General features: G+C 47.0%; 7 protein-coding genes and 2 long non-coding RNA genes across 10 annotated transcripts; 4 read left to right on the plus strand and 5 right to left on the minus strand.

Moving 5' to 3' along the window:
* Positions 1–12,614: 12,614 nt before the first annotated feature.
* Positions 12,615–15,228, plus strand: LOC120651747 (scarecrow-like protein 6). The gene has a single exon (XM_039929357.1). It carries the CDS (start codon positions 12,949–12,951, stop codon positions 14,884–14,886), a length of 1,938 nt encoding a protein of 645 aa, XP_039785291.1. The 5' UTR covers positions 12,615–12,948; the 3' UTR covers positions 14,887–15,228.
* Positions 15,229–36,935: 21,707 nt separating this feature from the next.
* Positions 36,936–40,614, minus strand: LOC120651748. Of its 2 annotated transcripts, none has more exons than XR_005666300.1 (2): positions 39,164–40,614; positions 36,936–39,067 (listed from the first exon to the last, which is right to left on the minus strand). It is a non-coding gene; the product is annotated as an uncharacterized LOC120651748 (long non-coding RNA). The 2 variants fall into 2 exon arrangements; XR_005666299.1 differs by having other exon boundaries at positions 36,936–39,072.
* Positions 40,615–43,877: 3,263 nt separating this feature from the next.
* LOC120651749 (mitochondrial inner membrane protein OXA1-like) lies at positions 43,878–48,142 on the minus strand. Its single transcript, XM_039929359.1, has 9 exons — positions 47,554–48,142; positions 47,367–47,457; positions 46,534–46,578; positions 46,367–46,425; positions 45,914–45,989; positions 45,643–45,774; positions 45,461–45,568; positions 44,563–44,617; positions 43,878–44,476 (listed from the first exon to the last, which is right to left on the minus strand). The coding sequence occupies exons 1-9, from the start codon at positions 48,063–48,065 to the stop codon at positions 44,166–44,168; spliced, it is 1,389 nt and encodes a 462-aa protein (XP_039785293.1). The 5' UTR covers positions 48,066–48,142; the 3' UTR covers positions 43,878–44,165.
* A 2,946-nt stretch (positions 48,143–51,088) lies between these two features.
* On the minus strand, positions 51,089–53,671 carry LOC120651750 (proline dehydrogenase 1, mitochondrial-like). The gene is made up of 4 exons (XM_039929360.1): positions 52,909–53,671; positions 51,765–52,431; positions 51,428–51,668; positions 51,089–51,333 (listed from the first exon to the last, which is right to left on the minus strand). Exons 1-4 carry the CDS (start codon positions 53,410–53,412, stop codon positions 51,285–51,287), a joined length of 1,461 nt encoding a protein of 486 aa, XP_039785294.1. The 5' UTR covers positions 53,413–53,671; the 3' UTR covers positions 51,089–51,284.
* An 8,359-nt stretch (positions 53,672–62,030) lies between these two features.
* Positions 62,031–65,947, minus strand: LOC120651751. Its single transcript, XM_039929361.1, has 3 exons — positions 65,732–65,947; positions 63,169–65,001; positions 62,031–62,702 (listed from the first exon to the last, which is right to left on the minus strand). The coding sequence occupies exons 2-3, from the start codon at positions 64,990–64,992 to the stop codon at positions 62,373–62,375; spliced, it is 2,154 nt and encodes a 717-aa protein (XP_039785295.1). The 5' UTR covers positions 64,993–65,001; positions 65,732–65,947; the 3' UTR covers positions 62,031–62,372.
* Positions 65,948–69,118: 3,171 nt separating this feature from the next.
* Positions 69,119–71,368, plus strand: LOC120651752 (probable calcium-binding protein CML31). Its single transcript, XM_039929362.1, has 2 exons — positions 69,119–69,792; positions 71,240–71,368. Exon 1 carries the CDS (start codon positions 69,252–69,254, stop codon positions 69,720–69,722), a length of 471 nt encoding a protein of 156 aa, XP_039785296.1. The 5' UTR covers positions 69,119–69,251; the 3' UTR covers positions 69,723–69,792; positions 71,240–71,368.
* A 2,708-nt stretch (positions 71,369–74,076) lies between these two features.
* LOC120651756 lies at positions 74,077–75,283 on the plus strand. Its single transcript, XR_005666304.1, has 4 exons — positions 74,077–74,314; positions 74,499–74,528; positions 74,638–74,716; positions 74,824–75,283. It is a non-coding gene; the product is annotated as an uncharacterized LOC120651756 (long non-coding RNA).
* A 612-nt stretch (positions 75,284–75,895) lies between these two features.
* LOC120651755 (zinc finger MYM-type protein 1-like) lies at positions 75,896–78,067 on the minus strand. The gene is made up of 2 exons (XM_039929366.1): positions 77,608–78,067; positions 75,896–77,527 (listed from the first exon to the last, which is right to left on the minus strand). The coding sequence occupies exons 1-2, from the start codon at positions 77,905–77,907 to the stop codon at positions 76,679–76,681; spliced, it is 1,149 nt and encodes a 382-aa protein (XP_039785300.1). The 5' UTR covers positions 77,908–78,067; the 3' UTR covers positions 75,896–76,678.
* Positions 78,068–82,670: 4,603 nt separating this feature from the next.
* LOC120648046 lies at positions 82,671–83,799 on the plus strand. Its single transcript, XM_039924823.1, has 2 exons — positions 82,671–83,148; positions 83,239–83,799. The coding sequence occupies exons 1-2, from the start codon at positions 83,116–83,118 to the stop codon at positions 83,797–83,799; spliced, it is 594 nt and encodes a 197-aa protein (XP_039780757.1). The 5' UTR covers positions 82,671–83,115.
* Positions 83,800–110,474: the final 26,675 nt, after the last annotated feature.

Raw genomic sequence — 110,474 nt, forward strand, 5'->3', positions numbered from 1 at the left:
TTTGTAAGGACCAAATATTTGAAGGCCAGCTTGGGAAATGATCTGTTAGCAACTGAGGATTGAGCATAGGGTTGAAGTTTCAAGAAGACTGATTCACCCAGCTGAAACTGTCGAGGGGATATGTTCTTATCAGCATAAGATTTCATCTTTTGTTGGGCCCGGAGCAGATTCTCTTTGAGTGTATCCAGGAGAAGTTGCATGTCCTGAAGTACAGCAGTAGCTTCAGAAGACTCAGAATCACCAGAAGAAGTAATCATTGGCACAGCTCCTGGATTGGGATCAACCCCATACAAAGCTTTGAATGGAGAACATTTAAGGGTTGTGTGATAGCTGGAATTGTACCACAGCTCAGCAGAAGGCAGCCATTTATGTCATTTGGTAGGTGAATCATGCACAGCACATCGAAGGAACATTTCCAGGCACTGGTTTATCCTCTCAGTCTGTCCATCTGTTTGAGGGTGGTAGGCAGAGCTCATGAGCAATTTGGTACCCAACAGAGTGAAAAGTTCCTGCCAGAAATGGGTTGTAAAGATCTTGTCACGGTCGGACACAATTGAAGTGGGAACCCCATGTAACTTCACCACATTGTCAAAGAAGACTTAGGCCACATACTTGGCAATGAAGGGATGTTTCAGAGGGTAGAAGTGTGCATATTTGGTGAATCTATCCACCACCACCAGAATCACAGAATATGTATCAGACTTGGGCAAGCCCTCTATGAAATCCATGGATAAATCTTTCCAAGAACTGTCAGGAATGGGCAGAGGCTGCAATAACCCTGGATATTTACAATGTTCATGCTTGGCCTACTGGCAAATTTGGCATTGCTTAACAAATGAGTCCACATCACCTTTGAGTCCATGCCAATAAAACAACTTCTTGACTCTGTGGTATGTAGCTTGCACACCAGAGTGTCCTCCAATAGCAGAGTCATGAAAAGCCGAAATGATCTTAGTTTTCAAAGCTGTATTGTCACCCACCCACACCTGATTTTTCTTGTAAATCAGACCATGTTTCAGGGAGAACCCATGAGAGTTGGGTCTAACCACAGCTAACTAAGTAAGCAATTGCTGAGCATTGATGTCAGTAACATAAGAATTGACCACTTCTTGGAGCCATATAGGTGTCCCACAAGATATAGCTGAGCATTCGAATGCATGTCCCACTCTAGACAAAGCATCAGCCACCTTATTTTCAGAGTCCTTCTTGTAATGGAGTTTAAACTGTAATCCAGCCAACTTTACCATTGCCTTTTTCTGCCAATCAGTTGATAGAGTCTGGTCTTGAAGATGGCAAAGACTCTTATGATCGGTCCTGATGGTGAATTCGCCCCACTGAAGATAATTTCTCCATTTGTCAACTGCCATTAGTATTGCAATGAATTCTTTTTCATAGATAGAAAGCTTCTGATTGTTGACCCCAAGTGCCTTACTGTAGAATGCCACAGGGTGACCTTTTTGAGATAGAACAGCCCCAACTCCTGTATCACAAGCATCTGTTTCTAGTTCAAAAGGTTCTTGAAAATTGGGTAGTGAGAGCACAGGAGTAGTGGACATCGCTTGTTTCAATTGCTCAAAGGCTTGTTGAGCTGTGGCAGACCACTGAAATGTTTTCAACTTGAGAAGGCTTGTCAGTGGCTTAGCAACAATGCCATAATTACGCACAAATTTTCTATAGTGATGCAATCCCGTTAGACCAAGGAACCCTCGAAGCTCAGTGACATTGGTAGGCACTGGCCACTGCAACATTGCAAGAGTTTTAGAAGGATCCGTAGAGACACCCTTATCATATATGATGTGGCCAAGGTACTCAAGGCTGGTCTGGGCAAAAGTGCACTTGCTGAATTTAGCTACTAACTGATGATGCTGCAGCACGTGAAACACCATCTTGAGGTGTTTAGCACGGGCCTCTAGTGATGGACTGTAAACTAAGATGTCGTCCATGAACACCAGTACAAACTTTCTCAAGTAAGGCGCAAAGATTGCATTCATGAGACATTGAAATGTTGCTGGGGCATTAGTAAGTCCAAAAGGCATTACCTTAAACTGAAAATGACCGTGATGAGTCTTGAATGCAGTTTTGAATTCATCACTAGGCAACATTCTGATTTGATGAAATCCCGATTTCATATCCAATTTGGCAAAGTATTTAGCGCCAGCGAGCTCATCTAGTAATTCATCGATGATAGGCATGGGAAACTTGTTCTTCACAGTTATATCATTTAGCTTTCTGTAGTCAACACAGAATCTCCAAGAGAACGAGAACTACCAGTGCCTAGAGGAACAAGTTGGCGATCATCACCAGCAGCGCCCCTGGCATCGGACGCAGGGACATTTGAATCAGGGAGAACAGGGGATGGGGGAAATACCACTAAAGAAGGATGATATTGAGGCGGCGGTGGAGGAGGAAATCGCGGATGAGAGCCCATTAATCCTGAGGTATCTCGCCCTGGAATAGTCAGTTTCGGCAGCGTGGAGGTTTTCAGCGCGCGAGCGACTTGCTGTTGCTCCTGCTGGACCGTGCCCAGGGAGGTCATCGCCAAATCCAACTTAATCTGAACTTGTTCAAGGCGGCTCGCCTGATCAGAAAGCTTGGTGTTCACGTCTGCGAGTTGCTCCTTCACCATGGACAAGTCCTCCAGCTTTGTAACTACTGTCGTGAGCTTTTCCTCGAACAACTTGTGGATACGTTCCCCCATCTCATCCTTTGCCGCGCAGAGCTGTCTGGTGTGTGCGGCTTGACGATTTGGCGCCGAGGTGAACTCGTGTGCCCAGCCGAAGGAACGACAAGAATAAATCCCCAAACTGAAACCCTAAGCGGCGCAACAAAACTTGGTGGTCGACGGCGCCGGAGCGGCTAACTGTCGATTTGCGGTGGCCGCCGCCGACTGGGAGTCGGTGGGCGGGGCGTGGACGCCAGAATCGGAAGGATTCGCGCCGATGAGGCGGACCAGACCAAGGATACGACGGCGATGGTGGAACGGGGTGGAGGCGCGCCAAGGATAGTCTGAATCTGATACCAAATGTAGTGTCCCGATCTCTGTTGAGAGCGATCAGAGCACTACGATAGCTGAATTTGAGCTAGGGAGAGAGATAGGGAAAGTTCAGAGGAAGAAACGCAAGAGAGAAGAGGAGAGCACGGGAGGAAGAAGAAAGATTCAGATAGGATAGTTCATTTCCTTTTCTTCGACACTAGCAATATAGCACGGCTCTTGGACCGGAGACACACTCACGCACACTAGCAACGGCCCACGGCCCGATAACCAGAAACACTACACTAAATACCCAAAGTAATGAAGACAACACTACCCATGCCTGACATAATTCAATCGTCTTTATTCAAATAATAATAATTCAATCGCCTTTGTGACTTGGAGCCTCCCTCCAACATATGGAGAGCTGCAGGTGTGCAGTGCAACGACTGAGATCAAGGATTATGGTGCCAATGAGGCGGGCGAAATGAGCATCCAGGTCAGAAAAATCTCTGTTGGCAGAGAGAGAAGTGGAGAGAGAAAGAGGAACGGGCGCTCTGTAGGGAAACGGGTAGGCTACGCTAGTATCACTACCGCATAAACCCAAGATACTTGCGAGTAGAAGATCATAGATCGTTACCACTAGACGCGCAGCGCAGCGGAAGAAGTCGCGCGTCGATGTAGAGGAAGTAGTCGATCACGTCCCACGAACCGAGCTCCTCGTACTTGATCCCAGCAGTCGATCAGCGCAGCAGTCGCAGCAGCGCCTCCACGGAGTCCACACGTACGGGGATGAAACACCGGGCGTCGGTGTGCTAGCACCGCACGCACGGCAAGGGCGGCGGCCGAGAGAGAGGGAGGGGCGGCGGCTAGGGAGGTGGCGCGGCTCAGGTCATCGCCCCCCTAGCCGGCTAGCCCCTCCCTCATATATATAGGGCGTACTAATGGGCTTCTATCTCATAGGCCCATTAGTAACCCTAATCCCTCTTGGATCAATATCCACTTGGGCCTTTAAACCGTATTGTGATGATGGGCTCTTGGGCATATCACCAACAATCTCCCACTTGCACTAGAGACAATCATACATGCAAGCTTTCCAACATTCCAAACCCCTTAAGTGTGTGACCCGTTAGGTTCATGTGTAGGTGGTCGTGATCGGAAATCATTTCCGAATCACAAGTCAATAGCGGCACCTAGCAGGGCATAGTGACTCACAAATACACATAAAGATCATATCGGACGAACCATAGATATACTCATACACCGATCCCTTTGCCACACGATACCAGTCAAGCTCAAAGCGAGATGCGTGCCACCTTTGTGATAGCTCGACCATTCTCTCGATCTAATAGTGGATTCTATTCATAACTAACCTTTAGTCATCATGATTAACTCTTTAATCACTTTGGCATGGCCATGCACTTTCAAATCCAACTATCTCGAGGGGCCCAGAGATATCTCTCCCGTTATCTAGGAGGGGCAAATTCCATCTTGATCCGCTCACATCCCATTCCATGTTTCATGACATACCTATAAGCTGCTTTTGTAACTACCCAGTCACGGAGTAGCGTTTAGCAGCCCCAAGATGCACCACTACACACAGTGAGAAACAATGGCGATCTCAGGTCTAAGGATCCAGTAGGTATAACACTCAAGAACAACTGATGGCACATACAAAATAACAATCCCAACATTGTCTTGGAGTGGGTCAATCCAACACCATGTTCACCAACATGTGTCCACATCATTAATCCGATATCTCCATATCCATGATCCGTGAAACATGATCATCAATTAATGCATGTGCTAGTCTCAACGTCGTTGTTGTCCCACACAACGACATAAACTAGGGATAATTTAGAATCATATCATTTTCAACAAAGAGTTTCACGAACAAGTCACATACTTGATAATCAATGTAAAATAATCATCCATGGAACAAATAACAATTATTTATCATTACATAAACATACTCATGACACAAAATCTCCCACGCACACTAGAATCACTGATGTAAGTATCTAATACCCATAGATCTCATGTGCGCCTCATGCTTTGTTTGTGGGAGAGGCTTCGTCAACGGATCAGCAACGTTTGAATCCGTGTGCACCTTGCAAACCTTCACATCACCTCTCTCAACAAAGTTACGGATGAAGTGATACTTTCGCAGTATATGTCTGGACTTCTTAGTTGTTCTAGGCTCCTTTGCTAGTGCAACGGCACCACTATTATCACAATAGAGGTCCACTGGACTGGACGCACTAGGAACAACACCCAAGTCAGAAACAAACTTTCTGATCCAAACAGCTTCTTTTGCAGCTTCGAAAGCTGCAATATACTCGGCCTCTGTCGTCGAATCAGCCACCGTATCTTGCTTGGAACTCTTCCAGCTCACTGCCCCACCATTGAAGCAGAAAACAAAACCAGATTGCGATTTGGAGTCATCTTTGTCTATTTGAAAACTAGCATCGGTGTAACCCTTTACAAGGAGCTCATCTTCGCCTCCAAATATTAGGAACATATTCTTAGTTCTTCTCAAGTACTTAAGGATACTCTTTACAATTGTCCAGTGAGGTTCACCGAAATCTGACTGATACCTGCTCGTAACACTTAGAGCAAAGGAAACATCTGGGCGCGTGCAAAGCATAGCATACATGATCGACCCTATGGCTGAAGCATAAGGAATCGTACTCATCCTCTTTTGCTCATCAGGTGTCGTAGCACACTGACTCTTGCTTAGAGTAATGCCATGTGACATTGGCAAGAAACCTTTCTTGGAATCTTGCATATTGAACCGATTCAGTATCTTGTCAATGTACGTGTCTTGGCTCAATCCAATTAGCCTTTTTGATCTATCTCTATAGATCCTAATACCCAGAATATAAGCCGCCTCTCCTAAATCCTTCATCGAAAAACTCTTTTTCAATGAGGTTTTAACGGCTTCAAGCATTGGAATATCATTTCCGATCAGTAATATGTCATCCACATATAGGACCAGAAACACAAGTGCGCTCCCACTAGCCTTTTTGTAAACACAAGGCTCATCTTCATTCTTGATGAAGCCAAACCCTTTGACTACTTCATCAAAACGAATATTCCAACTCCGAGATGCTTGCTTCAATCCATAGATGGACCTCTGAAGCTTACATATTTTCCCAGCATTTTTAGGATCGACAAAACCTTCAGGTTGTGTCATATACACATCCTCACTTAGATGTCCATTAAGAAAAGCGGTTTTGACATCCATTTGCCATATCTCATAGTCATAATATGCGGCAATTGCTAGGAGAATCCGAACAGACTTTAGCATTGCGACGGGCGAAAAGGTTTCCTCATAGTCAACACCTTGAATTTGTCGGAAACCTTTCGCCACCAATCGTGCCTTATAGATGTGAACATTTCCATCCATGTCTAATTTTTTCTTAAAAATCCACTTACAGTCGACAGGTCTTACACTGTCAATCTGATCGACCAAGTTCCAAACTTGATTATCATGCATGGATTTTAACTCGGATTCCATGGCTTCAAGCCATTTGTCGGAGTCGGGTCCCATCATTGCTTCTTTGTAGGTCAAGGGCTCATCATTTTCCATCAATAATACATGGCGCTCCTCCGTAATAAGGAGGTTGAGCTTGTCAGTAGCGCGACGTGCCCTTATAGACCTTCGTGGGGCTGGTGCCTCAACTACGGGTTGTGCAACATCTTGCACATCCCGTGGATCTTCAGTGGGTGCTGAAATAGTTTCGGGTGTTTCCTGAATTTCTTCAAGTTGCACCTTGCTCCCACTAAATCCTTTTGAGAGAAACTCCTTTTCTAAGAAAACACCATTGCGAGCGACAAACACTTTGCCTTCCGCCTTATTGTAAAAATAATATCCTTTGGTTCCCCTAGGATACCCCACAAGGAAACATTTGTCTGACTTTAGAGTGAGCTTATCTGACATCAAACGTTTGACATAAGCCTCACATCCCCAAACTTTGAGAAAAGATAATCTGGGACGCTTCCCAGTCCATATCTCATATGGTGTCTTCTCAACAGACTTACTTGGAACCCTATTCAGTGTGAACGCAGCAGTTTCAAGAGCATAACCCCAAAATGACAATGGAAGATCAGCTTGGCTCATCATGGACCTAACCATGTCCAACAAGGTTCGGTTCCTCCGTTCGGATACCCCATTCCATTGAGGCGTTCCGGGCGGAGTTAGCTGCGGAATAATTCCACATTGCTTCAAATGATCACCAAATTCAAGGCTCAAATATTCTCCTCCACGATCAGATCGCAGAAATTTAATTGTCTTGCCTAATTGATTTTGTACTTCATTCTGAAATTCTTTGAACTTTTCAAACGATTCAGACTTGTGCCTCATTAAGTAGATATAGCCATATCTACTAAAGTCATCAGTGAAAGTAATGAAGTACTGAAAACCACCTCTGGCTATTGAGCTCATTGGTCCACATACATCGGTATGTACAAGTCCCAACAAGTCACTCGCCCTCTCACTCTGACCAGTGAAAGGCGCTTTGGTCATCTTTCCAAGCAAACAAGACTCACATGTGTCAAATGATTCAAAATCAAATGAGATTAACAATCCATCTTTATGGAGTTGTTCAATGCGCTTCTCATTTATATGACCTAAGCGACAATGCCAAATAAAAGTGGGATTCAAATCATTTGGTCTAAGCCTCTTAGTATTAATGTTACAGACAGATTTATCCTCAAGATCAAGAACATATAATCCATTCACCAATGGACAATGAGCATAAAAAATACCATTGCAAAAGATAGAACAACGTTTGTTCTCAATTACAATCTTAAAATCACCAACTTCTTCCAAACATGAAAAAGAAATAATGTTCTTGCTCAAAGCAGGAATGCAATAACAATTATTTAATTCCAAAACTAATCCGGAGGGTAGAGACAAGTGGTAGGTGCCGACCGCCAACACCGCAACCTTTACGCCATTGCCGACCCGAACGTCCAACTCGCCTCTTGCAAATCTTCTAGTCTCACTTAGACCCTGCAACGATTTGCAAGTGTGAATCATCGATCCAGTATCAAATACCCATGATTCACTAGAAGATAATGCAATATTTATTTCTATAACATTTATACCTGAAGTGGAAGTCTCACTTCCCTTCTTCTTCTTCTTTTCTTCCAAGTACTTCTTGCAGTTCCTAGACCAATGTCCATTTTCATGACAGTGGAAGCATTCATCTTCAGAAGTAGGGCCAGATTTGGCCTTAGGTGCTGGCTTTAGCTTAGAGCCCGAAGACTCACCACCGGAACTCTTTTCCTTGCCTTTACCTTTGGGATTAGGAGGCGTCCAACGCTTCCTCTTTTTGTTCCCCTTCTGAATCATCATCACATGATTCGGATTCTTCTTAATGCTCTCCTCTGCTGTTTTTAGCATCCCATGCAACTCACTCAATGTTTTATCCAAGCCATTCATCTGAAAGTTCATGATAAAAGGCTCATAGCTCGCCAGGAGCGACTGGAGAATAACATCAGTAGCCAAGTCTTGGTGAAGTTCAGAACCAAGTCTATCCAAAGTCTCAATGTAACCAATCATTTTGATCACATGAGGACTGACTGGGCTACCTTCTGCCAGCTTGCACGCAAACAAGGACTTTGAGATATTGAACCTCTTAGTCCTGGCTTGGTTCTGAAACATCCCACGCAGCCCCTCGATCATGGTATGAGCATCTGCATGCTCATACTGCTTCTGCAGATCAGGGGACATGGTGGCGAGCATCAGACAGCTGACATCAAGTGAGTCATTGCAGTGCTTCTCATAAACTCTGCGATCAGCAGCAGTTGCATTGTCAGGGAGATCATCAGGATATGGCTGCTCAAGAACATACTCCTTTTTCTCTTGTCTGAGAACAATTATCAGATTGCGGTACCAATCAATAAAGTTTGTTCCATTCAACTTTTCTTTCTCAAGAACAGAACGCAAATTAAAAGCGGAATTGTTACTGGCAGACATGATCTACAACATTAAAGTAAAGCAAGATTTCAGCACTAAGTTTATGTAAAGACTTTCATTAACTGATTTAACAAAAGACAACATACTATATCAAAGTCATCTTCCCTCTAATGACATATAGTAGTTCAAGATCCATAATCACTAAAATTCTAGTGAGCTTTAGCATCACGGCTAGAAAAGTAGTGATACAGGTAAGTAACAAATTACTAATCACATCTCTATGCGACTCTTGTTTGTTGGGTGGCATCCAATGCCCCGGCCCCAACCCTATGCCTTAAAGCCCAAAATTGTTTTGATAACTTTGCTGAGTAAACCAATATTATGCTTGTGAATGTCCGACATCCACCCTATACAAAAGTGATAGCTGAGGGTACTCTACTTTGGTAAACCTACCACACAACGATCAAAATTTATAGGTGCAGCTATTGGTAAAAGGCATCAAAAACTCAAACTTTTCTGAGGGAAGCTATTCTATCATGATTAAAGCATCCACCATATGTAAAAGCATGAAAGAATAGTATGACAGGAAAATAAATATCACAGGCATATAATCATATTATATTGTGAATAGTATGGCCTCTTGCATCACAATGGGCTCCATCGCCATGGCTCCAAGGTGACCTCCATTGCCATCCGTCCTGTCTTGTGGTGATCATCATCGCCATCATGATTGAAATCTCCATGAAAAGATACTAAGCTACTACATCTAATAGCTAGTGAAATAATTACATGAGGATTCAAACATCACAAGTCGACACGCAGGTCGTTATACAATAATGGTGCAACCTCAACCCGGTTGTGTTAACTTCCGACACGCAGGCCGCACAAATCATACCATTCACATCACACCCTGCAAAAACAAGTTAGGCGTACGACGTGTTCTACCAAAGTAGCGCTTGGGAAGCCGCTACAGCGAGAAAGCAACGGCGGTCCCCCGCGGGTCTCAGGGCAGCGCCCTGAAAACCTCACGGAATTACACAGATCGCATCTATGGAATCCCTATGAAAATCTCATCAGAGTGATCGCATCATCTCAAATCCGAGCCATTCATAATGCCTCAATTTTCACTAGGTCAATCACCTTGACCGTGCAAACTTTGCACTTGAGAAGACTGCATCTACACATGACCTTGATCTGTTGGTTCAATCTGCTGACTATGCACACAGTTAGTCCCGATGGTGATTCCAGCCGGTAGGGACATGTCGTATGCATAACAAAGAAAGAACACAAACTAATCTTTTGTCATATGCCGCGCAATCAACTCGCTCCAGTTTTAACCCCTTATGACCAATTGATCTAATCAAACCGTGCAAAAGTAATAGATCCAATCTACAACAACAACATATCACCTATATGCAAAAGATCCAGACCAAAAACTACGCAAGATGGCTCTGGTATCACTGTAGGGAAACGGGTAGGCTACGCTAGCATCACTACCGCATAAACCCAAGATACTTGCGAGTAGAAGATCATAGATCGTTACCACTAGACGCGCAGCGCAGCGGAAGAAGTCGCGCGTCGATGTAGAGGAAGTAGTAGATCACGTCCCACGAACCGAGCTCCTCGTACTTGATCTCAGCAGCCGATCAGCGCAGCAGTCGCAGCAGCGCCTCCACGGAGTCCACACGTACGGGGATGAAACGCCGGGCGTCGGTGTGCTAGCACCGCACGCACGCAAGGGCGGCGGCCGAGAGAGAGGGAAGGGGCGGCGGCTAGGGAGGTGGCGCGGCTCAGGTCATCGCCCCCCCTAGCCCCTCCCTCATATATATAGGGCGTACTAATAGGCTTCTATCTCATAGGCCCATTAGTAACCCTAATCCCTCTTGGATCAATATCCACTTGGGCCTTTAAACCGTATTGTGATGATGGGCTCTTGGGCGTATCACCAACAATCTCCACTACTCGCCGGCCCCTTGCTGGCTGAATCACGCAGCTCGAGACGAAAACGTATGGGTACATGCGCAGAACTAGATGTATCTTGTCATCCTCCGATCTCGTGTGCTGATTTATCCGTGTGCCAGGTATATATGTGTGCTGACTACATAGATGTTGAACACAATAGATCATATGCATATACAAGCATTAAGTATTTCTATCTTAAAAATAATTCACCTCTTTCAGCCAAATCATAATATGAGCAGGCTGAATTGGAGACGTTGTTTGACATGCGAGTTCCTTTCGCCGGCAACCGGTGTTATTATAAGTCTTGCTCTGAAGAAGAGCAACGCCGACGACAGCACAGCCTGCACAGTGCAGCCATGATGCACAGCACTGCCTTGCACTGCGCCGATATGATGGAGCACTGGCTCCACCGGGAGAGGAGAGCCATGCGCTGCGCTGCTGCTGCACGCTGGGTTTTGGCATGGCCGAGGTGCAAGCAAAGCACTGACCGGCAAGAAGAATTTCTCGGAATTCTTTTTCTGCGGTTCTGAGGGTGTGTTTAGTTTATTTTATAAAATTATGTAAAGATGTAAAGATGGCATTTGAAGTACTAAATGAAGTCTATTTGCAAAACATTTTGCATAGATGGGTTGTAAATCACGAGACGAATCTAATGATGCTAATTAATCCATGTTTAATCAATAATTAGCGGACGGTTACTGTAGCATCACTGTTGCAAATCATGAATTAAGTAGGCTCATTAGAATTGTCTCGCGATTTACAGTCCATCCATGCAAAAAGTTTTGTAAATAGACTTCATTTAGTACTTCAAATTAGTAAGATTCCGTTTCACTTTAATACATTTACGGCTTTTTTGCAAAAACCTGTAAAGATCTAAACAGTGCCTGAACCATAGTCACAGGATTCGGGGTCGATGCCTCGTCCCTCGACCCGGGAACGTCGTTCCGATTCGAGGGTCGGGGTCGAAGTGGGTCAGTGTCCCATTCAAGGTTGGATCGTGTCCCGGTTTGAAAGGGGTCGCAGCCCCATTGCTAGCAGATTTAATTGGGATAAGGAGGTTAAGGACAGTGGATTGGTGTGGTTTTTGTTAGACAATGAGCTGAGTACGTGTAGCATGGTCTAAATATACTATTTTATATGTTTCTTATATGCTTGTGCAGATTAATTTCTTCATTAGTAGCATATATATAGTTTTTGTCTTTATCGACCCGAAGATATCGACCCCGATGAATCAGGGTCGCGTCCCACATAATAATTTATCGTTCCATAGATGTATACCCCCTTCGTACCATAATTTTATAAAGTGACGACCCTCGACCCTCGACCCCGTTCCTCGACCCGGTCGACCCAGGAACTTTGTGACTATGGCCTGAACCCCTGTGTGCTAGTGTGGTTTAGAGCTCCTGGCGGCTGGCACAACATGCAAGCTCCTACAAACAGTTTTATGTCCGCGGCAGAAATATCTCTTTTCCCTGCGCCATTGCATCAGGAATTTTGCACAGCACAGCCTTTTGCTGTTGCTACCAAAACGAGAGCAACAGTGCTAAAGCCTCCCCTCCCTTTGAGCTTTTTTTTTTATTTGTTTCAGCGAAAAACTACTGTGGTGGAGAGGGAGAGAAAGAAAGTGATGGAGAGAGAGAAAGGGAGATGAAAGAGAGAGGAGGAGGAGGAGGAGGAGCAGGAGCAGGAGGCTGGCTAGTAGGACAGACAGTAGGAGAGGAGAGGAGTGGAGGAAGGCAAGTCCTCGGCGAGAAGGCCACCCCACTTTATTTGCCTTTTTCATGTTGCACGCTATCATTTCGAGATTAAGACGCTGCCAGGGGAATAAAATACTCTCCCCTCCCCCACACAAACCTCCTCACCCCTTCTTCCCTTCACAAACAAACCGCACAAGAGAGAGACCACCACGACAGAAGGAAGAGGAGGTAGAGAGAGAAAGGGCCGGCCGTGTAGCTAGCTTGTCTGAAGCGAGAGAAGAAACACAAACACCCGTAGGACAAGACGTGTCGGGAGGAGGAGGAAGAGGAGGCCAAGGAGCAGCACCATCGCCATTCCTTGGTCTGGTTGCTGTTATGAGGTGTTGGATTAGATGAGAGGAATGCTCTTTGCTGGTAGCGCACGAGAGGGGCACGCGGGGACACTGCTACTGCTGCAACAGCAACAACAACAGCAGGGGCTCGCCGCCGGCAAGGTCTCCGGCGCCGGCGGCCTCTGGGAGCCCACCTCGGTGCTCGACCACAGGCACAGCCCCAGCCCGAGCCCGCCCACCTCGGCTTCCACGCTGTCGTCGCCCCTGGGCGCCGCGACCGCCGGCGTGGCGGCCCTCGCCGGTGCTAACGCTAAGAACGTCTCCCCGCCGCCACCGGCGGGGGCATGGCCGGGGGGAGCGGCCGCGGAGGAGGCCGCCGTGGGGGGCAAGGAGGAGTGGCAGCTCACGCCGCTTGACATGGGCCTTGGAGCCGGCGAGGGGTGGGACGCCGCCGGCTCTGTTCTGTCCGACGGCGCGGCGCCGCCGGGGCTAGCCCCCGACCACACCTTCCTAAGGTGGATCATTGGGGGCGAGGACGCGTCCGCGGGCATGGGGGCCGTCATGGATCCGGCGGTCCTCGAGCTCGACCACGCCCCGTCCATGATGTCGCCGGCGTTCGGGTCCAGCATGCCTTTCGCGCCGGCCATGGAGGACACCAAGGCCCCGCCCTTCGCCCACGCGTCCAACCTCCTGCTCCACCACCACCAGCACCACCCCCAGCCACACGCGGCGTTCTTCGGCTCGCACCCGTCCTTGGACGCGGCGCCGCCGACGCCTAAGCGGCACCACCCGATGGCCCCCGCGCCGGCGCCGAAGCTGCAGTCTCTGCCTGGCCCCGCCGCCCCGGCGGCCGGGTTCGTGCCCGCCATGAAGCCCAAGGCGGAGGCAGCAGCGAACGACGAGGCGGCCGCTGCGGTGGACCAGCTCGCCGAGGCTGCCAAGCTCGCCGAGGCCGGCGACGCCTTCGGCGCCCGCGAGATATTGGCGCGGCTCAATTATCGGCTCCCCGCCGTCCCCGCGGCCGGGACGCCTCTGCTCCGCTCAGCCTTCTACTTCAAGGAGGCTTTGCGCCTTGCGCTCTCCCCCACCGGCGAGGCCCCGGCGCCCCAGGTGTCGACGCCGTACGACGTGGTCCTCAAGCTCGGCGCGTACAAGGCCTTCTCCGAGGTCTCCCCCGTGCTCCAGTTCGCGCACCTTACCTGCGTCCAGGCGGTGCTGGACGAGATCGGCGGCGCCGGGCGCATCCACGTGCTCGACTTCGACATCGGCATGGGGGAGCAGTGGGCGTCGCTGATGCAGGAGCTTGCGCAGCGGTGCCCCGCGGCGACGCTCAAGGTCACCGCATTGGTGTCCTCGGCGACGCACCACCCGCTGGAGCTGCAGCTGATCCACGAGAACCTCGCCGGCTTCGCCGCCGAGCTCGGCGTCTTCCTCCAGTTCGCGGTCTTCAACCTCGACACCCTGGACCCCGCGGAGCTGGTGGCCATCACCAGCGGCGACGCCGTCGCCGTGCACCTCCCCGTGGGCTCGGCCCACGTGGCCGCAATGCCGGCCGTGCTCCGCCTGGTGAAGCGGCTCGGCGCCAAGGTGGTGGTCTCAGTGGACCACGGCGGCGACCGCACGGAGCTCCCCTTCGCCGCGCACCTGTTCCAGGCGTTCCAGTCCTGCGTGTCCCTGCTCGAGTCCGTCGACGCCGTGCGCCCGGACGCCGACGCGGTCGCCAAGATGGAGCGGTTCCTGGTGCAGCCCGGCGTGGAGCGCCGCGTGGTGGCGCGCCACCGCGCGGCGGCCATGGACAAGCCGCCGCCGCCGTGGCGGACCGTGTTCGCGGCGGCGGGGTTCGTGCCGGTGCAGGCCAGCACCTTCGCCGAGTCGCAGGCCGAGGCCCTGCTCAAGAGGATGGCCCTCATGGGGTTCCGCGTCGAGAAGCGCGGCGGCGCGCTCTGCCTCTACTGGCAGCGCGGCGAGCTGGTGTCCGTGTCCGCGTGGCGGTGCTGACGCCGCCGGCCGCCAGCCGTGAATCTACCACCCAGCCCGGTTTAGCTAGGACTAATGATCCTACTGCGAGCAAACAAAAAACGTATTTTTCACCGTCGTCGTTGTAAACTTGTAATGGTCCACCGATCTGATCGCCTGCTTATTTAGTGTCCTAAAATTGGAGTGCGTCGTCTGTCGCCTGGCTTGCAGGCCGGTCGCTCTGCTCGCGTTGATCAGCAGAGCCGATTGTGTTTGGAATAGCAGGTTGTAAAAGGTAGGTGCGGTGCGGTAACCAGTGCATTCTACCACCCGTGTTATTGCTGTGAAATCAATCAATGGTTATGGCGTTTTAAACCTGGACCACCCGTGTTTTCTACCTTCTGCAAACCTGGTCCTATTCCTAACCGAGAATTCGCCTACAGAAACGCTCATCGTTTGCATCTGCAATTCGAGCGCATCTACCCCTGTACGGCTTTTATGAAAGTTTCCTACTCAAACCATGAGCGAAAACATTGTCTCCTATGAAATTCACGAGTTCGAATTCCGAGTCAAGCCCAGAAACTTGAATTCAGGCCGTCATATTAAAAGATCATCATAGTATGTTCTTGGCAAACTGGATTACGGACAAGCGGCTGCTTTCTCCTTCGAGAGAGCGCGGCGGCCACCTGTAAAAGGAGGAGGCTAGCGGCGTGTGCTCGAGAGTCAAGAGCGGCGTGACAATTGGACGACGGAGAACAATCTCCGGCCCAGCAGCCAGCAATGGCGGGCGAGGGCGAAGCAAAAACAACGATCGGGAATAAAGGCGGTCACCGCATGGACGCCCGCCGGAAGCAAGCATAAAGGCGGCCGGCAGTTTTGTTCCCGAGTGGGATTCCGATTTGCACTTGCCCAGGGTTAACAAAGATATACTACTGCTAGCACACTCCGGTTGCTTAGCCCCCTAAACAAGCTCTCGCCGTCGTCGCCGTGGTGGCTTCACCAAGGCTCTAAATCTACCTGTCTTCTATCCTCGTAGATGTTCTAGCTAGCATCAGTCACTCCTGATTCCTGAAAGCAGCCAGGATCGCCATTTTTCATTACTGCCAGATCGAGAGAGTTCAGCATCCTACCAGCCGGTAAGTTTTACTGTTGCGCTGGCTAGGATCACTAGCATGGTGCATGCAGAAAGGGGAATTTGGGTTCCACGGTAGCAATACTTTTGGCATGGTTACTTTTGAAATTCGTTACTTTTGCCTGCCCGGTGAAAAGCGACAGTTAGCCATGGTGCCGGCGCGCACTGTTCCATCCACGGGCTGTCATGCTCAAAAATGGGCGCATTACAGCTTAACCGAAGGTGCTAAACCGGGCAAGTTCCTTATCCATTCCTGCCTAGTAGAACAAAAGAAACCCTGCGGGAACAATTCCGGTGCGCGGATAACCCTGCTCATCATTCAGAGGACGTATGCCCGCTGGGGTCGCCGCTGGCTGCACACACAAGCACACCCCACCCCACTGCATCCTGCTACGCACTGTCCTATCATCGCCGTGATAAGAATTCGCCTGCTGCCGCGGCAGCACGAACCGTATCCCCTGCTTGCTCTCTCTCTCTCTCTCTCTCTCTCTCTCCGATTGTTCTCCTGGCGCTGCTGGGGACAGGCGCGGCGGGGGGCAATCATCGTGTAAAGCGCCCGCGCTTTGCACGGAATGGCGGCCAGGGGCATCTCGCGCGGTGCTAATCGGAGCACCCGATCCGGCCACGTCGCCTCGTCTCGTCTCGTCTCACGCAGGCCGCAGCATTAGGCGATGGGGGGAATAAAACACGCCTCTCAACTCGCCTAGTCCCCGGGAATATCGAAGCGGAGATAATGGCGCCGCTGGAATCACACGCCGCGATGTGAGGAGCGAGCGAGCGAGCGATGCGCACCAGCACCAGCAGGATGCTTAAGCCGAAAGGTTTGTGCTGCTTCCAAGTGGTTAGGACATGTAGGATTCTACCTGAGCAAAGCTTCCTCCTGTTCTTCATGTGCTGCGAAATCATATTTTCTCAATTTGATCAGAACTTTTCATGTATAAAACCCTTCCAATCAGGAGGCCCTTGGGATGCACAAGGGCCACACGGGGTGGTGCCAGTGCCCCCACGCTGGATGCCAGAAAGGAGGAGATCACCACTCACCAGGAGAGCATGGAACCGGAGCATGTGGGGCCGTAGCGAGGTTTTAGCTGCATAATTTATCCCTGCGCTGTCTGTCCTTCACGGCTCACAGCTGTCTGTTTGCCTCCTGCCCTGCTCTGCTTCCATGCAGTGAACCACCACACCGCGCGATCAGGCCTCTGGGGCCCGCGCGGGGCCCACCCGCGCCACGCTGCCAGCATCGGTCAGTGAGGACTTGTCGATCCGATTATCTAATCCGTGTCGGGCGGTGAGGCGCCTACACCGCGCGGGCCCCGCCCCCCGCAGCGCCCTGTTCCGCCGCGCGCCGGCAGGTGGACGGCCCGGATCTCGCAGGGGCTCGTACTCCTAGTTTATTATTCATCCCAGCAGCCACCGCCCTGCACCGTGTGTACTCGCGTGGTGTAGCCGGACAGCCGGTGCATGTGGTTCGAGTCTAGCCGCCTGCCTTGGCTTGGCTGGATCTGGAGCCCATTTGGTTGGGTAGGACGAAATACTGTAGCTCATTTTGATTAATAATTAAAGGTACTAAATAAATATTTTACAAAACTAACTCCACAATTCCTGTGCTACTTCGCGAGACGAATCTAATGAAGCCTTTGACCGTACGGTTAGAGAATAGTACTGTAGCATTATTGTAGTCAATCATGGATTAATTACTATCATTAAATTCGTCGCGAAAAGTTACACATATTCGTGAAAAGATTTTACAAATAAACTTTATTTAGTGGCTCATGTATTGAAGATTCTTTTCCTAGTACGTTTTGTGCTACGCATCCAAACGGGCCTGGCTAGACCCTCCTCTGTTTCTTCTATAAACCAAAATTGGAATGTGAAGGATAGACTAATTCTTTTGCTGCCATTCTATTCGCGAGGTGTATTATTTTGCCAGCATGTTTATTGGCCAGCTTGACCGCACGAAGACGCACGGAAACTTCGGATCGCGCACAGAGTTAACAAAAACTTCTGCGTCCGAAACAAAGCATAGCCAAGCCACCCTTGAAACCCCAACTGCCCTGTGCTCTCTAGGGCACGCCAGCAGGCTCGGCCCCCATGTGTGGTCTCCTCGATGTGTCGAGTTGCCCAGCAACAGCCGTGCAGGGCCGCATGTGGCTTGCATCACCTCACCCACCAGCCCTGGCGTGCTGCCTGCCTCCTTCCTGGCCTCAGCCCTCGCCGCATTTGTCTTGTGTGAGCAGCATCGCGTCGGGCCAATGAACCCCCTCACATGCACCGTGCACGTTGCATGTAACCGAAGCCGGCGTTTGTATCCGGCGACGAACGAGCACGCTCGGGGCCGGGCAGGGCTCCCAGTTTTGGCTGCACCGTTTCGTCATCTCCCCCGTCTCGCCCGCCAGCCAGGGCTCTAGCAGCAGCAGCAGCAAGCCAGCGACAGGGGAGGCCCGTTGGTGACGGGCACCGTGAGCTGGAGGAGACTCGACGGTTGACTTGACTCAACTGGAACTGGACTTGTGATGCTATCAAGGTCGGGGCAGGCACATCATGAGCATGTATGGAAACAGGAACATCGCCAATTTATAATTCCATCACGTTCATCTGAGATCTCATATAAGAAAATGGTCATGGATTGTTACCACCGGACGTGCAGCGCAACGTAAGTAGAACTGGAGTAGCTTGCCACAATGTAATCGCGCGTCAATGAGGACGAAGCAGTCAATGAGGACGAAGCAGATCGTAGCTCGCGGTTCCTTCCCCTTATCCCACCGATCAGCACCACTGTAACGCAGCAACACCTCTTCCTCAGAGTCCACACATATGGGGCAGGAACGGCAATCGCCAGTGTGCTAGTACCACGCGCTTGACTAGGGTTTCGTGGAAGTGGAGAGACGGCGGCAGATAGGATTTATGACGTGATATCATCATCTCACCACAGTCCCACCCCTTATTTTATAGATCCCACTAAGGGCTTCTCCAGTGAGAAAAGCAAACCGATGCATCTTCCTTCGTGGCAGCTGCAAGAGTCGAATCAACCACTGATGCACCTCGAACCATATAGGAGAGAGAGAGAGGAGTCGATGCAAAGATTTGCATCGATTCATCGGCTGCAATCAATGATAAAAAAAATTATATCCACTCACTGACCTATGCACGGATGCAACAAGATAAAAGGGACTAGGTAGGCCCATACCACTGGAGAAGAATGGAGAAAATCGAATCCTGCACATACGTCAGTACTTCTCTAACGATGGTTCGACTCGCCACTGGCGATGCCCTAATGGACCTTCACTGCAGAAGTCCATTAGGGTTTTTTTTGAAAAGATAAAAGTCCATTAGGGTTATAATCCTTCTCGGATCATTATCCAGCCCACGCATTGCCTCGTGGGCATATCACCAACACTCGTGAACTTGACCATTGATTGGACTCGACTGGGACTGGACTTGTGATGTTAGGCTATCCGCAGTGGGGCACTCCAAAACGCGCGCTACCTGTTTACAGTTTCCCTTTTGCATTTTTTTCCCCTGCAGTGGGGCGCGCTAAGCGGCTCTGTAAAGTGGCGCACAACCTCCCGCACGGCACATCCAGCGTGAGACAGAAGACGCGTGCGAGCCCCCTCGTCCTTCCCTCGCTCGTCCCCAACCGCCGCTGCCACAGGAGGGCCGCCGGAGCTCGCCCCTGCTCGCGGTCGCCACCGGCTGCGGTGGACGACCACGTGCGCCCTGGTGAGGACCACGCCGCGCCGCCGGGAGCAGGGCCACGCCGCACCGCCGGGAGCAGGGCCACGTCGCGCCGCCTTCACCGCCGACAAGAGGGGGGATGGAGGAGGCATGGCCGCCGCTGTCGCGCGGCCCCCCGCCCCGCGCGCCGCGGCGACTTCGTGGCTCAAGGCCCCGGACCGCCGAGCGAGCGAGGCGGCCGCCGGGGTGGACTGAGGCGAGCGAGCTCGCGAGGTGCCGAGCGCCGCAGCCGCCATCGGGTCGCTCGCCGGTGAGCGGGCCCACGCCCGCGGCCTGGTCCGCCCCCGGAGCGCTTCTCCCCACGCCCCCCTGCCCCCGGCCGCGCGTCGCGCCGCGCTCCTGATGGCGACGGCGACGTGGAACAAGGGGCTCTCACCACCTGGTCCCGCCGACAGCGGCGTGCTCGAGGCCATGCCGCCATGGGAGAGGGATGGAGAAGGAGGGGGCAGGGCCATGGGAGAGGGATGGAGAAGGAGGGGGCAGGGCCATGGCGAGCGCCGCGAGCTCCCTGCTGCAGCTTGCCCCTGGCCACGGAGCTCGCAGGGGAGGGGCGGCGCGGACCCGCGCGCTCGTCGGTGCCGCTCGCAGGGGAGGGCCCGCTCGGCCGCCCGCGCCGCCCGCCTACTCGCCAGGGGAGGGGCGCCCCTCGGCGAGAGCCCCGGCCGGGGAGCTCGAGGGCGGGCGCAAGGGAGGAGAGGAGCCCTGTTGCCGCTCGGCCCGCCCGCCGCCGCAGCTCTGGCACGCCGCGACCGTTCCGCTCGCCGGATCAGGAGGGGGAGGAGGATCGGGGGGCAGGGGCCCCTGCTCCGCCGCGAGGTCGCCGGGGGCGCCGAGGTCCAGATGCGGCGGGGAGAGAAGAGAGAGAATGGGAGGAGAGAGAGAATGGAAAGGGTAAAAAGAAAGAGATAAAAAATCTGACGTGTGGGTCCCGCGGCTGGTAGTTGGTATAGAGAGTGATATAGAGAATGGATGGGTGCGGAGAAACTAAATATAGAGAAGAGAATATTGATGATTAGAACGGAATATTATGTTTAAAGAGTGAAATTGGAGTACGACGAGTGCGGATAGCCTTAAGAGTCGGGGCAGGCACATCATGAGCAACGAGCAGAAGCTAGCCCTAGCCCAGCCCCACTGGGCACTGGCGGTATGGATGTGTCGCTTTGTACCTGGGACTGACTTCAGAATGGGCTCGGGCAAGTTGACAGACTGGAGAATGGAGAGCCAGCAGCGAGGTCAGGTTAACATCATCACCGGTGTCCAGGGCCAGGGCGGTGCCGCACAAGTACCCGTGACACACGGGACGGCGAGGCCGGCAGCGTGCGACCAAGCTCCAACAAAACCGCCCGTCCGGCCGTCCCGGCCATGCCCCCGGCGCCGGTGCAAGGCCAAAACTGCCATTCCGTCCGGCGCGACTGCAGGACGCGCCACGCCAGGGACCAGCTCTGTTCGTCTGGCTCGTGCGCGGCATCCTCTCGAGTCTCTCACCGCTCACCCATCAGCTGATCAGCGTCCGTGCCCCGGTACAAAAGAGCGCACCGGCAGGTAGTCTGCAAGGCAGTTACAAGGGGGTATAAGCTGTTGGCTGTTGTGATTCAGAGAAATGGGCACCACTGCACCACACCTCAGTTCATTCAAAGCTTGAAAGTGATCCACTACTAGTACTAATGTATAACACCCAGGTGTTAATCCTCGGTAATTAAGTTAACCATGGTTATTGGTTCAACTCACACGACAAATCACTAAACCTAAAATTTTTCATGTCAGTTTGGCCCAGACCGGTCTGACCGGTCGGAGCTACCGGTCTGACCGGTTGAACTGGGTTCAACTGATTGGGCCCACAACATTTAAATCACTCTCTCTTTTCCTCCCAACCAACTCCCTCACCCTCACCAAAGCCAGCTCAAGCCCGAGTTCCCTCTCCCTCCCCTCTCACCCAAACTCTAAGTCCCAAATCCTCCCTTTCCACTTGATTCCAAGGCCAAGAAAGGATCAAACCGGCGTGGGGGAGCTTCTTCTCCACGATTCCCTCCCTGGGGAGCGGGGGATCCAAGTTCTTCGCGGGGGAAACATTCACCCAAGGTATTTTAGCTTGTGATGGTCGATCTCTAGTTCTAGATGTTTTTAGGTGGTTCCCTCTGGTCAAAAACATCCAAATGTATTACTGGACTAGTGCCTATAAGGGTTTAAGAATTTGTGGGCGGTTTTCACCGCGCCAAGGAATCCTAGGTTTTTGGTCTGGTTAGGACCGGTCTGACCGGTAGGGGTCCGGACAGTCCGGCCATTGGATCGGATACTCCGGGTTTGTGGTGATCTAGACATTCCAGAGTTAGGTCTGGATTCTCCGGACATGGGAGTCCGGATACTCCGAGAATACGTCCGGATACTACGGATTTTTGGTATCGAGGCGCGCACAGACCAGACTGGTCTGACCGGTTTGGTATACCAGTCTGACCTGTGCTAGCAGAGCTGAGAGGGTTGAATTGGGGTTAGTTGGTGCAAATGTTTAGAAATTAATGTGGTTAATGGTTACTTGTAATTTTTATAAATCATGCATGTTTTTCTCATGTCATATACATATGCATACGTGTAGCAGCCGCCGCGGAGGAGGTGATATACGAGGTGGTTGCGGAGCCACAGGAGCCACAGGTGCAAGCCCCGCAGCAGGAGGATCATAGGGAGTTGGCCCAAGGCCCAGCTCACCCCCGTTTTGAGCAGCAGACTCAAGGCAAGCCCCGGTGCATATCCTATTATTTCAACTTATAACACCTATATATGTCTCTATTACTTGTGCATTAGGTTTAGGAATTGTTTGAAACCCTAGTTGCATGATCCCTAGATTTTTCCCCTGAGTTATACTAGAATGTATAGGACGATAAGAGTGCTATGCTTAATGGTTCTCGGTAGAAAAGACGAGTGATCTCTTGTCACTCGCGAGATATAGGGTGTTTAGAAGTCAAGTAATTTCCGGTTACTCGCGAGATATAAGATATATTTATCTTCCAGTACATGAGTTATTGAATTTGATACGGAAATTGAGACCGGATGGGGAAATGATGAGGATGTTTAGGGATGGCAGCATGACAAGGTTTCTGGGTGCCTTTGCCCCGTCTGTGTCGATTAAGGACCGATCGTTGTCGGCAGTGCTGATCGGGGATTAAACTGTACTAACCGTATGCCGGGAGTAGGAGGCAGTCGAAACCGGTAAGCCTAGTACTGCCTCGCTTTGAAAGTACAGAACTGCATCACCACCCCTTAGAGCGAGTCGAGTAGTCGCGGAGAAACGGGATGCATATGTTTACTTTTGGTGGTCTCAAGTTGAGCTCGGCTGACAATAAGAAGGTGGGGTGGTTCTGTAGTTCGAGGCGGGGAGGGGAAGGGTTGGTGCGTGTGGTCCGACGGGGCATACGCGTGCCGTGTTGGTTAGGTCTACCTTACAAGGTTAAATCGAATCGATTCGCCGTGTCTCGCGGTTACGAGGGCCTTGATCTCTTTGCTGCATCGTAGCAAAATGTTAGAATGTGAGCTATCTGTATATAGTGTTGAACATATTGAATTATTTTGATTGCACCACCATGTTTGTTATAGTTGGTTCGTGCAAATATTAGATTAGAGTTAATGTATATATAAAATTTGGGGCTAAAATAATGAAAGTAAGGAATTACTTTAGTTGTTTTTCTGCAAAATAACCACCAGCCAAAAGCCTTGCATGTCTAGGTATGTGGGCTAAGTTATACCCACGGATCGGGTAAGTCTTGCTGAGTATTAGTTGCTCAGGGTTTGTTGCCACCATATTTTATTTCAGGGCACCCAGACGTCGATTTCTGCCCCTGCTGCGTCAAATTTATCTGCATAGATGCAGAGGGGTGGGAAGTGGTGGATAGAGACCCTTATATTAGGGATTTGGCGGGTTGCACACTTGAGGGCAGGGTGTGCAGCCCTCAGTTTTGTTTCGACCGGTCTGACCGGTCAGTGGACCGGTCTGACCGGTGGTTGCTTAGGCTAGGTAGCACCGGTCTGACAGGTGAGATGTACCGGTCTGACCGGTGAGATGTACTGGTCTGACCGGTGGTGTTAGAACTGAACCAGTGAAGTAATGTAGTTGTATGTTTTTTTTCCATTTGAGCTCGGCTACGCTATGTAAAATTTGTAAATTATGTAATTTATGTAAATTACGTGAGCTTGTGTTTTGAACTAAATTTGTAAAGCTCTCGTTATCGGTTGTCATCCTTGTATATTTTCAAGTATTTTGTCGTGCTTGTACCATCTGCGCCCGTCTTCGCGTGGGACTTTCGGTGTTGTTTCGATCGGGCCGTGGGTTGAGAAAGAATCGCCAAATTAAGCCATTAAGTTAATGCGCCAGATGAGTTCAAATGACGGCCACTACGCTTAATTTGGAGCTTTAATTTGGCGGTTCCGTCACAGCTGGTATCAGAAACGAAACACACTGGGGTGGTACGAGCATGACTGATTTTCAGATAATACAAATTAAAAATGATTTTCTAATTTAGGATAAAAGTGGTTTAGTGATGTAGGTGGGAATATACGTAGTAAGTTATATATATAGTTTATGTTAGAGTAAGTAGATATCCAGTTTGGGTCGAGAAATTAACGCAGGACGTTCATGCAGCATGTTCGTTATTTATTTTTATTTTATTTGAGGGCTTTGCATAGGAGTTTCTGCACCATGGCATGCATAATGGCATACATTAATTTCAATTGCATGTATGGGATTGGTTTAAGGATTGTCACCCAAGTTTGAGAGTGAAGTTTAGTTTCAGGGTGGCGACCGGTCTGACCGGTCTTGGCTACCGGTCTGACCGGTTGGTCCACGTTGAGCCACACAGCGCCATGCAGACCGGTCTGACCGGTCCGTTGCACCGGTCTGACCGGTTGAGCGCAGAGGCCTCTCAGTTGTGTTCAAATGATTTGTTTCTTGCGATTTCTTCCATGATTCGGATATTAGTTGCGGTCATGATTATTTTTATGTAATAAAAAATGTAACTAATCCAATCATGGTTGAATGCAGAATGGCAGCACCCCCGAACCCTCCTGATTTGGCTCAGGCCATTGCGGCCATGCTCACCGGACGGGACGAGTAGACGGCACTCCTCCGGGAGATTGTTGAGCAAGGCAGAGCGCAGCGGCATGAGCATCACCACCAGCCTGCTGTCCCTGGATATGAGCAGTTTCTGAGCACTCAACCGCCACTGTTCCACAAAGCAGATGAGCCACTAGAAGCAGATAGTTGGCTCCGGACCATTGAGTCCAAGTTCACTCTGCACCCGTATAATGATGGGGACAAGGCAGGGTTTGCAGTTTAGCAGCTCTGCACGCACTTGGTGGGACAATCACGTGGCCATGTTTCCCGAGGGCACTCGGTTCACCTGGGCCCAGTTTAAAGAAGCATTCAGGGCACATCACATCCCAGCAGGGGTGATCAGAAGAAAACTCACGGAGTTCTTGGCCCTTAAGCAGGGTAATAACAGTGTACTACAATACTCTCAGGCCTTCAACACCTTGTCACAGTATGCGGGGTACCACGTAGACACTGATGAGAAGAAGCAGGCGTGCTTCCGGCAGGGGCTTAGCAGCAAACTCCAGAATCGCCTGGCCATGATCAAATTTGACACATTCAGTGAGCTAGTCAATGGGGCTATCATTCAGGAGGATGCCCACTTGGATCATAAGGCGGAGAAGAATAGAAATGCGTCGGCAGTGGGATCTTCGAGCAGCGCTCCCCAGAAGTTCCGTCTAGTACAATCGGGCCCACAGAGAGCCCCTTTTCAGCACCAGCCACAGCAGCAGTGGGGATACTGGCCCCCTCAGTACACATCGTCACAGGGGACAGCCAGGCCTCCTGTTCCTCAGCAGTGAGCAGAAGATATGGGTGCAGCAGCCGGGGATGCGCCCCAATTTATTCCCGTGCTACAATTGTGGGTAGCCTGGACATTTCGCACGCAACTGCCCGATGCCACCGAAGCAGTGCCAGCAGTCCGGTCGGCAGAGTCAGAAGCAGCAAGTGGCTCATTTCAAACCGGGACAAAGTGCACTACACCACCCTTGAGGGTATTCCTGAGGGAGCTCCAGTGATGACGGGTATGTTTTTCGTAAATAATCAACCCGTTACTGTGTTGTTCGACTCGGGTGCATTTCACACCTTTATCAGTGAAGAGTGTGTTACTAGACTTGGGCTAGGTGTCAATTGATAACCAATCAGATTACCAAGCAAGTGCCTCTACGGCTTTAGGGAAAAAATTTTACGACCCATTTGATCATGTTGCCAACCCAGAAAGTGGATATCATCCTCGGTATGAATTGGATGAAATTTTATGGGATTATTCTGGACACCTCATCACGTGCGATGCACGTAAATTCTCCCATTCATAGTTCTATGACATTGTGTCTTATGAGCCCCACACCGTTGACCCATATGGTGAATCTTGTCGAGGACAAGAAGCTAGAGGACATACCAGTAGTATGTGAATACCCAGATGTTTTTCCAGATGATTTGCCTGGGATGCCACCTGATCGTGAGGTGGAGTTTGCCATTGAATTGCAACCGGGAACAGCACTAATTTCCGAAGACCTTATCGGATGCCACCGAATGAGCTGGCTGAGTTAAAGAAGCAATTGATAAGGGATATATTCGTCCTAGCATTTCGCCTTGGGGCTGTCCGGTGCTCTTTGTTAAGAAAAAAAGATCAAAGCCTTAGGTTGTGTGTGGACTATAGGGTTTTGAATGCTGTCACAATCAAGAACAAATATCCCCTTCCCAGAATTGATATTCTGTTTGATCAGCTATTCGGGGCCAAGGTATTTTCAAAAATCGACCTCCGCTCTGGTTATCATCAGATAAAGATTAGAGCTGAGGATATTCCCAAGACGGCCTTCTCCACCAGATACGGGCTCTATGAGTATCTGGTTATGTCATTTGGGATGACGAATGCCCCTGCTCACTTCATGTACCTCATGAATTCGGTATTCATGCCTGAACTGGATAAGTTTGTCGTGGTTTTCATTGACGACATTCTTATATATTCCAAGAATGAAGAAGAACATGCTGAGCATCTTCGTATTGTTCTCCAGCGTTTCAGAGAGCATAAGTTATATGCTAAATTCAGTAAATGTGATTTCTGGCTTAAGGAGGTTCAGTTCTTGGGCCATATTATCTCTGAGGCGGGTATCTCTGTGGACCCCAGCAAAATTCAAGATGTATTGAATTGGAAGACTCCAGAGTTTGTTTCAGAGATCCGGAGTTTCCTTGGGCTAGCAGGGTATTACCGGCTGTTTGTTCCGGACTTCTCAAAAATTGCTAGGCCCATGACTAAATTACTCAAGAAAGGGGTGAGATTTAATTGGGACGACAAATGTGAGCGATCTTTTCAGACATTGAGAAAGCTCTTAACGTCGGCCCCTGTCTTGGCTCAGCCGGATATTACTCGACATTTTGATGTGTATTGTGATGCATCATGTACGGGTCTCGGTTGTGTACTCATGCAAGATCAGAGGGTAATTGTTTATGCTTCCAGAGCACTTAGGCGACACGAGGAGAATTATGCCACTCATGATTTGGAACTAGCAGCAGTGGTACATGCATTAAAGATCTGGCGCCATTATCTTCTGAGTAATTCTGTGCATATATACTCAGACCACAAGAGTCTCAAATATATCTTTACCCAGAGCGAGCTGAATTTACGCCAGAGACGGTGGTTAGAGCTAATTAAGGATTATGATCTGGAGATTCATTATCACCCGGGGCAAGGCTAATGTTGTAGCCGATGCATTGAGTCGTAAAGCCAGTTGCAGTTGCATCTCAGCCGCAGCTGTGCATGAAACTTTGTGCCAAGAAATGGAGAAGATGAACTTGACTATGGTGTCTGAGGGTACTCTTGCTAATCTTACCCTCACTCCAACACTTCGAGATCATATTATTGCGGCGCAGAAAAACAATATTGGCATGGGAAAGATTAGGCAAAGGCTTGGAGAAAATGACCCTCGAGTGGCATGTTTCCATCTAGATGACGAGGGTGTTTTATAGTTTAAGAACCGACTAGTGGTACCTAAAGATCTGGAGCTTCGAAAGCAGATTCTCGATGAGGCTCATCTCTCTAGGTATTCTATCCATCCTGGCAGCAACAAAATGTATCAGGATCTGAAACAACGATTTTGGTGGACAAGGATGAAGCGGGAAATCGCTAGGTATGTGTTAGAATGTGACACATGTCGGAGGGTTAAGGCGAGCCACTTGAGACCAGCCGGCCCTTTGCAGCCCCGGAGTATTCCCTCCTAGAAGTGGGAGGGCATCAGTATGGATTTCATTGTCGGCTTACCCAAAACCTCCAAGGGGTATGACTCGATATGGGTTATTGTGGATCGTCTCACCAAGTCGGCCCATTTTCTACCGGTAAAGACTACATATACGGCGAAGCAATATGACCAGTTATATCTAGATCGTATTGTGAGTCTGCATGGAATTCCAAAGACAATCATTTCAGACCGGGGTGCTCAGTCCATTGCCCGATTCTGGGAGCACTTTCACGCCGCCCTCGACACTCAGCTCCTCCGCAGTTCGGCTTATCATCCATAGACTGACAGCCAGACAGAAAGGATAAATCAAATATTGGAGGATATGCTTAGAGCATGTGTGCTCACCTATAATCAAAAAGGGTCAGTTGGATCCATGCCACTACAACTTCTTGAAATTGGATTTCATGTTGAAATCCATGCCATTGAGTGGCATGATTTTGAACATGAAACCCAATTTCACGGAGTTGTGGTGGCATGAATCAAATTTTCCCAATCAAAAATGGGATGAGTGCTTGCCATTGGTCGAGTTTGCTTATAACAATAGTTATCAAGAAAGCATCAAGATGGCTCCATTTGGGGCCTTATGTGGATGGAAATGCAGAACGCCATTGAATTGGTCAGAAGCTGGGGAGAGAACTTTCTTTGGGCCCGATATGGTAAATGAAGCAGAAGAGCAGGTTCGGGTTATTCAGGAAAATTTGAAGATTGCCCAATCCCGACAAAAGAGTTACGCGGACAAGAAACGTCAATCGATCATGTTTCAAGTGGGGGATCATGTCTATCTGTGGGTATCTCCGATGAAAGGGGTTCAACGATTCGTTGAGAAGGGAAGGCTCGCACCTCGTTATGTTGGGCCTTTCCTTATTATTGAGCAATGTGGACCAGTGGCATACCGCCTGGAACTTCCTGCCCACTTATCCGTGGTTCATAATATATTCCATGTCCCTCAGCTCAGAAAATGCCTCCGTGTTCCCACCAAGATTGTGGATATAGAGGGGCTACAATTGGAGCCCAATCTTGTATATCCCGAGCACCCAGTGAAAATTATTGATTATAAGACTCGAGTCACCCGAAATCATACTAGCAACTTCTATAAGGTGCAATGGAGTAATCACTCCAAGCGGAAAGCTACTTGGGAGACGGAGGAATTTGTTCGGACTAAATGTCTGGAATTGCTACAAGCCTATCGAGGTACACACCAATTTCTAACTTTCCCTTTAGCCATTCATTAAATGTCGGGATGAGATTTCTTTTAGGGGGTAGGATTGTAATACCCATGTGTTAATCCTCGATAATTAAGTTAACCATGGTCATTAGTTCAACTCACACGACAAATCACTAAACCCAAAAATTTTCCTGTCAGTTTGGGCCGGACCGGTCTGACCGGTTGAACTGGGTTCAACTGGTTGGGCCCACAACATTTAAATCACTCTTTTTTCCTCCCCACCAACTCTGTAACACCCTAATTTAAATTCCAGCATTTAATAATAAATTTAATTGGTTTATTTAATTTTCTAGGATTTATTTTGCTTAGTCTGGCATTTAATCTAATTTTTGGTTTCACAAGTAATTAAAATTTGTCTAAGTTTAAAAATTTGTTGTTGCATTCATGCTGGTGCATAGTTTCAATGATTTGAGTGTGGTTTGAATTCAAATTTGAATTTGAATTCAAACTTTGTTTGAGTTAGAAATAGAAAAGAGAGAGTAAATAGAAATAGAAAAGGAACCCATAACCCAAACCCCCACACCAACCCAGTCCAAAACCCAACAACCGGGCCCAGCCCGCTCTCCCTCTCCCACCGGCCCTTTTTCCCTCCCTGGCCCAGTGCGCCAGCCCGGCCGGCCCATCCCTCTTTTCCTTTCCCCGCGGCCCAGCCTCGCAGCACGGCCCAGCGCCAGCGCATCGCTCAGCCACGGCCCGCTCCACTGCGCGGCCCACTCCCAGAGCCCAGCTCCCCGCTCCCCGCACACCGCTCAGCCCGCAGCTCGCGCTCGTTGCATCTCCCACTAACAGACCTGGCCCACGGGTCAGATCTTTCCCTTTCCTCCGCCCCGGGGTCTTCGCCGCGCTCTCCGCTCTGCTCCGTCCGCGCCCTCGCTGACCCGTAGCCCCGCTTCACCCCGCGCTTGCGCAGGACCCACTGGCCGGCCTCCCAGAACCCTTTCCCCTCTAGAAGCTTCCTAGCCCGAGCCCCGGATCACGCAAAAGATCGGTTGCGCGATCCACTTTCCCCGCAGAGCAACGCCCGGCCGCAATCACCGCGGCGTCCCCGCCGGGCACGCCTCCCCAGGATCCCCGCGGTCTTTAATTAGCATCCCACGACCCCTGCGCCTCCCATTCCACAGCTGAGATCCAGAGAAGCCCGCGCCGCTCACCCCCGCCGTGCCGCGCCTCTGCTCTGCCGCAAGCACACCGCCCCTCTGCACCGAGAGCTCCCACAGCCCGCGCAACGTCTTTGCCGTGTTCCCTGGGACCAAACCCGAGCACGCCACCCTCGATTCCGGCTTGCACTTCCCGGAATTTGAGCCGGACGCCAACTCGGGTAAGGATGACCGCCGCCGCGATTTAACATCGCCGACGCGTCTCCGGCCCAACTGATCCCTTTTACCTCGTCGCAGGGACCCCGCACGCCGATCCACAGGACTAGGAAGGCCGAAGACGCACCCCTGCGACCAGTCCGCGACCACCACGCCGCCGCCGCCGCCGGACCTCGACGTCGGCCCCGCTCCGCTACAGCTCCGGCCCGTTTCGAACCTTGGTGAGCTCCCCTAGAGCCTCCCTTGTGGTTTGCGCTAGAAATATCGGCCTGTAGGACGCTCTAGCGCCTAGGACGCTGCACACCGGCGATGCGCCGCCGCGCAGTCCGCCCCTCACCGTGGCAAGCCCCGCCCAAGCCCGACCGAGCCCCGCTCTTGCCTCTAGTGGCTTGCGCATGCCGCGTAGAGGCCAACCGACCCAAACCCGGGTCGAAACGACCCCGGAGTGCCGGATTTGGGCATCTCCGATGAGCCGCCGCCGCGGGAATTGGCTTCCCGGCGACCCGCGCCGTCGCCATCGTCCCCTTTCAATCCAAGCCGTCCGATCCGCCACGTACGCCCAAGATTAGAACCCGTTTCGATCCGATCTGGACCGTTGGATCTAGATCCAGCGGCCGTAATCCAAAGATATCGCTTCGCCTGTCATTTTTGCATAAGAGCCCCTGACCTTTGTTAATATCAACCCGCAGTCCAGCTGTATAGAAAAGTAATTACGGTTTGGCCCTGTTTTATTCACTTAACCCCCTGGACTTTCTGGAAATAGAACCCGCCGTCCTTTGCTGCTGATTTTGCGAGTTAGACCCTGAAGCTTTAGTTTAATTACGTTTTAGTCCTCGGTTTTAGCAGAAAAGCCCCTGGAACCCTGTTTTTATTGCAAATAAGCCCCTGAACCTTGTTTTAGTCCTAGTTTATGCGTTTTAGCTCCGTTTTTAGCGTTCTTTATATGCACGCGATCGTTGTAACACGTAGAACAGTATTAGAGTAGTTTAGTGTGCTATTGTTATGTATTGATAAACTGTTTCTCAGCTTTTTGTTAGTGTTTGCTTGAATGCTTATTATCGTGCATTGTTTTGGCCATGTGTTCGTGAGTAGACATTGATCCATCTGAGGAGCCCCAGTACCAGTACCCGGAGCAGCCGTCTTCCGAGCACTTTGAGCAGCAGCAGGAGTAGTACGAGGAAGGCAAGTATAACATGAACAACCTATCACTTTTAAATACAATTTCATACTGCATTTTAATACTGTATGCCTATAAGGACTTTCCTAGCCATTTTATATCCTTTATATATACCTTTGGGTTGCATTTTGGTTAGTTGTGCTAGGTTGCTGCGCTACAACATTTCCTGGTCCTTTTTAATTAAATTGATTAATGGTTTACCTGAATTTAATTCTGAGAGTGGCACTCTGTGTGGCTTGAGTGGCTCACTTCTCGTTAAAATTGGTTTTGTTAGAAACATGGTTTAGGGGGCCAGCACGGTTCTTAGTGCTTGGTTGGCCACTCTCCATAAGGACCGGTTCATAGAGCGACAACCTGGGACAACAGCGCTACCACAAGACTGGAATGGGACGGTCTTGGCTTACTAATTAGGCCATTTTGGTTCGGGAGTAACTTACCGACGGGGCATGGGGGGTGGTGAGCTTCAATGGTGGCCAGGCTACGAGGCTGGTCTGTGTGTCTTGTACCCCCTCGAGGTGGTTACCATCGTTGCGGAGCCTGATTCCTTAGCGGTTACACCTTACCAACGTGTCCTTTGTAACGGCCTCGTAGTGAGTTTGCTAGTCATCTCACCTAAGGAAGTGTGATGAACAACTAGCGTAGCTCACGACTTGTGGGTAAAGATGTGCAACCTCTGCAGAGTGTAAAACTGGTATACTAGCCGTGCTCACGGTTATGAGCGGCCTAGATCCTCCTTTTGATTAGTGGGGTTAGCCCCTTCCGACGAGGGGGTGCCTCTCGGGGTTACCTTGGTGGCTTGGTTTCGGTTTGGTTCTCAGTAGCAGCATGAATAATTTTGATTAATTACTATGTAACTGGGTTAATGGTAATTCATCAACTCGTAGTAAATAGCTTTAATAAAATTTTGCCAAGACTTAAAAGCTAATGCAGTCAGTCAGCCAGCCTAGAGCCTCATAGTTTGTGTTATACTTGTTGAGTACAAGTTGTGTACTCACTCTTGCCTCTTCTCTACTTTTTCCTCTTGGATACGCTACTGCTGCTCAGTTCCTGCCGACACGAGGGAGTTCGTCTAGCGCTACCAGGACTACGAGGACTTCTAGGTGTTCGTCTCCCAGTCGACGTCCCTGTGGCGCCCTGCTTCAGCTTCGGAGAGTCTTTATCGTATTTTGTACTTCACCTCCGCTGTATCAGACATTTTGTCATTATTGTAATAAATAACATTCGTATTTCGATTTATTATGTCTTATTCGTGATATGTGCTGTGATATACTGTTCATTCTGTTGTATATACGTGTGACTTGATCCTGGCACGTATATGATTGCTCGGTTTATGTTCTTTTATAAATCGGGTGTTACAAACTCCCTCACCCTCACCAGAGCTAGCTCGAGTCCGAGTTCCCTCTCCCTCCCCTCTCACCCAAACCCTAAGTCCCAAATCCTCCCTTTCCACTTGATTCCAAGGCCAAGGAAGGATCAAACCGGCGTGGGGGAGCTTCTTCTCCACGATTCCCTCCCTGGTGAGCGGGGGATTCAAGTTCTTCGCAGGGGAAACACTCACCCAAGGTATTTTAGCTTGTGATGGTCGATCTCTAGTTCTAGATGTTTTTAGGTGGTTCCCTCTGGTCAAAAACATCCAAATGTATCTCTGGACTAGTGCCTATAAGGGTTTAAGAATTTGTGGGCGATTTTCGCCGCGTCAAGGAATCCTAGGTTTTTGGTGTGGGTAGGACCGGTCTGACCGGTCGGAGGGACCGGTCTGTCCGGTAGGGGCCCGGACAGTCCGGCCATTGGATCGGATACTCCGGGTTTGTGGTGATCTAGACATTCCAGAGTTAGGTCCGGATTCTCCGGACTTGGGAGTCCGGATACTCCGAGAATACGTCTGAATACTACAGATTTTTGGTATCGAGGCGCGCACAGGCCAGACCGGTCTGACCGGTTTGGTATACCGGTCTGACCGGTGCTAACAGAGCTGAGAGGGTTGAATTGGGGTTAGTTGGTGCAAATAGTTAGAAATTAATGTGGTTAATGGTTACTTGTAATTTTTATAAATCATGCATGTCTTTCTCATGTCATGTGCATATGCATACGTGTAGCAGCCGCCGCGAAGGAGGTGATATACGAGGTGGTTGCGGAGCCACAGGAGCCGCAGGGGCAAGCCCCGCAGCAGGAGGATCGTGGGGAGTTGGCCCAAGGCCCAGCTCACCCCAGTTTTGAGCAGCAGACTCAAGGCAAGCCCCGGTGCATATCCTATTATTTCAACTTATAACACCTATATATGTCTCTATTACTTGTGCATTAGGTTTAGGAATTATTTGAAACCCTAGTTGCATGATCCCTAGATTTTTCCCTGAGTTATACTAGAATGCATAGGACGATAGGAGTGCTATGCTTAATGGTTCTCGGTAGAAAAGATGAGTGATCTCTTGTCACTCGCGAGATATAGGGTGTTTAGAAGTCGAGTAATTTCCGGTTACTCGCGAGATATAAGATATATTTATATTTCAGTACATGAGTTATTGAATTTGATACGAAAATTGAGATTGGACGGGAAAATGACGAGGATGTTTAGGGATGGCAGCAGGACAGGGTTTCTGGGTGCCTTAGCCCCGTCTGTGTCGATTAAGGACCGGTTGTTGTCGGCAGTGCTGATCGGAGAATGAACTGTACTAACCGCATGCCGGGAGAAGGAGGTAGTCGAAACCGGTAAGCCTAGTACTGCCTCGCTTCGAAAGTACAGAACTGCATCACCACCCCTTAGGGCTCGGCTGACTATATGAAGGTGGGGTGGTTCTGTAGTTCGAGGCGGGGAGGGGAAGGGTTGGTGCGTGTGGTCCGACGGGGCATACGCGTGCCGTGTTGGTTAGGTCTACCTTGCAAGGTTAAATCGAATCGATTCGCCGTGTCTCGCGGTTATGAGGGCCTTGATCTCTTTGCTGCATCGTAGCAAAATGTTAAAATGTGAGCTATCTGTATATAGTGTTGAACATATTGAATTATTTTGATTGCACCAACATGTTTGTTATAGTTGGTTCGTGCAAATATTAGATTAGAGTTAATTTATATGTAAAATTTGGGGCTAAAATAATGAAAGTAAGGAATTACTTTAGTTGCTTTTCTGCAAAATAACCACCAGCCAAAAGCCTTGCATGTCTAGGTATGTGGGCTAAGTTATACCCACGGGTCGGGTAAGTCTTGCTGAGTATTAGTTGCTCAGGGTTTGTTGCCACCATATTTTATTACAGGGCACCCAGACGTCGATTTCTGCCCCTGCTGTGTCAAATTTATCCGTGGAGATACAGAGGGGTGGGAAGTGGTGAATAGAGACCTTTAGATTAGGGATTTGGCGGGTTGCACACTTGAGGGCAGGGTGTGCAGCCCTTAGTTTTGTTTCGACCGGTCTGACCGGTCAGTGGACCGGTCTGACCGGTGGTTGCTTAGGCCAGGTAGCACCGGTCTGACCCGTGAGATGTACTGGTCTGACCGGTGGTGTTAGAACTAAACCAATGAAGTAATGTAGTTGTATGTTTTCTTTTCCATTTGAGCTCGGCTACGCTATGTAAAATTTGTAAATTATGTAATTTATGTAAATTACGTGAGCTTGTGTTTTGAACTAAATTTGTAAAACTCTCGTTATCGGTTGTCATCCTTGTATATTTTCAAGTATTTTGTCATGCTTGGACCATCTGCGCCCGCCTTCGCGTGGGACTTCCGGTGTTGTTTCGATCGGGCCGTGGGTTGAAAAAGAATCGCCAAATTAAACCATTAAGTTAAGACGCCCGATGTATTCAAATGACGGCCACTACGTTTAATTTAGAGTTTTAATTTGGCGGTTCCGTCACATAATATACTAGTAACAAGTAAGGACAGCATCTAAATTTCAGAAACCGTGCATCTTTCCTCAGAGGCACCTGCAGTACCACAGATCCGTGTACGTACGTACCGTCAGGAATTGGGGAGGAGGTATTCAGTGAATCATTCCCCAGCCATCCATATTGCCTGCAATACAAAATTGCTCTAAAAACAACAGGTTATGCGCATCAGAGGCTCGCGATCGCAAAGCGGCCCCGAGACAAGCGCACGCTTTATTCCTCCTCCAACATCCTGAGCGTTTAGTCGCGGCTCGGGTTCACACTGGCGTCCTGTAAAAGGCGCCACGAGATCGAATCGATCGCAAAAGGGAGGGGGGCAGCATTGTTAATGGTAAGCATGATTTGAAGGTTCAGAGCCCGGGAATCAGAAGCCCCCGGAGCTGAAGGCCGGTGTCCAGATTCGTTCCTACGGGTCCAGATATCATCCATCCTGGAGGCCGGACCAAACAGGAAATGCAATGCACGCGATGGTGGCCAGTGAGTGACAGACTGAGTCGTGGACTAGTGGTAGAACATTGTTGGGGAGGGGAGGCTGGGTGGAAGTACCCTCCCTTGGAAAGAGCTAAAGATACGCAACTTTTAAGAGCCAAAAACAAAAGGAAAAGAGATGGATGGATGGATGGGATGGTGTCATGGTGAAGCTGCCTCGGAGAGTGGGATTCGGTGCCAACTACAAGGTTGATGCATGGGGTCACACCACACCACACCATGCATCGACCAGCCTTTGTGCCCTCCTTTTCTCTGTATAAGATAGTGTTTCTGGTGAGGAAAAGATGGCGTAGGGCTGTTAAGCCCTCACTACGGCTAGTAATAGCCTAGCATTATCCGTACGTGCGACGCCTACCAGTTGAGCTTGCGGAGGAGGAAAAAAAAGCAGTAAAGGTGGTTAGGGGGAAGAATGATAGTTTTTGGATCTACTTTTGATCAAGCAAAAGGAGGCGCAAAGAATGCACAGAATGATGCACGCATCTATGTTTTATTTTTTTCCCTTCAGCAATCACTTCAATGCCCTACTATTGTGTCTATAAGGCTGTGGTAACATGCAATTAAGGTCCATAAAGCAACCAGCTTTTTCAGGAGGTTTGAGGTTCGACAATGAGATTTACTGCAGTTATATTATGGTAACAGTGAGGTTGAACAAGCATTTGACTAAGATGTCACAAGAAAATTTGGTGGTGATAACTAAGTAGGCAAAACAGATGCAAAGGAGAAGTGCCTTTGCAAGGAACTTCAAAGTTCAGTTCTACAGGCCTTAACATAAGAGTAGTTTACCCGGAAAATAGGACAGACCATTGTTCTTTTTTGTTTGGCCAACCTCTTGCACCCTAAATGAAAATCAAGTCACTGTGAGTATTCAATGTATCATACAAGACACCAGGAATCAGTTCTTTGATGGAGATGGAATTGTGCTTTCAAGCGACATGTCATTCATCTGACGTTATGGCACCGGTGGAGCATAAATAATGCATACATGGTCCAGTAGATGATCTTAGTAGGTCAACAGCAGATTCTAAGTTTGTGCTGAAGATTTGCATCCGCACAAGTTATTTTCAGAAGCTATTTGAGTCAAGACGCACAGGCAAATATATGCCAAATAGATGCCCAAATATCCTGGGTCAAGTTGGCAATAACATGCCAATCCAACAGACAGAATTGTTTGTGTAGCAGAAACAACACAAGTGTAAGATTACGTTCACTAGTTAGCAAGAGATGCCTAAAAGAATCACTAACTTACCTTGGCCAGTCCATTTGATAGCTGCACTACAAAATTCGAATCCGATTGTAATGAAGAAGCTAGCTCTCTTTTCCCTCAGGCCTCAGCCGACAAATTGTAGCTGTGTGCCTCTGCACAAGCATACAAGTGCCAGCTGAGCTTCAGTATACCTGAAAAAACAATTGTAATGAGAAGACAGGGAGAACCTTCGGCTAATGTTACAAAATTCATGCCATGAAACAAGAATATAATTGGTAGTCAATTTCAGGGAATGAAACTATCATCACATGTGTAAGAAAGAAGTAGGAAGCGACGTGACAAAATATCATTGTAGAAGGAAATTAAAGCTGATCCTCTCGCTTCTCAAAGCTTTCCTGGGCCAATGGACCTGTAAACCAGCGAAGCTCATGAAATATGCTTTTCTACAGAATATCATGTCTTCATCAAACATACAAATTTTGTTTCTAATACTAAATTCTTTTTGCCTCTTGCGTACCAATAAATTGACAACAAGAATTGACGTTATGATAATGTTTCAGTATTAAATTTCTGGAAAGCAGGAATATGTCCCTAGAAATTGGCTAATGCGTCAATGCCAAACACATGTCTGCCGTAAGGCATCTGATCAACGAAAGAGAAGATGAAAGGAGATGCTCTTTTATCTTCAAGAAGAAGGCTCTTCACAGAAAATTTAATTTATAAAGAACCTTTGACACAGACTTTACACGATGGCTAAAGGATGATATAATGTACCTGGAATGTTTATCAGGTTGACGAAAAAGTTGTGCCGAAAAAGGTTACATCAAGACCCAATAATGGACATCCATGCTTAGCTGCAGAATGTGTGTATTTACTTTCTTCAGGAATAGATCATGAACTACCCAACCCATAGAAGGTGAAAAACAGGTGATGAAAGACAAAGATAGTTTGGACATTATGTTGACTCATAATAGCAGCCTAAAGAAGCAAAAAGAGATGAAAAACCAACTATGCTGCGTGATAAAATGGAAGGTGCGTGCCTGCAAATCAATTAGCAGAGGAAGATGCATTGGATGTTCAAGAGTTGCAGCCTAGTCATAAAACAGCAGACTAATAAATTATGGATCAACAAAGAAATATCCTATCTAGAGAAAATATGAACGCCATGAATTTGTGCTAAGGTTTTCAATTTGAGTCCCCAGATGAATATGTCAAGCAAACAAAACCAACAGACTGTATATTATATTAGGTGAAAATGAGCAAGATTCAGCAACTGGGCTGTGATTCTGAAGTCTCTACCAAATGGCAATCTTTCATTTTAAGCCCGATGGCACATGACAACACTTAAACACTAGATGGGCATGTACTTGATGTAGAGGGATGCCTTATCACTGAAATTTCAAAGAAAAAGGTTAAGCAGTAAGCACCACATGAAGCTCAAGGCCACAAATGTACAAAAATATATTATTATTGAATGATTCAATACAAAGGGTTAAGATACTACTTGAACCCTGCTAGTATAAGCATGCAGAAGGTGTAGCATGCTGCCAGCATTGCGCTGAGGATAAACCACAATATGCCAGTATGCAAGTTGTGTGATTTCAAGATCATGCATAGTAAACAGTTTTATCAGAAGTAACATGGAAGGAGAATAACATTTTGCAAGATATGCAGATTTGCTCACACCATTTACTACAGCAAAAACAGTGACATATGGTTTCCCTCACTCCAAGGCAGCTGGCACTAGCAGCATGCTCCAAGGCTGAAACCTAAACTGATCATCAAAGGTGAAGTGTTGTCAAGCTAAGTGTTGTGCTGAGGTATGGAACTTCTTGCAGAAAAAACATTTCAGAAACAAATCTGACCAGTTAAGGATGTTCTTGTGGAGGATCCCGAATCTCCCCTCAAGTCTAGTTGCTACAGAATTAAAAAGCTTTTCTGCAAGCACAAAGATGGCCAGACTTATTCATTAGAACAGATTTAAAAATAACATAATCAATATATGTCCTAAAACAAAAGGCATATTGCATTCTCTTCAGTAAGTCTATGCTTGAGAACCCTTGACGTACATTGGAGATCAGACTTGTCCAATACAATGTTGCCTGCCATGCGGAGCACAGAGAAAATGATAGATGAAGAAAACTTATATTGAAAAACATATATAGGCAATATACCTCAAAAGAACACCGGTATATGGCAGCATTTGCAAAGCCATCTACTGCAATGAGCTAATATTTTGAGTAGCAATAACTAAAGGTCTTATAAGGTATGGAGTCCTCACAAGATTACAAAAAATGCTGAATTCAAAGATCATTTAATTAATTCCCAAGTACACATAACGAGGTTATATTTATAGATAGAAAAATGTCATAGGAAGCAGAAAGGTGGTCATATCAATGATTACAAAATGGCAATTGTGTCATCCTCTCAGTCTCATCAGAGGTTCATCAACTATAATCTGAAGAACCATAATCTCTAACAAATAAACAGAATCTAGAATAATAGATCGTGTAAATTGACATGGAATTCAGTACAAAAACTTGCCTATGAAACACTGAGAAACAACCTTTGTCCCTCGAGACAGGTCACATGTTTTTCTCCTCTTCTCCGGGCCCTGGCAGTCTGTCAGACTGTCACCCAGCTTTTTTTCTCATGTCCAGTACCACACTGCCCAGGCGATCATATATATCCATCACATTCTACCTGCTACTGACTCCCACAACCTCAATCGTCATGTCCCCTCACGGCCTCACCCATCATCAGAATCAGTTAATCAGCCCCTCACCTCAATCGGCGCGCGCCATGGACCATGGCCTCGAGATGGAGCTTCCGCAAAATATCGATAGACTCATCGTACCAGGTGTTCCCTATCACTGCGCGCAGCGGCAAAGAGGGCTTCGACCGGAAGGCCACAGGTGGCAACAATGACGAGGCCGTGGCCGTTGCGGATGGCCACAAGCGGATCAGCGCCGCAGGTGCGGAACCTAAACGACGCTGGACCACGAGTCCGAAGGAGCAAGGACCCATCCGCACTCGCCCATGGTCCGACGCGGCATTTCGTCGAGCGCATCACGGGCGTTGCGGGAAGAGCAAGCTAGGTCGCTACTGACAAAAACCGATGGCGCTAGCACTGGAAGAAGGAGCATCGAGGCGGCGCTGTGGAGCCTGATGCGCCAGCGCTGGAAGAGGATGGGGAGGGGTCGCCGGCGCCGGGAGTTGCTCGGTGCCTCGGTGGACGCCGACGCGCGCAGCCCAGCACCGCTGGGCGGTGCAAAAAGAGAGGTGGTTGGTTGGTTTGGGGTCCCATTTTCTCAGCAGCGTGCGCTCGACCAACGGGACCTCAGCCCATCATAGGCCCGTCAGTGATGTGGGCTCTCTTGGTCCTGACCTCATTTGTTCTGGCCAGCCCATAGCATTGACGGCCTAGTCGGCCTATATACGGAAAGAAAAGTCAGCAACTTGATCGAGCCAGCGAAGGCCGCTGCTACGCAAATCCTTTCTTTCACTGCCGACATGGACGCACCGGCAGCAGCGATTGTTCGTAGAAATGATGACTTTTCTGCCCTAAAAAAATGATGGACTTTTCTTGGTCCTCTTGTGTTGTTTTAATTTCCGGCGAATGGACCTGAGTACCTGACTACCTTCCTCTACTGCAGAAAAGTAAGTTGACTGAAAGGAGTTCTCAAATGCGCACATTTCGCCATGAAAATAAGGACATGAGTTTTATATCCTGTCCAGAGGGGTGGGTGGAAAATGGTTAAACCTTCACCTAAGTGGAAACAAAGATTCTCTGCGTTCTCTCCTTCAAAAAAGCGTTATCTGCGTTCCCTAGAGTGGAATTTTTTCAACGGGTTTGGGTTTTTGACTAGAATAGGTTTGGGTTTACTGACTACTCCGTCAACAATTTTCAAAAGAGTAGAAGTATATGATGTGTCCGTCAACAATTTGTCTGTAGCGACTTCAATTCTCTAGGAAAATACCGGTTCAATATCTTAAAAACCACATAAGATAGAAAATGTGTGCATGTGTTTATTGTAGCAAATATGTCTATGCTTGTATCTGAGCATGCTATTTCCTCAGGAAAAGAAAAGTACGGTTTTTCAAGAGGAGAACGTGGATGCGGCACCACACACGCTCGGGCGGAGCCGGCGTAAAACATTTGCAGGGGTGGTTAAAATAAATTTTTAGAAACAGATGCCAGATCCATTGCTGTTTTTCGCAGCTAAAAATAACGTTTTGAGAGGCGGGTCATGCCCTCATCTGTCCTTACAAATCGATTTGTAGGACGGATGAGGGTATGACCCGTCCCTTCAAATTGATTTTTAGGTCATATTGAATAAAAATTAAAAAAAATCGACGGGGTCAGAGCCGCTTTGCCCGCCCCGCTGCTGCTTCGGGCTGCCACTCCCCACGCTGCAGCGTGCGCTGCTGCTTCACGCCGCCGGCCCCCCGCACAGCCGACCCCGCACCTTCCACAGGCCGAGCATCTCCTTCCACCAGCTGGATCCCTTGCTGGCAGAGGCCCTCTCGTCGTCACCGCTGGCGCCACCGCCGCGGAGCTCGTCACGAAGCATGGTGGGTGGCCAGTCGGCAAAAACGCGCCATTATCTTTGAGGGGCAGGATCCTGCCCTTGGAGAAGAGCTGGTCTGCGGCCATCATGGGTAGCTTCCCACCGATAACTTGAAGTTGAGGTCCTCCTCCTGGCACCGCAGACTCATCACCCAGTTCTACACCGACAGCGGCGGCTCGACGGTGAAATCGCACCCCGCACCCGGCGCCCGCGCACTCGTGCTGCCGCCGCAGGGGGGGAGAGATAGGAGGGAAGCGGAGGGGATGACTGGGGAGAGAGTGAGAGAGAGAGAGAGAGTGGTGGGAAGAGATGGGGGTGGCGGAAGAGATAAGGAAGAAGAGGGGGTCGGAGAGATGGTGGGGAGAGTTGGTGGGGCCGTTGATCTTGGGTCACTTGATTCAGCCAATAGCTTGTAGGTTTGTCCATCACGCGGATCTCTAGTTCTATTTCTAAGAGCGGGTGACTTTATGACCCGCTCCTAAAATTCTACTTTTAGCGGCGGATGATGCACCCACCCCCCTACAAATGATTTTTTTTAATTTTTAAATTTTGTTTAAATGAAAACATATAGCAAAATATATTAAAAATGGGTGAAATTTTTATCATAAGCCTACTGTGACAACGTGCTTGGACTGGAACCTAACCTATACTTTTAGGGGGGGCAGATAGGCACTTTGTTGCTTTCATATGAACTGAATGAGTCATGCCTTCAACCTGTGCTTGGACTGGAACCTAGCTCAACACATGCAGGAGGATATATATCTCAATTATCAAAATGGTAGATAAACAATTATTTCTTAATCGATTTTATGGTGAAAGCTGTCACGACCCACGGGCCGACTGGGCCGCACGGTTACTGTAGCGCACGGCTATTGTACTGTAGCACACGGCACAGTACTCCTTTAGTCCCATACTGGAAACGGAAAGGGAGCTGGACTGACTTAAATAGCCGGTCACTGGGAAGCTAATAACTCCGGTTCGAACCTTTTGCGCGAAGCGAGGACGAAAGCGCAAGAGAGTTATTTAGCAGGTGTGGTCTACTCAACGTGTAGAGTAGATCTTAGTCGTTATCCTGGGCCGGGTCATTACAAAAGCGATCTGAGAGGAGCTGCTGAATGCTCTCAGCACGTTCATATTTGACAGGTCAAACAAAAGAGGGAAGCCATGCACATGAACTCTATACAGATATAGGTGGTCAAATGGCATCCGGTACAATGGCAATGGAGAGAAAGCAAAGGTTGACAAATATGAAATAATTAGTGACTTTGCTGCAGTTCACCAAGTACATAAATATGAATGCGTCCTTCAAGGGTTTCCAGTCAAAACTTGGCCTAATTGCTTGTTTATATAATCAGCCAGCAAATACCGTTGAAGAGGTGGACTGAGCTGTGTACAGGGACCCTAGCTTTCTCAGCTTGTTTATTTGCCTAGCTTTCTCCGCTTTTTTTTTTGAAATTAGCTTTCTCGGCTTGTTTATTCGTTAGCAGGAAAGCATTTCTATCACATCTCCGAGATGTCATCTCGAGTAGGTGAATACCATTTTCATAGACGAACTAAAGAAAAGGAGCCATTTCATAATTGAAGAAGGCAGTCATAGGGCACATCTAAAGGAGCTATTGCTTTCTGACATTACCGTGGCTATAGACGAACACTCCTTCCGTCCATCAATCTAAGGCATGCTTCTAATCATCTCTAGTTTCTATTACAATATATTGTTGGTCACTGCAAAACACCATCTTAGATTGCATGGCTGTTGTACAGTGCCAGTCTGCCAGAATTCTAGCAGGATCTGTATGCAACATTACAAGCAACGACGTAAAAATTAAGTCACGTCAGAACTTGATTTCTCTCCAATATTATAAGTACATCCAACATTATAAGTAACCAGGAAAAAAAATCAAAAGTCGCATCAGATTTTCAATTCTCCAAAAGTACACAACATTGCAAATTTACAGTTACAAGTTCATCTCATTTGAGCTTTGAGCATTAAGAAAAAAAACAATCGATGGGATGCGGCTCTCGGCAGAATCACTATGCTTAATAGTTAATCCAAAGAACAACATGCTATTGTTAAGCTAGTTAGGTTATATCGTATTATGAAACAATTACAAATGCTAAAATTGCTCCAATTTATTCACTGAAACGACACTGGACCCATGAACTGAAAAACAGGCACCTCTCCCAAATCAAACCTCAACACAATCCACACATACTGGGTGTCCTTACCCCCACCATGAAGTTACAAAACCCAAAAGGAGGTGTGCTTCTTTACTTCCATGTGCACAAAAATCAGGAACTACTCTTGAGATTCACCTCTAGATTTCGCCCTGTTCTCGAGATCTCTGATACTGTCACTCAGCACAGAGCTAGATTGCTCGCACTCCTTGTCTGCAACAGGAGAACCAACTCCAGATTGCTCGCACTCCTTGTCTGCAATAGGAGAACCAACTCCAGATTGCTCGCACTCCTTGTCTGCGATAGGAGAATAAACTCCAGGACTTGGCTTGGGTCCACCAAAGAGGCTTAAGGCTTGCATTCGTGCAGGTGTGGGCTGAGATTCCAAGGGAGGAAGATCCAACCATACCCTTATGGCTGGTTTCCGGATAACTGAGAAAAGCAAGATTTTTTTATCAGTTAAGGAATAGGTATAGACTATGAATACACAATAGATCCTAAGGTGGCAAGTAACATACCAACACCATATACAAGCGAGAACAAGTTCGATGTGACCCAGTAAAAAAATATGGCCTGTAAAAGAAAAAAGATTAATAGCAGCACAGATGTACAAATTATGGTGCTGTAGTTCCAAGGTAATCAAAGCTGAGCATATCTGGGGTGATAGTGAATGTTAAATTTGGATTTCTCAGGATAAGTATAGACTTTTTAGGAAGTAGGAACAACTAGCAAAACTTGCCACACAAATAGCTCCCTTACCGACTGCCTTTTCATTCAATACAGCATATTTTGAGAGCATTTTGGGGTAAAACAACTAGCCGTAGCTTCTAGAGCAGTAGCAAAATCTAAATGCTGCTCCAAAGCTCCAAAATGTACAATACAAAATAGACTTCCTCTCTAACCCATTTCTAGATTATCTTAGAAGGCCCCAACACACCTCCCCTGAAATTATTTTGAATGTATGGCAAAAGTAGGCAGCCATAACATTTTTAAAAAAAAAGAAGGCGGCCATAACTTTCAGTCATGGTAGTAGAGAAGTACAGACAGTCCTAATTCTGGTAGTGGTTGTAGAGAAGCACAGAGAGTCCTAATTCTGGTTGTGGTTGTAGAGAAGTACTGGGTGGACTTTTCCCGGTAAAGGCCTGGTATGGCCAGTTTCAAAACCAGGCTATCTGTGTCCAAAAAATGGGCTATGGCGGTACATATCCAAATCATATTTTGAGGGGGGCACATCTAGTGTTTGGGAGGGAGTACCCAGAATGAGAGCTTGCCCTTATTGAAATATTTTTGAGCCCTTATAGAAAATTTCTTATAAAGTGATTTTAGAGTTTTGTACCCTAGTAAAGCTCATTGTAAACGAAGCAAATAGAACAGGAAATTGATACTTAAAATCCTGAGTAGTTCATAGTTACATACCTTTGGAAAGCCTATTGTAAATGGAACAAACATAACCCCAAAAAATCTGGAGAACTTTTTCATTGATTTTGCCATAGGATTTCCTTCCATGCCGTCTTGCATATTGAGCTGGAATAAAAATCAATAATATCTTAAAAAAATAATAGATAAGACACTTGAATTACAACGGCAATAATGCAAACCTCTACAGTAGCCAAAAATGACAGTGATGTTAACACTGGGAGGATTAAAAGATCATCAGGAGTTGTCAAATCAGTAAACCAATATGCTCCGCCACCTTTAAGAGAAGGGACTTTCTCAACCATGTTAGATATCTACAATTGGAATAGAAAACACAAGATGTTAGAACTAGCAAAAATAAGGCAAATGCTATTGCTACACAATACTATATAATTCGGTGACAATGAAATTACTGATTAGAACTCAGGATGTAACAAAGTAGTGTAAACTTACAGCAAAGAAAAAGCTCATGAATATCGGCCCCTGTATAAATAGACCCTTCAATGGCGTAAATGGAGTCACACCATGTCTGAAGCAAGACAGCAATGAAACAATTAAAAATCTCCCATACAGTTTATATGACAAGAGGAAGAATAGAGTAATTGCAAAAGCTAATCGAAGGGGCGGTCAAGTTATTTAAGATGTTCAGCGACTTAGGACAATGGAGGTTGCTTTCATATTGCACGCACAGATGATAGCATGAGGGAAATAACATCCAAAAGTCGTATGTGAAGCTAGTCAATTAAAGGAATAAATATAAGTTCGAGATGTTGAATAGGCATGGTAAAAACGATGAATTTGTAACATTGATACTAAAAATATTTGGAACTATGCAGAAATGAAACAAGAAAGTCAATTGCAGTTTTGAAATTAAATAAAAACTCGGATATACATAAAGCTGCATACCTAATGAATAGCTCGCCCAATTTCTGTTTCCCCACTTCCATTGATCTTGGATCAGTTGACTGAAAGGCATGCATAGTAAAATAGTATAACATTATAGCATACCCAGTAAATCCAACAAAAATACCATATAAACTGCAAGGTGAACTGAAAAAAATAAATGTACTCACATTTCGCATCTCTTCATTGATGGCTTCAATTTCTGGTCTCAAGTCCTGCATCATAGTGTTGAAGTCCACTTAGATATGTATGATAGGAATTTTTTCTAAAGAAACAAAATGACATAGCAAAAGGAATACATAGCAGAAGGAATATCCAACACCTCTTCCTCTTTTAGAGTTGGAGGAGCTCTTGAATTTCAGAATTTCGAGTGCAACAGAATGACTTCTTGCGATTTACTTATGCACCTTCAAAAACTCACTGCACGGTATGATGTTTCTTATTAATACCTTTAACTACACGTTCACAGCCACAACTGCACGCTGTACATGCTAATGTGAAGGTCCAAAGCCATTGCAGTCATGACTCAAGAACAAACACCATAATCAGATTTTTCTTCTCCCCCAAATAATTTCCATTCTGGCTATTTTAGGCTAGAGATTGTTGGATGTGAGAACATTGAGGAAAAGCCACAGCCCGAAGCCGCGCGCTTTTAATTTGCATGTTCCGGTTCAGGGTTGGGTTTGAGATTTCCTCGGTTAACTATACTAAAAATTTAAAGCACACAAAAAGTTCACTTTAAATCCACTTTTGTGATAGCTACATTCCAATTACACCAAAGCATGCATCCATCCAGCAATATGCTGTAAGTTTCTATTTTCTAGCATCAGCATCACTAGAAAATGCACAGAAAGGTGTAATCCTTTGCTTCACCAAACTCAAGATCAATTTTGGGAAGTTTCAGAAGTTTAGGTTCGAATTTGTTGTTCGCTCATATGTTAACAAACATGAGTGAAAATAGAGCATTTACTAGGAAGATAAGGTTCTAAAGTGCATGCATTACATTTAACTTCATTGTGGACTTCATCTGGTTGATGAGCAATGGGACTGTCAGTAACCGGATCAGCAGCGTCGTCAGCGCAATAGTAGCCCACCTACACATCACCAACCAGGAAGATGGAACCACATTGCAGGACGTTTACAGGAAGAAATCAAAGCTAAAACCTTGCGCAGCACCAACGAAGGCATACCAGTTGAGGCCAGTGAAGGACTGCACGGCGTCCAGGAGGTATTGCAGTGCGGCGACCGGGGGAAATGATTCGGCTGCTGCGGCAGCCACCTCCCCCGCGTACGGCGCTGGAGTCACGGGTACGGAGGCTGCGGCGGAAACCACTTCGTCCGAGAGCAGCTCCGACACCGGGACCGGGGAGGCGGCGTCGGTGAGCATGTCTGCCGCGACATCGATGTCTGGTGCTGATGCGGAGGAGGTCGTGGAGAGGTTACGGTGGGCCGCGAGGTGGAGCGCGAAGGGGAAGGGGAGGGGGAGGGGAAGGCTGGTAAGGGCTTGGGATCTCGACGGCCGGGAAAGGGAGGAGGGGAACGGTTTTACGGGTGGTGATTGAGGTGAAGATGGGGCGGCCGAGGAGGGGCTCTCAGAGCAGTCGTGGTGGGGCGAGATGAGGTGCGAGATGGAGGGGCGGAGGTGTCGGGAGAAGTGGTCGGAGAGGCTGGTAGCAAGCCTCCTCCGCGCGGCGAAAGCCATGGCAGCGGCGGCGGGTAGATCGCGAGATGGTCGGAGAGCCGGAGGGGTGGTCGACGAGAAGACGACAGGACGAGGGGAGAAGGGAGGGTTAAACGGGCGAGAATATCGGCCCAATTTTCTCAAAAAATATCCGGCCCAATATGCTGCCGACACCGGCCTTCGGCCTTCTCTTTTGACTCTTCCAGCAGCACTGGCCGAAGAGCAATCGATCAACTCTGGTTTTTCCTTCTGCATATTCAGCCTAAGAGTGTGTTGTGGCCCGTTAACGCATGAAAGAATAGCCGGTTAAATTCTAAAATAAATCTAGAAAAATGCAAACATCAGTGCCGAGATGAAGACTCGAACCATAGTGGACATGTTTCACCACAAGAAACCTTACCAGATGTACGTACGCTCAGTTTGCAATGATTCTTCTATTTCATTATTTTTATTTTTTTCTTTTTCTTTTTCTTTTTACTTATGTTGCTATTCCTCACGTTACTTGTTTTACATTCTTCCATATCCTTTAAGCTCATTTCTTCCCTTGCTTGTTTGATTTTCTTCCATTACTTTCTGTATTTATTTTGCTACTTTTTTATTTGTTCTCCAGGAGATTCATATTTCCTTTTAAGTTCATATTTTCTTCCATATCCATTATTTGTTCTTTTTAGATTAAATTGTTCGACGGTGTTGATTCAAATGTTCATCCTATTTAATATTTTTGTTCATAGTATATTATTATTTGTTCATAATGTTTAGGTTTTCATTCGCAAAAATAATAATTTGTTCTTGTTAAAATATTTGTTTCCAAAATTTGAATGTGTTTTTTAGTATTAAAAATATTTTAAAAAATATCGTGCAAATATAGGCAAGTGTAGTCTTATTTTGAATATCTTTTACAAGAAAGGTAATTGTACAACTTAAATATATTTGGATGGTCGGTTTAATACTTATGTTTTTTGTAGTTTTGAATTTCCATGCATGTGGGTGATATAATCTTTGTTGTCTTTTCAGCAGGCATGTACACAATTTCTTCTTCTATTTAGTTAGCATCGCAGCAGTCACACAGTTAAACGAACCATCCTAACCGCAGTAAGCATTTGCTTCAGTCTCTCCCCAAATTCTTGCTAGAATTGCATTTGTTTTAAAACAAGGAGTAAACTTTATCCAATCCGCCTACCTCTCTCTCCTACATGCTAGCTACTGACCCAAACATCGGTGACTAGGGTAGGAGTTGGGTCCGCGACAGCCAGGCGCAGGCAGCAGAAATTGCCTCCCTTTTTCAGTGGGCGCATGCGTAGACAGCCTCGCCCTCGCTCGGCTTAGTCTTTTTCTCCACCTCCCTCCCCCAAGCAGCGCTAGCGGCAACCTAGCAATGTTGGATCCCTCCTAGGCACAGGCGTCGGCACTGACAATCCGGGCATGATGGCCTCATCCACCTCGAGCAACGGCGGCCATGCCATTACCCGTTTCTCCCCAGGCACATGTGCAAGCAACTGGGTTGTGCCACCCTCCTCTCCAGGAAGTGGCAACAACATGGATTTCAACTATGAAAGTGGAAGCATCCTTGACCTCATCGCTGAACTGAAGCTCATCGTCGATCCATCCTCCATCTTGGATGTGCTGGAGGAGCTTCATCGTGGCTCTGTCAGGTTATGGAGAACAAGCTCGCCCAAACTAACATCACCACCACCTCCAACCCCAGGTTTCCTGTCGATGACCCTAGCCGCACCACCTTCTAGATAGAGGTGTCCGCAACTGGAGCCTTTGTAAACATCGTGGCTGAATCTCCGCCAATACGTAATACCGACCGTCCTGTTCCACCGGATGTAGGATTATACAGATATGTATACTTACATTTTTAATTTTATTCCTGAATATGTATTATTCTATTACATGATTTTTAAATAAGTGTAGACTTTATTTTAAAATAAAAAATAAAGTTTTCTTAACTAAGTATTGAAACTAACGAATCCTAAATATATATATAGAAGAATATGTTCTGCAAGCTGTGTTTACTTAAATACAATTTTTAGCTTTTTGATTAAAATATACGTTCCGTGGTTCATCACATATTTCGGGAGATGTCATGGCAACTCCTAAACTTTAGTGATAAGCGAATCGCTGGTTGGTTGTCTTCGTCAAAAATTGAATACATCATAGTGTAGTTGCGCTAGCCAAATTTGAAATATAACTAGTTCTTTTATAATATGATATTTAAAAATGTTGTCTTTCTATTTTAAGTAGCGATGATGATATTTTTGTTTAAAAATCTTTTATCTAGAACCATGATTACAAGAAAAAAAATCTATATATTGATTTTATATTATCTTGAAGAAGTACATATCTATTTGATTTTAGTAATATTGTAAAATCATGGTATGAGTTGGAGGGAGGAATACGGTATGGACTTATTCGGTTGGTGGGGCCTGCGCTCAGATAAAAAGGATGGAAAAGTATTACATCTCTGCTCCCCGAGTGCAGAAATGCCGAGACAGAACGATGGATGGGGGGCAGAGAAGCAGGCTGACGGAGCTCCTGGGGGCTGCGGCAGGTCGGAGGAGAAGCCGTCCGTGGAGCTCGGAGCTTGAGAAGACGTGGACTGACTGAAGCGGAGGAGAAGCAGAAGCAGCGGGGTATCCTTGTCCATGCGGACATCGATCCAGCCAGCGGGACTCCGTTTCGGCTGCTGTGAGCTCCATCTGGCGAGCCGCTTCTGTATGCTCGATGTTTGTAGTTTTGCTAGCAATCGTCACTAAAAAAGCGAATCAATTTCTCCTCATGTAATGAGAAATATCTCTCATGTAATGTACATCTCATTTTGTTCTTGAGGCCTGTGGGCGGTGGGCGCGGCGGGGCATGGAGAAGGTAGTGGAAGATGGTGGGCAGGCGACATGGTGGCAAGAGCCGCTGGCCGAGGCGGAGTACGGCTAGACGGAGGATTGTTGGAGGAAGAAGATGATCGGCAGCGGGGGAGAGAGAGAGGTACCTGCGGTGGCTCAGCTCGGACTCGCGCGAGCGAGAAATAGAGGCCTCCACTCAAGTCGTAAAGATGGCAAGATAATCAATTAATCCCTCGAATAATCCTAGAAGAACATTGTTCTATTCATTCAATTATTCAACGAAATCCAGGATACATCAATGCCTGAAGACCGAAGGGTGTATTTACAGCTTCTAGCCTTCAACTCGCCCTTGTCCCAGCAACCAGCTTCACAGCCTCACAGGCTCCGCAAGCTCGCCTCACTCACGCCCCACCACCGCAGCCTTGACCCTCCTCGCCAGCTCCGTCCTGCACCAAATCACGAAGCAAAGAAAAGGAATCAGATCACATCTGAATAACACAGGTTCATCTTGCGGCAGAGCGATGCGTGCAAATGCCGTACCGGAGCAGCTGCCTGTCGAAGGAGGAGGCGGAGAGGAGGCCTCTGTTCTCCTCGGCGCGCCTGATCAGGTAGGGGATGATCTGCTCCACCGGCCCGTACGGCAGGTACTTGCTGACCTGGAACCCGGCGTTGCGGAGGCTCAGCGACAGCCCGTCCGCCATGCCCATCAGCTGCGCGAACTGCAGGTTGCGGTCGCCCTTGGGGATCCCCAGCTCCAGCGCCTGCGCCGCCGCGAGTTGCCCTACGGGAGACGGGAAAGATTTCGTCAGTCGGATCGGCGCTGCTCCACTGGGCGAGTCCGCGTCGCTCGTCGCGAAACAGAGCTCGGACTTTTTACCTGACTCGATGTTGTGGGTGGCGAGCATGACGGAGGCGGAGCCGCGGCGGACGCGGTCGAGGAGGAAGGCGGCGCAGCCGTTGTAGCAGTCGTGGGTGTCCTGGATGCTGCCGTGGATCGGCGACGGCACGCCGAGGGAGGCCGCGAGCCGGGTCTCGCGGGTCAGGTACGCGCCGCGCACGACCTTGAGCCCCAGGCGCACGCGCTCCCGCTCCGCGGCGGCCACCATGGCCTCCAGACGGTCCCGCGCGTCGCGGAGGTACGCCTGGATGGTGCCGTGCACGATGGGGCGCTCGCCGTCGGCCGCGCGGGCCTCGCCCTCGCCGTTGAACGCCAGCGCGCCGACGAGCGTGAAGTAGTCGATGGCCGGCTGCACGGTCGCGTACTCGGCGTCCACCAGAAGCGGGATGCCGCGCTCCGCGCACCGCGCGCACACCGCCAGCAGCCGCTCGTGCGCGAGCTCCAGCTCGCGCTCCTCCTCCGCCGTCAGCGCCGGCGGCTCCGACGCGGTGAGGTAGAGCGGGCTGGAGTCGGACAGGATCGGGAACGAGTGCGCCTTCCACGGCAGGCTGAACGACGGGTGCTTCTTCTGCCACCGCAGCAGGTCGCTCGCCTTCTCCAGCAGCGCGATCGGGCACAGCGCCGTGATCTTGATGCACACGCTCGCCTGCGTACGTCAGCAACAGATTAAAGACGGCTCTTAATTAAGCCTGACTAGTACTGTAATTCTTTGAGGTTTGAGGTTAATTAACCACAAATCCGTGAGGTTTAACGCGCTGTTAACGCAGTGATTAGGAATGTCTAAATAAAGATCCCCCGATCGTGTGGTGTAGGGGTTTTGATGTGAGCGTTTGGGCTGGGAACGAGCGGTGGAGACGGGGCAAGAGTGACATGCTAAAATCAGGTGCTGGTTTTCAGGGCCCACGAGCAGTGACCGAATCAGCACCAGGCAGCTAGACAAGCGGGCGATTCACTAGGGAGTCTACTACCAGAAGATTCCCACGGAATCCGGGGGTCCACTCGCGCAGGCGGCAGATGGCACCGAAGATTCCGTCCGACGTGGCGTCCTCCCGTCCCCCCGCCACGCAAGCCGCAGAGAAAAAAAATGGAAGGGACGGAAGAGTAAGCGGCGACGGCGACTCACCGAGCCCGGCGGCAGCGAGGCGGCGACGTCGACGGCGGCGATGAACCCGGCGGCGTTGCGGTCGCAGGCGTGGCCGTCCTCGGCGTCCTCGATCCCGTAGTCAAGGATCCCGCCCATGCCGCCGCGCCAGAGCCGGCGCACGACTGCCGCGGCCTCGTCCGCGGTCTCGCCGGCGCAGAAGTGGCGGTACGCCGTGGCCCTGGCGGCGGCGCGGCCGAGCGCGCTGCCGGCCACCGCCGGCGACCGCAGCGCGGCGGTCGCGGCGTCGACAAGCGGCCCCACGGAGAGCGCCTGCAGCGCGGCGAGCGTGCGCACGAGCGCCGACGTGGGCTCCCCGGCGAACAGCCGCCCGGTGTCCTCGAACCCCAGCACCCTGCCGGCGGCCCTCTCGCACGGCGCCGGCGCGGCCGGCGGCAGCGGTTCCGCGGCGGCGACCGCCTCCGGGAGCTTGGCGGCGGCGAAGGTGGACAGCGCGCGCTTCGAGACGCGGGAGGCGATGGCCATGGAAGGTCGGGCCTTTGCCGGATCGGGCCCCCGAGGGAACGGGACGCAAGCGAGGGCGCGCGGCGGCGGCGGCGCTTTCCCGGCGACAGAGAAAGGAGAAAGAACGACGCGCTTGTGTGGAAGCTACGGAAGGCAGGGTGTGGAGGAGGACGCGATGCAATGTGGGAATCCCAACCCGGCGCGGCAGCGGCTTATATAAACTCAGGAGAAAAGGCGGCTGTTTTCGTCAAGGTCCCCGAGGAAAGCTATCAGGTTTAGGTGAATCCAGGAGGGGTGGCCGGGACGGAGTCGGGGATGAGCTGGAAGCCTGGTAGTCAGGTGGAACGAGAAGCGGGAACGGGGCGGGGTGAGTCAGCGCGTGAGGCCGGCAGCGCAACGGGACGGGGCGGGACAGCTAGCGGGCCGCATGGAGCCATGGGCGGGCCGCGAGATCGCAGGCGGCGGATTTTCCGTGGGAATTTTGATGTCTGACGCGGATCCTGCGTGGAGGGATCGCGTCCCAGCTGCCCTAACCAAACCATTCTCAGGTCCTGTTTGGTTCCAAATTTTTTTTTGTTCCAAATTTTTTTCAGAAGTCCCTATCACATCAAAAGAAATCTTACTATTTTATAATATTAAATAAAATCTGTTTATAAATGTTTTTTGATAGCCGAGTGCTAATTCGCGAGATGAATCTAATAAATCTAATTAATTCATAATTTGATACAGTGATGCTACAGTAACCATCCGCTAATCATAGATTAATATACCTCATTAGATTCGTCTCGCAATTTAGCCCAAAAATTCTACAATTAATTTTTATTTAATACTTCTAAATACAAAAAAGTTCCAAAAACTTAAAAAAAGTCTCTGAAACCAAGCCCTCTGTCCCCCCGCACGCCACGCCTCTGGTCTTACCTCTCTCGTCTCTCCCCTACGCCCGCCACCAACGTTGCAAAGCTTATAAAAAAACGTTGCAGGGACACTGATCATGTGAGGCGATCGGACGCCATTAGGGGCGAGAGATCTCTCTCGTGGACCATGACCACCTCATCAAGATAGCATAATCATGAGACGGTCCGTACGCCCGAGGTAGCCTGGGTCCAGCAATCGTGCAGCAGCAGCAGGCCCGGGTGAGCCGCGATACTGACAGCCGGAGACAGCAGCAGCCGACGGCTCTGCTTGTTACAGCGTGACAACGCGGGGTAGTTGCGGCTGACGCGGCTATGTCGACGGCGCTAACGGCAAGGGCAGGACTGGCACGACTGTACGAGTGCTCAACACCACTAAGCCTAACCCCAGTAGAGGGTTTCATATTGATGTTTTCAAGATAGCCACATAAACAAAAAAACTATAAAACAATGTTGAAACCACCTCTCCCAATACATAGTTTCATATTGTGGTTTCATAGGATCTATGCTGCATTTAATTTTAAGACTCATAGAGTGTTGGTATTCGTGTAGAGAGAGTTTCATCTAGATGAAACTAGTTTCTTCTCTTTCTTCTTAAATTCTATGTCATGTCATCATATAATCCTATATAACATGCTAATTAATGTATATGAAACTCTCGTTGGGAGTGGCCTAAGTCGCCCGGGATTAGAGTACGATGCTATTACTAGCATCAATAATTCTACGCTTCATCATCAACGAGTCTCGCCGGCCGACTGATACCGCCGCTTGATGAATAGCTGCACAACGTGGTCTGACTATGCGAAGGCAGCAACATTCAGAAAAGTCAGATTTTGACCGGGGGTATATTCTAGGAATATCGCGCGGGTTCCTTTCCCGGGGAAGCACGACTGGTTTAAGAGCAGGGTTTACCTTTTTGTTTTTTTTCCGAATCCCGCCGTTTGCCGGAAACGAAATTTCGGCCGAAATTTCGCCGAATTTCGCTAATTCCGAACGGAAAGAGAATTCAAATTCAAAAAACGAAATTTCGGTGAATTCCGACCGAAATTTCGGTGATTTCGACCGAAATTTCGGTGATTTCGACCGGAAAATGATGTCCGTTGTGATTTTCGTACTGTTCCCGAGGTCAAATGAAAAACTTTTGAATACCAACTTTGTTCAGTTTTTCGAGATCTACAACTTTTGTTTCAGGAACTTTTTCATTTGAGCAATGGTTTGAAAGTTATTTAATTATTTCAAAAACTACCAATTAAAAGTCTTGTCATTTCATGTGACAACTTTCATTTTCTCTCTTAGGCCTCAATTGGACTTTTATTATTCTTGTTATGGCGGATATTCCTATAAATTTTTAGGGACATTAGTTGATCCAATTGAAAGTTGTTTTAAATCCAGGACAAGCATGATTTGAATTGGTTATCATTTCATGTGACAGTGTTTGAATTTTTTGTTTGATTCAATTTGTATAAATTCATGTGACAGTGTTTGAATTTTTTGTTTGATTCAATTTGTATAGAGAATTGTTAAAGCATTCTGAAAGGTGTGTTTTCCGGCAGTTTTCCAATGGAAAGTTTTTCCCTGCTCTATAGATGGTGACAATTCTCTTGTGGCCTAAGATTTTGGTCACATGCATGCTGTGGATGCAAGAATTTGACCTTCTCTTCTTATCCTCGGGACTGGAATGGCGTCGGAGGAAATTCACTGGAATCAAGGTTACAGTCACCGACCTACTATTGCAATGCAAAGCTTTCTTCCACGAAGTGGGGGCAGATCAAAGGCCACAACTGACTTAATCTGCAGTTGCCAATGGAGAAGAATTGCCAATGGAATTTAACACGTATCAGCAATGGCCACAACTTCAAAAAAAAAAAAAAACTCCCAAGTCTCCACAGTTACCGGCTACAAAGCTAGAAGAAGAGCCAGATCGAGGGTCTGGTTAAGAATAATAGACTACAGCAGACAGAGGGCTTTAGCTGCCATCTCATTCGATCTCACCGCTACATACAAAAGAAAAGAGCTGCTAGATGATAATATAAAAGCAGATGCAAAAGGCAAAAGCGAAGCAAGATTGACGACGAGCCTAATTGGACAGCACGAGGAAACCAGATCTACTAGTCTACTGATGAGAGTATAGTCCACCCGGGCCGGCCGATGGATCATCATCCTAGTTGTAGGTATGCATATGAAATTGAATAGGTACCTCACCAATATCATGATAAACCAAAGTCTAGTTGAAGTCGAGGGGAGAAAACAAATTTTTGCACATGAAATGACGAGTCATTCAAATTACGGTTTCAAATGTTAATTTTAGCCTAGCAAATGATCTTAGATTTGAGTGTGTTCTAGTCCTATTTGCTTAGAAAAACACCTAGTTTTTTATCATATTTTTTACATATTTTTTTACAAATTTTTTTGAATTTTTGAATTTTGAAACGAAATTTACCGAAATTCCACCTCCCGGTAACTACCGAAAACGAAAAAATACCGAAATTTCGCTGAAATTTCACCGAAATTTTGAACCCTGTTTAAGAGCCGTCAGTTTTCCTTCATCTGACGGCTGCTGTTGTTCAAGATGGTAGTACCATGCAAATTTTCAGGCGGTGTCAAAGTCTCGTGGATCTCTTTCTTTTTCGCTTTCGCCTCCCTTTCCTTTTTTTTTCTTCCTCGGGATCATCCGAAAATCAATGTGGGAATGCTGAGGTGGCTACACACGGCTGGTGTGGAGTAGTTAGCAAAAGTATACTCTTTCTATTATTAGATTTGTCCTAAGTCAAATTTGGCAAATTTGGATTAAATTTATAGAAAGAAATAATAACATCTACAATACCAAATTTGTTTCATTAAATCCACCATGAAGTATATATGTTGATAGTGTGTGTGTTGAATAATATAGTTGATGCTATATTTTCCTATATATTTGGTTAAAGTTAGTTAATTTTGACTTAGAACGAACCTAATACGATATGTAAAAAAAATGGAGTATATAGCAGTAGTAACAACACTCTATATGTAGATAAGGCCTTTTTTTTTAGGGTATATGTAAGACCTAACCAAAGGGTAACAGCTTCACAACCATTTTACATGAAAGGGATCATTAGTTATTTATTACTACATGGCTGGTCGGAGAGGAAGTGGGAGAGGGTTAATATTTCAAAATGGAATAGATATGATATGTGTGGATTGCCATGGCCCGGATGGAGTAAGAAAGCAACAAACACACGCAAAAGAAACATGACTATATATAAAACGTGAATCGTCAATTTCTCGAAGATTTCCACAGCATAGCTTAGGAGCACATTGATCATACGATCTTCTTCTTAGGACTCGAACGGAAGAAACACTAGTTTAGAACAATGCATCACGTAAACCAATCCACCCGCTCTCGCACAAAGAGAAAACGACAACAAAAATGGGTCGCGCGCTGCGCTCACTCCGATCGGTTGAAATCACGTTTCATTTGAAATCGGAGGATTCAAAGTGCAACATCCTAACATCATGATGGAATAATGACACTATGACTATTGTTTTCTTCCCTACCGCTTGGCATCTCGCCCTTTTTCCCTGCCCCTAGCTACCTCCATCACTAGATATCCCCGATACAACTTCCTCCATACCCGGCGATTCCCAATTCTTAACCTCGCTCCTCAAGTGGTGCGTTCGTCGACCCGTTGCCTATTTTTCGTGGAACGGAGGACTTGGCACACTTGAAATGTGCAGCATGGCTCTTATATTCGCGCGGCAACGCGCAGGACTTCACAAATCACAAGACAGTACCAGGGCGCCAGACTACCGGCCGGGGTGTACTCGCCGCACGGGTAGTCTACAGAGCGTGCGTGGGCAGGGGCGCACGGACGGCCGACCAGCCGACGACCACTCCAGAACAGGAGCAGCTTGCAACGGGAGACCACCTGCGCATGCCTCCTCTCCTCTCACCGCCGGCTGCCGCCGACTGGCAGTGCGGCGGGCCCGACCCGGCGGACCCCCAAGCGCGCCCGCGCCGACGGCAGCTAGCTGGATCTCGCCGGCGAATGGACCGCTTGCTTTAACCAGCCAGCCGGGCTCCAAAAAGACATCAGGACGCCTGGCCCACCAACCCGCCGCGCCATTTACTCCCCGCCCGATCTGAGCCGCCCGCTGCCCATCCGCGCCGTACGACGCGCACCCCTCTGACAGGCACGCCCGGGCCCACCGCTCCTCCGATGACGGGTGAAAAAGTTTTTATGAAAATTTTTTGCCCTTTTGACCATTAATTAGAGACATTAAACAAAGTCTAATTACAAAACAACTTCCACAAGTATGGTATTATAGCATGTCTTGTAGCTAATAAAATCTTTGACAACATGATTAGAGAACGATTAGATGTAGTTACTGTAGCATCACTGTAACCAATCATGTTGGAACCTGACTCATTAAATTCGTCTCGAAAAATTACACCCATCCGTGAACAAATTTCACAAATAAATTTCATTTAATATTTCATACATGCATTCATTTTTTTACTTTTTTTTCACCTTATGAACCAAACATGGCCACGGCGCGGAGCAGCGCGGCCGTCGCATCAGAAAATGGGGGGGGGGGGGGGGGGGGGCGCATGATCGATCGCGTGAGTGCTCGCCGCCGACGAGCCACGGCCGGTGGCGACCTTGTCTGGGCCCCGAACAGCGCACCACAAAACAGTAAACAAGTGCATGGCCACGAAAACGAGGATCACGCGCGCCGCTGCCCCGAACGAATGTGTGCCTAGAGCCCTAGACGGGCAAAGAGACAAAGGCCGGGCGAGCTGTAGCAGCTTCCCCATCATCTGACGTCGCGATCGCCATCGCTAGCTGCCAGCCTGCCACCGACTTGCTCATCGGCAATTATTTTCTTTTGGGTACGAGACCTTTATTTTCTTTTGGGTACGAGACGTGACGCTGAGGATGCGGCTTCAATTCCGAGCTAATCTTGTGACCAAGTGGTTGTGGGATCGATTGATTGGAGTCTGCATTGGGACTGCCCTTAAAATCATGTTTAGATCCAACTGTTAATGCATTAAAATGCAGTGCAGCGAACATGAGTGAATAGGATGAGGTAAAGTTTAGTCAAGATTTAAAAACCTTAGCAAAGACGTACTCCGTCCAATCCCCTTTATACGATATTAAAATTCAAACTCTATGATCTTTGACCAATAATTTGATCAGCAATTCGTTAACTACTCTTTAGTAAATTTATAATCATAACAGTCGTAGTATAAATTAAATAAATGGTCAAGGTATAATTTAGGAGATCGTGTCATATCAAACTACGCTTTATAAATTGGGAACGTATCTAGTGCAAACCACAACCTCCGTGAAAACCAGTGCAAACTACGACAAAAAAGTCTTCTAAATTCACCAAAAAAATCACACATATAGATGATAAGATGATACACAATCTTGTAAAATATCTTGTCCAAACTCGACTTCATCTGTGAGATATAAAAATAACAAATTTCTAACAAATCATCTGGACAGCTTTCTGACTTGAAATTTGTTATTTTTATATCTCACAGACGAAGTCGAGTTTGGACAAGATATTTTACAAGATTGTGTATCATCATATCATCTATATGTGTAATTTTTTTGGTGAATTTAGATGACTTTTTTGTCGTGGTTTGCACGGGTTTTCATGAAGTTATGGTTTCCACCAGATATGTTCCCTTATAAATTAGAGCGAAGGGTGCAAGTGGCAATAAATGTTAAAATTTAGCATTCAACTTTAACTTCTTAAAAAACCCCTAACTCGCTTTAAAAAAAACTAACTCCGTGGCTCTGACGCGATCATCGTGAAACGTCGGCGCTAAACCCCGCGGCGCTAGTGGGCAAATAATGGGAATAAAGAAGCTTATCTGTCCAGCGCATTCGGCCATGTGAGCCATCGAGCAGCAAATCCTATCCTGTCCCGCCGCGCAGCCGTCGGAGTCCCTACCCGCGACAGCGACGACGCGGGGGGTAAGCTAGCTGCGGCCGGCGTTGCCACGGCCGGCCAGGCCGGGCGCAACGGCACCGCGCGCCGCGCGGTTAGGTTTCCTTCCCCGTCGGGCGCGCGCGGCGGCGGGGGTTGGGGTCAACTCGAGCGTCTTCGGCACGGCGGGTTGTGGCGTGCTGGACCGGGCGTTTCTCCCACCGTCTCCGGCGAGGGTTGTTCGGCGGCAACCAACTCCCGGTGAGAAATTTGGAGGATGGACGGCACCGGCGGAAGGAAGCTTCGGACGCCGCTTTCGGCCGAGGATCATCGCGCGTCAGCCGTCACGTCGACCTGTGGCGTGGCCGCGGACGCGAGCGCTGGTGGTGCTGTGGGCACGAGGCGGAAAGCGACAGCGGGTTTGTCGCGAGGCCCAAAGACGCGGCCGACGATGTTGGGCCGCGTTTTTATCTGACTTGGGCCTCTCTGAAACAGTACCGGCGTTTAGTACAAGCAGGCCGAAGCACGGGAGTCTCAAAAAAAAAAGCAGGCCGAAGCACGGGATGGCTCATCACTGGGCCTACTTTGCCGAACACAAAGAAAAGGAGTGCTATCATCCATTATCTTTTTTGGAACCAGAGTGGTATCATTGATGATGTTGCCAGCCATTCAATCATTCGTTCTGATTTTGCTGGGCAACCAATTACATTCACAAGTCACAGGTGATAGCTACCACGTGAGAGTGAGATATCTATGTGTACTCGCCCTGTTTAGTTCCCAAAAAATTTTACAGTACCCATCACATCGAATATTTGGACACATACATGGAGCATTAAACGCAGTTGAAAAAAACAACTAATTACACAGTCTAATTAATTAGCATGAGATGAATCTTTTAAATCTAATTAGTTCATGATTGGACATTATTTGTTAAATAACAACGAAAGTGCTACATTGTCAAAACCCAAACATTTTCGTGAACTAAACAGGGCCAGCAGATTAAATGGACAAACATGATTGAGCAGCAGATTAAATGGAGTTGCTGCAGGCTTGCAGGGAACGCAGAGGCAGGGCTCGGAAGCATGGCCTGCCCGGGATCTTGCTGGCCTGTGGTCAATAAGGCCAAGCCTGGGTCAAGACTGCAGATGGTCCAACCTGTCCTTGTCAGCTAATGGCAACGGATCCATGATCCATCCATCCCTAAATGCTTGTCCATCTCCTGGAATCACCAGATGCTACAAGTCCCACTAACGCAAGCAGGCGAGAGCAGCTCGTTTTGCAGATCCGACCTCAGCAAAAACACAAATCCAGGCGAGAGCTAGCTAGAAAGGTGCGGGGCTGCGGGCACATGCAAAGTTGCAACTCTGAAACCGAACAAGCCTACCTCGATGCCTCTGCAAAAGAAACATCTTCGGACTGGCAACTTTAAACAAGTTTGAAATTCTCCTTCAGGGACCCAACTCCAAACTGCTTAGGTGGCAGTATCAAATTTGCACCCAGAATTCGAAGTGCGAAATTGGATTATGCCAATCAAAGAAGAAAAAATGAACATACAAGAACCAGGAAATGGTCATATTGTGTTTACTGGCGCGGGTTTAGCTTCTATGAAAAGAGTAAAGTATCACATACCCTGCGGATACACCAGTCTGCCAACCAATGAAGGAATTGAAATGGGCATGGTGCGAAAAGGAGTAATTTTCATCATTGTACATTTTTTGCCAGTTCAAATATACCTTTACTTTAGAACTTCTGAAACAATCACCTGTTGCATGAAGAGTAAAATAAAGATTTTAGTTCCAAAAAGCAGAATTAGAACAAGAAAAAATGCACTTGCAAAGACAACAGATCAGAGATTCCCAGAATGTTTTTACACAGGAAAAATGGCTACAATCTGGTTTCTTTATGCTCTTGTTCTTTCAGAGCTGGCTCATACATTGTGTATTCTCTGGTGGATTACAGCAATAATCCATGCCCTCCCTTGGTTGCTAAAAGCTAATACTACAATTATGAACTACAAGCATCCTCCATCGTTATGAACATGGTTATTCTCCTTTTTATCTCAAAAAAAATGAACATGGTAAAAACTAATGGGAATGTTCTGATTTTCTTATCTTTTTACTCCCATGAGTTACTCAGCTGCTTATTCACATGCTATACTCTTCCCATGGGAGAGAAGGGAGGGTCGATGACAATAGACGGAGGTGTTTTTTCATTCCTGATCTTCGGGTCATTCTTCTCCTTGGTCGTGACCGAATCGATTAACTGCCTCACTTCCTCCTTCAGGAGCATCTTCAGCGAACTGGAGTATAGCTTGCTCTTGAACTTTTCGATACCAATGTCTGAAGAAGCTTCAGAACAGTGAAGCAAAGAGATGCAGATAGAAAACGCCTGCAACGCCGATAGTCGTGCATGAAAATCCACCGAGAAATGCCCATTCCCATCTGCCTTCATCGAAAGGGCAGGGAGAACTTCTTTGTTACCCTGTTCCAACATTTGCAACATATAAATTAAAGATGTCATTTAGTTGACTATAGCTTCAGAATGTAATCGTAAATATTGCGTGTAAATAAAGTTGGTAACCTTGCTGAAAAGCTTTTCAAGGGAGGATCAATAAAGAAAAATCTTTCAATGCAGAGGCTAGAACTATTATCAATAGAGCTTCCTGTCATTATAAATCTATCTACGGTAGCACTTGATATGTTAGCTGATCAAAGGCAGCCATCTGTAAAAACGTGACTATTTGGACATACAAAGTCTTACTTTCTTTCATTATATTTAGTTGTTGAAGTATAAGTGAATTGCCCACCCACCTCTCCCCATCAGCTTAAGCTTTTGGGGAGAGGTGGGCAATTCACTTATACTTCAACATTAGTTATCCCTGCACTGCATAAACTATAAAGCAGTAATAACTATTTATCTGATAAAAGAAAAAAATAATCAGGTGTACCTGAGCAAATAGATCCATAGGAACTTTGCTTTCATTCCTCACAGAATCAGCCCAGTAACTATCATATGCATTGTCAAGGACAACAATTGGGCAAGACATGTCCCATCCGCCACAATCACAGACTCCACCAGACTTCAGACGGTCAAGTAATGGTGATGGACTGGCCTCATCATCCCTTGGTAACCCATGTGCACCACCTGCTGTAGCCGCTTTGATAGTACCGGGTGATGATCCAGCTTTCAATTCTTTGGACTTTGTTTTATGAAATGGCACCTGGATCACGACAGCAGCAACCTCCAAATGAGGATGAAGATCTTCTTGCGACCAAAGACAAGATGTCGATAGATCTGAGTCATTCCTTGTAGTATTTTGTCGCTGCACCAGATCATTTCTGTCTCGGGTATGCCTAGAGACTGAAGTATTGAAAACATTGCGGAACGATGGTGGAATGGCATCTGTGCATTGAATTCTCTCAACAGCAGAACTCCGTCTTGCATGAGCAATGTCATACAAAACAAATTCTGTGGTGGCTGAGTTATTCAAAGTACCATCCTCTTCAATATTCGAGTACAAATAGGAAGACACATGCATCTGGCCCACAATTGGTGGTAGACAACCACGCCTATCCTTGGAGGCCCTTCCTACAGTGCTCGCTCGCTTGCCACTGCTATGGAAAGTATAAATCCAATTCAGTTCATTCCCAGCTTTCCATGTGTTAGCATAAATTGATTCTTCTGGGCCCTTGGTACAAAACTCAAAACCAAAAGCACCATTATTTGGATCCAATTTAATAACAGCATGAAGATGAGTTGGTGATGAAGTAACGGTCAATTGCTGGGCTTCCCCACTTGTCTGGCAATCAAGTGCTAGGGTTTGCTCGGTCCTTGAAATATCACTTAACAAAGATTTGCGTAATCCTCTACTTTTTACTCCAAATGGCGTACTACTAGATTTTGCATCTTCTGTTTCCATCAGAGAAGGATTTCGTTGAGACTTTGACTTCATGATAGGATCAAGAATTTTCTTGAACGGGCTAGATCGAGCCTTTTTGTTGCCAACACATTCTGATGGGCATGTAGCATCAAAAACACCCACCTTCGTCGACAAGGACTTGGGCAGATTACTTACATCTCTTTGATCAGGACAAATATCAACTGACTGTTGACAATTTGATCTTGCAACTTTGATGCAACTGCTTTCTAGCAAATGGGGGGCTGCATTTGTGCATGAACCTTTGGTGGTATCTTCTTCAAGTGAAATCTCCAGGAAACTGTCTGTTGCATCATTTTTCAACAAATTGCAGTCCCTGCGGGGCCTCTCAAGTGTTAAGTCATCCTCAGGAATTTCATGGAGGGAAAGCTTCATAAACTCCCTGGAAGCTTGAAGCATTGAATGAGTTGTCCCCATAGAAGACCTTGTATTGCATGAATAGCTCCGCTGCGGAAAGAAGCTAGCACAACTTGTGCTAGGCTGAGAGGACGAATTGACAACCTCAAAGGATAAAAATGTGTCTTTATTGCTCGAATAATTTATTTTCCTCCTCCCTTGGAGATTCCTGAGTCTGCTAACCTCACTGGAACTCTGATACATAGAGCCTCGCTTGTGCATGATGCTATCTTCCGGGTTTCCATCTCGATATCTTGAAGGCAAACTTTTGCAATGGAAATTAGGAATTCGGTCGAGGCATGGTTCTTTGAATTTTTCATCTCTGCATTTCAATTGGTGAACTCTGCTTGGTTCTGCTTCTCTGCTGCTACTCTCCGTCTCTTCACTGATTGATTGCATGCTTTCCTTGGCTGCACTTAGCCGAGAACGATTCCCCATAGAGCAAACCTGCAAACCAAAACACAAATATAGTTAGCTTAGCTATTTAGGTCCGAAATCTACACTTCTTTTCTTAGGACGATGTAGCGCAAAGCATTGCAAATAGAAGAGATAGAATCACAGAGCCTTCTCTTTTACCAATAAGCCTGTCACAAAATAGCAAAATGGGTGTTGCAATCTGTTTGTGCTGGAAAGCTATTAGATGACAAATACAGCTATAGTTTACAAGCGAAATGTTCTCATCAGAACAGTAAATGGGGGAAAGCGTTATGCATCATTCATCCAACATTTTCTGTCGCTAAATGGTAACAAGACAACCTTATATTCCCCATATACACGATATATAAGCTTTCCCACCCTTAAACAAGAGTCAAAATCCACCAAAACTGCACTCTTCAATCCCACATACATCTGAACATTTCCGCATCCTACTGAACCCGACCATCCAAACAGGCAAGCCCCCTCCCAGTAAATCCAAATACTCGCACTGCCTCATCAAAATCCCAATATCCCATCAGTCTGACCCCGCATTTCTTGTAGAGGCGCATGGATTTTCACCCAGAAAATATGCCCCGCCATCCTCAAAAGTCAAAACCCAAGCTTGGCCAATCCCCAGCGCCCGAATCCCACCCAGAGTGACCGACCTCAAAATCAACACGGCGAAGTAGCAAAACAACATGAATTCGAAATGGAAGCATCTCAGGACCCGTCCCGGAAACTAGTCGAGAAATGCCATTACCTCGCTGAGAACCAGATCAACGCATCAGAGCCGAAGAGGAGGCGGATCCCTCGCGCCCCGTCTCCCGCGCTAGCGCGGAACCAAAACGCATTGAGGTGGGGCGAGTGGGTGGGGTGTGCTCGCTGACCTGCTAGTCTGCTGCTCCCCTCCCCTTGGCGGCTGAAGTCTGGTGGTCCGAAGAGCTCTGAAATCTCCTTGCGAGGTCCGAGCGGGAAATAGCACGAGCTGAAGGGACTGGAGTGGAATATTCCTGGAAGTAGTATTGTGCGGTGCCCACGGCGTAGTTTAGGCGCCTTGGAACAGCGCTTTTGCGTATCTCGAGCTCGAGGTGTCCCCCCCTCCAGCCGTTGCTCATTAAAAAGAATCTTACTATTTTATATTATTAAATAAAATCTGTTTATAAATGTTTTTTGACAGCTGAGTGCTTTTTCGCGAGATGAATCTAATGAGCCTAATTAATTCATAATTTGCTACAGTGATGCTATAGTAACCATTCGTTAATCATAGATTAAGATATCTCATTAGATTCGTCTCGCAGTTTAGCCCCAGGGTTCTGCAGTTAGTATTATAATTAATATTTATTTAATACTTCTAAATACTAAAAAGTCCCTGGGACTTTTTTGAAGTCCTGTTTCTAAACACCCCCTAAGGCCGCCTAGTAAAGTACTAGTAATTACCCCGTGGGAGCGCTAAGCATCTGCCATCAGAAGATTTCGAGAACACGCACGGCGTAGCACTCCATTTCTGATTTCTCCACCCTGATTTGAGCTAGCACACGCGGCGTCACGTACGCTACGCTACGCACGTACCGTAGCGTACTGTGCGGTCTCCACGAGCCGAGTTGAGGCGTAGCGTACGGGAAGCAAAGCGCGTGTGGGTCGGGTAGTCCGGGCGCCCGTTCTCGTGCTCGTGCTCGCGCTGCGGCGCTGCATCGTGGGGCATCGCTCGGTTCATCTCAGGCTTCAGAAGTTCAGGTTCGGACTTCAGAGATTGCAGCGCAGGACACGAGACGTTTGCTCTCGCAACCTCCTGGAACGCTCGATGATGCTGTCTTTCTCCTGGAACTCTCGCAACCTCTGTGAGATACGACTCCGTATCTGCCGATTTCTGGGGCTCTGTGTGATGGAGGGAATCCGACGACCAACCAGTGGTGCCCTGGGTGCGGGTTGAGGCGGATCTTGCCGAGCGCCACTGACACATGGGGAGGCACGTGACGATTGGGTGGGGACAGGCAGCTTTGGGCGCCGTGGGGCTCCACTTGGTAATCCTACCGTGTTTTTATTCTTTTGTTTTTCCTTCCGGCTGACTGCCACGGGCACCACACCACCCCCATCTGCCGCTCTGATCCATTTGTTGTTCGCCGCCGCCCTGTGCTCACTGTTCAGTACACCGACGATGGGTGAGGTGAAGTGCATCTGCTGATGGCAATCGAAGAGGATTGATTAAACTAAGCATCCGCTCGCATGCCACGAAACAAAAGCTTACAAATCGAACCGGCTATTCCTCATTCTCGTTGCTTTCATGCTCGGTCCAACCGGCCGATTCAAACAAAAGCGAGGCACGTTGCGCTTCCTTCTGAAAGCGTCATCGACCCGCATCCGCCGCGCTGCGTGCAAGCATGCACTTTCCAGTTTTTCCCCTACAAGAGCACAAGCCGAGTAACCAAACAAAGCGTCACGGACGCGTGGAGGCTACCGTCGCTTTGTCGCCGAGATTCCTAGCCCGATCCGCGGATCACAAGCTCGGCTTGCCTCTTGTCGTCTCCGTCCTCGACCCTCAGTCAGCACAAGCTGCTGGTAGGGGTGATAATGGACCATGACTCTAGTAATATTTTTACAGCTCAATAAAGTCTTTAAATTATTTAGTTCAAAATTATATAAGATTAAAGCTTGATCTTTTTAAAGCCCGATCCTTAGATTTTCTAGTTCAAAATCTTGTCCCTTTACCACCCCTAGCTGCCGGTAGTCCTGAGATGCTTTCTGCCCTAGTCTCATCTTGCCTCATCTTTACTAAAGCTCGCCGCCGTACAGAAGCTAATTGGGCTGCACTACTAAGTACTACTAGATGGTCGTTTGTTCAACTTCCAATGGCTTCATTGACCAGAAAGCAAAGTACTTGCAGTTTTTGCAAGATGCGTGAATGTTCTCAATCGAAGCTAGCACGCATCGCCGTTTGCAGCAGCACACACCAAGATCGCTAGGACTATAGGAGACATACAAGGAGCACAGCAAGTTCGCCCAAATACTAACTTTTTTTTTTTGAAGGAAGGAATACTACCTTCCTTGTCCGTCCACAGTCCACAAGACCAGAACGCCGGCATCAACAAAAAGAAAGAGAGAACGCAGGCAACGCGCGCGTGGGTTCAGACTTGTCCATCCACAACGCTTGCAAATAACTCTGGGCCTTTTGCTGCCCGCCTGATGGATTGATTGGAAGGCCCGAAACCGCGTTCGCTCACCTTGTATGTTGTGGAAGGTTCCATGGGCCTAGAAGAGCCTACTAGTAATTTGTATGGGCCGTGATATTTCATTAGTGGAATTTGGGTACTCACTCACGTCTCGCTGCGAATTCTAAATCACGTCTCGCTGCGGGCCTCCCTGTGTGGTCCCCGTGATTAATGACGGTGACGACGTGGGCAGCAAAGCCACCGCCGTTAAGCCGGAGCTCCTCTCCGCCACTTTCTGGCCATAAGAATGAGACGAATCGGAGAAGGCACCGCCGGCGGGCGCGGTGGCTGTGACGGTGACACCGCGACGCCGCTCTGCCGTCAGCCGAACGCTCTCTGGCGCTGGCCATGGCGTGGACGCGAGATGGCCCAAATTCACGTGGTTTCCTTTGCACTGGGAACTCGCATATTCCTTGCGGCCTCGCTCCCGTGTTCAGAGCGTTCAAATCAAACCGAAAAGGCACCTCCGAAATCCCAGGCTTAGAGTTCTGAATTCGTTTTGAATGCCTGAAAACTGACGAGTTTTACAAGCGAAAACGTCAGCGACGAAAGGTTGTAATCTAAATTACAAACCGGCGCTCAAAGGACGACGGCGACATGAGAAAGGACGCGGAGCGCTGAACCTGAGCCGACCAACGCGCTGGCCAAGTCGGACCGGCCGAGAACAAACGCCAGCGACGTCCTACTCGGAAGATCCTCGGTTTCCTCCTCCATTTTCCCCAGACCACCCGGCCCCCACGCTGAAAAATCGTCTCATATACGCCACGGAATTTCCAAGTTCCCGACCATTCAAGTTTCGTGCCCATTTTTTTTTCAGCCGACTAGCGTTGAAACCGATCGCCCCCGCCTGGTCGGCCGAAGCTGCACACGCCGTGTGTGAGAAGCTTCCAAATGCGCGTCTGAACATCGGCAGGCGTCTGCTACTGCGAGTATAAAACCACACGGACATGGCCACCATGTTTGGCAGCAATCGAGGAAGACAGAGTTCTACTGATTCGAGAAGCTTCTACGTACGGCCACAAGCCAGCAACCCGCCGAGGCATCTCTGCAAGCGAAGCAGGTCCGATCGAGAGCATGCTGGTTGTCGCGTCGCCGTCGGCGTCGGGCGAGCTCGGCTCGCTGTTCGCGGCGTTCGACAAGGACGCCGACGGCAGGATCTCCGCGGCGGAGCTGCGGCTCTGCATGCGGGCGGCGCTGGGCGAGGACGTGGCGCCCGAGGACGCCGAGGCGCTGGTGGCCTCGGCGGACGCGGACGGCGACGGGCTGCTGGACGAGGGCGAGTTCGCGCGGCTGGTGCGCGCGGAGGCGGCGGGCGGCGGCGAGGAGGAGGAGTGGCGGCGGCGCGGGGGGCTCGAGGCGGCGTTCGGCATGTACGCGGCGGAGGGCGAGGGGCGCATCACGCCGGCCAGCCTGGGGCGGATGCTCAGCAGGCTCGGCGCGCGCCGGGAGGTTGACGACTGCCGCGCCATGATCCGCAGGTTCGACCTCGACGGCGACGGGGTGCTCAGCTTCCACGAGTTCGAGATCATGATGATGAACGCCTGAACAAGATGCGTCCTGCTGCAGGACAGATTGTGATTGTGGTTTCTCTTTCTGGCTTTGTACAGTTTTTTTTCTTTTCTTTTTTAACGAATATGTCACCATTTATGTCATTTCGAGTGATTTTGGTGATCGAATAACAACACAACACTTGGACCAATATGATTGTTAAGATGATCATTCTCAGACTTTTAGGATCAAGTGATGACAAAGAGATTGAGAAAATATGCGTAGCAAGGTCCGAAGGGCCGCCCCTACGGATCAGGAGCACCGGAAGAACCGATGCCTAAGTATCGGTGCATCCGATGCTTGTCGGAAGAACCGGCGCTATGAAGTTTGGTGCATAAGGGAATCGAAGCCAAGTCAGCCTATAGGCACCGGTTGAACCGACGGATCAAAAAGGGGCATCGGTGCATTGGGCGTCTTATGTTCCAGAGACGTCAAGAGCCTAGGAGAAGATTCTTCAGCACCGGTTGAACCGGTGAAGCATCGGTGCATACCATCGGTGTAATGACGTCAGCTGTCAGGAGAAGATTCTTAAGCACCGGATGAACCGGTGATGCATCGGAGCAAAGCATCGGTTCAACCGGTGGTCACTGCGTCAGGTCAGCTGTCAGGACTTCAACGGCTACTTTGGTTTATGAGTGACTGGAAGAACCGACGCTATCCCTGCCAGAGGCATCGGTTCTTCCGGTGATACGCAGATTTTCAGCTAACCGTTGGAGCAATGGCTACAAGACTTGGTGACCTATATATACGCCTCACCCCGGTCATTTGAAGATTACTGGAGTTGCTGGATATCCCACACACACCTAAGAACATCTCCAAGCCATACAAAAGCATCAAGATCATATCCTTAGCCCTTAGCACACTTTGAGAGTGTTGTGTAAAAGATTAGCTCTTAGTGAGTGAGTTTGCAAGGCTTAGAGCCTTTGTGTTGTGGTTCATTAGCGAACCAAAACAAGAGCTTGGTGCGTCGGCACCTTGGAGCGTGAAGCTCACCGGCAACGTCATCGACCCTCCGATTTGGTGTGGAGCGGCGACGACATCTTTGTGCGGGGGACGTGGAGATCCCCATCCTTTGTGGAGAAGCTCTTTAGTGGAACCCGGGGTCAAGGTGACCGTGATTGTGTTCACGGAAGAGACTTGGTGGCCGAGTAGCAATACTCTTAGTGAGTGCTACAACAATGTGGATGTAGGTGTGCTTTTGTGGCTAACCGAACCACGGGATAAACACCCGCGTCAAGAGTTTTCTATCTCCTATCCCGCTCTTTAAGCTTCCGCATTTCATACTAGAAATTTGTGTGTCTTTACTTTCATAGAATAGTTTCTTGATAGGAAAGACTATATGTTGCTAAACTCTTTTGGGATAGGGTTTTCGCACTAGAACAATCTAGTTGCACATCTAGATAGTATGTTTTAGTTTAAGTTTTGTGCAAACTAGTTGGAGCTATAGGTCTAAGTTTTTAGAGTGCCTAATTCACCCCCTCCCCCTCTTAGGGATAGAGCACCCAATTACTTTCACTTTTACAATGGGCTCTCTGTACAGTCCGTAGCTGCTGTGGACATACACTCGGACGGAGGGAATCCATAGTTCATTCATCTTTTTTATTTTTGATAAGAATATGGTTCATTCAATTGTTCATTTGTTAGTTAGCCAAATTACAAAGGCTACTCCGCATAACAAAATGAGAACCCCCATGGCCCCATCCCTGCTCAAATCGGCCTGGTTGTGGCCCATATATCCTGGGCTGTGCAGCTGCAGCCCGCCACAATAATCGGAAGGAACGGCCGAACGGGGAAAATAAACGGATGAAAGTGGTCTTGGATCTCTGGGCTATTTTTTTAGCCCTCCTCTCACATAGCTCTAGAGAAATTAAATAGAAAAGCTATTGTTTGGCTATCTGCAAATAGTCCGCTCAAAAAACTCTCACTCGGACCTTGTTTAGTTGGTGAAATAAAATTTTTTAGGTGTCACATCAAATATTTGACCAGATGTCGGGATGAATTTTCAGACACTAATTAAAAAACTAATTTCAGAACTCGCATGGAAACCGCGAGATGAATCTTTTGAGGCCTTTGACCGCATCATTAGCACATGTGTATTACTGTAGTACTTATGGCTAATTATGCATTAATTAGACTCAAATGATTCATCTCGTCATCCAAACTGTTCAATTAGTTTTATTTTTTTAACTACATTTAATACTTCTAATTAGTGTTGTAAAAGTGTCCAAAAATTTTTGGGTGAAAAAATTTGGGAACTAAACAGGCCCTCAACGAGTGCTATTTGGAGCTATTTTGGGTGGGGCCTACCGATTCTCTCACTCTCATTTTTGGAAAAGTAGCAGCCAAATGCTTGAAAATGTGCTTTTTGAGTCAAATAGCTCTTGAATCCAAACATCTCAATAGTAATTTCGTCCAAAGGCTATTATATTGAGCTAACTTAGCCTTTAAAATAACTCTTGGCTATTTCTTCAAACAGAGCCAGAGTTACGGCCCAACCGCGTCTCTAGGCTGAAAGAGCACCAACACTTTTGTCTCAAATTATAATCTCATATGATCCAAGACATAGCTGATTTAGGGTCGGCTCTAAATTAAATGTTTTGAAAAAACAGTAGGTGTATGCATACAGTGGGTATATGCATGTGAGGGGCACAATGGTATATGGGGTACCGAATTGAGTCATTAACATGAATCAGGGTGACAAATCTTCAAAGGCTCATGAATCGAAAATTTCTCGTGTGCATTCATATGATGAGCAGGGAGAGAACAAAAAAAGATGGATGACGGAAGTGCATGCATGCATATAATTTTAAAATAAAAATATAGTAGTTTTAAAAACGAGGATCGAAATCAAAATCTGATAAAAGTTTCAAAACAAAATCTTATGTCACTACGTTTTAAGGATACTTTTTCGGAGAAAATTCTTTTTAGGTATTCTAATTTTCTTATATGGTAGCAAAAATTATTTGTGGGTTTACAGAATGTTGCTTCGCGTGTCTGAGTTCAGTTAAGTGGGTATTGGTGTTTATGTAGTGAAGATAGATTCTTTGGCATCGTTAGTGGATAAAAGTAAACAACTTTGTTAGGTAGGTGAATGTTTATTGTATGATCAATAATAGGCAACTTTAGAAGTTCAGTTGAGAATTTTAACTATTTTGTTTTGGTATTTTTTGTTATACATAAAACAATTTATTTGTCTTTGAAAAGTATTGTTGAAACATATACAAGTGGGGTCTTATTTTGAAATGCATTCGGAAATTGAATTTAAAATTGCTTTGCATGTGCCACCGCATGTGGGACGAAGGGTAAATTTTGGGTACCATACAATAGCGCAAAAGTATGGTCGGTCGTAATAAAATGATAACTAAAATATATAGATTTATAATAGCTTGACTTTGGACAGCTCTGAAAATTGATTTTCGGATAAAAGGAGCCGGGGCGTATCTGCAAATCTGGGGGATTTGTGCGAAAAAATGGATGGGGCAGGATCGCGGATACCAAGCGACAGCAACCAACAAACGTGATGTGCAGTGCGAAAGTAAGCGGCAAGCAATACGTCGATGACGACTCATGTTTCAGGAGTAATTTGGGCCATGTTTTGCCACAAATTGAGCCAACAATAAACTAAATTTAAATCTCTATATAATTATACTTAATGTATATCTAATATTTTTGGGCATTTCGAATTTGAGGGCCCTATACGATCGCACAACACGCATGTGCCCAAAAAACGGGCCTGAAAGGAGCCCAAGTGGAACTTTCTCGCCACTATAGGCACTAGGCAGCCTTTGCCTGAATCACAACAAAATGTTTGTTGTTCGTGCTTACAGCATAACAACGCCTTTGGATGTACAAGTATTAGACTATTGTGCAATGCTGCTGGCAGCATAAATTGAGGGCTGCTCGGGGTCGCAGGGATCTCCGATTTTCTATATGTTATTCTGGCTGGGCTCCGTGAGCTCAAAGAACATCCACGTTAACGAAAATTTTACCGTCTATGCGATTTCTAACAGATGGCGATGATCGATTTTCCGCACACCAAACATAGCGTGGTCTTCCAGTGTACACGCGCTCGCTGCCTTTTTCCCACGTTAACAATGTCTTCATCATTACGCTTCATCGTCGGTGGCCTTACAAATCTTCAACAAAAGCTGCAGCCCTCTCTTCTTCCTAGAAATTTCCACGAGCTCTCACCTCTCTTCTTCCCATTGCCATCCGCTATGCGAGGCCACTGAGCCGGCAGCTCCCAGCATGAGACGCGGTGAACTTCCCACCGCCACGATAGTGCTCTTGGTGCTAGGCGGGTCAGGGCAATCGGTCGCGGCACAACGGCCGCGGCGTGAGGGGCGCCCGAAGATACATCGCACGATGGCCGTGGCAAGAACACCGCTAGGAGATGCAGTGTACGGGCGGCCCATTGCCGCCGACAGGCACGAGAGCTAGATCCTTCCAGACTTCGCCGACGGCGCCGCGGCCCCTGGCCAGCAGCAGCACAGTGGGTTCTCCATTAGCAGAGCTATGTCCGGCCCCAAGACCAAGTGCCGCGGTAGGCCTCCAGGCTCCGACAAGAAGAAGCAGTTCGAAGCCCTGAGGTACACGTTCTTCTCCGTTGGTCTTCCTATCTTCCGGCCAATTTGGTTTTCTTCCTCGTTCCATTCGTCTATCCGAAGCTTTGCTTCAAGTGATTTGCCACCGATCTATTTCTCATCTCTTCCTCTCCCCCTCCCCCACCCCCTTCCTTTTCTTCCCAATGGTGCGCTAAATCGACAGGTACAGAGCGGCACCTTCTTCCTATTGATTTCCCAGGTTTGTTGTCACCTAATGTACACTTTCCTCTCCGGATTTGTGTTAATTTGCGTCTTCCTACTGGTTTCCTCACTCATCCTATCTTGTTTCATTTTCCATCGATCTACAGATCAGTACTGGTTGAGAGCGATTCAGCACCCTACATTTGGTGAATCCTTTGTTAGGCGGATCAATTTTCTTCCTCAAAGGTCTGCTGCCTACAAGATCGGCTATTTTTAATTTGGATCTACATTTCAAGCTGCTACATGTGCTTCTACATGCCTAATGTAATTGCTTTGTTTCTGATGGTGTACAGTTTTTGCAGCGCTTCTCATTACACAGCTTTGTACGTCTGCATAATAGATCCTTGAGTCCAAGAAGGTATGCCATGCCCGTTCATACTCTGTAGGATCTAAAATCTTATAAAGATCTAAACGGAAGATAGCATTCCTTTTTGGTCTTGCTGGCTGTGGTCCACAAATTGACCGAACATTAGATATTTGCACTTTTTTGTTGGTCTTCGATTACGTAGGTTAACCAGTACTAAACATGCTCACCAAATAATAAAAAAAAGACTCATGCTTCCTTTTATAGAGAAGAATGGTCCTCTGTGTTTACACCTTTTATGCTTTTTTAAACCAGAAGCTTACATATGTGCTGTTACCTACCCACTTAATCACACCAGCCTGTCTTAGTTAAGCCTTTCCTAATGGTTAGTCCAACAGCCATTGTCTTTGTTTATCCACTTACACCACGTCTTTAAAAAAAAAAGAGGTAACCATCCATCTTCCATCTGTTGGTGTTTACTGTTATATCTGATTCATACTCTTGCTGATATACTTTTCTCGGTCCTCTTACTTGCTGCATTTACTAATTTCTTTACAAACAAACTCATGTTGGCTTCCAGTTTGCCTTTGAGTGTTCAGGTAACTTACCCTAACTGCTTATTGCCTACTCTTACAGTGTTCTATTTTTGATGCTATATACTTTTCCATACAAAATGCTATATATGTAGTACTGGTATAGCTCAATAATATAGTTGGTATTTTGACATGTATATCTTTCCTTTTATCACCTTCATAACTTACTCTAAATAATACCTGGTTCATTTTATTTAGACAAACATTAGAATACCCATCTCACTTTACTTTCTAATATTTTCAGCAAGCACTGTTTATCTTCTGTCTGGCCTTTATCTTTTTTCAGTACCTTTCCCAAATCGTTAGCTACACGTAAATATTATGGTTCCTTCTGGTGGGAGTTGTGGCGGAGCTAGAAATTTTGGTCAATGGGTTCACTTAAGAACCTAAGCATGAACCGACCGACTATGTAATAACAAAATTTTAACACACCAAAATTAGTTCTCAATCAATCACACTAGCAATATATAGGGCTATTGCATTAAACATTTAGATTAAAGGTTGAATGCTTACACATTTGAATGTTAAGCCACTCACATTTCAAAGTTTTCCTTCTCGAAATTTCATCTTCTTAAAAAGATCAACCACCTCATCATTAGTAATGGCAGAAAACAAATATTTCTCCACGTAGCATATCAGACAATCACTCATGAACTGATCACCCATTTTGTTACGTAATTTTTTTTGACAATATTCATAGCTGAAAAGCATCTTTCCACTGATGCTGTGGCAACCGGCAATATTAGGACTAGCTTTAGAAGATGAAAGACCAAAGGAAAAGTAATATGCTTATTTGTTTCGACCATTAATTTAGCAAGATCAGCAATCCCATCCAAACTATCAAACCTTTGATCTGCTCTCATATTGTCAATGTAAGTAACAAGTTCATGACCAAGGTCATCCAATTTATCTGAATCAAAATCATCTGGATAAAACTCAGCTAACTTCACTAAACTCTCCTTGTTAAAGGCAGCAAAAAAGTCTTTTGGATTGAAAGCAGCCATGTGACGAAGCAATGCAGAATTTACCTCATTGAAACGGTCATCAAACTCTTGGAGTTGCCAGTCAATAACAGAATTAAGAACCTCTATTTTGTAATGTTGGAGATTTGTCTTATTGGTTTTCCTTCGTGGTGTATGCCTATTGACATATTCCTCATGCATGTTTTGCCTTTGAATGTGATGTTCATCACAGAACAAATATACCTTCTCTAGGAGTGAGTTCCATCCATTCTCTCTTAATTTTTGCAGCTCAGTTCTTGTTGATTGCACACATGAAATGGCATTCAGGATATCCTGATCCTTTTTTTTGTAAAGATTGAGACAAAGTATTTGCACTTCCTAATATATGGAGCATCATGTGCAAATAGAACACAAATTCAAATGTCTCGAAATATGCTACAAGACCACGTGCCTGAGATTTCTTATCACTTTTTCCTTCTTTCTGAACATATTTCAAAACAGAAACAATGGCTGGGAACAACTTCACTATACTTGAGAGTGTTCTATAGTGTGAACCCCAACATGTGTCACCTGCTCTCTGAAGAGTTTGATCCTGATTTAACCCTGTCCCAGTGCTAATTCGTCCACTCCCAATGGCCTTTCTAATATCATCTCGATGTTTCTCTTTAATCATATCTTTTCTTTTGCAAGAACCTCCCACCACACTGAATAAAACAGATATCATGTAGAAAAAATCTGAAATATCTTCATTCTTCTTTGCTACTGCCACAATGACCAACTGGAGCTGGTGAGCAAAACAATGCACATAATATGCTGATCTATTCTCTTGCAAAATCTTAGATTTCAAGCCATTGAACTCCCCACGCATGTTGCTTGCCCCATCATAACATTGACCTCTGACCTGTTGTATGCTCAACCCAATATCAGTGAATAATTTTTGAAGAGATTCCTTGAGACATATGGCTGATGTTTCCTTCACATGTACAACTCCAACTAACCGTTCAATGATAAATCCACGCTTGCTAAGATATCTTAAGACAACTGCCATTTGCTCTTTATCGGACGCATCGGAAGCCTCATCAATCAACAAACTGAACACATCACCTCCAATTTCTTCAATAATGGATTTTAAAGTTATCTGTTCAAAAGAATAAAATACTCATTAGACATCAGATTATAATTTGTAACTTCTATGATATACTTTAATGATGACATTACCTTTGCAAAGTAACTAGTAATTTCCTTTTGAATATCTCCACATATCCATTGACAGTTTTCTGGAGCATTTCTAATAGAATTATGTACAGCTTCATTTTGATCTGCCAAAGTGCTTACCAACTCTCTAAAGTTTCCCTTATTTTTTGACTCTTTTGATTCATCATGACCTCGAAAAGCTAAGCCTTGACGCAGCAAGTATCTAACCGAATCAATTGAAGTGTTAAGTCGGATTCGGTTTTGCTTTTTTGTAAAATCAGTTTGTCTATCAAGGGCAACCTGAATTGATTGATCTTGATTCATCAAAGCATCACATCGTTTGACTGCTACATTATGAAAGCTGTTAACATTACCCTTGCCCACATGGGTATCTAGTCTGCATTTCTTGTTCCAACTATTCCAACCTTTAATTGCAAATGCATCATTCCCGGCTTGTCCTTCATTGCAATCTCTGAAAAGATAGCAGCACAAAAAAAGGCTTTATGAACCTTGTCACTATACTCAAGCCAACCACCATATTCCTTAAACCATTCTGGATTAAATCTTCGACAATCACTTCCAATGTCCCTATATGGATAATCAAAATTAGGTGGTGGCCTATAAGGTCCCCTGGTTAAATATCTTCTTCTAATCTCATCTTGCTTCTTAGGATTTCTAGTGTACTCTGAAATTCTCTTCCGATCAGCAGGGTCATAAGGCAATTCATCTAAATCAATTTCTCTTTGAGTAGGATGTGGAACAATAGTAGCAGCAACATGTGATTGCTTGAGTCTAAGGGGTGGCCGTGAAATTGAAGTATCTGCTGCATCATCATCCAATGATCGATTTCTTTTCTGAAAATAACATTCCATGACCTGATCAATAAGGTCGAACAAACCCATTACCCATGAGAAGTTGATCAACTGAACAAAGTAACAGACCCTAACCCTAGGGGCTAGAACTCTAGGTGCCAGATCAAGGGGGAGAGAAAGAGGCTAGGAGAGGATGTTTATCGCACCAGGGTTGGGTTCTGACTTCTGAAATTTTTGAGATCAAACTCCAGTCGGGGCAGCCAGGGCAGCAGAGCTGATGGAGAACGATTTCTTCCCCTTTCGTATAGAGCAAAGAAGACGAACAGCCAGGCGTAAATGAGTTTCTGTGGCAAGCTGCTTCCGGCCACGCTATTTATTTTACTTTGTAGGCTGGGCCTGGGGATTGGGCTATTGATTTCCTTCTGCTTGGTGGCATGTTGGTTCTTGCAACTTATGGGCTGGGCTAGTCTTCAATACTGTCCAGCTACAAGTCGTTGGGTTCAGCTACATTTTTTTATTGGGTTCAGACCATTAACAAACTATATAACGATGCTTGCTTACACAAATTTCGTTGGTGTCATCTGAACCCAATGCTTCTATTGGAGCTCTGCCACTGGGTGGGAGCTACATCTATTTCCTAGGTGTCTTGTCTAGGCAGTACTGCCTGCCATATACTATATTATGCGGAGATGATTTTCTATATGTTATTCCGGATGGGCTCCGTGAGCTCACAGCCCGTCCACGTTAGCAAAAATTTTACCATCCATGTGATTTCTAACCGATGGTGATGATCGATTTTCCGCACACCAAACATAGCGTGGTCTTCCAGGTCAGGGCGTCCACACCAGTGTACACGCGCATGCTGCCTTTTTCCCATGTTCACACCGTCTTCATCATCGCGCTTCATCGTTGGTGGCCTTCCAAGTCTTCAACAAAAGCTGCAGCCCTCTCTTCTTCCTAGAAATTTCTGTGAGCTCTCACCTCTCTTCTTCCCATTGCCATCTACTATGCGAGGCCACTGAGCCGGCAGGTCCCAACGTGAGGCGCGGTGAAGTTCCCGCCGCCACGACGCGGCTCTTGGTGCTAGGCGGGTCGGGGCAATCGGTCGCGGCACAGTGGCTGCGGCGCGAGTGGCGCCCGAAGATACAACGCACGATGGCCGTGGCAAGAACACCGCTAGGAGATGCAGTGCACGAGCGGCCCGCTGCCGCCGACAAGCACGAGACCTGGATCCTTCCGGCCTTCGCCGGCGGCGCCGCAGCCCCTGGCCAGAAGTAGCACTGTGGGTTCTCCATCAGCAGAGCTATGTCCGGCCCCAAGACCAAGTGCCGCGGTAGGCCCCCAGGCTCCGACAAGAAGAAGCAGTTCAAAGCCCTGAGGTACACGTTCTTCCCTGTTGCTCTTCCTGTCTTCCGGCCAATTTGCTCTTCTTCCTCATTCCATTCGTCTGTCCGAAGCTTTGAGTCGAGTGATATTTGCCATCGATCTATTTCTCATCTCTTCCTCTCCCCCTCCCCCACCTCCTTCCTTTCCTTCCCGACGACGCGCTAAATCGACAGGTACAGAGCGACACCTTCTTCCTATTGATTTCCCAGGTTTGTTGTCACCTAATGTACACTTTCCTCTTCGGATTTGTGTTAATTTGCGTCTTCCTACCGGTTTCCTCACTCATCCTATCTTGTTTCATTTTCCATCGATCTACAGATCAGTACTAGTTGAGAGCGATTCAGTACCCTACATTTGGTGAATCCTTTGTTAGGCGGATCAATTTCCTTCCTCAAAGGTTTGCTGCCTACAAGATCGGCTATTTTTAATTTGGATCTACATTTCAAGCTGCTACATCTGCTTCTACATGCCTAATCTAAATGCTTTGTTTTTGATGGTGTACATTTTTTTGCAGCGCTTCTCATTACACAGCTTCGTACGTCTGCATAATAGATCCTTGAGTCCAAGAAGGTATGCCATGCCCGTTCATACTCTGTAGGACCTAAAATATTATAAAGATCTAAACGGAAGATAGCATTCCTTTTTGGTCTTGTTGGTTGTGGTCCGCAAATTGACCGAACCTCAGATATTTGCACTTTTTTGTTGGTCTTCGATTACGTAGGTTAATCAGTACTAAACATGCACACCAAATAATAAAAAAAGACTCATGCTTCCTCTTATAGAGAAGAATGGTCCTTTGTGTTTACACCTTTTATGCTTTTTTAAACCAGAAGCTTACATACGTGCTGTTACCTACCCACTTAATCACACCAGCCTGTCTTAGTTAAGCCTTTCCTAATGGTTAGTCCAACAGCCATTGTCTTTGTTTATCCACTTACACCACGTCTTTTTTTTAAAAAAAAGAAGAGGTAACCATCCATCTTCCATCTGTTGGTGTTTACTGTTATATCTAATTCAAACTCTTGCTGATATACTTTTCCTGGTCCTCTTACTTGCTGCATTTACTAATTTCTTTACAAACATACTCATGTTGGCTTCCAGTTTCCCTTTGAGTGTTCAGGTAACTTACCCTAACTGCTTATTGCCTACTCTTACAGTGTTGCCTTGTCGACGTAATTGGCCAAGAAGCAAACTGCAGTTCTATTTTTGATGCTATATACTTTTCCATACAAAATGCTATATATGTAGTACTGGTATAGCTCAATAATATGGTTGGTATTTTGACCTGTATATCTTTCCTTTTATCACCTTCATAACTTACTCTAAATAATACCTGGTTCATTTTGTTTAGACAAACATTAGAATACCCATCTCACTTTACTTCTAATATTTTCAGCAAGCACTGTTCATCTTCTATCTAGCCTATATCTTTTTTTAGTACCTTCCCGAAATCGTTAGCTACACATAAACATTATGGTTCCTTCTGATGGGAGCTACATCTATTTCCTAGGTGCCTTGTCTAGGCAGTACTGCCTGCGGAGATGATTTTCTGTATGTTATTCCGGATGGGCTCCATGAGCTCGCAGCCCGTCCACGTTAGTGAAAATTTTTCCGTCCATGTGATTTATAACCGATGGTGATGATCAATTTTCCGCACACCAAACATAGCGTGGTCTTCCAGGTCAGGGCGTCCACACTAGTGTACACGCGCTCGCTGCCTTTTTCCCATGTTCACACCGTCTTCATCACTGCACTTCATCGTTGGTGGTCTTCCAAGTCTTCAACAAAAGCTGCAGCCCTCTCTTCATCCTAGAAATTTCCGCGAGCTCTCACCTCTCTTCTTCCCGTTGCCATCCGCTATGCGAGGCCACTGAGCCAGCAGCTCCCAGCGTGAGGCGCGGTGAACTTCCCGCCGCCACGATGCGGCTCTTGGTGCTAGGCGGGTCGGGGCAATCGGTCACGACACAGTGGCCGCGGCGCGAGTGGCGCCCAGAAATACAGCGCACGACGGCCGCGGCAAGAACACCACTAGGAGATGCAGTGCACGGGCAGCCCACTGCCGCCGACAAGCACGAGACCTGGATCCTTCCGGCCTTCTCCGGCAGCTCCGTGGCCCCTGGCCAGCAGTAGCACAGTGGGTTCTCCATCAACAGAGCTATGTCCGGCCCCAAGACCACATGCCGCGGTAGGCCCCCAGGCTCTGACAAGAAGAAGCAGTTCGAAGCCCTAAGGTACACGTTCTTCTCCGTTGCTCTTCCTGTCTTCCGGCCAATTTGCTTTTCTTCCTCGTTCCATTCGTCTATCCGAAGCTTTGCTTCGAGTGATTTGCCACCGATCTATTTCTCATCTCTTCCTCTCCCCCTCCCCCACCCCCTTCCTTTTCTTCCCGATGGCACGCTAAATCAACTGGTACAGAGCGGCACCTTCTTCCTATTGATTTCCTAGGTTTGTTGTCACCTAATGTACACTTTCCTCTCCGGATTTGTGTTAATTTGCGTCTTCCTACTGGTTTCCTCACTCATCCTATCTTGTTTCATTTTCCATCGATCTACAGATCAGTACTGGTTGAGAGCGATTCAGCACCCTACATTTGGTGAATCCTTTGTTAGGCGGATCAATTTTCTTCCTCAAAGGTCTGCTGCTTACAAGATCGGCTATTTTTAATTTGGATCTACATTTCAAGCTGCTACATGTGCTTCTACATGCCTACTCTAATTGCTTTGTTTCTGATGGTGTACAGTTTTTGCAGCACTTCTCATTACACAGCTTCGTACGTCTTCATAATAGATCCTTGAGTCCAAGAAGGTATGACATGCCCATTCATACTCTGTAGGACCTAAAATATTATAAAGATCTAAACGGAAGATAGCATTCCTTTTTGGTCTTGTTGGTTGTGGACCGCAAATTGACCAAACCTCAGATATTTGCACTTTTTTGTTGGTCTTCGATTACGTAGGTTATTCAGTACTAAACATGCACACCAAATAATAAAAAATACTCATGCTTCCTCTTATAGAGAAGAATGGTCCTCTGTGTTTACACCTTTTATGCTTTTTTAAACCAGAAGCTTACATACGTGCTGTTACCTACGCACTTAATCACACCAGCCTTTCTTAGTTAAGCCTTTCCTAATGGTTAGTCCAACAGCCATTGTCTTTGTTTATTCACTTAAACCGTGTCTTTTTTTTTAAAAAACGTGGTAACTATCCATCTTCCATCTGTTGGTGTTTACTGTTATATCTGATTCATACTGTTGTTGATATACTTTTCCCGATCCTCTTACTTGCTGCATCTACTGATTTCTTTACTTGGTTCCAAGTGCTGAAACATACTCATGTTGGCTTCCAGTTTCCCTTTGAGTGTTCAGGTAACTTACCCTAACTGCTTATTGCCTACTCTTATTTCATGCAAGTCTATCAATGGCTGATGTAGCATTATCTGCATATATTGTTTCAAGGGTCTTCATTCGATGGCTGAAGATGCAACAGAGGTCCAACAGGATGCAACAGAAGACCAACATGATTACAATCTCGGCACTAGGTTACTTCCTAAGTATGTCATCGGTGCAGCTGAGTTCCTTAGTCGTAAGGAGAAAGCAAAGATTAAAGACCAGTTCTTTGGTGTCTTTCTAGAATTAACAGCGGCAAGCCCAGGAAGAAGAGATTTGGTAAGGTGGCTGTATGACAATGCTAAAGTTGAAGCAGGCTGCATCATGCTTCATATAAAGCTAGGGGTCTACCTGCAGCTCATGCCTCTGGTGATACACAAAATTCTGGGGATCCCAAACAGTGGAGACATGCCTCCAAAATGCACATTGAAGGAAAGAAATGAGGAATTTGATAAGATGCGTTGGTTACTTGATTTACTTCCTCAGGAAGGTGATAAGCAGGTTGACAAGGAAGAAGATAATGTAGAAGATGAGGGTGACCAGGATGGTGAAGATGGGGATGGTGAAGATGGGGAGGGCGGCAAGAAGAAAAAAAGAAAAGATAGATATTACCATCCAGTATGTTCTTGATAAGCTTAAAAACCTGTCTGAAGAAGAGCAAAATAGGGAGCTGTTGTCGGTCAAAACCCACCGGCGAGTAGCGACAGGCAACACGAAGAGCCGGGAGGCTGCCGGGGCATTGGCTGGCACCGGTCCCTCGGTCAACAGCCCAGATCCTGGCACACGCCGATGCTTCCAGAGATGCAGGGCGTGCCACCTGACCTATACCCGATCAGGAAGGTGCAAACGTGCTTTCGACGATTTGCCTACATGCACAAACACGTGTAAACATTAGTCCAAGCCGTGGTCGGCTCCCCGGGACGACTCTTGCATTGGCTTTAAAGAGCCGATCGAGTCCCGGTGTCAGATCAGATCTGCATATCTGGATATTAATAGATAAAGCAAATAACTTCAAAAACTACTTCAATTAGATGTAGTCAATCTAATCCACGACTGTAAAAGCTTCACTTCTAGATCGGAACATTCTACACGTAGTTAGGCCTAACGAGCGTAATAGATAACCAAACTTTAACCAGAATAGAGGCCTAAGAATAAGTAAAAGCCGATTCCCGGATCAATCCCTGTTAAGATCAAGGCAAAGCATCTAATACGTCGCCGGATCATCCAACCCGTTTGCAAGGCCTAAACTAGCAGATATTAAGCCGATTCTTACGTATAAGAACAAACCATAACAGATTAGATCTACTAGATAGAAAAGAAGTAGGGTGTTATCTCTACATGACTAACTCTATGCAACGAGAATTAGTATAAAATTAATACGTGATCACGCAGAGATAATATGATATTCGTAGATGATGAACAACAAGAGCATGATAGATCTACTAAAAGTCATGCTACGAATACCAGGATGACTAGCACTACTCGCCATAAAAAATGCTTCAGTACGAGTAATACCAAGGTAAAAGCAAGAACAATGCTGCCCTGATCACAAGAAGTGATCAGGGCAGCATGGCGCTTACTTGGATGAAACCCTATTATTAGGGGTGGCGGTGCGCCGAGAATTGTTGTTGCGAGATGTGATGACGTTCTTTCTTTACGAATGTCATAGGGTACATATTTATAGTCCAGAGACTTGGAAAACAATCTAAACTAATGTGTCCATATTGGACTCTATCTCTAACTCAAACTGAACTTAAACCTAAAGGTACATGGCCCAGATGGCCCGAACGCCCATGCAGGAGCCGATTCGTAAGCCTCCTTTAATTTCTGCATTAAGCCCAACTCACTTGTGGCCCATTAATTAACCATGTTAATTTATGGTGATAACACATGCCCCCTGGTTTTGGCAATGATAATTCCAAAACTATCTCGTTGCTTCATCTTCCTGCTGATGCTCATTAAAACACACTACAACCATCACGGAAGACGCAACGTCTCTGCAGCCGGTTCCTCATAGAATGTGAAAGTGCCGATTCATCTTCCATTTTTTCTATTTAATCTCACCCTGAATCGACTCCTTTCACCACAAACTCGTCTTCCTCCCTCAGACAAACAGCGCAGAGCACCCAAACCTCCTGTAGCCATGGTGATCTCCTCCTCATCTGGCTCCAATTCCATCGGCTCCCCTCTTTCCCCCTCTTCCTCGAGTTCCTCCGTCTCCTCCCTCGACCCCATCTCCGAGAGCCGAGAACTGATGCCGGAATACAACCCGACGGCGGCGCACGAGGCGCTCGCTCCTCTGCATTGGGATGCAGAGGAGTTCGACTTCGGGGTCGTCTCTAAAGACGACGAACCCAAGACCAACGGCGAGGACCTCCGGCTCCTGATCCAAGAAGAGCTGGAGGAGAGTAGCAACGACCACTTCTCCTGGGACAGAGTCGATTCCTCCTCGAAAGAGGAAATCGACTCCTCCTCTGACGAAGATGACCCGATGGCCGGAAGCGCCTTCCGATTCCTCGGCTCCTCCGAGGAGGACAACAAGGAGGAAAGCAATGGCAGCGGCGGCTGGAGCAGTGATGACGAGGCTAGCGACGGCAGCAGCGCCGACAAGAGCGGCGGCAGCGACGACGGCGGCGACGACAGTGACGGCGAAAACGTGCCGGCGCGAAGCCCCAAGCGCCGTAGGCACCTAGGTACCTACAAGTGGTAGATGTAGGTAGTACTGTAGGAGTAGTACTGTAGCATAGATTGAGACGAAGGATTCGCCCCTTTGTCAAATCGGCTCTTCCTCTTGTAAAAACTTTATCTTTAATGAATAAAGTTCCTTATCACTTAATTGCTTGCTCGGACAACCCTCCAAATGCCGATGGCACTGCATCGGGCTTTACCAATATCCAAGAGCTGACAAAATTCAAAACTGGAAGTAACCCGCATAAGAACAAAACATCACCCCCACTCTGAATCTGACTCGAAATAGATATTTCAAATCCAAGCGCAATTCGAGAATCCCGCTTCATAAGTTCGAGCGAAAACTCACAGTATTCAAAACTTGAACCAGAGCCCGCAAAACAACCAAATCCTAAGTTAGCAGATCTGAACCATGGCGGACTCTGAAGCTCAAACAGCGAGATCTCCAATCGTAGATACGGCAATCCTCGGCCTGAAGGTAATATTCAGCCTGTCCTTTCAACTTTCCTCAGCTCCGAATGAATTAAACTCTGAAATATGACACCATATATAAATTTCTGAATTTATGAACTCCAGGTGTCATACATCCTTTTGCCGCATCCTTCCAATCCCAAATCCTTTTGTCTTGGCCCACGAGCTTATGAAAATCCCACAGATTTAATCTCCTGTGAAGCGAATAGAATTCCCTTCATAATTCATGACATTAATTTAAATTCCTGGGCTGACTGCTTAAGAGCCTGGCCTAATCCACCCGAGAGATGGATTGCATGGTATAGCAGAGTAGCAAAAACCTATATGCCCTTGTGGCAAGAATTGAACATAGCTGACGCACTCAGTTTATCATTATCCCCCCTTGATAAAGATGAAAACCTTCTGAAAACCATTGGCTATTTCTGGTCCGATGCTCTGAACTGCTTCCTCTTTGGTCATGGACCCATGACCCCTACTCTGCTAGATGTTACCATGATTACTGGCCTAGACATTAGATCCCCTGATCCTGCAGCCCACAGAATGGTAGAAGTCCCCTTCAAACTTTCATCCAAGGCAGACTGCACAAACTGGAGTACTTACATGAACCAGCACATGAAGACAAAAGGTCCAGTAACTAAAAAGGAACACACAGCCTTTTTAAATCTTTGGTTAGAATATTTTATTTTCTGTGGTCCTTCCTTAGTTCCAACTAAGAATTACCTTCCTTTGGCTTACCATCTGGCCCATGGCAACTGCACCAGCCTAGGCAAACTTTTTCTCGGAGAAACATACAGATGTCTCTATCTGATGACAACTAGTTTGCTCAGCCAAAGGAAACTCAGAACTGGAGGCCCTTGGTGGTTCATTCAGTTATGGGCACAACTCTACTTCCAGCATCAGATTCCAAACTTTCAAAGCCTAGCCAAGAATTTCTTCCCCGACGAGAATGGCAAGCAAATTAGATGCCCAGGTATGGCCAAGCCCTATTCAGCCTCCCTGGCAATAAACTGAACTCGACAGATGCAGCAAACTGGTTTAGAGTTTTCTACAAAGGTCTAGACAATCCCCTCTACTTTCCATTCACTGAATCTGAAGCCTTTGAGAACCCAACTACCTTCAGGCTGGATAGCTTTGCCGATGACGACGGCACTCGGTATCTGTATTCCCTAATGATCCGACCTGGCTTCCTCCCTGTTGGCATAAGTACTTCCAACAGAATCATCAAACCAGGTTATGAAACCTATCAACCAGTCATAGCAGCTCGGCAATTTGGCTTAGGACAAGTCCCTCCCCACTTCCATATTCACCACTTGGTGGAGAGTAGAGCCGATTTACCCGATGGTCTTACCAGTTCAAGATGCTACATCATGTTTGACAACCTCCACATTTCAATACCAGCCGATCTGTCCTTTACTCCCTCGTCAATCGGTTTTAACATATGGTGGGGAATGTGGAAAACTCATGTATTCAGAAGAGCTTTAGGCCCTCTACAGCAGCAAATTGATCATGAATATGCAATCCTCGAGGAAGAGGTACTGAATCCGTGCACTTATTCTAAGTCCTCCACCACTTTACTTGGCTAACCCTGCTCACCTTGCCTACAGCAACAAGATGATCCAGAACCCATTCTACTTCCTTCCAACCGCCCCTGATGTTCTTTTTTGCAAGGAGTCACCACCAATGAAGAAAGTAATAATGACTGCTCAGCCAGACTCACCCCAGTCGGCTTCTAAGCGGAGACAAACCTCTGGAAGTGCTGCCCCCCCGAGTCCCGACTAAGAAAAGGAAGATCATCGCAAGACGAGTCATCAAGAAAACAGTACAACCTTCCCCAAACCTCTGGAAGTGCTGCCCCCCGAGTCCCGACTAAGAAAAGGAAGATCATCGCAAGACGAGTCATCAAGAAAACAGTACAACCTTCCCCGAATCTATCAGAATCCAACACCAACCAAGTAATTCATCTCTCCGAAACTTCTTTCTTATGCATATATATTCTGGTTGACTATAATCCTATTTTCAGGACGCAGCTGGAGACACCCTTAGTACTGGAAGCCCAGCACGACAGGGAACCACTATTCATGAAGCCGACATTGGAACAACTAAAGTCCAAGAACAGCAAGGATCAACCATCGTCTCAGCAGAAATTCGTAGCGAAGGAACTGCAACAGCTGGTGTACTGATGGAAGTTCAACCCGGAACTCCCGATGCTCCGATGGAGGTGCGTGACGAACAGGCTGACATAGCCGATGCCCCTGTTGTTGCCTCAAACCCCACTGAGCCGATCACACCCGGACCGACCATCGCTTCTTCCTCAGAACATGTTACACTACATGAGCCGATTCTAAATCAGCCGATAACTCCATTGATGCACCTTGTTCCAAAACTAACTCTAATATCTCCACAGGGCTTCAATATTTCAGATTTGCTCTCCTTTGACCCAGCATCAATGGGTCTGATCGCCCCTAGAGTGAAAGTACCACCATCATAGCAGCCGATTGACCACGCAGATCAGCTTCAACACATCAAAAATCTGCTATCTGCTCCAATTAGTACCCTGGTTGACAATTCCAGTGAAATAAAGAAAATCCTCGAGTAGATAGTATTGCAACTCCCAGAGTCACTTCAGGTCTAGCTCTGGCCCGCCGGCCATCTTCCCTTCTTTCGGGCAGAAGTGAAAGCAGCACAACAGAGAATAGAACTACGTCATTCTCAAATTCCTCTGAAAGCCGACATTGCTCAAAAGTGCAAGATGCTCAACCAGAAGAAAGCAACTCTGAACGCCAAAGCCGATATCTCCGCGAGTACAAGATGACTCAATCTCCTGGAGAAAGAACTGGTGGAACTCGAAGAAAAGGTCCGCACCACCCAGAGACTAATCCACGAGGAGAAAGCCTCGATTGCAGACTCCAAGCAAGAAGCCCAAGAAATAACCGAGCAAATACGGGCAGAGTTCGTAGAGATAAGCACCTTGAGTCAACAGATAGTAACAGGCGATGACAAGGACGACGAAGCGATCATAGCAAGAGCTGACGCCATACGCGCAGAAGCCATCCATGCCATAGAAGGGTTCCTGAACTAGTAGAACAATTCAGAGAACATTATTGTTGCCTGTTAAATCTGAAACTCTTACCTATTAAAAACATATTAAGTCGATGGTTACACATCGGCTGCCTTGCTTCTCATATATATATATATATTACTGGCCAACTCAACGTGTTGGCCTCTCACTCTTTTTTTTACTGGCCAACACAACGTGTTGGCCTCTCTCACTTTTATTATTATTATTTTTTTTACTAGCCAACTCAACGTGTTGGCCTTTTATAATACAGCCAGATGGATTTCATCGGCTCTTGTTATTTGCCATCCCACATGCTCGGGAAATATTTCTTGAGGTATTGGCCATTGACGGCTACAGGAAACTTGACACCGTCCAATTCTTCAAGCATGTACGCATTTCCAGGCAAGACTTAATCAACCTTGTACGGCCCATGCCAAGTTGGAGACCACTTACCATACTTCCTATCTTTAGTTCCCAATGGTAGCACTGCCTCCCAAACCAGGTCTCCGACCTGGAAATCTTTTGGCTTGACCTTTTTGTTGTATGCACGAGCGACTTTAGCCTTGTTTTCCTTGATCTTCTCAAGTGACCAAAGTCTTAGCTCCGTGAGATCCTCCACATTGTCGCTCATCAAGGCTGCATACTCCTCAACCGATAGATCATTCTGGAACTCAACACGCCTCGATCCGGCCATAATCTCCCATGGCAACACAGCGTCTTGACTGTAGACCAGATGGTATGGTGACGTCTTGATGGATCTGTGACACGAAATACGATATGCCCACAAAGCCTCTGACAACACCTCGTGCCAGCACCTAGGATATTCATCGATCTTCCTTTTGATCAGCTTGATAAGGCTCTGGTTGGATGCTTCAGCCTGTCCATTAGCCTAGGCATAATATGGGGATGATCTAATCAGCTTGAACCCCGTGTCATCGGCGAACTTCCTAAATTCCTCCGATATAAAGACCGATCCTCCATCGGTCGTAATGGTCTGGGGAATCCCGAACCTATGAATGATGTGCTCTTTAACGAAACTGATCACATCTTTCGATGCCACCGACCTCATGGGTACCGCCTCCACCCATTTCGTGAAATAATCCGTGACAGCCAACACCCATTGGTGACCTTTGCTGGATGACGGGTTAATCTGGCCAATCATATCCATGGCCCAACCCTTGAATGGCCATGGCTTAATGATAGGATTCATTATTGATGCCGGCACCATCTAAATCTTGCCGAATCTCTGACATGCCTGACATCCCTTGTAATATTTAAAGCAGTCCTTAAGCATGGTAGGCCAGTAATATCCTGATCGCCTAATCAGCCACTTCATCTTATGAGCCGATTGATGAGTACCGCAGGCTCCCTCATGAACCTCATGCAAGAGCCGATTCAAATCCGAAGGCCCCAGACATTTAAGTAGCAGTCCTTCCAAAGTCCTGTAGAACATATCGTCCCCTATCAGAACATACTTCATAGCTTTGAGTCTTATCCTTCTGGGTGCCCCCGAGCCGAATCCTTCAAATAATTGAAGATATCGGCTCTCCAATATCTAGGTTCTAGAAACTGAACCTCTACATCTACCCCATCGGCTGTTTCCTTGTATCTGGAAGCCATCTGTGCCATGTCATTGGCTTCATTGTTCAAAGTCCTACGTATCCAGTGGAAATTAATGTACCTGAATTGTGACATCAACTCACGGCACTGCATCCATATCGGAAAAAGAGCCTCGCTCTCACATCTATATTCTTTCGTGAACTGAGAAATCACCAGTTTCGAATCCCCAAAGATTTCCACCGCTTCTGCACCAGCTTCCAGGAGTAATTCCATCCCCTTGCGAACGGCCTCATACTCTACTAAATTATTGGTGCATGGAGTGGTGTAAGCATCTAGGCACTCAAGGTATGTTTCGGTGATTAATGACAACCATTATTGTGACTAATGAGTTTGTGCAGCTTAATAGATCATTATCGCTCATTTGGTCATATGTCAAAAGAGGCCCCTCAATTTCGGTCATTCAAAAAGGCGATCTCGGCTTTTAACTTATATTTGTCAAGGCTAAGGATCTTTCTAGTCCTAAGTGTCACAAGGTTGAGAAGGACACTTAGGTTAGTATAGGTTTTATAGTTTTGTAGTGATCGCACTATTAAGAGGGGTTCATGAGTTAGTAGCTTGATCAAACTTGAGTTGGCCCTAGACATATTACACACTCACTCAAAAACAGCAAAAGATGGTCAATAGAAGTCAACACAACTCTTGGAAGAAGAAACAATCAAAGTCACATTCGAATCCAAGTCAAAACAGCTGAAAACAAAGAAAATCAGTAGCACCGGTTGAACCGGTGAACAAGCATCGGAGCATCCGATGCATGGCGGAAGGACCGATGCCCTGTCGGTCCATCTTCTCTGGATGAAGGCAGATATCAAGTAAAGCACCAGTTGAACCGATGGTCAAGAAGATAAGCACCGGTGCAATGAAAGTCCTTTGTTCCAGAGAGCATGTTTTGATGGATTTCAACCTCTCTTCAGCACCGGTTGAACCGACGCTCCGAAATCAAAGCACCGGTGCAATGAAAGTCCTTTGTTCCAGAGAGCATGTTTGATGGACTCCAACTTCTCTTCAGCACCGGTTGAACCGATGGTTCAGAAACAAAGCACCGGTGCATTGGATGTACTTTGTTCCAGAACGCTTGTTTGAGTTGATCAGCGAACCTCTTCAGCACCGGTTGAACCGATGACCCTACGGAGCATGCACCGGTGCAATGACGCAAGCGTGGATACTGTGTCAGAACTCCAACGGCTACTTCTTTGACACAGAGAGACCGGTTGAACCGATGCCCATATTTTCTATACCGTCGGTTCTTCCGGTGGTCACGGTTTTTCTGCAGAAAACCTCCAACGGCTATGTGACCTCCTCCACTCTATATAAGCGTACCCCCTGGTTCATTTTAGTTGCCTTTGACACCTTGAAAACCTGAGGCCACCCTTGAGAAGAAGAGATAGAGCTTTGAGCAAAAGAGAGAAGATCTAGTGCTTAGTTTGTGTTTCAACCTTGAAGAACTCATCCATTGCAAGTGTAGCAAGTGTGCTTGAGCAAGGGCCAACTGAGTGTAGGTCAAGTGAAGGCTTAGGAACTTGTTACTCTTGGTGTTTGGCAGCACCTAGATGATCTTGGTGATCGAAGTGTTTCTCGCGGAGCTTGCCAAGGATTGTGGGAGCCCGGAGAAGAAGATTGTACGTGGCTTGAGCTCCACCACGCCGGGATGGTGAACGGAGACTCTTAGTGAGCGCCCAAGTCTCGGTGACATGGGAGGTGACAAGACTCTTAGTGAGTGTCACAACGTGGATTAGGGGTGTGTGCCAACACATCGACACCACGGGAAAAATTCGGTTGTCTCTTGCACTCTCTTTCATTTCAAGCACTTACTTTCATGCTTTCTTTCATGTGCTTGACCCTAGAGATCATAGCTTAGCTCTACCTTGCTTAGTTTCATATCTTTGTTAGCTTGTGTAGTTTGCTTTGTTTAGCCGGTTGGTGAATTGAGCCTTACTAGCCTTGCATAGGTTAAGGTTGTTTTATTGCTTTAGAAGTTTGAAAAAGGCCCAATTCACCCCCCCTCTTGGTCCATCGATCCTTACAAGTGGTCATCCTGATGGAAAAGGAATAAGTCGCCCCTCGAGGCGATACCAAAAGAATTCCTACACCACACCCATCATCACACGCCGATCCGTCGAAAAACATGGCCCATGGACGTAGAAAAGTGCAGCCACATCAGTGCTGATCCTGTCTGCAATGAGATCCGCCAGTGCCTGTCCCTTGACTGCCTTTGCCAGTTGATATCGGATATTGAACTCTGACAGTGCGGACATCCACTTTCCGAGTCGGCCTTTCAGAACAGGAGCCGACAGCATATGCTTTATGACATCCGATTTGCAAATAACGATTGTTTCCACCGAGAGCAAAATATGACGAAGCTTTGTACATGTAAAGAATAAACAGAGACAAAGTTTTTCAATCTCAGGGTACCTGGTCTCGGCGTCCAATATGCGCCTGCTAAGGTAGAACACAACCCTTTCCTATCTGTCATGCTTCTGAACCAGCACCGAGGCGATGGAGGTGTCGCCAATGGATAAGTATACGTAGAAGGGCCTGTCTTGCTATGGAGGAACCAAAACTGGTGGCTTCGACAAGTATTCCTTGATTTCGTTGAAAGCTTGCTGCTGCTCTGCCCCCCAGTGAAATTCATCATCAGACTTGATTTTCACGAGACCCATGAATGGTTCGATACGTCCAGACAGATTGGAGATGAATCATCTGACAAAGTTGATTTTGCCGATGAGCTTTTGCAACTCCTTCTTCGTAGTAGACGGCCTCATCGTCCTTATAGCTTCTTGACTTTTTAGGCCGATCTTGATCCCTCGCTCATTTACCAGGAATCCTAAGAACTGACCGGCTGATACACCAAAGGCGCATTTCTTCGGGTTTATTCTGAGCCCAAACCTCCGAGTCCGCTCCAATACCTTACGCAAATATTCCAGATGTCCCCCAGCCGATGTGGACTTGACCACGACATCATCAATGTAGATTTCTACCAGTTTGTCGATGAGATCATGAAAAATGTAATTCATGGCGCGTTGATATGTCGCACCGGCATTTTTCAATCCAAAGGTCATAACCAAGTACTCGAACAAGCCGACCGCGCCTGGTACTCGAAACGCGGTCTTGCTTATATCCTCTGAGGCCATGAAGATCTGGTTGTAGCCGGCATTACCATCCATAAAGCTCAGCATTTTGTGACCGGCAGCTGCGTTGATAAATGTTTCCGCGACAGGCATCGGGTACTCGTCCTTTGGCGTTGCTCTGTTGAGGTCTCTGAAATCCACACAGACTCGCCATCGGCCATCCTTCTTTTGTACAGGGACCACGCTGGAGATCCATTCTATATACTGACATGGCCTGATGAACCCTGCGTCCAACATCTTTTGCACCTCTTTCTTAACCTCCTCTAGGATTTCGGCCTTCATCTGTCATGCTCGTTGTTGAAATGGCCAAAATCCTTTCTTAAGTGGGAGCCGATGTTCGACGATGCTTCTATCCAGACCGGGCATTTCAATATAATCCCAAGCGAAACAGTCCCGGTATTCTTTCAATAGTGCTATCATCGGCTCACGCAGGCTCGGGTCTAACCTTTTGCTGATAAATGTTGGTCGCAGCTTATCCCCGGGACCTATATCGACTTCCTCCAAATCGTCAGCTGATGTAAACCCGTACCCCAACATGCCATCGCCTGTAAAATCAACTGTGGACGCAGGCAACTCGTCGTCATCTACCACGTCGACAGAAAATACGGAGAGATAACAAAAGAAACTTTTCGGCCGACCGCATGGGTTGGCCATTTCTTTATTACCATTCGAAACTGAATGCTCATTAACTAACCAACTTCCAGAGAAGGCTATTGTTTGTTCATAATGTAACAGTTTCAACTCCAAATAAGAACTATCTACCTTTTGGGGCCGGTCGCTGGGACCGGCCTCTCTAAACCTGCTGAATTCCATAGCGTGCCAGGATGTGTTTATTCTGTGAGGCCAGTGGATAAGACCAGCCTCAATCCGTTTTTTGTCGCTTCGATCCGATCACAGTCTTCTAGCACAATCCCTGAGATCGGCTCTTGTCCTTCCGCGTCCCAAGCGTTCATGTCTACGAGTGAAACCTCACTGGAGTCATCTGCATGGACCACCTCCACTTCGTCGCCATCCCATTGAACCAAACACTGGTGCATTGTGGAAGGAACACAACATTTGGCGTGAATCCAATCCCTCCCAAGCAGCACTGTGTACGTACTCTTACTGTTGACGATGAAGAACGAAGTTAGGACGGTCTTGTGGCCAACTGCCAACTCCACATTGAGGACGCCATTTGCCTCCGATGGCTGCCCGTTGAAATCATTGAGCATTACGTTGGTCTTGATAAGGTCAGCAGCAGAACGACCCAATCGGCATAGCACTGAATACGGCATCAAATTAACTGCGGCGCCAGTATCGACCAACATCCTGTTCATAGGCTTGCCGTCGATGAGGCCCTTGAGATATAACCCCTTCAGGTGTTTGTAGCTTTTCTCCTTGGGCTTCTCGAAGATGATCGGCTGGGGGCCAAGATCGAGCTGTGCGATGGCCAACTCCTCCGGTTGGGGCGTGTTGACGCTCCTTAGCGCCCCAATTTATATATCCTTTGTGTTGAGGTGGTGTAAAATGAATCTAATCTACTAAAAACAGCAAACACCGAAGGTAGCGAGAGAAAGTTAGAGATAACCAATCTAGATCACCTAGATCATGCATATGTTGTAGTTCAAGCCAGATGTAGCGAAGCAAGACAGATGTGAATCTCAATGAAAAGCATCTTTAAACCCAAAATCTCCAATCCGATCATTCGATACCCCATCTACTTAAAGCAACGCCCTGTCACAACACCCCCCTTTGGATGAAAGCACCCTGAAGCAAGTCGAACCCCCTTTGGTAGTTCCGCCATGAACCTCTAGCCACCATGACTACAAGATCATGCTAAGCGATCTATCTCGATAATAGATCTAGGATGAAGCAAAACCAAAGAAAAGAATGAAATCAAAAGAGAGAACATGGTCGCTAAAAATTCGGAATCACAAGTAACTTCACCATGAATGATTGTACATCACAAGATCACAACCGGGGCCCTACCTTGATCTTGATGATCCTAGCTCCAGAACTCCGACGTGGTCTTCCTTGCAAGGTTCCCACGTCGGCTAGGGAAGCCCCTAGACAACTAGCACGACCCTCGGCTCTCCGAGAGGTGTCCCTCTATCTTCTCTGCTCCTTGTCGTCGTCTCCCGAATTGATCTTCTGCGTGAGCCTGGGGGAGGGGTCTTTAAATAGCCTCAGGAAACCCTAGGTCGAAGGGGAGGCCGAGACTCCCTGAAAAGGGCCTGGGCCGGCTGGCTCAATGGGCCCAGGCCGGCCGGCCTGGCCCATTTTCTCGCCACCTCGCGTCCTTCTTTCTCCCCAAGTCTTCTGGAGTCTTCTGGAGTTTATACCTTTCACGATTGCACCCCGTTGGACGTCGTTATCTTCGAGATTTCTTCGACGGAAAGGATAGGACGAAGAATCCTTCCTTAAATCTCTATTTGCTTTGCTTAGCCCCGAAGTATCTTGATCTCATCTTGTGGGCTTTGTCCTTTGGGCTTCATTGGAGGGTGGATGTGCATGAACGGGCTTCTAGTCGTCATGGCCTTTGGTCCTTTGTTTGGGCTTTGGCCTTCGTCTTTCTTCGTGTTATTGCGTGATCATGGGCCTCGTCATTTCATGCTCCAAAATTGGTCAAAAATCTGCAAAAACGAAGTACCTCCAAAATATATGTGCAAATGCGAAAATGACCAATAATCGGGCCGAGGTTAGGATGGTTAGTGATTTTGATATTAAATTCATGCCATTATCAAAGTTAAACAGGGGATAAAATGGATACTTAAGGAGCGCCAACATTCCCCCACACTTAAACCTTGCTCGTCCTCGAGTAAGTCTTTGATAAAAATCAGTATTGCCTTTCGGTGTCCAATCCTTGCACTTGATCATACACGAGAAAACACAATGCTCCCAAAAATATTTTGCAGTTAATAGTTCAAGTTGTAACCAGCTTTTTCAATGTGGAAGGTAGATACAAGTTAAATGCTTCACCACAATTATTAAACACATGCTCTCAAAATTAAACAAGTCTCAGAATTAAGAAAGTAAGTTCCATAAATAATGCTAAACCAAAATCAATAATTTAAACCTCATTGCAATTTGCTCATGGAAACTCTCAGCTCATCTTGTCTCTCAAACTTGCTAGAACTTTCTCCTTTCTTTCTCTCATATATATGTGTGAGGCTTTATCTGGAGCTCTGGAAAGGTTAGTCCTAAAAAAGATATTGTAATCAAGATATTATCAAAACAAGAAATACTTCTTATGGATTTACCGAGACTCGTCAAAAAGACCATTGGAAAATAATTTCTTTGTGGAGAGGGAGAGAATGGAACACACACTTTAGATGGTGGACATGTGCAAATGGCAACGGTTGATCCCAAGGCACAACTGAAGTCCTTGTTATCGGATTGCACATGGTTGGAATAATTGAGTATAGAATAATCTTCAAAGTACTTGGAGTTTAATGAAGCAAACGGAACCGAGGAGCTTTTCATCATCATTTTTTCTTTTTTTTCTTTTCTTTCTTTTTGCTCCTCAGAACCATTGGCAACACAATGCACTTACTCCACCTCCCCCAATGCTTGAATGTTTGCTTGTCCTCAAGCAATGAAGTGATGATAATCTGATGGAGTGAGTGCATAAAACTCGTATCAATTCTCTGGACTCAACTTTGGAATTCAATGGGGCATCTCCTCGTAAAAGATTGAAGCCAACAGAGGAGGAAAAGGCCCAGGCTGACCGGCCGGCCTAGGGGTGTTGGGCCGGGCGGCCTACGGCCTGTAGACCGCCACTTCTTCGGATTTTTCTACTGCGAACTCTTTGATGCTTCCCAAGCTTATGTTTTACTGAATTTTGCTCTTGATTCCATTGTTTTGCCGTCGAAATAATAATATATACTCAATATATAGGTTGTGGTCAAGGAGGTGTTTCACAAAGAGATGTTTTTGGTTAAGGGTGGATATCCAGCGAGGTTTGCTATGTTTCCGGTGTAGAAACTCACAATGCATGGATAGAATGGTTAGCAAAAGAGAGGTACACAAAAATACGGAATGGTTAGCTTCTTAGTCACGTACCAAAGAAGATAATTCTTGAATTAATTCACCTGAAAATAAATCTTACTCTATGGTTTGTCCTGATATAACATTTAGGCTTTTAGAAGGGTAGAGCAATCGCAAAAGGTATCATTGACAATGTTAGCTCAAAATTAAATCCGAATTAAATTTTCCTTGACAAGCTTAAGTAAGAGAGCAAGAATAGAAAGATGTGGGTCTTAATTTATCATAACCTCCACAATTGAATTAGCCGGCATTTAATTAATTTTTCAGATCATGTTAGGGATAGCATTAGTTTAAATATGCACAAACCAAGCACAAGAAAGTAGACAAGGCGGCAACGATCATCATATTTTAACATGGCACAAACTTTCTATCATCATTACTAACCATAACATTAAAGCGTGGGTGATGCATTTATTTATCATGGTGATGAAAGCAAAAGAAAGCAAATTGCACACATGCTGAAAAATAAATAAAACAGAAAATTGCTACGCACACACAAGCTTGCACACATGCTGAAAATAAATGAAAAGAAATAGAAAAATCCAAACCACACGTGTGAGCATTTTATTCATGGTCTTGTCGTCGATCACTCTTCTTGATTGCCTCTTGCGTTGTATCCTTGGTCATAATATTGTTGAAATGCTCCTCCATCAAATTGTTCCGGTGGTGCTAGGCCTAGATGTCCCATTTGATATGCAATTCCCGCGGTTCCATCTTCTAGTTGGTTTGTGTGCCTCCAGATGGCATCTATGTCTTCCATGTTTCTTCTTGCATAGGCACCCATGATTCTCATTCCTTGTTCCGGTTGAGGGAGGTCAAAAAATTGTGCTCCAAATGACGGGTCGGGCATCTCTCCTTGGTATGATGGGGGTGGGTAGCCATAGTTGCTAAATGGTGGGGACGCCGGGTACACCGGTGAAGGCGCCGCCATACCATGCCCCCATGCTTGATCTTGGTTTCCTTCCCATTGACTCGTCCATCCTTGCGGGTGTCCTCGTCCACTTGATGCACCTTGAAATTCATTCCTCCAATAAGCGGAACTTGGTGGTGGAAGCTTTACTTCTAAATTTTCTTGTTGTGCCGACGCCGATGTTCCTTCAATCAACCTTCCTCCTTTTGTTTTCTTCACCTTTGCTCCAATGTTTTCAACTCGCCAATCGGTCCTTCCTCTTGCAAATAATTTAAGCCTTTGATCGGGGAGGGAAAAATCCATCTCGGAAATAGTGAATCCCTTCTTTTCATCCCCTCCGATATAATGGCCTTGCCTCAAATGTTCAATCCCTATATCTCTTCCCGGGACATAATATTTTTGGATCACCGCTAACCCCGGATTCATGGCTCGGGCTATTAGTGTAAGATAACACCCCGAACCAACTTCTCCCGTGCCGGATGATGCTTCACAAATCCATCTTTCAACCATAATGTAGGTGGGATCAATCACTTGCCTTTTCACCAATGCTGCATACATCCAATTCAATTCTTGGTCGGTGACCTTTGATTCTCTCATCCTCCCGAGAATTCTTTTGCTCACCCAAGAGTGGAATATTTTGAGGATCACATTACTTATATTCTTCCTTTGGCGATTGACATCTTTTGCTATCTTCGTCCAAAACTCATTGAGCTCTCCATCTTCGACTTCCACCATTTCATTTGCATTGCTTTTGAACCCGAGCAAACTCCCTATTTCTCCATAGGTGATGACTTTTTCTTCATTCTTGAGCCGAAATTTCAGACATGGCGCTTCTTCATCATCCACCACCTCTGTTATTTTCTCTAGTGTCATGAACATCTCCAAAGCCACTTCTTCTTGCATGTCTACTGTAACACCGTCAGAAAATAACTTCCAACCGATGTTCTCCAAGAGCTTGTAGATGTCATGATGGAATCCCAACTTCTCCAATGCTTCATCATCAAAATCATAGTTTGCTCGCAACCTTCCCTTCATAAACTTGAGTCTTTCTTCTTCTTCCATTGACAAGATGGTAAACCCATATTCGGAATGCTTGGGCTTGTATGGCGGTGGTGCGGATGGCCTTGTCGAACGCCGTGGAGGAGGTGGCATCACTTCGGTGAATCTCATGGAGGAGCTTCTTGGGTCTTTCATCCCACCAAGGAGCAACATGTCGCTCCTCGGTGCGGGGTTGTCTTCCTCCATGCTCCGCGGAGACCCGGAGACCGAGTGCCTCCGCAAAGAACTTGCCGATGCGTCGGGTGTTGATGAACGCGTCCTTCTCCTCCCGGTGACGAACTTCATGAAGCCACTCATGGTGACTCTTTGCTGCACACACTCAAAAATAAACACACCGGGGGTTTCTTGCCGGTGGGAGAACAATATATCGAAGAGTGGAGCAAACTATGATTTGTGGTGAATTTTCTGAGATTTTTGGAGTTGATTTTGGTGGACGAATTTTTCAGAACTCTACCTTATGTTTCTAGGTGAAGAACTTGAAGAACACGAACAAGAAATTGAGTGAGGAGCATACCTGTGAAAGGGGAGCACCAGTGGACTTAAAAAGAGGCCAGGCCGGCCGGCCTAGGGCCATGGGGCCGGCCGGCCTAGGCTGTTCCTGGCCCTCCTCCACTTCATCTTTCTCTGGTGACTTCCTGGCGCAATTTCTTGCCTCTGTCCAGTACATCTTTTATGCTTTGCACCGTCCAAAACCCGTGCACCACTCCTTCCTTGTCCTTGTTGTCCACTTGCAACATTATTTCTTCACTTTGTGTCATTCACTTTGTCCCATACTTCATCATTCATCACATGGTGCCATTTTTGCTAAAAATTTCTTGTCCTTCCCATGCATGGCTGCTCCCTTCTTTGGATCATTTGCATGTGGTGTAGGTAGAGAGCACAATTCCTTCCCGTGAACTCACTTTGATCAATAGATGTTAATCAAGCACATAAACCCTCTCCAAATCATGCTTAGATGTTGAATCCTCCTCTAACTTCGAAATTTCAAAATTAATTCAAAGCATGCAATGAGCTTAAATGAATAATCAAAGGGGAATCAAAATATCTTTACATTTGTAAGTCGAAAAATATTTTCTGACTACATTAATTTTGGTTGCACCGGAACCGTTCACTTTCATGAATTGATAGCGAACAATCTCGAATTCAACCGTGGGTCTTGGGTTTAGGTTCTAATTTTTGCCAAAATGAGAGAGAAATTTTTGAAAAAGGGAACAATTAAAGTTAGAAAAATTCTAGTCCTATGAAACTGAAAATTCTCTCTATGTTTGAGCGAACCTACGCATCAAGAATTTAAATAATATAAACATAGCGCGGCTCTACTCTTGTCTTTTATCTCAACTTGGTCCGGCCGTCATGAAGAGGATGGCCGCCAAAAATAGGTATGGAATTTTGGATGTGGCTTTCTCAAGAAGAGGCAAATAAATCAAAGGATGACTCATGTCATTGGTTTAAAATAAGAAACAACATCGAAATGACCGAGCGAATAAAATCCAAATCGAATTGTTCGACCAAACGACCAATTGTTCAAAAGTTTATCATGTTCTTGCGTAGCAAAATTCTTGACTCACTTACCCAAATCTCTCGCGGGTTGTCCTCCCGGCAGCTTTATTCTTGACTCGACGAACGGGTTGAACTCCCGGCAGCTTTATTCTTGACTCGACGAACGGGTTGCCACCCGCAAAGCGCTTCGTTTATAGTCTATAGCTAGACTTTCTTCTTCTTCACTTCGGACCAATGCTCGGTGATGGCGCTGCAGTCTTTGGTACCCACTTTCGCACAATCCTTGGTGCGGGTTTGTCTTCCAGGTTAGTCATCTTTTTGGTCTTCACAGGCATGCTTCTAGCTTTTATCTTGACGGGTGCAGCGATCTTCTTTGTCGCGATGGACGCAACGACTTCTTTCTCCTTCTTCGCTTCCTTCTTGTTCGGCTCCTCTTCTTTCTTCAGCTTCTCCTCTGTGACACGGCGGTGAGGCGGAACATATTTGACATTGATCATGTTGCATACCTCGAGGCGTGGACGAAACTTGAACTCGCTTGTGGTGCCATTGATGTCGAACTTGATCTCCCCCTGCCAACGTCGATGTTCGCCCTTGCGGTCTTGAGGAAAGGCCTCTCAAGTATGAGAGGCGCCTTGCTCCCTTCTCCCATATCGAGAATCACAAAGTCAACGGGGACTAAGTGTTCTCCAATCTTCACGGGCACGTCTTCGGCAATTCCCAAAGGATAGCGAACGGAATTGTCCGCTAACTCTAGGCACATGGTGGTGGGTTCCGGCTCCGGTAAGCTTAGCTTCTCGAACACGTTCTTTGGCATGACACTCACACTTGCGCCGAGATCACAAAGTGCTCTTTCGAACATAAGAGATCCAATGGAACATGGGATGGTAGGACATCTGGGATCCCTCTTCTTCTCAGGAGCTTCATTAGCGATTGCCGCGCTACACTCCTCGATTAGCTTGACGGTGCTTGGCGGTATCTCGCGCTTGTTTCCCATGATGTCTTTGAAGTAGCGAGAATATGTTGGAACTTGTAGAGCGTCCAAGATCGGCTCTTTCGGTAACCTTCAAGGGTGCATGTTCTTCTACCTTTTTCTATTTAGCTGCCTTGCGGATCTGTAGAGGGTTGCTACTCCTCAGGTGCAGGTTCAGCTCAAATTGTAACACTTGAAAATCCGCAATCCATATTTGTTACATTGGATTACACAAAAGAAAGCTTCATATAGTCACAATTTCAACACTAAGAGTTTGCAACTGCTTACTTGATCAATATATTCTGCTAACAATTCAGAATATGAGAGGGCTAAGATACTAACTTGAACTAAACACAAACAGACTCAGACCGGAAACCTTCAGAATGGAAGCACAGGTGCTAGGTAAGCAGACATATAAGCAGAATATATGCATACTAACGACTGTTTTGTTGCTTTGACTTTGGCCTACGATGTACTCCCTCCGTTCCAAATTTTAAATCATTCCAAAAAATTTGGAGAGTCAAAGTTTTTCAAGTTTGATCAAATTTATATGACAAAGATAATAACATTTATGATACCAATTAAGTATCATTAGATTCTTTGTTAACTATATTTTCATAGTGTATTTATTTGATGTCATAAATCTTTATATTTCACTTTATAATTTTGGCCAAACTTTGAGATAGTTTAACTCTCCAAAATTCCTGGAATGACTAATTTGGAATGGAGGGGGTAATATAACCTCGCACTATTTTCTTTTCCATCGCAACCACTTTTGAAGCACTATTCTTTGTTGCGCGCATGGGCGCGCGCAAAACACTAGTGACTACGAGAGCTCGTCGCCAAGGTCCATTGCAGCGCACGAGCAGCTCGCTGCCGCTGCCGCTCTCCTCCCGCCGCCGCTCTCCTACATCCCGGTGTCGGCCAATGATGGATTCGCTGCCACCATACTAATCCATCAGTTTTCTGCGCCCCTGCCTCTGTCCTAGCCCAAAAGTTATCTTCCCGACTACCGGCGGTCCTGCTGCCTCATTGCACCATGCGCTCAAACCGCCGCCGCCGCCGCCTGGTCTCCCTACCATCCCCCACCTTCTCTTCTAAAGCTGCCGCTCGCCGGCCACCGGAACCCCTGGTGCCCCCCTCCGTGAGAGCTGCCGCAGCTCGAGGAGGAAAATGAACAAAATGTGGCCCCACATGCAGTAGTTCGAAGAGCTCTTCTGCGACGCATCTCTCTCGCTCGCACGCGTGACTCCTAGTATCTCCGAATAGCTCCACGAAGCTAGCTAAACTGTGTTCCGGACAATTATGCATTGTCACAGCAATGCACTATTTTAGTTTGAGAGAGAGGAAAAGATTTCAGCAAATTTGTTACAAACAAACTGTTTGTGATCTCATCCTTGACACAAAGGACACGTCCTTCCCCACGTACGGACGCGACGGTTTCCCGAAGGGGCATCCATAGGGGTGCAGTTACCATTTGATACTTGTATAAATACAAACTCAATGATCAATGAAAGAACTCTTGGTTGCTTTGGACATTCTACTGTTCAACTCGCGATTTACTTTTACACGTTATCTGCACTTGTTCTTCCACTGAGAAGAAGAAAGGAAGGAGAAACAGAGAACTCAGAAACTCCATCGACGAGAAATCGGCTTCGACTCCACGAGAGGCACAATGCCGAGAGGCTCACCGTCGATTGATTCGGTTGTTCGCTCTGTTCTTCGTCTTCCTCGCCAGCAGCGCACTAGTCGTCTTTGCCATCTACTTCGCCGGCATGTTCGGGCCTCTGCTCAACGTCACGGTAGCCGTGAGGTCCGTGGCACCCTCACTGGTGGGCGCAGCTACCTTCCCATGGCCACTGGTGGGCGTCGTGGACGTCGTGGCCGCGGCCACGGCCGCCATGAAGGTCGCAGCGGCGACCGTGGACATCGGACGGTCACGCTGCTGCTGGACAGTTGCACGGCGCCGGGGCGAATCTTGATTGATGCCCCGCGCAGATTCCCGCTACACGGGTGGACGGCGTTGGTGCGGCTCGGGGACTCGGCGCTGGCACCGAGCGAGGTGACCTCGCACTGCCCGCGCCATGGATGGACCTGCTTCATCGTCGACGACGGCGCCGGTCCTTCATCTTCTGCACCGGCCGCTCCACCACCGCCACCGCGAGCACCTTCGCCGCGTCTCCCAATGCCGACGCCCCGCCCTGAGCGTTGGGGCACAAGGGCCGCGTGCACCGGATGGCCGCCCTACTACTCCAACGACCGGGGCTCCGGCGGTGCTGCCGCCTTCGATCCTGCCTTGGCTCCTCCTCCACCACCACCCGCCCCGGTCCCCGCGTGTCACAACGCGATGGTGGCGGCGAACCGCTGCCCCGGCCTTCGTTCCCACGCGAACGGGGACGCCGGCGGGCTCCCAAATGGCCACGCTGGCCGTGGGTACGAGCCCTCCTCCGATGAGGAGGGGGCTTGAACCGACGCCGGCATGACTCGGGGAGGGGCGGTTGGGGAAAGGGGGTGGCGCTGCTCCGACCGCCGGAACACCAGATCCGGCCGGCGGAGTGGCGGATCCGGCCGGACCACTAGCAGATCTGGCGGGGGCGGAGGAGAACCGACGACGGCGGTGCTTGGAGGGGTGGAGGAGAACCGACGACGGCGGTGCTTGGAGGGGGCGGCGGCGGCGGTTGCAGGTGCTAGCGGCGGCAGCAGTTGGAGGTGCGGCGGCACTGGGCGGTTGGAGGCTGGGGTTAGGGCTGGACCCTAACCGCCGGTTTCTTAAACCGATGAGCAGGCCGGCGTGCGGATCGGGCCAAACCGGCGCAAGGCTGGAATTTTTTAAATTTTTATATTATTTTTTTCCGATTTATCAAAAATATATGCCGATTTTTTTCTTCAAAAATGTCATCCTACCGCCAGTTCATCCGGCGGAAGGTTCATCCGGGAATTTTTCATCTAAACAACGCTAGACTTGTTGTAATTACAAAGTTGTTTAGATCGGCGATTTCCGGTGCACTCCCGATGAGCAGCACGACTTGTTTAGATCTGATTTTTTAGATCTAAATGTTGTGTCGATTATTTAAACACTAGAATGATTCTAAATGAAAAAAGTTTAAATTACAAAGCTGTAGATCTCGTCGAGGTCTATAATTTTCGTATAAATTTTATCTCCATCCGAATCCATATGAATTTGTTATAATTTTTTGAAAATTACCTACCTTCCGCCGGATGAACTGGCGGCAGGATGACATTTTTGCAAAAAAAATTCGGCATATATTTTTAATAAATCGAAAAAAAATAATATAAAAATTTAAAAAACTCACAAGGCCGGCCTGCCAAGGCTGGCGGACCAGCCTCTAATGATGGGCCGGCGCGGCTGCTCGGCGATCGGGCCAGCACGCGGCTGGCAGGCCGGAGTGCGGCTAGCGGGCCGACTCCACTGGCGGGCTGGCGCGGCTAGCAGGCTGACGCCGTAAGCGGGCTTGCGCGGCCTGCGGGCGTTGCAAGCGGGCCGGCACGGCTGGTGGACTGGCAGGCCTGAGTAGCTTGCAGTCCAGTTATCTTTGTTATTTTTCAATTCAATTTGAATTCTGCAGTACTATTTAGCTTGTATGCTTAATGTTGTTAGTACTGTTCATGTTTGTCATATGTGATTGTAAATATGTGTTTGTACTCAAGTTCGGTTCATTGCCATGTCATTTTAATATTACATTACAAATTATCGTTATGGTCTATTATGATATGCTTCATACAATGCAATATGTTTATTCTCAATTTTGGAATAATTTGTTCCATTTTCTTGGATGTTGGTCATACATGAGGAGGAATCTATGCTATGTTTACATAATAATTATTCCTAAGTGAGATTCCAACATAGAATTTGGACAAAGGGGTCTACACCATTTGTTTGGTGATTACCATGGATTCAATTTGAAGATTGAATTCGCATTGGTCTACATCAAATTAGAGATTACCTTGATTCATTTTCCAATTGGTCATACACAAGGTAGTATTCTTATACTACTGTGGAATACACATCATGTTGGACATGGTGATTATCCTCAACATGCGTATCCAATTTTGAATTTTGAGTTATAAGGTCTACTCTGTGATGATGATCGCCATCATAATTATTCCAAATGAGTTTGAGAATTAATTACTGGAATTCAAATTTATTTGAATTCGCATTGGAATTTATTGCTGGAATTCAAGTTTCTTGAATTCTCATAAAGATTGCATTGTTTATGCCAAAAGACTTATGTTTGGCTTTGGATTTTGTAGGAGAAATGGCTGCCACAGAGTTCGAGGTTCTCGCACTCGATTGGCACAATTTCTCTCAATGGGCGACGAACATCAAGGTTAGTATGTTGACCCGTGGACTGTACTAGTGTTTGACTCCACCTGGTGCAAATGATCCACCAATAGCAGATGCTATGAAGTTTGGGGCCTTATATATTATAAAGAACCATATACACCCAGACTTGAAGTCTGAGCATATGTTGGAGGAAGATCCACACAAGTTGTGGAACTCCCTAAAGAAAAGATATGAACAGCAAAAGACAATCGTCTTTTCTGAGGCTTCCTATGGGTGGAACCAGTTGCATGTCCAGGATTTTCAAATCCGTGAACGCATACAACCATGCTGTTCATAAGATAAGCCAGAAACTCAAGTTCTGTGAGAAGGACCCCTCTGATCTGGATAAGATTGAGAAGACATTGTCTACAATGCTTCCATCAGAGCAACTCGTCACTCAGCAGTACCGTGAGAAGGGTTTCACAGTCTATGCAAATCTAATTCAGACTTTGTGTCAGGCAGAGAAAAATCATGAGCTCACTGTTTGGAACTCACAGCAGCGCCCTTCGGGTACTGCTCCTCTGCCTGAAGTGCATGTCACTCAAAAGACTACGAGGGATGGCTCTAGTAGTCACCCTAGAAACCATTCTGGTGGTAAGCAGAAGAATTTCCGTAAGCCTCGGGGAAACTTCAACAAGGGCAAGGGCATTTCTAAGCCTAAGAGCAACAACAGCAACAAGGCTTGCTTTAAGTGTGGTTGTTATGATCACTTTGCTAAGAGATGCAAGACCCCTCAGCATCTGGTGGATCTGTATCAGAAGTCCATGGGCCATCGGCAGAAGGCTCAAGGCAAGAAGTATGAGGCACACTTCGTCCCTCAAGAGCATGAGGTTGGCACTTCGGCCCCGGGCTCAGATGGAGCGGGACCAAGTGGGAACAAGGGGCTCCCTCAGGGGGAGGCTTCCTCGGGTGACGACAATATGATCATGGAGTATGAGTCCAACGATATCTTTGGGGACCTTAACTAGAGTCATTATCCTATTTGTTTAGTATTCGGATAATTGGATTTGCAAGGCTTGTAATGTTAAGACATGGTGTTGTCCTTACTTTGTTTGTACCAGCACTTTGTTTTATAATATCTAAGACAATAGATTGTGTTCTATATACATTTGCATGAGTTTTTATGTTAAATTCTGCAAATTGTATAGATTTCTATAGGAGTTGATCCGATGGAGGAAGAGATGTGCCTAGTGGATAATTGTTCATCCAATACTGTGCTTAGGGAGATAAAATATTTTCGGACTCTCACCAAGAGAGAAGGAAATGTTTTAACCATCACTGGTCGCGATGCTATGATAGTGGATTCTGGTCGAGCCACTATTGTACTTCCTATGGGTACGCAGATAATCATCGAGGAAGCATTGTTGTATCCTGATGCAACTCGTACCCTACTAAGATACAAAGATACCCGTTGTAATAGAATTCATGTTGAGACACATGAAGAGAATAAGGAGGAATTCCTCTTATTCACCAAGGGCAATGGATTAGGCAAACAAACACTAGAGAAGGTGTTATCTCCCACGTCTGGATTGTATTACACATACATAAAGCCCGTACCGCATGTTGCTTATAAGGTGATTTTCCAGAATGACGATGCATTCCAGGTTTGGCATGATCGACTTGGGCATCCCGGTGTTGGGATGATGAGGAAAATCATAGGCAATTCTATTGGTCATAATTTGAGCAGTACTAAGTTTCCAAAATCTTCAAATGTTATGTGCACTTCTTGTGCTACTGGAAAATTAATTTTGAGACCGTCGTATCTCAAAATTAAGGAAGAGCCTCTCAAATTCCTTGAGCATATCCAAGGTGACATTTGTGGACCAATTCAGTCGTTATCGGGACCGTTTAGGTATTTCATGGTTTTGATTGATGCTTCTACGCATTGGTCACATGTGTCGTTGTTGTCGACACATAATCATGTATTTGCAAGATTGATCGCTCAAGTTATTAAACTGAAAGCGCATCATCCTGAACATCTGATAAAATCCATAAGAATGGATAATGCTGCAGAGTTCTCATCACATGCCTTCAATGATTATTATATGGCACAAGGAATTGAACTTCAGCATTTGGTCCCATATGTTCATACTCAGAATGGATTGGCAGGAGCTTTAATCAAGAGGATTAAGCTTATCTCTAGACCAATATTGCAAGGTTGTAATCTTCCAACAACGTGTTGGGGTCATGCAGTTTTGCATGCTGCAGACTTGATTCAACTACGCCCAACTGCATACCATACAGCTTCCCCGCTGCAAATGGTGCGAGGTGATCCTCCAAGTATTTCCCATCTATGGAAATTCGGGTGCGCAGTGTACGTATCGATCTCACCACCCAAGCGAACTTCGATGGGGCCTCACAGGAAATTGGGGATCTATGTGGGATATATATCTCCGTCGATCATAAAATACCTGGAACCCCTGACAAGGGATTTGCTCACGGCCCGGTTCGCTGATAATATCTTCAATGAAGATCATTTCCCGGCTTTCGGGGAAGAATTTAAGTACCACGCCGAAAGCCAGAAAATAAATTGGGATGCTAAGGGCATCGCCAACGAGGATCCTCGTACTTAGGAATCAGAACTGCAGGTTCTAAGGATTCTGAATTTGCAAAATATTGCAAATAATTTGCTAGACACATTTACTGCTGGTAAAGACATCACAAAGTCCTATATACCTGCAAGGAATGTGCCAGAAAGAATAGAGGTAACAAAGAAAACTATTCAACTTTCTTCTTCTGGGAAGAGTGGAAAAAGTACGGTAATTCCTACAGGTGCAGCTTCTCGTAAGCGCAATAGGAAAGGAAAGGAGACACCTTCTAGACTAGCAAGTGCGACTCAACAACCGGTTGAGAGAAGTGAAGTGGATAGGGATGATCCACCTCCAGCATCTACAGTGCACACCTTTTCTGATGCTGGAACTTTGGAACGCCCTGACAGAATCGTATTGGGAAATAGCGAACCATCAAGAGGGGTACAAGAAATTTCTATAAATTATCTTGATTCTGGAGAGACATATGATCGTAAGGCTACAGTTGTCGACATATACTTCTCTGAATCAATTGCTAAGAATCTCCATAAAGGTCCCGAACCTAAGTCCATGGCAGAGTGCAAGAGGCGCTCAGATTGGGATAAATGGAAGGAGGCAATTGATGCATAGTTAGCCTCACTTACTAAGAGAGAGGTATTCTCATCAGTGATACCTACACCTCCTAAAACCTTTCCTGTGGGTTTTAAATGGGTTTTTGTTTGGAAAAAGAATAAAAACAACGAGGTGGTGAGCTACAAAGCGAGGCTAGTAACACAAGGGTTTACGCAGAGACCCGGAATTGATTTTAATGAAACATATTCTCCAGTTATGAGTGAAATTATGTTCCAATATCTTATATCATTGGCAGTACAAAAGTGTCTATCTATGCAGTTGATGGACGTAGTGACCGCATATCTTTATGGGTCACTTGATTCGGATCTTTATATGAAAGTTCCAGATGGGATTTCTATACCGAATCAGGGCACTAATCGCAACATGTATTGT

Source organism: Panicum virgatum, chromosome 9K (assembly GCF_016808335.1).
Source record: "Panicum virgatum strain AP13 chromosome 9K, P.virgatum_v5, whole genome shotgun sequence".
In the NCBI taxonomy this organism is placed as follows: Eukaryota; Viridiplantae; Streptophyta; class Magnoliopsida; order Poales; family Poaceae; genus Panicum; species Panicum virgatum.

What these genes read in the sequence shown, in the direction of transcription:
- LOC120651750 (XM_039929360.1), bottom strand. Translation starts at nt 53,412, where the DNA reads ATGGCCATCGCCTCCCGCGTCTCGAAGCGCGCGCTGTCCACCTTCGCC. An exon ending in CCTCGCTGCCGCCGGGCTCG is followed by an intron (nt 52,432 to 52,908) that starts GTGAGTCGCCGT and finishes TGACGTACGCAG; the next exon opens with GCGAGCGTGTGCATCAAGAT. An exon ending in TTCGACAGGCAGCTGCTCCG is followed by an intron (nt 51,334 to 51,427) that starts GTACGGCATTTG and finishes GATTTGGTGCAG; the next exon opens with GACGGAGCTGGCGAGGAGGG.
- LOC120651752 (XM_039929362.1), top strand. Translation starts at nt 69,252, where the DNA reads ATGCTGGTTGTCGCGTCGCCGTCGGCGTCGGGCGAGCTCGGCTCGCTG.
- LOC120651747 (XM_039929357.1), top strand. Translation starts at nt 12,949, where the DNA reads ATGAGAGGAATGCTCTTTGCTGGTAGCGCACGAGAGGGGCACGCGGGG.
- LOC120648046 (XM_039924823.1), top strand. Translation starts at nt 83,116, where the DNA reads ATGTTGGCTTCCAGTTTCCCTTTGAGTGTTCAG. An exon ending in GTTTCCCTTTGAGTGTTCAG is followed by an intron (nt 83,149 to 83,238) that starts GTAACTTACCCT and finishes TATTGTTTCAAG; the next exon opens with GGTCTTCATTCGATGGCTGA.
- LOC120651751 (XM_039929361.1), bottom strand. Translation starts at nt 64,992, where the DNA reads ATGGGGAATCGTTCTCGGCTAAGTGCAGCCAAGGAAAGCATGCAATCA. An exon ending in CTATGGATCTATTTGCTCAG is followed by an intron (nt 62,703 to 63,168) that starts GTACACCTGATT and finishes ATGTTGGAACAG; the next exon opens with GGTAACAAAGAAGTTCTCCC.
- LOC120651755 (XM_039929366.1), bottom strand. Translation starts at nt 77,907, where the DNA reads ATGAATCAAGATCAATCAATTCAGGTTGCCCTTGATAGACAAACTGAT. An exon ending in TTACTAGTTACTTTGCAAAG is followed by an intron (nt 77,528 to 77,607) that starts GTAATGTCATCA and finishes TCTTTTGAACAG; the next exon opens with ATAACTTTAAAATCCATTAT.
- LOC120651749 (XM_039929359.1), bottom strand. Translation starts at nt 48,065, where the DNA reads ATGGCTTTCGCCGCGCGGAGGAGGCTTGCTACCAGCCTCTCCGACCAC. An exon ending in TCCTTCACTGGCCTCAACTG is followed by an intron (nt 47,458 to 47,553) that starts GTATGCCTTCGT and finishes GGTGATGTGTAG; the next exon opens with GTGGGCTACTATTGCGCTGA. An exon ending in CTCGCTTGTATATGGTGTTG is followed by an intron (nt 44,477 to 44,562) that starts GTATGTTACTTG and finishes TGCTTTTCTCAG; the next exon opens with TTATCCGGAAACCAGCCATA.